This window comes from Ursus maritimus, unplaced genomic scaffold, assembly GCF_017311325.1.
Source record: "Ursus maritimus isolate PB19 unplaced genomic scaffold, ASM1731132v1 scaffold_13, whole genome shotgun sequence".
In the NCBI taxonomy this organism is placed as follows: Eukaryota; Metazoa; Chordata; class Mammalia; order Carnivora; family Ursidae; genus Ursus; species Ursus maritimus.
In genome coordinates, this window is record NW_024423675.1 from 58759578 (window position 1) to 58903756 (window position 144179).

The 144179-nt window shown below is 40.0% G+C and overlaps 1 protein-coding gene across 1 annotated transcript; it reads right to left on the reverse strand.

The window, feature by feature from the left end:
• Positions 1-31518: 31518 nt before the first annotated feature.
• Positions 31519-87781, reverse strand: NOX3 (NADPH oxidase 3). The gene is made up of 13 exons (XM_008688526.1): positions 87737-87781; positions 87010-87105; positions 86793-86903; positions 85714-85798; positions 77374-77519; positions 74663-74844; positions 71311-71440; positions 66314-66406; positions 64280-64533; positions 57823-57982; positions 46026-46172; positions 41828-41952; positions 31519-31645 (listed from the first exon to the last, which is right to left on the reverse strand). The coding sequence occupies exons 1-13, from the start codon at positions 87779-87781 to the stop codon at positions 31519-31521; spliced, it is 1701 nt and encodes a 566-aa protein (XP_008686748.1).
• Positions 87782-144179: the final 56398 nt, after the last annotated feature.

Sequence of the window (144179 nt, forward strand, 5' to 3'; positions counted from 1 at the left end):
GCCACTAAAAAGTGACTTCTGGCAATGAACTCAACAGCAAAAATTTATTCTGACGCATGGGTATGTCATTGCTCAGTTCCTCTTTGTCTTGTACTGCAAAATAAAAAAAAAATGCTTGACCATTTAAATAGAAATTACTGAAAATAGTCACTGATTAGGATGGATTCATATATAACTGGCACTTTCAAGATCCAATTTTTTCATTATTGGTAAAAATTTCAAGTTGACATGTATTAATTAAGTGACTACAGTGATTGCCAAGGTTCCTTCTAATTCCAAGAAAATTCTATTCTCTTCTTGTGTAAACCATTTTAATTTCTGCTTCTGTGACCCTGATTTATATGTGAGTCTGAGTTTAAATTCTGCTCGATTGAAGAGAATAATAACACCCATTTCTAGTAGCACAAGCTAAGAAAATAATGAGTCATCTTACATAAATTAAATAATGGTATTCACTTTAGAAATGGATGTTAACATTTTGATTTTTTAGAGTTGAATGTAGTAATAGCTCTCTGAACACCTAGGTTACTTCAGATCTGAAGAAAGCAGACATGAAAGAAAGTCCAGTTGTTCTCAAATACAGAAGAAACTTGATAATATACATGGCACCCTTCGATAATTCCCTTAATATGCATGACTCTTTTATACACTATTTAAGGGGTACCTGGGTGGCTCAGTCTGCCTTCAGCTTGGGTCATGATCCCAGGGTCCTGGGATCGAGCCACATCCTGTGTCAGGCTCCCTGTGCAGTGGGGAGTTTGCTTGTCCCTCTCCCTTTGCCCCCCGTCCCCACTCGTGCTCTCTGCTTTGCTCTCTCTCTCTCAAATAAATAAAAAAATCTTTAAAAAATACTATTTAAAATAAACTTCCCAGTTAAATATTATATTTTTTAAAAGGACAAATCCATGCTGTTCATCTAATGGGTTTCTTGACAATTTAAAATGAAACATGGCTTACTATGTCATGATTTTAAATACATTTATTTAAGTGTGCCATACTTCATATGCCACTTGAAAATCTCTGGGCTGACATGAACACATATTTGTCTAACTCTGATTTGCTCTTCTGAAGCCTGGCCATACTTCTTAGTCTTGCTTCTCTGGCTCACGGGAAACTGATGGAAAATTCCCCAGGTCTTAGGATCACTTTTTGTAGTATGAACTCCATCCTGAAACTATCCTTTGTAGTTGTATACTTTCAAGCCTGAGACTGACATACATTTAATTATTTTAAATTATTGCCTAGTGTCTCCTTAGCTTTATCACAGTACTTGCCTTAAAAAGGGATGCTCCTTAAAGGAAAAAATGCCTTAAAATTTAGTAATAGGCTTGGAAGGGTAGGAAGGAGATTCTATTATAAAAACAATCAAGGTAACTGAAAAGAGTTTTCAGTCCTTGGTTGGGAGCATTTGAAAAACACTGGAATTCTCAATGTTGATTTTGACCGCTTTAAGTGTAGTGTAATTGTGTGTGTGTGTGTGTGTGTGTGTGTGTGTATCTCTGTGTGTGCGCCTGTGTGTATTCAATTCCCTAGTCTAATACCTTCAAGCCACACTATTTTCCAATTTTAAAACGCAGCTAACATATCACTTTTTAAAGACATTCTGAATGAAGCACTGTAGGCACCATCCAGAGCAGTTACAAAATCTCTCTGAATCAGGTGTCAGGAGCCTTCCTATTTAGCCATTCTTACCTCTATTGTTCTTCTTTCCTGGGGTCATTAAAATGACTACTTGACATCTCAGTGTTGATTTTAACTAATTATAATTATGTTGCCTTGCCCAGCTTGCCAGGGATAAAATGAGGTATTTCATAAATATTTTGAGAAGTTGAAAATTCTCACCATTTCCCTTCTCCCCTGCTTATGGGAAATGGGGCTGGGGTGACCTTGGATCAGAGGGATTTTGTCATTTTTGCTGGCAGAACAAAGGGAAGAAAAGGAATTTCCACATGAGGTGGGAATACGTGTTGGAGAACAGAGAATGTTTCTATGTCATTAGGGGCCACAGGTATACAGAAGGCTCCTGAAGTTCCATATATTTTTTCATATGTTCTTTCATTCATTCGTTCATTCGTTCGTTCATTCATTCATTCATTCATTCATTCCACAGATATTTTTAGAATGCCTTGATTGTGTCAGGTGGCAGGATAAAAGACACCTGTATGCTCTGGAGGTTTTACTTCAGGGTAGCTAGTTTGTTTTCTGATTTGTCCTGGTTCCTCCCTAAAGGGGATCTCTGTTCTTGCTACCTGTGTTTGCCAGGTTCAAAGTGAGTTCAATAAACTCTTTTTATTGATGATGATGTTTACAACAAGGCTTCTAACCTAACTGAGATGCTGATAATTTCTTATATAAGAGTTTTTCCTTTGCCCAAATCATTTGTCACCTTTCTTCCTTGTTCTTTAGGTTCATTTAAGTTCTTAGACGACTGTTTGTCGTTCTTAGCTCCCCTATCCTCTTGAATTCATATTCTTTCTTAGATAACTAAATAAAAATGCTTGGAGAATTTTTTACCCCAATTTTTTTTCATCTCTTTTATCTCTACATGACATTTTTCTTTTTCTGATAGCTCTTTCATTTTAGTGCTTTTTTCTTTTGCCTTTTATTTGGCATTGCTTTTATTCCCGTGCTCAGTGAAGTCAGTGTTTTTACACGTTCTATCATTTCTTTTCAAGTTGGCCTGTATCCGCTCTCAGTTTCTCTCTTTTTTCTTCTTCTCAAGAAATCTTTTTTCCTCTCTGATCTTTTTCTCTCCACTTCTTATTCTCTTCCTTCACATTTCCAATTTCCCGATATACCCTCATTTTTTTTTCTTTTGTGATTTCCTTCTTCCTTTTCCCAGTTCTTTTATTCTTACTCAATACTTTAAAGGAAGAAAGATTTGGAAACTTTTTTTTTAGGCTATTGTCAGGAAAGGGCATACCTTTGGGGCCTGCCTCCTAACACAACACGGGAAGCACTGGGTTTGAGAACCTGCCCTCCCCAGCCTGGTGATCAGAGCCTCAGTGGCTGAAGAGGCAGCCAGGAGCCCACACCTCAGCCTCTACGAGTGCTCTCTCAGCCCAGATGCACAATTTGACAGAAAAACGGATGTGTTTATTGTTTGTAACACCTGACAGATGAATACCCCATATGAAAAGCATTAAGAAAGGGAGTAAACCAATAAGACACTAATGGAAATACACAAAGTAGAAGAGAAGGTGTGCATGTTTTATGCAAAGCAGAAGACTTGTTTTTTCCATGTTGTTCTTACATTTATTTGACCCTTGATTCTTTTTATGGCCCAATAGGAGATGAGGCATGTCCTTTTTCAGTTTGCTTTTTTTTAAATGTAGCATCCTTGTTATTCTTAGGTTTTAGGTTTTGATCTCTTTCTTCTGAGCTTTTATTTTAATTCCAGTTAGCTAACAGACAGGGAGTTATGTTAGTTTCAGGTGTACGATACAGCGCCTCCACAATTTCATACACCCCCCGTTGCTCATCACATCAAGTGTGTTCCTTAATCTCCATCACCTATTTCCCCATCCCCTCCACCCCTTTGGTTATCCTTTTCTTAAAAACACTCAAAAGGACTCTATAGTTTCATAACTTTATCAGCTTGCCAAAGTACCTCAACATGATTTTACCCCCAGCAGGTTGAATGAGGCAAGATGACCTCCATATACCCTGCAGGCACAGGGTAGCTGAGGCAGAGCGAGGATGAGGGTGTCTCCCGAGTCCTGCAGCAGCCACGTGGGGCCTGCCAACGGTATAGACCATGTGCTGGATCAGGCTTCCTGCTCTCGAAGCCAACTGGGCATCTCAGTATTCGCTCTCCTCTGTCTCCCGGCAAGGCAATGTTTCTTGCTCTGCTTCTCTTCCTTCCCGTACATTCCTTGCTCCCCATTCTCTGAGAGCATGGTTAATAAATACCATAGTTCTCCATCTGCACATCATTTGTTTGGGGAGGCGTTGTGCTAGGTCTCACATGCTCTGAAATGGATTCCCGAATCTGGCCGGTGAGAGAGGACCATGGGACTCACCAGCGTTGCGCTAATTCTGTGCGGTGCGAGGAAATGCTGGTTGTGAGGATGTTTTAAATAGCAAATGTATATTCCTCTTGCTTCATTTTAAATCAATAATTCCTTTCATATTTTCTTTTCCTGTTTTCACTTTTCCTGTATTTCGAAATAATTATCCATAATCACATATATTTGGATGTAGACTCTTACCAAGTACCAGCCTTTTCTTCTCTAGGGCATAACCCAGAATTACATGGATTTCAAGATTGTTGGAATGAGAAAGACCCATAGATAGGATCAAGATTTGCTTTCAACTTGGGGGCTGGACTCTGACAGTAGTAATGCCAGGGTAGCAATGATCTATTTTCGGTTTTAAAAGGGGAATATTTAGCAGTGATGAATTGTATAGACTATAAAAATGTGATTTTTCAGCTCTTGGCAATAATCATATCAACTTAGTATACTAACCCTGGTTGTCTCAAGGAAAAAACTAAAAAAAAAAAAAAATCACGTGATAAAGGGGATTTGGCGGTCCAAAATTTTCCCAGCATGATTCCAATGTGGGGGAGAAGTAATAAATGTGATCCTTTGTGTTCAAAAGGTAAGAGACACCTCATCAGAACTTACTCCAGATCCAGATACCGGAAGTGGCCGAGGGAAGGTTAAAACTCGGGAATTTTGACTTTTACCCAAGTGTTTCTCACTGCAAAATAGAACATTGATTTGCTTTTTCATTCAACAAACCATTACTGAGTGCCTATAATGCGTCGGATAGGTAGAAAGGGAAAGACACAGGGACACACACCAGGCAGGAAGACAGCCATGCCACTCAGCAGAGTGACTCCTGGGCGGCAGCACAGTGCTGTGTGCTCTGCTGGAGTCGACACAAGGGCTGGGGAACCCTGTAAACCCCACAATTTCTGCCTTTATTGACTATTTCATGTCTGTTATACTTACAAAAGGTACCTGTTCTATAACTATTTGTCTCTCTTTTTTTGCTTTTAACATAGGGTATTAAATCTTCTATGACGATCAGCTCTTTTTCTACTTTTAAACCTCTTACACCATTGCTGTATTTCCCCTAGGTTGGCGAGTCTTCAGGAAATACTTTCTTGATAGTAATGATAGGCAGCTTATTCCTCTTTCCTCTTAGACGATGACAGTCTCTCATGAACCCCGTTCAATTTCAGTCTCTTACGTCTGTCTCCGTTCTCCAACTTGTGATCCTTATTCATTTCAACGAAGATCTTAAAATTGTGGAGCATCCCCTCCAAATCTAATTAGCATGTTCTCAGTTCATTTAGCTAAGTGATAATAAAAGTGTACAATAGAACTCCTTCGGGGGCTGACCCTTGTTTTCTGTCCCGGTCCCTGCTCACCAGCTGGCTTTGTAAGAAGGCTCAACCCATCCAAAACCTCTCTAGAAAGTTCTCCTAAAACTAAGGATGGCTAATAATGGTATTGTGAACTCAAGTTCGATATTTATTGCAGATAACATATTAATTTTAGGCAAATTCATAACGAGGTAGAGTTGTATTTTTATGCAATCAATATTCTTACTGGTATGTTAAGGCCTTTTCATAATCATTGTGCGTGTTCGATTTTTGCTCATTTTAGAAGACCTGGGGCCTAATTTTACTATTTCAAATGACTATCAAATTTTATAATTGCATCTTTTCCTTTATGACATATTTTTGGTCATATCTGTGATTTCCTGGACTTGAGTCCTTGATCAAGAACCTACCCCCTAATTACAACCTGATTTCTATGGGAAAGTACGATCTGTTTTACGGTGGTATTTTCTGATGAAGGTTTTCAGGAACTCATTGTGGTAACAACTGTGGACTACTCACACTTAACAACTGCTTCAAATTCAAATTCCTATCAAGCTTCCCCCAGAGGGAAAAAAATAAAATTTACTGCCACATTAAATAAACCAAGGAATTTAATTTGTGTTTTGCTATGTTGACAGAGAAAGATTTGTAAATTATTTTAGTTACTATACTTTAAGAGCAGAGAATCTAACAACTTCTTTATCACATAAGGGATATGGACATGTCTTGGCTTTACTACGATGACCATTGAAAGGGGAAGGGACCGGTGAGAGAGGACCAGGATGATATAAAAGGCAAGAGAAGGGCCGAGTCCGTGGAATGAAGTAAACTGACTAAACCTAAGACTCCTTTGGTCACTGTTCCCATTGTTATTGTCCAAAGCCCTTTGACCTAAATAATGATTCCCGAAGAACCGCTGTGCATAGAGCTTCCAAGACTGTGAGTCTGATGCCCTGGGGGTCTGGGGTGGGACAGCTCAGGCAGTCATTCTCGGGGACATAGTTCTACAATGTCATTTCATGGCAGATGCAGCCAGGCTGAGGGTAGGAACTGGCCCGGTGAGATTCTCCCCCTGTGTCTCTGGCAATGAAGCCACCCACAAGGTGCATTTGGAACAGGCACCAAACTTGTAACACTCCACAGCTAGGAAGTAGCGTAGTGACGACATAACGCTCTGGTTCTAATTCTAGCAATTGTCCTATATGCCATCACAACTTTCTGCTAACATTCAAAATAAATATTTGATGAGCTATCAGGGCAGAGATGGTACAATAATTCTTTGCAGTAGGGAATACAGGGATCTCATTCTTTCTAAGGTTAACATCTCCTATTGGAAACCTCTAAAACTTTGTTCTTTTTTTGTCTCAAACACACACACGTTTTCTCTTGTACTCTTATCTCACCAGCAAGGTTCTATACCATTCTCTTCTGCCATTAGACGGATACATCTGATTTTGCAGAGGGAAGACCGTTTCTCTGTGGCTGGTCTGTATTCCAAGCTGTCCCTAGGCACTTCACTTGCTTCAATCTGAGACTGACATTATTTCAGGAACGGCTGAGAGCCGTGGAGGAGAGGGATTGGAAGAATCTTATTCATAGACCGCCAGGGTTATCTGCAGTTTTCCCAGAAAGCCAAAGTCATGGCCAATTTCTACCCTTAGGTGCCTATTTCCTTTGTATTATACACCTCCTTTCTTCCTGCATTTGGCCTTATTATTGTTGTATTTGTGTCATAGATGAATATCATTAGGAACCTTGATTTAACAAATGTTAGCATAAACTACATTGATAATGTCATCTATAACTGTTATTTAAAAATGTTATAGATCTGAGTGACATCAAGTTTTCCAGACACTAAGACATACATATTATAACACATATTATGATGATAAATACTCCACCATAATATATTAATAATATAATGATAACAGTAATTATATATAATATATAGGTTCACATAATTGTAAGTAATATATAATATAATATATAATATGTGTGTGTTGTACTGAAAAGATATCCAATTTTTATTTCATAGAAGCTAATTATTCTAACAGGTCAGATTTCCCTCTATTTCACCAAATACAGTATTTTTAATGATGAAATTAGGAGGGGAAGGACATTTTTTTTAATGATGAGTATTTTGGTAATTTACTACTTCAGTCTGTAATTTATTATGTGGCCAAATATCATACAATGGAAAACTCTGGGACTCTCTGTCTCTGAGGATTCACAAAGTTGAGTATTATTATATAGGAGAAGGAATCATGGCGATTCATGCAGTTGAATATGGGATCTGGGCAATTGCCCTTGGTAAATGGTAGGAAAGAGACATTTTTTTTTTTTGGTAAGATTGTATTTATTTATTTGAGAGAGAACGCGCACGCGGACTCCTCGCTGAGCAGGGAGCCTGATGTGGGGTTTGATCCCGGGACCCTGGGATCATGACCTGACCTGAAGACAGATGCTTAACTGACTGAGCCACCCAGGTGCCCGAGAAAGAGACCTTAAACTCATGACTAACTTGCCCAAGTTTTCTGGAGAAGGTTGACAGTGACTACTGCACAAAAGATGACCCTCAGAAGCACGGAGGCTTGGAATGGACAGGGCAGGTTTGGGGAAATGATAATAAAACACAGTTATGTGACGCACGGAGTTTACCTAAATAGTTCGGGAAATCCCGGGTTGTCTGGAGTCAGTATGCATTCAGAAGAGGACATACAACTAAATGGGTCCGTCCAATAAAAGGAGAATGAATGTTAAAAAGATGCATTGTTGCCACTGTAGACCTGCCAGAAACTCAGCTTCTAGCTCCTTGTCTCTCTGCTCGTCCTCGCCAGCCGGTCTCCTTTTGGGAACTCTTGAATGGGATTAGGCACAACTGAGGAGAGCAAACATTAGCTAATGACAGAGTCAAATGTTTTGTCCTGAGCAACCTGGTCTCAGAGCCTATTTTTGGCTGTCTGGGCCTGGCTAACTCAGCCCTCAGCCCTCCACTCCCCCTCACCCCTCACGCATGTCCTCATCTCCTCCTTCACTGAAATGCTAATGCCTTCAGAGCTTTGATCTCCAGCATAGGTTCAGCTCCTGCCAGACAAGACCACGTGATACTTCACTTGGATGGTTTCCAGTCATTGCAGACTCCATGCTGAGTCTGCCCTCCTCGGTCCTGGCCTCACCCCCTCTTCTAGAAACATTTTTTCCTTTTTCTATTCACAGTGATGTCATGCTTCCAGTGACGAAGACTCAAGGTCATCTTTGTGTCATCTTGCTCATTTTTGTATCTGGTCAACTTCCAAGTTCTGTCAGGTTACCCTTTAAAAAAGCATTTTTTTTTCCCTTCCTTTTCTTTCCATTTCTACTGTTACTCCCTCTGTGCCTGGGTTATACTTCAGCCTCTGAACAGTTCCCTCTACCTCACCCACTCTGTTTGGCCTGACATATGAATGGCACAATACTATTTTTTAAACACTTAAAAAAAAATCAAGTTGAAAAATTTCCGAGACTTTGTTTTGCCAATGGAATAAAGATTGCACAAGACCACACAGTTCAGTAGAGACAGAGTTATGGCTAGAGCCCAGGATTTTTAAACATCGGTTCCAATACTTTTTCTACTTGCGTGTACCTTGTCTTACGAATTCCAGCGTAGGAAGGCATCATCTGTCCTATTTTATCCCTAGATGCTTTAGTTTTTTTCACTTCCTTTTAATCTATAAGCTGCCTCGTTCATTTTGGACGTAGGGGGGATCTTAAAACTTTAAATAAATAGAAACAAATGGTCAAAATAAAGATGTTATATAGATGGACAGGTAAAACTACATCAAACAGGCAGGTGTTTTTTCCCCCCAAAGACAATTGAACAGATGCTAAAAAAAATCTGGCTTATGTGCTATTGGCTACCCAGCCCAGATGATTTCTGAATCAAGATTCTTCCTCCATTGACTCGTGCTTCCAGGGACAGTACCTGTTCTGACTATCCAAGCCAGAAACAGCCCTTGGTACTGAGCTCTGGCCTTGCCATGTTGGGTTTCAAGAATGTCTGGATAGCTCAATATTTCAATATTGTTCAAGAATGAAATACTATCTAACCAGGAAATAGTGACTAAAATCCTCTTCTACTGAAATCTAAATTCAAGTTGGAAGCATCTAACATGGTTATTTATAAAGTCTTCAGTTGGCCCTAAGAGGCCCTAGCAGTGGGGCTACAGAGAGTCACAGGAGTGGCTGACAAAAGCAGAGAACCACAGGGGACTGGACTCCACAGCTGTAACCCCACAGATACTTGGGAAACACGTGTTCTTCAAAGTCCCAGAGAAAGGCTATGCCGGGCTCAGTCTCCCAAAGGCCAAAGACCGACCACAGCCAAACTGGGCAGAATATTTTTCTTAGCTATTAGTGGACTGGTTTCTTATGCCATCCAGTTATAACAGTGAGAAATTGGTTTAATGTGCAAACCCCTTATTTGGCAATTTTCATCTTCAATGCACTTTCCAAATGTTAACTAATTAATCTGCTTGACAGTGTTCCATTTAACAGTTATACATGTTTTATGTTCACAAACTCTTATAAACTTTTATTGCTTTGATATCTCATTTCTCGTTTTTCTTCTGTGTTCTTCCAAGGCCAAATTAGCCTAGTTCTTTGCTGACATGGTGCCATGTTCTCCTCCAGGGGCTCTCACAGCGACAGATCCTTGAGCAAGAAAATGAGATGCGGTTGTGGGAAGAGGAGAAGGAGAGAAGCAGCCTTACCCTGTAAACATCGGAGAGGGCGCTAGGGACAGACCCCGCATTCACGCAGCCACTGCCTTTGATAGCACTGCCAAGATCAGTCTAACTGCTGGGTGAGCAGCAAGTATTATCGAGTGCCAACTATGTGCCAGGCACTGTTCTAAACACCAGGGATAGAACAGTCAAGAAAACAGACCTCAGTCTTTGCTCTCATGGAGCCCCAGTATTAGAGGCTTAGAGACCAACTTCGAACATCTCCCTCAAACATTCTCACAAACTCGGGGTCTTCTTGTTCTACAGCATTTCTCAGGGAAATGAGTTCCACATGTTTGTTTTTCCTGAGGGAAAAGACAACTTAATTTGTTCTCAGCCTTTCTCGTTCAAGCCTCAAGATCCGCTCCCAGGAGTTAGTGACCAAATCTACGTCCTTACTGTCTAGACCATGAGTTCTTGAGATTTTGAATCATAAACCCTGTTAAGAATCTATTGATAGGGACGCCTGGGTGGCGCAGTCGTTAAGCGTCTGCCTTCAGCTCAGGGCATGATCCCAGCGTTCTGGGATCGAGCCCCACATCAGGCTCCTCCACTATGAGCCTGCTTCTTCCTCTCCCACTCCCCCTGCTTGTGTTCCCTCTCTCGCTGGCTGTCTCTCTCTCTCAAATGAATAAATAAAATCTTTAAAAAAAAAAAAGAATCTGTTGATAACTATGTACCCACTCAACAGAAGAAATACCTATATATTTTGATTATATAGATTTTAACTCATATATATTTATGCACAAAGATATGTAAATATATACACACATATATGCGTACATACATGTAGATGCACGTGCTATTATAAGGAATTTATAGACCATCTAAAGTCCATGAACCCCAGGTCAAGGAGGACCATCTAATCTTGAAATATTGCTAATTTATAGATTTTATCTCATTTAGATTTCAGCTATCACAGATTTTGGAGACCTCAGAATGCCAGTTACTAACACTGTTTCTCACAGGTGAGTATCTTCACTTCTCTGACCTCTGATCACTTCTTTGAATTATTCTGCCCCACTTAATGCACAGAACATTCTAACTGTGGATATACAATTATTTTAGAGAGTAGAACACTGGTTTCTGCATCATTTTTAATCCTTTAGTCAGATCAGTACATTGTCTTTAAGGTACTGTGTGTAACGATGGCATGCTCCATGTTCTAGATGGTGACTGAAACTTTGGAATCCATCCTTTTCCATGGTAATTGGCCTTACAGTTTCCTGAATGTATTCTCTTGCACTTGCCTGTAAGGAGTTTCATCTGCCAGTTTTCTGCTCCCATATGCAGTCTGGTGAAATTTTCACAGTTTCCTCTACATAAATGGCATAATATTTCATTATTAAAAAGAACTTAGTGTCATGTGCAAACCTGAGGATTTTATTGTAAACAGTCTCTTGTTGCATCTTAGCATCCATTTGTGAGTTGGAACAATTTTAAAAATATTTATCCTCGCTCTTCTCTCCTCTTTTTGGAGCCAGTATCAGTGCTCTTCGAAGATAAAATAGTTAATTAAATTCCATGTTTGGTCCCAAATAATATATGGCAAAATATTAACAGTGGACATCTCTGGTTAGCTGGATTATAGATGATTTTAATTTTATTCATTTTGGTTCTCTGTATTTTCCACATTTTCTACAAAGAATATATATTGCTTTTGTAATAAGAAATGTTATTAAATATGCATAGTTTTTCATGGAATCTTACCCCAGTCTTACTAAGTATTTGAATAGAGGACATCTATTGTTTTGTCTTTCCCACATACTTCCTGAAAAATATGAAGGGGGTATAATCTCCCTTTCCGAAGCTACCTTGCCTTTCTTACTGTAGATTATCTTACTCTTAAACACACAGGGAATTATATCCTCCGGTCCTTATTCATGAATGCCTGTCACATTAGCACTCTGACAGTGCTCCATTAAATTGATCTGTCTACACAAGTTTCAATGGATCCAAAATTTCACCCTTGAGTTTCTTCTAAGCTCTTGGGTAGAGCCCATTTATTTCCAGTGATTACTCAAGTTTGGGAAAGAAAATTGTGACAAAATGCATTATTGATTCAGCCAAGAACATCTAGTTTATTTATTGCTATTTGATTTTGTATCTGTGACCGATATGCTTCAAAAGTTAATTTAGGAGTGGGAATGTCACTAATGCCTTCCTTTATAAACTGATTCATTCTGTTATCTCCTTTTCAGACCGGCATGGTCTTTTTATATTGTGATCATCAATCAATTGGTCTCATTGATTCTCTTGCTGTCTTTCTGCCTCCCATGTTTCTAACAAAGATTTCAATACTGGGGTTGGTTCCTCAGAAATGTCCCCCCAATTCTCTTTTAGCTTTAACATTTTTTTAATTTGCATCTTTTCTGCGACGTATGACGCTCCTTATATTTTTCTCCTTGGGCAGAGTTATTTTTAAGATGATGTCTTTCAAAATAGTACCTTTTCTTCTTAAACTTCACGTGGCTTGCAGGCTATATAGAAATAGGCTGTGGGCTGGACTTGGCCTGTAGGCTGTACTCTGCCAATCCCTGATCTAGATATTTAAGTACGGCGTTTCTACCCCCAGTGATTCTATTTTATTTCCTTTTCCCATAAAGTTCTACAACTTGCTTTAAGACGTCCTAAAATACAAAGCTACATCCCCTCCTATGTGCCTACACCATATCCTTCCTATACAGAGTTTTTGTTTGGCAGCAAGAGGCTATCTGGTTCCTTCCATGCTAATTATATCATAGTCCTCATTTGTTGCTAAGTACTCCCATCTGGCCATTTGGTCTGGTGAGTCTTTAATGTTTGAAGCAGTTTTGCATACTGGATTGGTCTTTTGCCACTTCTCGCACTCATTAGTTCTTAGTTAGGGCATCCTTATTTTATTCTTTTTATTTTTCTCAGGTATGTTCTCCACTTTCTCCCTGATTGCTTTACTTGAAGCTTGGATAACCCAGATATTACGTATTCATCCCTTTTCCTTCCCATTTCTTAATTTTAAATTTTCTGCAACTTGAAAGACATCCTTAATTATTTTACCTCAGAGAGTTTTTTTCTGCATAGACCCTTCTGATCCAAAAGATATCCTAGGGGCGCCTGGGTGGCACAGCGGTTGAGCGTCTGCCTTCGGCTCAGGGCGTGATCCCGGTGTTATGGGATCGAGCCCCACATCAGGCTCCTCCGCTATGAGCCTGCTTCTTCCTCTCCCACTCCCCCTGCTTGTGTTCTCTCTTTCGCTGGCTGTCTCTATCTCTGTCAAATAAATAAATAAAAATCTTTTAAAAAAAACGAAGAAAACCCAAAAGATATCCTGGCTCTTGGTGAATCTATGTATCTTTCCCTCTACCATTATTTTGTCTACAGTTTCAGATACTGGAAATCTGCTTATCTTCAAATTTCTTCATCGAACTGCCAATGCTTTGGGAGCTTGAACTGAAGCTGCTTGCCTTCTAACTTAAATTTAACCCAGACGTGATTCAAATTCAGTCCCTATGACTGTTAACCATTTATCCTCCCCCCGTTTAGCAGCCTGTTTTACAAAGGTCACTAGAAGTGTTAGGACAGGCTGTTCAGTACGTGGATCATCGGCCAATACCACTTATTTATAAGCCAGTTATCAAATCCGCCATGAACCTAGCCTCTCTCTGTTCAACCATCCCTCATCTTAGAGAAGTTCAGTCAGGCAAGATGACTCTGGAGATCCCCTAAGGGTTGGATTCCAAATAGAGATCAATTTCTTTTCTCACTCTTTAGATATTTTTATTTCGTGTGAGGAAAATAGCATAGAAATAAGTTCAGAAGATTTGAATTTTGCTTCTAGTTATACAAACCTTAATTGAATCAAACCAGTCTGGACCTCAGTTTCCTCAACGGACAAACAAAGAATTTGATATAGTTGACCTCCCAGACTCTATCTTCAGCATTCTGAGGCTCTGTTGTGGATTGCATGCTGGGAACAAAGATAGACCCACGTGATCTGGTAATTGGCACATGGAGACGTGATTTCCAGAACCATGACACTTTCATATGAAGTCTTAAGTCTTCACTGTTCAACCCTTTGATGTAAGTTTTTTTTCAGTGATGATGGAAATGAGTATGTCAGGACCTCAAAGAACTTTGAAAAATACTGGCTTGACTACGTATATGAAGAATCTAAGGCATAGAAAGTCAGACTCTTCCCAAATAGGAAAAAGTGCCAGGTTCCAGAATTAAGTGAAGAGTTTTACATACAGTAGTTTCAGTTTGAGAAATACATTATTGTTCTTGAATACTATTTCTACTGGTGGTTTCATGGTATTCAATGCATGCTGTTTCAGGTTCAAAGTTCCAACTAGTGTTGACTTCTTTTTCCCAAAGTTACTTTTCAAAAGAGTAATGACTATCCAAGGCAAAAGATTTCTCTTTCCTCTGGGTCCTCAGACCAAGGTTTTGCTGTTGTTGGTTTTTTTTTTTTTAATGTTTTTTTATTATATTATGCTAAGTGAAATAAGTCAAGCAGAGAAAGACAATTATATGATTTCTCTCATCTATGGAACATAAGAACTAGGAAGATCGGTAGGGGAAGAAAGGGATAAAGAAAGGGGTAATCAGAAGGGGGAGTGAAGCATGAGAGACTATGGACTCTGAGAAACAAACTGAGGGCTTCAGAGGGGAGGGGGTGGGGGACTGGGATAGACTGGTGATGGGTTTTTAAATAACAGAGTAAGATGCTATGTAGAAGAAATAATATAACACTTAAGCAAGACTCCATTCGGATTTTGGATTTGGTATCTCTGTAGGTAGAGATGAGATGACTGAGGTAGGAAATATGATTTAAATAGTTTATTAATATTAAGTGATAAAAATAGAGAACATGAAGTATTTTCCTAATACGTCTCATACACCGGACACATGTTGCTGGTAGAGGTCAGCAGCTGCCCCTTGTGGCAGGTTGCTGTACTCCAGGGACACTGTTGAAAGTGCACAGTGGAGCTTGCTGTAGTTTTGACTTCTTTGTCTGTGATGACATTTATCTTTTTTTGTTGACCTTGCCTCTATTTTCCTGACAGCTAATTTTGGCTCTGGGTCCGGCTTTGGCCCCTCTTTCTGGCATCTGCTGCCCATGGCCCAGGCTGATACGACATGTGGGAGACTCCCAGAGATTGGTACAGAGGGAACTCTCTGCACCAGGCCAATTTGCAAGTGTTTTGACCTTATGAATCTAACTTTGAACAAAGCCAACAGACTATGGCACAGATGACTTGTGTGACATGGTGACTGCTAGATTCAAAAGTCAAGTGGAACAATATAGTCTTCTGAATGTAAGATAGACCCATGGTAAGGCCCGCATTAAGTGACAGGCAGAGGATATGAAAGAAGCCACTTAAAAATCATTGTCTTTAACCGCAAAAAGACAAAGACTGTACAATTCCACTTGGAGGGGGTACCGAGGATAAATCAAATTCATAAGGAGAGAATGTGATGTGGTGGCTGCCAGGTGCTCGGGGTGAGGAGAAAGGGGGGTTGATTATTCTTTCGTCGGTACTGAGTTTCAGTTTCGCAAGATGAAAGAGTTCTGGAATTGGATGGTGGTGATGGTCACACGATAATGTCACTGTCCTTAATGCCACTGAGCTGTGCCCTTAAAATGAGTTTAAGATGGTAAATGTTATTATTACACACATTTTACTACAATTGAAAATACTAAAAAATACTTGTTTTTATTTGGCTTATGTGCAGATGTTTTGCGCTCTCATCAATATCCACTGTATCAGTTCCTGTGCCTTGTGAATTGAGTGATGTATCCTCCTAGGAAACTCATCTCCTGATGGTTGAAATTATGAGTCAAGGAAGAGGTCAAGATGGTGACTGGGAGGACTTCCAGTATGCCATTGACATTTCAGCTCCAAGATTGACTTTAGCATTTGCCCAAACCACAGAAAAAATTAATTAGTAAAGGACCTGCTAATTTCACACTTGTAACATATGGAGCTTTGTTCTCTTTCTCCTTTTAATTTGAAAAATTAGAATAGCTGGGAGAGCTGGTGGCAATTTCATATTTCACTTAACTTCAGTCAGAATGTTTTCCAACTTAAAAATTTCTTAAATATAAGACTCGAACATTTTGCCAAGTTAAGTTTGATATCTAGTAATATCTAGTCTATTGAGCTTATTGAAATGCATAGAATGGATATCCCCAAACAACTGTGTTATCCTAAATTTAGGAATTTCTGGGCATTTCTCTATGACTCTGGGGCAGGACATGGATCTCGTTATGTGAAAGACCCAGGCAAGAACTTATCTCAATAGAAAAATTAGAGGCTCACATGTTTAGTCCAGGATGTTGGGGTTCAAGGAGGCAGACACATAATATCCTCTTTCTCTTCCATCCAAGTTCGAAACCAAAGGAGATAATGGAACGAAGAGATGAAGGAAAAAAGGCCAGTTTGATTGAGATACTAGAGCACATGGCTTTGGCATGTGGAAAGCATACCAGCTCACATGTCCTGTATAGAAGGGGCTGAGCTGTCCATGCCTAGGGCTTGCTCCCAAATTTGCCCATAAGATAAAGCACTCCTCCCTCAGAGAAGAGTGAGTGAGGAGTAGACCATATCCAAGAGTGTCCTCTCACTGTTGTCCCTTCACGGGGCAGATGAAGCCAGGATCAGGAGCCTTCCCTCCTCCGTCCCTCTCCCCACTACAGTCCTGCTTGCTCATCAATATATCCAGAGCTGTGTTTCTGAGCCACGCACAATGCCTGCTGTGTAGACTCTTCTCTGGTCCAGGTCCGAGGAAAGAGGTTGCATTAAGAGTGACCAAAAACTTAAAAAAAACAAAAACAAAAGCAGAAACAAACCCCTTGGTTATGGAGAGGCCCCAGCTGGGTGTAACAGCTCAGGCAGGGACTGGAGACAGCAACCCACATGGAACCAGTGCTCTGGCTGCTCTTGTGGTAATACCAGCAGGCATCAGTAGCGGCAGTGGTAGCCTGGAAATAATAAAAACAATAATCATGATAAAAGCTAATATTAATAAGCATTTGTTGTGCATGCCAGGAATTTTGTTAAACGAGTCACAGACATTATATCATCATTTAAAATTTTCGGATTATGAAAATGTACATACAGAAAACTGGAGAGTGTGAGTAAGAACTCTCCGTAACCCCATCATCTGCACTGATTAATTATTCATATTTTTCTGCATCTGTGCCTTTTTTTGGGGGGGGGTGTAAGTACTTAAACTAAGTCACAAATATCATGATAATACACTCCTAAATATTTCAATATGCACTTCCAAAAATCAGGACATTTTTTTAAACACATAACCATAACAGCATCCTTGATAAAACTAACAGTAATTTCCCAATATCATCTAGTACTGAGTCTATACTCAAATTTCCCCCAATTCTGCCCCATAAATGTCTTTTATAGCTCATTTCTTTAAACCGAATCAAATCATCACTTTTATTATGTCTCTCAAATATCTTTTGATCTAGAAAAGTCCTCCCTTCCATTTTACAGTCCAGCATTGTCTTGTTTTTCCTTTTTTTCCCTAAACCCTGACATTGGCTTGTTGAAGGGGCCAGGACTGTTGTCCTTTATAATGTCCTTCTTCTGTGTTTATCTAATTGTTTCCTTGTGGTATCATTTAACCTATTCCTCTATCTCTAGTACTTAAAGTCCTGCTTAGATTGAGGTTAAACATTTGTCAAGAATACTTCATAGGCCTTGTTGTGCCTTTTATCCTGCATTGTATGGGGGGGCCACTAATTTCTGGTTGTCTCACTTAATGAGAAGGGGGTGATAGCCTGATCTCCCTCTTGTTGCATCAGATCGTCTAAGCCCCAGGACTGTGATTATTTTGCACATTTTCACTGGCATCTGGCTGCAACAGCTGACCTCAAGATTTTATGTGCTTGAGCTCTCCCTCATCCCGCCTCCTGTTAACAGTACCTTTAACCCATATCAGAGGTGGGGCTGACCTTTTATAAATGATACATATTCCCACAGTGAGCTGGTGTGAGAAGAGCAGAAAATGACAAGAGAACTGTTCTGGGTTTTCCCAGTTCATCTGATAGAAACTTACAAGAGCAGAATCAGATTTTTTTTTTTTTTTTGTAAACTGGTATCATAGATTTAAATTTTTTGTTTGTTTACATTCTAACTCTTAGGTTATTTGGGTGTGGAAAACAATAGTTAGACAAAACCAAGTGTGTTAATAGTGACCTCTCCTCCCCTTGGTGTTGTGGCTGTGGATGGGAACGGGTGAGTGGCTGCTGCCAGACGTAGGGTGCTAGGGCTTGGCATGTGGAGGTGGGCTCAGGAAATTGTATGCACAAGCCCCAACTGTGCCCATTCTCTTTTCTCTTAATCATATTCTACCTTGGGCTGTTTGTTTTTTGTCTTTTCCACTCGGAGTGTTGCCTCCCTCTTTGGTGGTAAGCCCTTTGAAGGCTGGCTTGGGCATTCTGCCTTTTAGAAACAATGTTTATGTGGAAAGAAGCTGATCTCTGGAGTCAGAACTAATTAGTCTTGACTACGGGGTTACAGTATATTTGATGGGGGATCATGTAGAAATGGTTCAATCTCTGAGTCTGAGCCTCCCCATTAGTAAGCCAGGGTAATGATACATTCACAAATTTGCTATATGGGTTCATTCATTCGTTTGTTCGTTCAACAAATATTTACCGGAGCCTGTTCTGTTTGCCAAGCTTAGCCCTAAGTAGGAGGAATACAACGTTGATTACAAGACAAGGTTCTTGCTCTTGTTGAACTTCCACCAATTGGATACATACCAAGTAAAACATTTTGTATCATTCCAGCACAGAGTGGAGCTGGGAGCTCTTTTTTTTTTTAAATTTCCTCTGCACTCTACTAGGTGTCCAGCACACAGCTGCACCCTGTGGTGGGTAGTCAGTTACAACTCCAGAGGGTGAAATGTCTAGGGGATCGTCTACACTGCTATGGGTGTGATACAAAGATAAATACTCCAACTCTCTTTCAGATATGTGGTCCACCTGAGGCTTTGACATGCAGAAAGTCTTAGAAATAAGGAAACTGATGGGGACACCTGGGTGGCTCAGTTGGTTAAGCGTCTTTCTCTTGGTTTCAGCTCAGGAGATGATCTCCGCGTTGGGAGATGGAGCTCTGCGTTCAGCGCTGAGTCTGCTTGTCCCTCTCCCTCTGCTCCACCCCCTGCTCTCTTTCTCTAGAATAAATAAATAAAATCTTAAAAGAAAGAAATAAGGAAACTGAGTCTTCCCAATTAAGTGTGTTAGGAAAAAATGTAAAAATAGACATCATAATCATACATATAAATAAAAATGTATATATATATAAATATAGGTATATAAACATACACACAGCGTGCAGAGAGAGTGGCTAAATTGCTAGGACGCTTTCTTTTGAATTTGGATCATTTTATCAGTTCATTTGAAATCCCGCTGCTTGCATTTCTTACGATCTCTCTGTGTGCATTCGTTTTGCCTGTCCAGTTAGACTGTAAGCTCCTTGCAGACAGCACCACTCTGTGATGCAACATCTCCCCCAGCCCAGTGGCTGTGGGCATAATTTGTGCTCAAGGAGTACTTATATCAGAATCACAATCTGGGCCCCTGCATGAACTGTTCTGAGGATGCCAGGGTCTGGTCAGCACTTCACTCTTTCACGTGGATAGATGACGGCCCCAGAAGCCTGCATAGTTCTTTGACACTCTGGATTTCGGCCACTGTTACGATTCCACACCTTCAAGCATTTTCTGCTAAAGAAGCTGACTGAGCAAACCCGTGAAGATATTTTTCATTTCCTTTGATGGAGCATAATGCTTTCGTATATAAACACAATAACACAGTCATCACATATGCACTTACATTATAGGGGCGGCTGGGTACTCAGCAGCACTCCTGGCCAGGCAAGGAGCCCACAAGTTCTATTTTTCCATTCTGATCTAAATTATGCTCATAATAAAAGAGTTTTCAATCAAGGTAAATACAATTTCATCCCAGCGTAACATCTACATTCCTGTTCTCTTTCCTCTTTTTTTCTTTCTTTCCTTTGATTCTAGGTCACTCACCCTGGCACACGTGCGATTTTTCTCTGGTGGGAATAACAGCCTTGCTCCTCAATGAACCATAACAGCAGCTCTAAATGCATCTCCAGTAACATACCTCTGTGATTTGCGAAAGTGGGAATAAATCAAAGCCGAGAAGAGATGCACCTTAAGCCAGAAGCTAAATGTTACATCATGTAGCGCCAGGCTGGGGAAGGAGAGGGCCTGCTTTTTCCTGGCCGCACGATAGCTTTGTGCCCGTTACCTCCGCCGCAGCCCCATTAAAACAATCATTCTGGATCTGCGGGAAATTGTCACCTCTTTCTTTCCTGCCGCGGCAGCTGGTGTTGGAGGCTGCAGACATTGCTCATTCCCTTCAAGGTTCTTAACACACACGCAAAAAAGAAAATGAAGCTTAATTTGTTAAAACAGAAAAAAAAAAAAGTGTCAGCTTACCCTCAGGCTCAGCGCAGGCACCAGGGAAAAAAGCAAAGATAAATGCCTCTAGGTGAACGGGCGCTGACTAATTCTCCACTCACTCTGCTGCTCCGTTCTATGTATCACATTAATCATGCCGGGTGGGGAGACATTTCAAAACTTAAGCAATTTTCAAACAAAGATGCACCATTTTAAAAACACAATAACATAACTTTATTTTGTGATGCTTTCTTTGTACCAGCAGCGAATCTGGAAAATGTGCTGCAGACGTCAGTACAAATAATTAATTAATGCCTGGGTGGGGGCAGGAGGGAGCAGCAGGAGGAAATAGACGCGCGTAAGCAGAAGACGAGCCACCACTGCCCTCTCCTTTCTCTTTCCACGACCTTCCCCAGATCACAGGAGCGAGTCTTCCCATTCACCACCAGGCTTAGCTCTGCCCTGGTTCCTGGACCGATTCGAACAACAGATGGGCAGTGTTTGAACAGTTCCCTCGCTTCAGCCCACGGAATTTAATATGCCAGCTTCTCAGACCCCAGAGCCCTGTGGTGTCCCTGGGCTCCTGTGTGTTCTGCTTCTCAGAACTGAGCCCCGGTTTGTGTCTTGCTACCCTGCAGGCCCCGAGCAAGTCCACAGATGACTGCCTCTGACACCCAGCCAGGTAGCTAGTAACCTGATTCCTGGGTCTGAAGCTTCCTGATGATGAGACTTGCCATCCTCAATCCGATATGCTGCCCGCCTGGGGTTTTTGCGGGCCTGGTCCACTTCCCTTCACAGGATGCGCCTGTCTCTTCTGGCAAATCTTAATGCCCAATGTTGCCTGACCCACAGCTCTTCTTTGGGCACCATGCACCTGCCTGCGCAGTTGCTTTTGCTCCCAGGCTGGATCTGCCTCCCAGCCCCCAACCTGCTGTAGTTTGGAGTGTTTGTGCCAGATCCCTTCTCGTATTTTCTTTCTATTCTGTGTTTCTACCACACTCTGACCCTCACCCCAGAGTCTAAAGAAAAAAAATGAATAAACGTGGAGCAGAGGTTCCTAGAACTCCAGATAGTGGGTTTGCGGCCGAAGATACTGAGCACTAGAACAGGATATCTTCGTGGACTGGAGTATCGTGGCATAGTCTTAAAACCCAGAATCCCGAATTGATTGAGACAAGTGAATCTGAGTGTTGAGGGATGGCAGTGGTGGAGATCCTGTGGGGATTTTCTTTTTGTTTTTTGTTTTTAAACCACAGACTTCTGGAAAAGTTCTAGACATCTGTCATTGAAAGATAAGCCAGGTTTCCTTGTCACAGATACAATAACGAGCTGAACAAGCTTTCTTCAGTTCCAGGAAACTAGGGGTCCCAAAATCGCACCTGCAATTCAGGAGATACGTACAGAACCCTTGGCAAGGATGAACTTGGGACACTCCACCCAGCGAGGAAAACCCATTTATGCCACAATAATTGGAGTTATCATTCCTTGCCTAGCAGGGCAAAACTCTACCAACAAGGCGTGAACACTATGAAATGGATCAGGTGCGTGCAAAATTACACCTTAAGTAACAAACTAAAAATCCAATTTAGGAGATAAATATTACAGAGACTATTCAAGCCCTGTGCCCGTTTCCGTTCCCGCTTCTCATCAGAAATAGCCATTGTTCAGAAGTTGGGGACTGTCATTTAATTTCTGTGCACTTGTGTTTACTTCCATGTATGTGATGATGTGTGTGTTTGAATGACTAGTATTATTTTGCATTTTTCAATCTTGAGCAGTTCTACACTATGTATATTCTTCTACAACTTTTTTTCTTAATATGATTATGAGGCTTATTCATGCTGTTCTAATTCTGGGATCTGCAAACTATGGCCCATGGGCCAAATCCAGCTGGTGCTCTCTTTTTATATACTCCTTGAGCTAAGAATGGTTTTTGCATTGGTAAAGGATTGAATAATAAACAAAATCAAAGCAGCAGACATGACAGAGGCCATCTGTGGCCAACAAAGCCTACAATTATCTGGCTCTTTACAGAAAAAGTTTGATGATTTTTGTTCTTTAGCATGGTCTGGGTTATTCTTATCCCTATTTTCTTCTAAAATACATTTTAAAAATTAGCCTGCCAAATTTTATGAAAAACCTTTTCAGGAGTCTGAATGAAATTACTTTGAATTTATAGATTGTTTTGAATGGAACTGATGCATTTCTGATATTGTTCCTTTCCATCTGTATTCGTTATCTCTTGCTGCTCTACAGATTATCCCAAAGTCAGCAGCTTGAGATAGCACACATTTATTATTTTCTTCTTTTTTTTAAGGTCCAACTCCAATATGCATCTCACCAGACTAAATTCAAAGTGGTTCAGCGCTGTGTTCTTTCCTGAAGGCTCTAGTGGACACTGTTTTCATGCCTTTCCCAGCTTCTAGAGGCTGCCTGCATTCCTGGGCTTGCAGCCCCTTCCATCTTCAAAATCATCCATGACCTCACTCTAGCCTCTGCTTTGGCCATCACATCTTCTTCTTTGATGTTGACTGGCTCTTCTGCCTCCATCTTCCACTTCTAAAGAGCCTGTGACAACCATTGGGCCCACACAGATTATCTAGGATAATCTTCCCATCTCAGGGGAATCATCTCAAAACAACCATAATTTCATCTGGAGCCTTCATTCCCCTTTGCCGTTAAACTTCTCATATTCACAGGTGCCAGAGATTGGGATGTGGACATCCGTGGGCATTAGTCTACCTACCACAGGCCCATCTAGTGAGTTTTTTCTTTCAGTAATTATGTTTCTGAGTTCTACAACTTGCATTTGGTTCTTTGTATATCCTGTCTTTTGCTGAGACTGTCTCTTTTTCCATTTGTTTCACGAGTGATTGCAGTTGCCCGTTGGAACATTTTTATGAGAGCTGCTTTAAAATTCTTGTTAGATAATTCCAACATTCGTGTCATCTTGGTGTTGGCATCTGTTGATTTTCTTTTCTTATTTGAGTTGAGATTTTCCTAGTTCTTTGTATGACAAAATTTTTGGATTGTATCCTGTACATTTTAAGTATAATGTTATGACACTCTGGGTCTTATTTAGATCTTTAATTTTAGCTGGCAGTTAGCGGGTTTAGGCTTAGAACATACATCCTGGCCCACTTTCTGTGGTTTGTGGTTGCAATATCAATTTAGGTTTTTAAAGCCTTGCGTTGCTACTCTGGGATGCTACACGGGGGTGTAACCCGGAGGCCGATCTGCAACCTGGGTAGTAGTCCTCACCAGAGTTCAAATCTCAAATCATTTGCTGTGTTGACTCGGGTTGGTTTCACACACTGGCCTCTGGAGGATTTGCCCAAGACTTCATATTCAGATTTCTCTTATTTCTGTAATGGCCACCCCCTTTTCATCCCCCAAAGCTCTGCTAGATGTTTGTTGAGTGCAAGGCAGGAATGTTTGGTAGGTTTCCACCCCACAGTCCCAGGGTGGGGGGGGCTGGGGTAGTGAGGGAGTAACCAGTGTTCATGTTAGCTCAGGGTAGATACGGTTGATAGTTTTATAATTTTTTTTTGTGAAGGTTTCATGTATCTTGTTAGAATTATTTATTGGCACCTTATATCGTTTGGTGCTCTTCTTCCACTTCCAAACATTTTTAAAAAGTAAATTTGAATTTTGAGCTAAGTTGGCTGGAAATTTGGAGGGTGTGGCACAAAATTATCATATAAATAAGATAATAGTGATGGTTCTCTCCTTAGGGGATTACTTCTTTGGATCAATAAATTGAGACTGGTCATTATTGAACTGTTGTCTTTCAAGATCAATCAGGAATTTTTATAATAATGTGAAGGCATTTGGAATTGATAAAGAATTCTTAAGGCAGCTTTTCTTTTGTTCAGTCTGAGGGAAAGAACTGGGAGAAAATAATTTTGAAGGCTGCAGAGATTCTTATGAAAATTGAAAGGGAGAACAATTTAAGAATTGAAGAAAGCACAAAAGGAAAAAGAGAACGACGTCCAACATAATAAGGCTGGTCGATGTCTAGGAAGACACTTTCGATTATTTGGTAAGAAGGCAACATATGTAGATAAAAACTAGGATGCCAGCTACCTCTTAGAGAAGGGAAAGACCAGTTAACTGGCTAAGAAGGGCTTTCTTTGTGCTAGTAGCGTGGACCAGTTTTGCCAATGAGTATGGACAGATTGCCTTGTTGGAATATATATATGCAGTGCCATGAATTTGGAATTTCTATCATACGTATTGGAGGCCATAAAAGTGCAAGTAGTACTTTCTTGAAACATTTATAGGAAAAGGTGGAACAAATAAGATGATGAAGTAGTAGTTTGGAATAGGTGTTGGAGGGCGTGCTGAGAGCAAAAGAGAAATTAAAGGTGACTCGGAGGTATTTTGTATTTTTAGCCTAAGCATTTTGGTAGATGATGGTGCCATTAACTGAAACAAGAAAAAATGGAGGAAGAACAGAATTATGAAGAGAAAAATAAAGTGTTTGGTTTTGTATGTGTAAAATTTGAGATGCCTGTTATACATCCAATGGTGGTGTACGTAGTTGGGTTTATCAGACTAGAATTTAGACAAGTCTATGCTGGAGTTTTGACTTTGGGACTCATCGGCAAACAGATGGTGTTTGAAGCCATGGGAATGTGTGATATTACTCAAGGGAAGAAGGTACACAGAAAAAGAAGGACTATGACCAAGTCCTAGGACCCTCCAAAATTTTAAAGTTGGACAGTAGATGCTGGGAAGAAAACAGAGACTGTTATGTCGCCCAGTCAAAAGAAGGGAAGTGTTTCAAGAAGGGAGAAATGGTCAACTGTTTTAGTTGCTGCTAAAAATAAAAAGGAGTTGGATTTCACATCTTGGTGGTTATGTTGGACCTTGAAGATTGTTATAGCTGTGGAGATAACATTCTTATTGGATTGTGTTAAAGAGAGAATGTTGTGGACATTCAACTATGGAGAGTTGATTGATGTAACCAACACACACATTCATGAATAGACCAGGCAAAGGACAAACCTAACTTAATAAATTTTCAAAACTTGTCTGTACAAGAAAAGGAATAGAGGATTCTGGAACAGAATGGAGACCAGCAATATGACTTGGCTTCTATCTCACCTCACTAATTAGGAGTCCCATTCATGAGTCAAAAAATTCCTGAGACGTTTCACTAAATACTCTCAGTTTTGGAAAGGAGTGAAGAGAAAGATTATTCACTTTTTAAAAAAATCTTCTGATGGGAAGTTGTGAATGAATAGGGAAAGGAATCAACAGAGCTGACATTCCTTGTTGGAAGAGAAGGATCCAAGCTTCACACTTAATTGGGGGATAGAGTTCGAAGCCTGGGAGTATCTCCTTATGGAAATGCATTCTATCCTCTTTCCCTTGCCCTCGTTGGCTAGAGTGAATCACGATACAGGACAGTCAGTAAGCTCAGAAGATAAAATGGAGCCCAGAAAATCTGCTTAGTCTGCCCACAACCCAAGCTGAGCTTCCCTCCTGTCTTGCATACGCTCCATGCCAGCTGCTGTTTTCTCAGACCACAGAAAGTGGATAAAACATGAAATACTCAGGCTAAAGCCAAGCTTTAGAAGAGAAAACATGATCCACACAAAAACTTGTACTTAAATGTTCATAGCACCAATATTTAAAATGGCCCCCCAAAGTGGAAAAAACCCAATGTTGTATACAATAGGGTGTTATTGGGCATAAATAAAAGAAATGAAGTACTAATACATGCTACAATGTGGATGAACCTTGAGAACATTATGCTAAGTGAAAGAAGCCAGCCACAAAAGACCACATATTATATGGTCCCATTTATATGAAATGGAATCCATTTTTATGTTCAGAATAGGCAAATTTATAGACACAGAAAGTACATTAATGGTTGCCTAGGGCTGGGAGCAGGTTGAAGGGAAATGGGGGAATGACAGTTGATTGGCATGGGTTCCCTTTTTGTAATGTAAAAATGCCCTAAAATTGATTGTGGTAATGTTGCACAAGTCCAAAAATATACAAAGAACTTTGAATAGTGCACTTTAAATGATTAATTTAATGGTATGTGAATTATATCTCAATAAAGCTTTTATATTTATTTATTTATTTATTTATTTATTTTAAAAGATTGTATTTATTTATCTGAGAGAGAGAGAGCATGCATGAGAGAGAGCATAAGCAGGGGGAGGGGCAGAGAGAGAAGGAGAAGCAGACGCCCTGCTGAGCAATGTGGAGCTCAATCCCAGGACCCTGGGATAGTGACCAGAGCCAAAAGCAGATGCTTAACCAACTGAGCCACCCAGGCACCCCTCAATAAAGCTTTCATAGTAAAAAAAGAGAGAAAGAAAAAGAGAAAGAGAGAGAAAGAACATGGTCTTAGAGAAGGCAGAGAAAAACCCTCCAAACTTATTCACAATATGGAAGAATCATTAAAATGTCTGGGCAGAGTTAGTCAACATGAAAAAGGTAAAAAAAAAAAAAAAAAATATATATATATATATATATATCTATATGTATATATCTATATCTATATCTCCAAAAAAGTATAGCAACTGTGCAAAAGTACTACAGGAAAAAAGGGAAAATAACCAATGTAGCATAAGGAAAAATAAACCCCAATCTAGTAGAAATTATAACTCAGGTAATTCCTCAATATTGCTTCATACAATGCTGACCTGAACAAGAACAGTCAGTTAATAAGACAGAGAAAAAAGACAAAATTATGAAACAACAGAATGAGATCAAAAGGGATATCGTAGATCTAAGGTAACGAGTTGGGGCTACGAGCAACATCCTTATAGAACTAATTAAAACATTGTAAACCTTAGTAAGGAATAAAATAGACATCACTGACAGCTGAATTCCAAGTCCATCATCTCTCCCTAAGCTGAAATTCCAAAATCCAAAAGACTTAGAAAATTTAGAGGCTTTTTGGTAACCAACGTAGTAGCATAAACTGTCCTGAACAGATGTGAGGTTATTTATAATCTTTGCTTATCTCCTTGATTTGAATATGCATATTTATACTTTTCATTGAAAAAATATTAAAAAGGTGATTTATTTATAAAGGGGAAAGAATGAATTTGGCCTCATACATCACCACAGCAATGTCCAATGACAGCAAACATTGGAGTCATTTCTACAAAGTTCTGAGGAGAAGGCAATATGATCCAAGAACACAATATCTAGCCAACTAACAGGTGAAAAAGCAACAGAATGCATTCTCAAATATGAATTAAATCAGGGAATATAACCCTCATGAGTTCTTCTTAAAACATACTGCTTGACAATCCAAAAAATTAGTAGTTTAGGCTCAACAAAACTCAAGAATGAAGAAGTTAGTTCCCAAGGAATGGTGGTGAGCAGGGAATCTGTTCTGAGTTATCCCTTTTAAGTTATTTATAGAACATTACAAAGGCTACATTGAATCAATATTTCTTTTATCCTCCTGACCATATACGGACATTGAAATACCTTGATTCCAATGTCATGCTCCCATCTTCCATACCATTATGGTCTAGTATTTCCATTTTACTTCTAAAAACGTTCCTTCTGAAATCATCATTCATTTTCTTTTATAGTCAATGCTTAGAGATTTTGACAAAATGTCTTTCCGTGTCTTTGCTCATCACTGCTTCTCGTACCCCATTAATTGAATTCCCTCCCTCCTTAAATACCTCTTTCTGTAGTTGTTTCAGTGAGGGAGATATATTTTCAGTTTTCTTTTGTTTGAAAATGATCTGTATTTTGCCTTCAGTTTTGGGTAATAATTTCACTAAGCACAAAATGCTCAGCTCATAGTCATGTTCCTTTAACACTTCGAAGGCATTATTTCGCTATCATCCGGTCTCTACTGATGCTTTTCAGAAAGCAGCTGTGAGATTTATTGTTCATTTATAGGTAATTTAGCGTGTTTCTCTCTGGTTAATTTAAGGTCTTCTCCTTCACGACGATGAACCTGGATGGTGAATTTTCTTTTCCTTTCTCTTCCCTTCCTTTCTCTCTTCTTTCTTTTCTCCCGTCTCTTCTTCCTTTCTTTATCTTTTTCACATGTTTTTTGCTTCTGTCTTTCACATATATTCTTCCAGATGAACTTTAGAATAGCTAGCATTTCAAAAAATTGTAAAGAGAAGTTAACTTTTGATTGGATTTTTTAAAATTAATTTGGAACAAATTAATACCTTGATATTGACATTCCCATTTGGAAACATGCTATTTCTTCCCATTTGAAAGTGTCTCTCTATAAACATTGGGTCATTTATCAAATCATCTTGCATAATTTGTGTTAAATACATTTATAGGCTTGCTACATTTTTGTTTCTATTTTGAATAGATTATTTCCTTTTTAAACAAAATCCACATTTTCTGTTGGTTATCGCTGCATTAAAGAAATCTACCAATTTTTAAAAAAAATTTTTCTATCAAGATACGTCAGATTCCACACAGTATCTAGGGAAGTAGCATAAAGGTCAAAACTAAAAAGGGGATGCAAAGAGCAGACATTTTTTAAAAACTACGGCAGGGGCCACCTGGGTGGCTTGGTCAGTTAAAGGTCCGCCTTCAGATCAGGTCATGATCCTGGAGTGCTGGGATTGAGCCCCACGTAGGGCTTCCCTGCTCAGCAGGGAGTCTGCTTCTGACTCTCTTCCCTGCTCCTGCTCTCTCTCTCTCCCAAGTAAATAGATAAAAACAATTCAGCAAAATCAGTTTTTTAAAAAAACTTTATTTTTTAAAGAACAGTTTTAAGTTTACACAAAATTGAGAGAAATCTAGAAAGATTGAAATCTGTTCTTTTTAAAAAAGAAATCTGTTTTTAAGAACAAGTATCCCTTATTAGACAAAAATCCAATGGCTAAAGAGTGCATTTTATTTTCAAACAGGGAAGGAAAACTAATAATTAAATACATCCAAGAAAAACCTTTTAATACATTTAATTTTCCTGCTAAAGATTAGATATATACATTGCAGAAAGTTCTTACAAAAGCTGAATCAGATTTAAGTGGGGAAATGAATACATAGAAAGACAGCATGTATTAAAATTAGAGTTTGAATGATATCTATCAAATGACACTTAAAGATACTAAGAAATTCCAATTCAGAGGAGAAGAAATAATTTTGGAGACATTAGGGAATATACCCACCTTTTTTCCTGAGTGTATTTTAAAATAGACCCTGGAAATCATAGAATCAAAATCAGTATCTGAGGATAAAGTAAAAGAAATGATCAATTTATAGTTTAGAAATCTCTGAAAGAGCTTAAGTGGCTTCCTGACTTTGTAAAAACAAATCATGTCAGACCAATTTAATCCCTTTTATGGCAGAATGATGGTCTGCAAAGATAAGAAGCATTTGTAAAACATAATGTATTTTAACTTCAAGAGATGTTTTTGTTCTACTGCATATGTCATGTTAATTATAAGCTGAAAGAGTATGATGTTGTGTACAATTCTCAATGGCTACTTATCATTAACTTGTTCCCAACTGGGAACTCATATTAACAGGCAGTTGCAAGAATTCATGGTGGAGTTCTTTGGATTCAATCATTTGGTTGAAAACCTAAACAAAAGATTTGAGATATCACTAATTAATCTGTGGATATTACAAAACTAAATACTAGTATTATTATTTGAGGCTGAACTTCAAAATAATCTTGAAATATTAGAAAGAAAAATTCTAAAAGATTAATCAATACTATAAGAGAAAACTATAAGATGTGGGGAATACCTTAGGAACATTCTGGGGATCAATTAGCTGTTGATTAAAAAAAAAAAAGATGGGCTCAATGGGAGTATGAAATTTAGAAACCATTCCCAGTATATTTGTGGGGCAGAAGTTGAGTAGGGGGTGTGTCAAGATGATCATAGATCAAAATGTGATAGTAGGGCCCACTGGCTGGCTCAGTTGGTACAGCATGTGACTCTCGATCTTAGGGTTGTCAGTTCAAGTCTCACAATGGGCATAGAGCTTACTAAAAAAAAAAAAAAAAGAAAAAAGACAAAGTAAACAAATGTGGTAGTAATAAAAAGTATGCATTAAAAAAGAGTAAGAAAGAAATGTGGAAGGAAGGAAAGAAAGAGAGGCAAATATAGAGTTTAGCTCTATCAAAAAACATGGCACCCAATATCTAAAAAATCACTTTTCTCCCCAATACTAGTCATGCATCTATTAGACCGTTATGTCTCATTTTAGTCCACACATTTTAAAAGGATGTGAAGAAATGGAAATGGATTTGAAGAAGAGCAACAAGAATGATTGAGGAGCTAGAATATACATCCTAGGCTGAAAGGTTAAGAATCTAGTATTGTTTGGACTAGAAAAGAGATAGGTAAGAGATGATTTTATCACTTTTAAGATATAAAGGATTTTTGTGAAAGATAACCACCATTGGTGATTTCTCAGGTCTATAGAGGATGAAAAGAAAACACAAAGGAGCTTAAGTTTAAGCAGAAAAGATCAGGTTTGGATAGAAAGCAGATGTCTCTGCCATGAGGGCGATGAAATTTGAAATGACTTCTAAAGGAGACTCTGAGCCAGGCAGCCATATCAGTCTCCATGTTGAAAGCACTGTTGAGCATGCAAACAGGTTTGAGAAAAATGACATCTCTCAGGAGTCAGCAAACTACCTCCTGCAGGCCAAATCTGGGCCACCATCTGATTTTGGGATAGCCCATGAGCTAAGAATGACTCGTACATTTTTAAATCATTTGAAACAAATCAAAAGAATGTTCCATGACAAAATTACGTGAAGTATGATTTCAATGTCCATAAATAAAGTTTTATTGGCACACAGCCATGCCCATACCTTGATGTATTTACTGTTTGTGGCTACTTTGGTGCATTGAAACGGTAGAGTCGAGTTGTTGTGACTGAGATCCTATGGTCCCTAGAACCTAAAATAATTATTATATGGCCCTTTATAGGAAACATTTCCTGATGGCTGACCTACATGATTGTAGCCACTTACATAACACATGGACTTTTTTCCTCCAAGGTCTAGAAGCTTTCTTTGTTGTAGTAAAAATGGACGCCCTTGGGATCGGCTGAGGAATATAAGCAGCACATCCTTTGAAGCGTCTTTGAGAGAGCTTTGGGTCCACAGAAGAACACGCCAATGCCGCTGCTGCGGTAGGATAAGACAAGGAAAGAACACGTGATGCAGGAGCAAGGCTAGCCAGAAACCAAGACGGAGTTATAAAGTTAGTGAAGCCGTGGGGGTTGTGACTTTATTTATTTTTCTCCACTCACTTCCTTTTTCTTAGGTTCTCTCTCCTACTCTCAGTGCCGTGCTCCCACACCGGTTCCCAGACTCTTGTTAGACCCTGAAACACACGGGCAGGTGGAGCCCTGGAGACTGTGGGTAGCAGGGCCGCGATGACAGGGGAGGGAGTTTCAGTGACAGAGCTGATAGCCTTGGATTTCTGGTCAGGTGACCCTGATTCATGTCCTCGTGGATTGGTGACTAGAATGTGAGTTTCCTGCTCTGCTCTACTCATCACTGTCATCCCAGAGCCCGGAATAGTGCTTGGCACACAGTAAAAAACACACATTTGTTGAACGAATGAATAAATGGTTCCATTGATTACGATCTGCATGATCTTGGGCAAGATCTCAGTCTTGGCATGTGCAAAACAGAGAGACTAATGACTACATTATATGTTTCATTGAGAACAAAATGAGCTCATGCATTCAAAAAGGTTTAAAAAGTGTTAGTTATTATTAATACTTGTTCAGCCCTGCCTTTTTATAGATAATAAAATTTATACTAAAGTGATAGCAGCTTAGTTTATTTTTCCCTGTTGGAATGCCTTTGGTTTTCAAAGAAGGCCAAAAAGAAGAATTGCAAAGGAAAAAGACATTGCTGAAAGTGGAGTCACCCAAAAGCTGTCATCTCTAGTCAGGGCATTTCAGAAAACTGTGTGGAAGAGGTATTGTTGCATATAGTGACGGTCCCCGGGCTGCTCAGATACCTTGGGACCACAGCTGCCAGCTCTGCATATCTATAAAGGACGCACTGGTGCAAGGATTCAGGTTGTCCCTGGAAGTCAGGCACAGCCAGTCTCTACAGGGACTTACGGACGATGCTTCCCTTGTCTTGCACCGTTCTACTCCTTATCGCATTCTTCCAGTCTCTGGCACCAGTTGAATTAGTTAGTCTAGTCTAGAGCACAAGCTCTCCTACTTTGCTGTGCATAAAATCACCTAGGCAGATTGTTAAAACATAGATTCCCAGGCTTGAATCTAAGGAATGCATTTTTAGCAAGGCCCTCAAATCATATGGAAGCACATGGTCCTGTGAGCCACACTTTGAGAAACATTGTCTTGGAGAAATTCCTGGGACTCTAGGACTGGCCCGCCCAGCACCTCTGCTCCTTGATAGCTGGCTGTGGTTGGGAAGGTCCTTTATAGCCTCGTTCTTCTTAGCTTATATGTTAACATGGTTCTCAGCCATGTATCCAGTCCACATTTTAATTATGTGTTCTAGGACCATAATAAGCATGGTAGAAATTGATGGTTCAATTATATTTCAAACTCTAGCTTCAAAGGAACTTATCAAGTGGACTCATTCGTAAATGACAATATGTTTAAAATATATAGGTTCTATTTTTGAAGATATTATTCCCATGGTGAAATTTGAGAAAGTGCCTCTTTAGAAAGTATTTTCCACTGAAAAATAGGATTTTATGACTTAAGGAAACAACTTTAAGATGTTTATGGAAATAGAAGTCACCGATTAAGAATGCTGTTGGTTCTCCCACTTTGCTGTTGAGGGGATGTGGTTTATTATGTCCTCAAAGCCCCTCGTTTCCTTATCTATGAAATGGGGGGCATTATAGGACCTAGCTCCTAGAACCTCTGAGAGGATTCGGCATGACGTTGCAGGTACAGCCTTCCGTCCCATGCTTGGCACATGGCGAGCTCCAGTCACAGCCTACACTCTGACCTCCAGGATGTCGGTCTGCTCCACGGAGCTGAACAGAAGATGTGACAGGGGCTGTTACCCCGACGATGATTACAGTCCTCCTGGATCAGCACTCCTGCACTGGCTTGTTTGAATTCTGGAGTGAAACATTTTGAATGATAGATGGGTCAGGCAAAACCCTTCCCAGCGAAGAGTCACAGCTCGGCTTTGTGTCTGATGCCCAGAGGTATCCCTGCATCCGTGTTCAAAGACGCCGTTATGGGTGGTGGTATTTTTCCATTCGCGCAGGTGTCACCAAAGCGATTGCCCACTGGCCCATTCCCAACAGGCTGGAGTTGCCCTTTCGTTTGCAGTCATCGTGACTGTTTGCAGGTCCTGAGGATACTCTCTGATGTTCTGCCTTTAAGACTCCATTTCAAAGGGTTCTGACTGCTAGCGGCCAGGTGAACCACTGGTGTCCCCAGCCGTTCACAGCAACCCTCCCTCTTTTGAAGTTGTGGCTGTTACACTGCACAACGAAGTACACACTTGCCTGTATTCATGGAACTGTCGTGATTATGCAGTTGCCAAAAGGCCTCACAAAGGCCATTCATCATCTACTTTCACTAGCACTCTGCGCCTTCCCGGCCCCGCACAGGGCCGCCCATCTATCGCTTGCCTCGCTTACCCTCCTCGGTGTTTGAGGATTCAAGTGTGGAGACTTCTCGTCACGAATGCACACTGTGTGACTCACAGAGCTGAGAGTCTGCACAAATGGGGAAGGCACAGATGCGGCTGCATTTTTTTTTTCTTTCTTTTATGAGGCAATGGACAAGTACAACAGAACCCTAATAGGGTTGGTAGAGAAAAGAATTCTCCTATAAAGTTTAATTACCCACGATTGCTTAGAATTAAAAACAAGATTCCCTGTAAGAGAAGTATAAAAGCGCGAGGCATTATTCTTCAGTTTACAGCCTGCAAGCTGCAGAGCTTACACATGAATGAGGACTTGGATCAGGACGACATTAGCGGCATCGATCAGTCTGGGCTGCTGACTTTGACGAGAAAAGGACAAATTTTACACGAGCCGCAGAGATGGTTTTAACATTAGCAGTATTATTTTTAGCTCTGATAAACAATAAAGAGAATCCTCCCATTCCCCCTCTTATTTGCTAAATAACTATTGTGCTCTTTTCTGTGGGGTTTGATGCATTTTTCAAAACAGTTCAGCAATGCCATGCATGAAAGGCATCCAAAATGTCACCCACCAGGAGATTTCCGCTCAGCAGATATATGGGAGAGTGGGTGTGCCCGGGAGTAATCCCACCATCTTGCTGGATTCCCAGGTTCTGCTGCCTTGAGCCCTTCTCTCTTTAAATTGTACGTTTGTTTTTATGTGTTGGCTTTTATGCTTGGTAAGTTATAACCCTGTAGGGGCAGACCCTAAACCCCATTTAAAAAAAAAATCAAATTACTTTATACCCTGAGTGTGTTCTGCAAATAAAATCGTTAAACAGAAGCTTCCCATGGATTTATGAAGGCTTAGAAAGAAGACAAGGAGGGCTACAAACTTGGTATCAGACAATGGACACAACTTCTGGTTAATCTTTCCTAGTGAATGTTTTTCATTAGAAATTCCTCCAAATGATTCATCATATAATTATATTTTGTACAACACCTTCTTTTCACAACCACAGATGATAATTGTGTTGGCCAGCTTTTTTTTTTTTTTTTAAACCCATCTCTCTGTTGATTTGTAGCAGTCTGCTCTGTGACTTTTCTCTGCATCCTAATTACTCAGTGGTTCATTAGGAGCTACAAACGTCCCTAACAGTGCTTGCTCACCACTGAGAATTAACTTGCTATTCCCACCATCTCCATTTTCTTTGGGAAGAATTAGGAATCTGGTCCCAGCTACCACATCCTTCTCACGGTCCCTTCACTTATTGATGGTGGCCACTGTGCTCAGCTCCGTGGAGCACAGACAAAAGTTGCTGCCTTTGAGGATGGTCATGGTCAAATAGAAAATGAAATAAGAGAGAAATAAAAGACTCGTAGCATTGGATGCCAAGGAATGGTAGAGCCATTTTTCTTCCCATCCTCTCTCCGTCCCCTCTCTGATAAAACACAGAAATGTATACACCTTCATACAGAAACATGCTAATATGGTTCCCATATCTAAAGATTTTCTAGGTAAAACCATCAAAGACACTTAGCAGAATAATGACAAATCTACTTGTGCTCACCCAACCTCCCTAATCTTCACTACCACAAATAGAGTAAGGCCAGTAATTTTCACTGAATCTTCACCTGACTCTAACTGGACACTGGATATCCTCTGGTGGAAAGGAACTATTGAAACACAGTAACAATATCCCAGTCATAAGTTAATGGTGGCTTTATTTTTCTCATAAAGCTCTCATATATCATGTGTGGGATTTCCACTTAGATCTATTTCTTTTGGTATTCCGAACATTTTAGTCATATAACAATGTTAAGAATATCCTATTAGATAGAGGGTCCTGTATGCTATCATCAGAATGTGAATTTCTCAAAAATATCATTTAAAAACATTTTGCACATATGCATGTACAAATGAGAACTGGAGAGTGTGCACACAAGCAAATGTGGTTCCAGATGGACACATTTACTCGATTTAGTATAAAGGTATTTTTACATTTCTGAAAACAATGGGTGGTCTAAAATACATTCCTGCAATATGGGTTAGAAGTTCCCAATCATATGGTAAGTCGGCACCTTTCTCCGTCGTTGGGTTGGATTGAATAGTTCTATCAAACGGTAGTACTCTTCTGAAGAGTCTTTATTTGTTCCTTCAAGAAAAGAGAAACACTTCTACTCAAGTTTTGGAGAAATGGCCACATCTTCAAAGTTTTTATGGTCGTTAATTACATGAAGTTTTACACCTACATGGCACGGGAAGTTATTAGCAGATAAGTCAAAAATGGCGAACGAGAAATACTCGGTGAAATGTAAGATCAAAGACTTTCCTATGGAAAATCATTTCTTCAATTAATTAAAAAACAACCGATCCACAGATCCAGACGGTTGAGTATATGCACAATGTGTGTGTATCCAAAAAGTAGCTGGATGTGACAAAGATACATATGTTTTCATTCTGTGTACCTTTTTGGAAATGATTCCTTGATTTTCTGAATATTTTGTGAAAGCTTGGGAACAGGTCGAGACCATTTACAAAAAATGAAATACAGCTTCCATATTTGTGAAACATACACATTTCTATAGATTAGGAAGACGTGACTCTCGATGCCTGTATTAATTAACCTACCGTAATTTAGTCAGGAGAATGGTTTTCATTGTTCTGTGTTTGAACTACATTTCTGGTCTTGTCCAATGCAAGCCATGTACAGTGAATGTCAAATGCTTGCAAGTTTGGGCCAATCAAAGGCTTACGTTCTATATCCACTTACTAGTTGGTGATCTTTTTTTTTTTTTTTTTAAGATTTTATTTATTTGGCAGAGACAGCCAGCGAGAGAGGGAACACAAGCAGGGGGAGTGGGAGAGGAAGAAGCAGGCTCCTAGGAAGGAGCCTGACGTGGGGCTCGATCCCAGAACGCTGGGATCACGCCCTGAGCCGAAGGCAGACGCTTAACGACGGCGCCACCCAGGCGCCCCGGTGATCTTCTTTTAAAACCAGACTTGTGTTTTGTAATACAGCTGATAAAATTACAAAAATTAATTGCAAATAAAAACAATGGAGTACACTTTACCATTTTTCTACTTTCAGTCTTTGATCTCTTTTTAATTTTTTCCTCCCCTTTCCTTATTTTCATTCATTTTGATGCCCATCAATTTGTTTCTCTATTACTATTATTTTTGCAATTTTCTGGTTCCTTTGGAGCTTGCACTATTCTCTTTGATCTGCTTCCCTTCGAGCTTTATTTTTGGTGCTGTTTTTCATGTTCTGTAAAAAAAATATTTTTGCCCCTCTTCCCTTTATTCTTTTGATTTAACTCCTTCTTCTTAGAACAAGAACAAACTCCAGCTTTGAGTGAACAGGTAAATGTTTTTAAAAGAGTAAGCCCTAAGAATCCTGGGCTTCGTGCTGATGAATAGAAATGGTTGAGAGCCTACTTCAAAGGCCCTCAAGAACAAAGAACCTTTTCTGAGGCCACTAACAAATCCACCAATTCTTTCTGACCCATCCTTGCCAAAAGATATGAGCTAATGACAGGAAAGACCTGTCTTGTAAGAGTAGCCAAGTAGGCTTGGGAACAAACATATCCTTGACATAATCAAGGAAAAACATACTGTTTATCTCTTTAATAACCATCTTGAGGAAAATTAATGTTACTTTGTCCTTTGTGCGGAACAATAATTGGATTGTGTGTTTCATTTATATCTGGACAAAGGCCAGGATATTGAAATACTTCTCAAAATTAGATTTTCTTGTTTAAAAATTAGATTTTATTGGCATTCTCTTTCTGAGATTTCTTCATTAAAAGCTTCATTAAACATAAATCTTCTTTTACACAGCAGAAAACAAAATTATTTTAAGGAGGTCATTTTAAAAGTCTTTTGGAAGGGGGGTGCTGAGCTCTCTACTGGTGACTTGTCTTACCGACGCTCTGGCATTCCAGGGAAGAAATGATCATTAATCTTTGCCAACATGTGTCTTACATTAATTACATCGATAGCTGGAGCTGTATAACAAGTTGTGTTCCAGTGTCTGAGGCTGTTTTTAAAATTTGGGGGCTAGGAAGTTTGCGGTAGAGGCTTGATTTGGTGACAGGCTTAGGGGGCCTCTTTTACTCCAGGGGAGATGAAGTTATCCATCAGCTAATGTGCTGAAAAGCTCAATTGGATCTTAAGTACATTTACATACTAAACTTTGATTACAGTTTCTGAAAAGGAATGAACACACTCTTCACAAGGGCAACAAGAAAAGTGACAACTATGTGGTTTTCCTGCCTTCAAACTGTTTCCTATTCCTCAGTCCCGGCATGCTTGGACGACACGCTTCCCAGCCACTACCCGACATAATCGTCCGGGCAGCGTGCGTGCAAACTCTGTTCTGTTCTTGGGTCTCCTGGTGCTGTTTCTGGCTCACACCTTTCTGAGGGAAGGATAACTACATGGTTTGGTTTGAAAGGCCTTCCCCACTGGGCTGCAAACTTCACGTGTAACAGAAATAAACAAATACAACGTGACTCATCAGTAAGGGGCAACCTAACGAAGAGAGGTCCTATCTATAAGAACTCAAAGTAAAGATGTATGTGTCCCTGTCAAAAGCCTACAAGTGGGAACGTTCATCCTATAATTGAAAACTAAGTGTAAAACATTTATCAGATGAGTAGATGCATTTTTCCAAAAGGAGAAAATACCAACAACAAAAAAATCTGGGTCGTGGTTGTAATACATGAGCTTGTAACATTTTGTTAGTGTTCCAGCTACCATCTTTTCAAGGAACTCACAGATAAAATGATCCAGTCTCTGCCCCTGGACAAGTATCTGATGGGTATGAGATGAAGGGTGGTGGCTTCAGGGCTCAGAGGAGGCTAAGGGTCTAGGAGTTAGGATGGGACGTTGAACAGGCAGCACAAGGGACCCAGATTCTGAGGCTCTGGAATCTGGGATGCGTTCAAAACACCACATTTAGAGAGAAGATGGGACACTGGACCTAGATTTTAGGCCAAGTGTCAGCAAGAGTCAAGGCAAGAAACAAAGTAGAGCCACTGGGTTTCAGAAGTGGTGCCTGGAGAGTCCCAAAGCCACTGGCCATGGGCTTGTCCAGCTCTCATAGGTCATCTGAGGATGGAAGCAACTGAGCAGTTGGTCTACTCCCTCCCTCCCTTAACCCTGAAGTTCAAGGTTAAGCTTTTCGTGGCCTCTCGTGTTTGCAATCTTTTATTCTCAGGACAATTCAAGGTCAGGAGAAGGTCCCCACTACTTCTAACGGACTCATTCCTGGGCTGATGCAGGCCTGGTGTGCTCAGGAAGCCAGAGCCGCTGCAGTGAATGCTCTTGGTTTGGGTCTGGCGTTTCTTGGGCAGGATATACAGGGTTGGCTGGGGGTCTTACAGGGCTGGACCTGGATAGGTTATGAACATTGGACCTGGTCACTCTCCCCCCCCTCACCATACCTCCTTCAAACAGCTGCTTCAGGGACCTCTCAAAAATTTAGTGATGATTAATAAAAAAGAAAATGGACTAGTTCTGGCACAAAAAGAATATTAGAAAAATGTAAAAAAGAGCAGCCAAACTGACCAAAAGATGAATAATATTCATCAGAAGAGTATTCCTTAGAGCAGAAAACATCGAGGGGATTATGGGAGGTTTCAGGATGCAATGACCCGGATGAGAGACCACAAAGCAGCAGCGCCAGAACTTCCGGGAGAGATGGAAACAGGGACTTAGTCAGAAAGACCCTAGAAGATTTTAATTTACTCTTAATGGTTCAATACTGATAAGGTGGACAGAAGAAAGGTCAGGGTGGAGAAGATGTAAATGACATGATTAATCTGATATCTACGAGTAATTTATAGTAAACTCTGTGACCTACAAACAGAGAATATGTTGTCCTCTCCTCCGCATATGGTAGTTCTTTGAACTCCTGTGCATTTGAATTTGCTTCTTTGTCTATATCTCATCGTTTCCTGGTTCTAATACGGTTCACATCTAACATCTCCCGCGTGTACGTCTCCAGCCTGAACACCTCTGACTCCTGACTCCGATACCTGCCTGCTTGACATCTCCACTTGGATGTATAACAGGCATCTCAAACCAAACATGTCAAAAAACCGACCTCTTGATATCCTGTGCCTGCAAACCTGCTCCTCTTAGTCATCCCCAAATTAGTAAGTGTAAGTCCATTCTAGCTGGGGTCATGCCAGTCTTCCATCTAATCCATCAACCAGCCATGTCAGTTCTAACTTCACAAAATACCGGCATCCAACGTGCCTCTCAGCATGTGCCCTGCTCCTAATCCGAACCACCACCACTGTTTACCTCCTCCCCGCCTTTCCACTTCTGCTCTAGGACACTTATTTATTCTCTCACAACAGCCAGAGGTGATCTCATTAAACGTAAGACAGATCATGTCACTCTTCTGCTCAAGCCTTTGAGTTTGAGTGGCTTCCTCTCTCAAAATAAAATCCAAAGCCTTATAATGGTCTGTGATAGTCCCCCAGTTACCTCTCTTATATGCCTTCTGCCCCTCTTCCTCTTACCCACTCTGTTCCAATCTCACTGGCCTCCTGGATCATACCAGGAACAGTGTCTGCTGCCTCAGGATCTTGGCACATGCTGTCCTTCTGCTCTTTCCCAGTTATCTATGTGGCATGCTTCCTCACTTCCTTGGCCTTTCTTCAAATATGTAAACTATTATTTAAACAAGGACAATATTAGGACATACTTACTTTCAAGAACAATAGATAATGGGGATTCAAAGCAGAGACTGAGTTAAGGGACACGGAATAACAATGATAAATATTTGCATTAGTGCTTTGCACTTTACCAAGCTATGTATTTTTTGAACTATGAAAACAACACTATGGCCACATGGTGTCATTCATATTTCTACAGTGGGGCCCAAAAGCTCGAACAAGCTACCTTGTCTAAGGTCACATAGCCAGTAACTTCAAGAATTAGAAAGCACAGTCTTCACTCATGTCCTGTGGTCCCAGAGCAAATGCTCTTCCTCCTCTACATTGAGGTTTTATATATAATGATAATAATACAGTAATGTGATGAGATAATCATAATAATGATAGCAGCTAACATTTATTGAATTCAAAGCACTGTTTTAAGCACTTTCTATGTATTCACACAGTTAATCCTCACAGAAGCCTGGGAGGGAGGCACTATTATTAAGTGCAGCTTACAGAGAAGGAGACGAAGACAGTGGCAGAATAATAACCTGTCCAAAGTAAGCTCGTGGTTATGGTGGAGCCAGGATTTACACCCAAGCACTCAGGCTCCAGAACCTGGGTCTTTAACCACCACGTTAAATCTCTGCTTGGTCTTATAATAACTTTTTATCTGCTTTGCTGAACATGCTAGATATAATTCACAGTTGGACATAAGTGAATTCTCCAGTTGGGTAAGTTGAGATCAGCTGTGTTCACTGAACATTTCTTCAAGACCTAGACAGTTTAAGAAATACCATCTTAAAAAAAAAATACCATCTTTGATTGAAGTGTGAATCATTTCAGTGCAACTGCTAATTTTTAGATGTTGAAAGCCAGTCAAGCGGAGGTCTGTGGTTTCTGGAAAACCCCATGACCACCCTTTCTAAGGTCGATATTTTCTCTCTACACAAGGTACCCACTACTACACATTGAGCAGTTCGTGCTCTAGACTTTTCCATCTCCGCGGCAGGCTCCAGGGAGGATCCCACAGGTAGAGGACAGAGAGCGCCTTACCTGGGGTGCGCGTAGGCCATCTGCCGGAACTCATTGCTCCAGTTAGGTCTTCCGTAGAACGTTTTCTGCTTTAACCCCGTGATCACGTCAGTGCTTTCATCCCAATGTAAAGCAATGTGAACGGCCTAAAATAAAAATTGTGGCATCCGGTGACATTTAGAAAAAAAAAATAGAAACCTGCTTCTAAATTAAAGATCAAGTAATTATGTTCATTTGTAGATTGACTACTTCTAAAAATTTCTTTATGTGGCTAGAGATGTTTATCATTAGTATCAGAAATCACTGATTTTGCATTTTGGGATAGACATCCATCTCATTTATCTCTGTGTTCCACCTCGGGCACTAGTGAAACAAAGGGTTTGATGTATCCCTGGGTGAGCTACTGTAACGTGAACCTGGGAGGATTTTTCTTGACTAGGGTGAGAGTAGTACAGTAAATATGGTTAAGGGAAAGCAAGCATTAAGCTACTTCTATTTTCCTGCCAAACTTCTCAGAAATTAATCTCTGCTTCTGTCCCCATTCACTTAATATTAAACCTTAGGGATTTGAGAAGGGCACTGACAGATTAAAATGATAGGAAACGTTCAGGAAGCAGCTGGATCTCACAATCAGATCTGCCCACTGGGTCGGAACAGTTTGAAGTGCACTGTCCAGGTTCTAGTGCTGGGAGGAGGCGGAGTCTGGCAGACAGACTCTCGTGACCAAGCACAGGGAGGGGCAGGGCTGGAGCTCCGTGCCCAGCCATTTGTCTTCAAATTATCTGAAAGCACCCCAGGCTTCAGGTAAGCAGTGGTCGATAAATAAGAGCCTGGGGCATAGCACTGTCTACGGATGGTGTTTTAAGTTGCTGAATCTTGGTAGCTACTTCCTTCTTACCCCCTGGGATTTGTGTCTTCTGTGCTCACCCCTTAGGCACCCATACAGCTCTCGGGTTCATGTGTTTCACACCCTTCGGTGCTCCATTTGTTCATGTCCTCTGACTTAGCCTGCTCCTGACCAGTGTGGCTAACAACCCTGCTGGGGCAACCCTTACCCCAGGTAAGGCCCCCACAGACCAGTCGGTGATGGCAAGAATAGTGGTGGAATCGCAGAAGCCCGGGCTGCAGGAAGTTGCTAGCAGGCAGGTCTGACCCCAGGTGGCAGGGATCCTATGGGAATGGAGTTTGGGAATCGGGGACTCCAGAGAAGGAGCAATGGTGAGAGGACGGCAGGATCCTCTTCTTGGGCAGGTTTATCAAGACGGAGAGGGAAGCATGAAGTAAGACACAAGAGCTCAGGAACAGGAACTGAGGTGGGAGTTGAGGATTGAGCCTTGAAAAGTGGCAGAAGCCCTGTTATCAGAACTGGAAGTCAAGGTCAGCCTCCAGATTAGAACAGCACCATGGCAGCCCCGCAGCCCCCTTGCCTAACAGTAGGATTGACTAGCCATATAGGCAGCTGGTTTCAGCTGCGGGCAAAGAAGGCAGAGGCAGCCAATTTACTTTTGACTAAGTGCCAACTCGAAGGACCAGCTCGGGCCTATTCTCCTTGGCTTCTCTGCCAACCACATGGCTGAACGCTGCTTCTCCTTGATTCTATATGCCTTATAAAATCCTATTTCTTCTACTTCTCTCTGACTCTTCTTTTCATTCAAGGATGAAACGTTAGATTTGTTTTCTTATGATCTTTTCCTATCTCACAACACAGCTGCCTTCCCAGTCTCCAGTCCCGTTTGGACCCCTACTCCCCAAAGAACTTTCATTTTCATGGTCCCAATGAGCGTCGTCTACAAGGATGACTACCAGCTTTCTCCCCCACGCCCTCATCTTCCCGCCAAAGCAGAGTCCTGGGTCGAACTCCCCAAGCATATTTTTATGTAAATTTTTTTCTGTTTCTTCAAATTGATCATCATAGCTCAAAGTGAATCTTCAAATAATGTGCGACTTTGGTTTCTTTGCACGTACAACTGTTGAGCGATTCCTATAGGCAGGCAGAGTACTACGAGCGCAGTACAAAAAGAAAGAGAGAAGGCCGTTGTTTTGTGAGGAACTGGTCATCAAAGGGAGGGGAAGCCCATGTGCACAATGTCGATGACATAAGTCAGACCAGGATCCTTCTTTACTAGAGACAGAAACAAAGCGCTGTTGGAGAACGAGACAAATTACCCTGCTGAAGCCCCAAGTATTTTGGCTAAGAGAACTGGGGATGGCCAGGGCTTCAAAGAACCATTCCATGTCTAGGCAGTGGAGAGGACAGAGGACATTAAGTGGCTGTCAAGGAGAGGGAACAGAGAGGGAAGACATGGAGATATGCCAGGGCATGATGGGAATGCAATAGAATGAGTTGGTTGCCATCAGGTAAGGAAGGGCCCTAAAGTCCTTGTGGAGAAGTCTGGGTGTTATTTAATAGAAAAAAAAAAAAAGCCCTTTTCTACTTGTGTTAGTGGTACTGTCGAGCTACCAATCAGTAATGTTCAACCATTTGGAATTATATTTGTTCCATATTTCTCAGCCCAGTGTTCAATTAATCTCCAAACCCTGTTGATTTGCCCTTCATAATACCTTTTCCATCTGTCCCTTCTGTTCTTGTCATTCTGCCACTTTGAGGTTGTTGAATGCAGTTTCACAATTGGCCATGTCTAAAACAGCCTTTTGATTCCTCACTGACAGAATGCACCAATTATTTTTTCCTGGAATTCGAGCATCTGAAGAGTTTCAACGTGTCACGACAAAAATTTAAGAACACGTCAATTTTAATTTGTATTCAGAAAAACGTATATCTTAAAGCATACTTTGAGAAGGGGCAGAGATAGGATGTATTGTCACCAAATCAAACAGGGCCTCAGTCTCAAAACTCCCAAATGACTGGGAAGTCCAAGATGGACACTCGAAATCCATTCACTTGAGAAACTGAAGACCAAGCAGTCCTCAAAAGCAAAAAAAAAAAAAACCAAAAAACCAAAAAACCAAAAACAAAACAAAGGCTGTATCTGTACTTCATCAAATGGATCATTAGTCAAAAATCCCGTTTGAATAAGGAAAATGTTTGTTTGGAAAACATAATTAACACTATTTAATTCATTAAGATGTCTTAAGCCTCGTTCCCAAGAAACCTGTATTTCAAATTATCCCAAAGGAATGAATATTTAAGGCTGACTGCAAATAAGACCCTAAAAATTCATTTAGCTACTGAATTTCTTACCCAAAGGCATAGAGTCAAATTTCAGCGATGTCCTGTAGGGCGTGTGTGTGTGTGTGTGTGTGTGCACGTGTGTGCGCACGCTTATGAGAGCGAGCGAGCGGGAGAGCGGGAGTACCCACTCTCAGGACCACATTCATTTGTAAATTTAGTGATTAATGCAAATCTTGGCTCAAACATACTTTCCTTAAAGTAAATATCAACAGGAGCAGCTACGGAAGTGCTGATTAGAACATACATTTCATAAACCTAGTGATCACTTTGTTGTTAGCTTCCGTATTTGAGGAGCTAAAAAAGATTTAAAGCTTAGTAGTTATCATTCAATATTATCAACCCTGAAATTCTACCCCAGTGCAATATTTTGATATACATCATTTTTGGTAAACTGAACCTTCATATTTCATTGATACAATATACTGCAGAACATGGGTCACGACAGATCCTCTTGATCTTAGGTGAATGAACATAGGTGCACACAATTTCTAAGAATGTCTTAAGAAAAAGAAATCTCTAGATAAATCATGTATTCATAATGATTATTTTCTATAGATGTTTACATACTTCACAATACAAAATGTTGAATGTAAACACTTGGGCGTTTTTTTTCTTTTAACTTTGAATAACTCAAAGCATGGAATGAGAACCAATCAGGAGCTGAACAAGACAATACAAGCTCATCAGTAATATTCACTTGATGTCACATTTAATGACAACTTTTAATGACATAATTCTTCTCGGATTTCCATGCCTGAGATTGTCTTCCCTCCGTGAACCAACTTCTTGTCCAATTTTCTTTCCTACTCCTCACCAAGTTAGCTGTGTATTTTTTTGTTGCTATGACTTGAATAGCTCTTTCTAACCTGGTTTATTTTATTCTTCTTTCCTTTTTAAGAACATACAAATAATTCTTTCATGCCATCAGATAACTATATAGCTCATTATTGACACTGTTCCTCTGCTCTTTGCTCTATTATTAGATGACTTACATAATACTGATCATTCCAAGAGTTTTATCAATACCTGATTTTCATCCCAGCCAGTAAGAAATATATGATAACTCAGAAAATGAGCTTTCCCTCGCTCACTCATAAGTGTTTCCAGCGAGAGTAAGAGATCAGCAAACCACTCAAAAGCCTTTGGATCCCGGCAAATCCAGTAGAAATACACCTGTCAAGAGAGAAGACAAGAGAACGGATCTGTCCCTCTTCTCATAATGTGCTGATAATCACAGACTACTTTATCTCCATTAAATTATTTGAGCTCAAATGGGCACTTCTGCAAAATGACATGCTTCTCTCTGCCAGGGAACAGTCACACTGTGATTTCTTTTGAAAAATTTCACATTGTGTTTGAAAAAGTCCAGAGCGAATTCAGAGTCAGGAGTCTGTGGGCTGTTGCCAGTTTCACTGGATGAGGATCAATTCACCACATTCCTGGCTGTGCTTCTTTTGAACGAGGTTAATAATCATAACTAGCTGTGCCTTTCACGGCTCCCAAAGGGGGACAAAACCATTAGACCAACCCCCTTCATCTTTACTCATGACCTAAGCTTGGGATTTGAACTCTCTTCTCCAGAGACCCCACAGGCTTGTGCACTAATCCACTTCACCTTCACGACTTCCGACTTCTGGAGGGTGGAGATTATGGCAATTGCAGAATCAAGCCCCACAGGCCAGAAGTTTCCCTCGGCCACACATATCAGTGTCCAAGAAAGCTGGTGGGTGTTGGTTAAGGTTGTGTGTCAACTACTATAATGAAATTATGTCTAGGAACATTTGTTTTTAACTCTCTGTGTTTAGCAAATGGCATGTGACACGAAGTAGTCTGGGTTTGCTGAAATAAAGGCTTAGCTTTTGTGCTTTGGGTTTTAGGTAATTGTATCTAGAAGAATCCACAGGAGAAAGATCTATTAATTCTCCTGATTTTTCTCACACTCCTACTCCTTGCTGCTCACTACTGTTTCCTGCACCCCTTCTCCAAAGAGACTTCTCTATTGCTTAACAAGATCTACCAGGGGGCTGGCCTTGACCTCCACCGGGAAATATCTCCTTCAATAGATGGTGTATACTCCTGCCTCCCCTCTCCACCAGCCAGCCTGCAAGCTCACAATCATGATGAAAATTATACATGAGATTTAATTAACAGATAAGTTCATGAGGAAAAAAAATTCACAGAATGTATTTTAAGGCTAAACATCTTGCCTATTTTCTCCAGGTTTGTGCAGGAGTTTATAATATTAACAGTCAGTAAGGGCAAAAGCTAGTGAGGATAAGACCTTTTCTCTTAACAAAACAGATGGACATAGGGAAAGGGAAAAAAAAAAGAGAGAGAGGGAAGCAAACCATAAGAGACTCTTGATTATAGAGAACAAACTGCGGGTAGCTGGAGGGAAGATGGGTGGGGGATGGGCTAAATGGGTGACGAGGATTAAGGAGGGCGCTTGCTGTGTTGAGCACTGGGTGCTATATGTAAGTGACGAATCACTAAATTCTACTCCTGAAACCAATGTTACACTATACATTAACTAACTAGAATTTAAATGAAAATTTGGAGAAAAAAAAAAAAGAATCAGAGCCCAATATTTGTTGGACAGCTATGGCTCAGAAAGCACTTTCAGTACTATTCCCAGCTCAAATAATAATCTCTAAGTGTGTTAACCCCCAAAAGGAGTGCCTGTCTCTTCGCCGTTGTGAATTTGTGCCAATGGTTCCTTCTGTTGAACGCCCCATGGACCCCCACAAGTATAGCGATTGTTTTCATCCACTCATTTGTTGACTCAACAAATGCATATTCCACGCTTACTCTATGTCAAGACTGTTCTCCTCTCCAGGACTTTAAGAGTAAACAGAAGGGGCAAAAATTTGCCGTTCTCCTAGAGTTTGCATGTAGAAGGAAAAGAAAGATGGTAATAAGTAAAACAGAGTACATGAGAGAGTGATAAATACTGTGGAGAAATGCAAAGCAAGCTGGAAAGGGCTGCAATACTGAGTCAAAAGTTCAAGGGACAGGAACATTTGAGCAAAGATGAAAGGAGGCAGAGGAATCATGGTTGGGGCAGGAGCCCTACAGAAGGAGTGGAAGCTTTGGGGAAGAGCCGGGGGCCTGTGTGGCTGGAACTGTGCAGGAGGCGAGGGCAGTAAGGGATGAGGACTGATGGGAAGGCTGAGAGGTACAGATGCGGGGTTTGGGGCCATCTTGACTTCTGCTCTGAGTGAGGTGGGAAGGCATTGCCTGGCGTTGAGCAGGGGAGCGACAGGGTCTGAGAAAGGATCGGGAGGAAGGATCCCTGGGAGAATGGAGGCCAGGAGGCTGATTTTATATCCTATGTTGATGATGAGTACTGCTATCTTATTGCTTTACACTTTGCATCGTGGCTAATCTATTCTTTGAAAACCTTTTTTTTTTTTTTTAAGATTTTATTTATTTATTTGACAGAGAGAGACAGCCAGTGAGAGAGGGAACACAAGCAGGAGGAGTGGGAGAGGAAGAAGCAGGCTCCCAGCGGAGGAGACTGATGTGGGGCTCGATCCCAGAACGCCGGGATCACGCCCTGAGCCAAAGGCAGACGCTTAACGACTGCGCCACCCAGGCGTCCATATTCTTTGAAAACCTTAGCCCTCCTTTCGACTTGCTTTGCTCCCGGTGGAAACAGAAAATCTGTTGGCTGAATTTAATACCATCCCTGCTGAGGCACCTCCCCTCCTTCCTGCTCTCAGTAGGCTGTTTACCTAGGAACTTGATGGTAGCATTTGGATGAGAACAAACATCATTGATTTATTTTCTTTTATTTCCACTCCTTAAGGGACGGGCTTCAAATACATTCATATAGGAACAATACCCCACTTACTTTTTAGAAAACTTGTCAATTTCAAATCCAGTCTCAATCATCCTTACTTGAAAAATGCCCACATCTTAGCTTCCTGCTCACACTGACCCTTATCCTTTCAAATAGAAATCATGCCTGTCCTTGCTTTCTTGTGGCTTCGCAGCGTGTCAGCCTTCTTAGGGCTTGCCAAGCCTTTTATACTTTTTACTTCCTTGTAATGGCTTTGTGTGTTTTTCCCTCTGTAATTGACTCACAGGTGACACTGGACAGCTTTGGTGTAAGAGGCAATGAAGGAACCCTGAATAGGCTCAGAAGTGCTTCAGGCAGAAAGAGAAGAAAAGAGACTTTGAACAGAGAAAGAGGCTATTTACGTTGACTCTCTTTCATCCTAACGGTGAGGGACACTCACTGTGAAGGGACAGGGCAGTTCCACTTCCGCATTTCGTCCAGTAGGAATGACCTGGTCACCAGTAGAACAAATATCCCAAACAACAGGCTACACCTCTGTGATCTGCCCAACACTCACCCCTCCTCTGTCTCCAAAAATAAAAAAAACCCCGAAATCAGTTCCCTGTCTTTAAAGCTTGGCTTCCAGAATTCTGTAGCTGATATCAGAGGCCCCATATACTTCAGGTTACTTTAAAAAAAGTTTTGTTAAACAGAAAGTCATCCTCAGTCAAGAGATGAAAGTTCTGAACTTTCCTAGCAACGAAGTTATTGCTTTTAATAGGACTCATCCCACACATTTCTGCAGAGCTAATGGAGTCCCAGATGTTTTAGGAGACAACTGCAGGAGTGGACAATGGCTTTCGGGAGTTTCGTGTGCGTGTTGCAGGCCCTCAGGTCACATCCTTCCTGGCATGGACCACCATGCGAAACTCAGCCACCTCCACCTCGGAGGGCCTGGGTGTGTGCAACACGCAGCGCTGTGTTCTCTGCACGTGCCACCTCTTCCCCATGCTCCCTACAGCTCTAGAATTCTGCAGACTTGCACGTGGCCCAGGTCAAGGCGATCAGGGGCCAGAAGGAAATGGACCTGTGCTACTTTTTGAGAAACAATTTCAGAAATGGAATAAGAAAAGCTAGTCATCTATTTTACTAGCAGAGTCCACAGAAGCTCCCTGTCTCATGGCCTGGATAGGCATCCCCAAACACAGGCAGGGGACACATCCTCCAGTACAAGATGTGTTTCTTTAGATCCCAAATCCATTTCCTGAGCCTGGAATGGGGACAAAATTATTTATTTATATGTCTGTTTATTTATGGCCCGGAACCTCTCCAAAGAAGGCGATTGCACACAAGAACACAATTTTATGATGCCGTGTGGCAGAGTGATTAAACATTGTGAGCTCTTGAGCCCTCTAACCTGTCCTAGACTCGCAGCTTCCCCAGCTACAAGCTGGGTAACCGGGGGCAGTTTTTTTAACTTGAACCTAGATCACCACGTATATAAACAAACCAACAAAACAGCCCTCTAGAACCACAACCTGTGAGATTATTGTGAGGATGAGAGGTATGGTTCATGGAAGCATCTAGCACAATGTCTGACACAGGCATTAAGCGCTCAGAGCTGTTCGTTGTGATTGCCGCTCTCTTCGCTGTCCTTTGGAGGAGCTTACAGAATGAATACCATGTGTTTATATTAGAGACAGCAAAGGGAATAATTTGCCTTACTTTGGGGTCTGTGTTCCACTGGGCCCTTGTGAATTATAGAGGTGGTGATCACTGAGAAGAGGTGAAGCCCAACTTTATCTCTAGTACCAGTCTGGGAACCTCGGCATTGATCGTACAGATGCGGTCCTGACCGAGGAACCCCTTCACTAGCAAAGTGCGCTCCACGCTGTGTGTGTGCTAAACCCACAGGAGGCATTTTATGGGGTGCCAAGGTTGACCTTGACCTTGACCCAATGCCTCCACCCAGGAGAAGTCCAGTGGAGTTGCACTGTGACCTTGCCTCCTTCTGGACAGTGCCCTCTGTTCCCCACAGTTATGAACTGAAAGTTTGTGTTGTCTCCAAATTTATATGTTGAAACCCAATATGATGGTATTGGGAGCTGGGGCCTTTGAAAGGTGGTTAGAGTTAGATGAGGTCATGAGAATGGGGCCTCCAGGCTGGGATTAGTGTCCTTCTGAGAAGAGAAAGAGACCAGAGCTCTCTCTATCTCTGTGATGTAAGGACACGGCAGGAAGGTGGCCATCTGCAAGCCAGGAAGAGAGGCCTCATCGAAACCCAACCATGCTGGCTGCCTGATCTCAGACTTCCAGACTCAAGAACTGTGAAAAATAAACATTTGTTGTTTAAGGCACCCAGTCTATTCTATTTCTGTTATAGCAGCCTGAACTATATGCTGTGTGCTAAGATATCCATGCTGTACAAAATAACACAGCACTGACAGAAACTTCGACAAGCAGGGTTATGGAGACTTTCCCCTGAACGAATCATGACCATTTTCCAAAAAAAGAATTTTTCTCTCTAAAAAGATAAAGACTTTGAGTGATTAGAAAACATAAATAAATGTTTATTATCCTCAATAAATGGTAGCTATTTCGTCCTGGTTTTTATTTTGTTGTTGCTGTTGTAAAGGTCTTCCTGGATAAATACAATAGCAAACAAATTTTGAAGCAACTATTCCTTCTTTTTGAGAAACTTCCTAAATGTGGCTTCCATGTCCCATTTTAAGGAAATATAATTATAAAATAATTTTTCTGGTTATCTATTATAAGACTGAGACCAGTCTTTGTCAGTTGTTTTTAGTCTCTAAGACTTTTTCTTTAAAAGACCTTTAAAGTTAATTATTTCATGGCTGTATTACTGCTTTGCCCGATGAGGGAGGACTGACCTTGTTGGTGCCTCAGTTTGTTCTAATTATAGTTAATAAGACTTCTTGGGCAACCAAAATGTTCATTAATAATAAAATCATTACATCAAGTGGGGGGATATCCATACTTCGGAATACTCTGAAGACAGTAGATAAAATGAAGTCAGTAGGTATTGACAGCAAAGGTGCTCTAAGCCATATTATAAAGGGCAATGAAAACAAAACAAAGTGCATCTCTCTCTCTCCCCCTACCCACATCTCTATTTATGTATAAATAAAATAACACCCTGTGTATGCGTATGGGTGCAAATACATGGAGAAGCAACAGAATGAGACATGCTCCGTTGTTTAATGGTGAACCCTTAGAGGGCAAAGTGGTGGCGGTGGTTAGTTTGGGGAGGAAGGCTAATGAAGGGAGACCTTTTGACTTAGTATTTTATTTGAATCTAAGTATTTTATTTGAATCTTTATTTGAATCTAATGACAAGGACATTATAGTTTTCTATGGCTTGTGTGGTTAATAAACCAAAATATTAAAGCTATTAATACTGGTCACCTCCCCACAGGGCAATGGTGAGGCCTGCTGGGGGACTGAGGTCTTTTGAGGCTGTCTAGTGAAAGATGGGGGGCACAGGTATCTCCTAGAGGGGCACTGTGGCCTCGTATGCCCCAGTTCAATTTATTACCACACCATCAGTAGTTAGCAGAGATGGTCAATTCCAGGGGTAGCCAGAGCTCCAGTGTGAGGGAAAGGGAAAGCAAATAATTTCTCAGACTAAACAGATTAAATTAAATGCATTTTTCATTCATTAGAAAAGAGAGCAGACCCTCCTTTGTTTTATTAATATATTTAAGTAGAGTATGGATTTTTGCCTTTCTTGGCCTCTTTGCCTTGTTCCCACTGGCCTGAGCTGTCTTTTTATTTGAATTATCTGTTTATTATATTAGGTTAAGGACCCAAGGCCATCTTGCATGGGACACACTATAAATACCCATTATCATGGTTATGTATTATTGGGGTGATGAAGGAAGACAATTTATGAAGAAATGAGATTATCTCGGTTTTTCTATAATCCATCTTATTATAGTCTGAAGATTACATATGCAGTTAGGAAAAGGAACCAAAGCTTTCAGTTGGCCGTTCTCTCTGCCCTGTCTACATGGCTGTGACATTAGGGGAACTAAAATGTATAAGCCAATATATTTATGCCTGCCATCCCCGCTCCCCATTTGCACACACCTATTTCATTCATCATTTTGACAGCTTGCACAAGCAAACTGTCCTAATTTTTTTCGAGAGCTCTTTTCACAAATTGAGTGTGATGTGGAATTAATCATCCCGTTAGGCAGGCGTTGGAGGACATTCATCGCAATGGGGCATTTGCACCCCCAGTGCTCAGTGCCCTTCGAATTGCATCTCAGAGACCCCTCAACCACTCACACCCCCTTCCCTCATCCTGAAGGAGCGGTGTGTACTCATCTGCCTCCAACTAAGTGAAGTTGGGCTCTTACTCCTGCGTTGAAAATACCCCCTCCACATATTACAGCTTTCCCCCACGTTCCCCCACCCCGCTGCAAGCCATCATTCTACTTATTTTTACTTTGCTTTCTTGGGAAATTTCCCCCTAACCACTTCTCCCCCTCCTCCCCGCCATCTTTAAAAATAAAAGATCGTTAGAAAGAAATTTTAAAACACCAGCTTCAAATAGAAAGTGCTACGCATGATCCCAGAGAAGCAGCAGGCATCCTATTGGCTATTCTCCTGCATTTTACTTAGAAGTGTTCTAGAATAACATGGCAAAGGAGAAGGGCAAAGAGAGAGAGTCTGCCATGGCAGCAACCAAGAAAACTTTGCAGTTTTGTTTTTTTTTAATTGTAGACTGGCAACATCAGGCTTGTACGTAAAAATGTACGACTTTATACCAACCAGTCTTGTATACAGGGAGAAAATCCCACCTAATTGCAGTTAACCCTTTAGGCTTAAGTTTCCAGCTCTGAGCTCCTACGCCGCATTTTCGCCTTTGCTTGTTACAGAAGAGAACGATCTGAAAACTATAGCCCAGATCTATAATTGTGAAGACGTTGTTGGATAAATACATACTGCTGTGCTCTCCTGCACTCTAAAAATTAGACAGATGCCGAGAGTTTCATGGAAAGAGTATTTATATCTCAAACACATGTAGGCGGCCCTGACAAATATTAGTTACATAAGCCTAATGAGAGCTGTAGTCAAACAAACACCCAGTGGCTTTAAAACCAAAAAACTTCTTGGGGCGCCTGGGTGGCGCAGTTGTTAAGCGTCTGCCTTCGGCTCAGGGTGTGATCCCAGTGTTCTGGGATCGAGCCCCGCATCAGGCTCCTCTGCTGGGAGCCTGCCTCTTCCTTTCCCGCTCCCCCTGCTTGTGTTCCCTCTCTTGCTGGCTGTCTCTCTCTCTGTCAAATAAATAAATAAAATCTTAAAAAAATAAAATAAAACCGAAAAACTTCTTAAACGTTTTCTCCCACATGCACACTCTAACCAGGTAGGTCTTAGGTGGAATTCTCAGTGTAAACTGTCAATAGCATGAAATCTCACTTTTTGCATAAAAGAGTCTTGAAGGTGGAAATTAGAAACACATGCTCCCATCCTGACTCAGTAGCTAACCAACTAGATGATTTTGGACAAATTACTTCCCGGTCTGAGTACAGATGCGGATGTTCATGGTCATGTGCAAAGCTGGGAGGTTAAGACCTCTCAAATTATTTTGTGATTCTATGCTTTTAGCTTTCTTTCTCCCATATACCATTATTCTGACCTTTATTTTCAGTGGAATATTGCCCCAGTATTGCCCTCAATTTCTGTAAGTTATAAAAACATTATTTTTTTTTATTTTTAATTCTTTGGTTTCTTTTTTGGGGAGATAGAGATCAGGGTCCCTGTTTTATAGTTTTGTGGTAACTGCTTAATCCTCCCACTGAAATAGATTTGAGAAGCCTCATAAACAGAGCCCAGAAATAACAATAAATTAGTGAGGGAGGAGATGGGATCAGGATTTTGTGGGTGCTTATATGGACTTTTAAGATTTTGTGAGTTCTTACAAGAATTTTTCCTATTTGTAGTAAAATAATTGGAACATATTCTTTGAATTATAAAATTACTGAACAAACAGTCTTTTTAGTTAAATAAAAAAATGAATTAGTCTTAGTAATCTAGAATTTCATAAAAATCGCACAGACTCCATTTGTTCATTCATTTTGGCACGTAGACATTTATTCACTCATTGATTTATTCAAAAATTGTCCTGTGTACGTGCATGCGTGTGTTATCTCATTATAACGATATCCAAAGAAGCCACATGCAAGGAACTCAGAATCCATTAGGGGAAATGAGATCCTTTGTGAACATGACATAAAAGCACACAGATAGCAGATACTGAGAGAAGGGTGAGATGTTGTAAGTCCAGTGTGAGGAGAGTGAGAGGTTTGTCATGTTCGTGTCAAAGGGCCTGGAACATAGTAGGTGCTCAATAGATATTCATTGAGTGAATAAGAGAATGAAAGTGAGACGCGCAGTCTACAATCCATCCGTGTGAAATACAACGTGACCTTTAGTGTTGTGACAACCATGAAGCAAGAAGCTGCCTCTGTGGATGGCTTTTACGGGGTAGACAGCAAAAGGAAAGAAAAAGCTTAGGGGGACTGAGAAATCATCATGAAGCATAACAAAACACTGCTGGGGCGGGGGGGGGTTCTGAATAAATAAAAGAGTAGCTGTTTTGCTTGTTTGGTATCATAGACTGAATGTCTGTGTCCCCCAAAGTTCGTATTTTGAAACCTAAACCTCAATGAGATAATATTCGGAAGTGGGGTAATTGGGAGGTGATTTGTTCATACAAAAGGAACCCTCATGAATGGGATTAGTGCCTTTATTTAAAAAAAACTCTAGACTTCTGTATCTACTTTTTCCTCATTGAGCTGCAAACTGCAAGTCAACAAATTTGGCTCTTGCTAAAAAAAAAATAAAAAATAAAACATAAAAAGACTACCAAGAGCGACCTCGCTCCCTTCTGCTATGGGAAGTTAGAGCTACAAGACTGTCGCCTATCAACCAGGAGGCAGGCTCTCATCAGACTCCAAGTCAGCCAGTCTATTGATCTTGGACTTCCCAGCACTGGAACTGTGAGAAGTCCGTTTCTGCTGTTTATGTGACCCAAGTCTATGGTATGGTGGTATAGTAACCCAAAAGGACGGCGACACTTAGTTGAACTTATTGTGGTCTAGAGGAAAGAAGATGAGTCTGCATTGAAGAGTGGATTCGAGCTCTTCTGCTGCTATTTATTAGCTCTCTGAGTTTTGGGTTCCCCAGTAGTAAACTGAGGACGTTACTTATCCGAAAGAGCAATTATGGCAATTTGATAAGAGGATGCTATTATTCCTATGAGCTTTGTGATCGGCTTCAGTTTTCTCATTTGTAAATGTGAATAAAAATGGTGAGTTCCTTAAAAAGATGATGTGAGATAGTATGTATAAAATGCCTAACTTCCTCCTGCTAGGTAGTCAAGGCTTGATGAATCTAAGCTATTAGTAGCAGTAGTACTAGTAATCTCTCTACATCTTTGGCAGCTATAATGAACTTTTATATCATTTTATACACATTTACATTACATTATGTACACACCACATTATTGATTTGTCTTATTTGGTATTAAAACTCCCTGTTGGATATGGGCTCTTATTTCTCCATTGTGCAGATCGGGAAACCCAGCTCAGAAAGGTGACTGAGTCACTCAAGACGATTCTTCTAGTGAGGGTGGAATCAGGCTGAGGCAGATTCTCCGGCCAGGGATCCCTCAGTCTGTCTACAAAACAATGGTGGCAGTCATATCTACCATATGTTGGTTATGTCATGGAAAGAGCCAGATGGATCTAAGTTTGAATCCTCATTCTGCCTTTTATTACCCATGTATTTTTAGGGAAGTCGCTTTGGTTTCTCTAAGCTTCAGGGTATTTTTTTTTTTTTATGTGAGAAACAGGCTTGCTATTACCTACTGTATAAGGTTGTTGGGAATTATAACAATCAAATGACAAAATGTATGTCAAGCACCTGTCACTTGGAAACTCACGAAATGATAGCTGATTTTTCTCTTATTTCTTAGTTGGAAAAGCCCCAACTTTAGAGATCTTCTGCGGTTGCCCCCGGTGCTTCAAAGAATGCTATTCCGTAATAAATGTTAGGTGGAGAATGTTTCCATGGCTAACTAATCTTAGAAGGATGGGTGAAACAAAAGAGGTTCTTTTCTACAGAACTTAATAGGCTAATAGGTGATGTGAATCTTCTAGAATGGGATTTGTAGTAGCTTAAGTTCTTCTGACTACAGAATTCCCTCTAGTGGACCATAGCACATGAGTGATGTTCATATCTAACTCATGTTAGAGAGACATGCTAATCGAATCAAGCAAATTCCTTTGCTACAGGAGGAAACTGGAGCCAAAGTGTGAAGCAGAGAAGTGGCAGAATCAGGCCCAGAACCAGGCTTGCCTGACATCCCGAGTCCTCCTGAACTGACACCACTCGGTGTTAACATGGCTGCCTTTCTCCTGCTGCTGGAGCTTCTGCCGCTGGTCCTCAGACGGTTAAAGTATGGACCCTCTCTGGGTAGGACAAAAGAAGGAAGGCAACTATGGAGGTGTCTTGTCAGAAAACATTCAAGAAATGACAAAAGAGTTTCGGAGCTTGGCAACACCAAGCAAGTAGGCCAATGGATCCCAACTGTGGCATTTTTGCTTCTCGTCAAGACCCTTGAGGGAGGAAGATGCTGAAAGGCACACTTGCAGCCATAACATCAGGCTAAAGAGCCTAAGGAAAGGGCCGCCTGTTAATATCACTAACAGTAGCCCAGTCACAAAGCCATTTGCAGCCTGTCCATATTTTACTGACATGAGCAATTACATGTCCTGTAATGGCAATGAAGCAATAAAATTTATGTCTTGTCATCTTTAATAAGATTAGACATAACGCTTCTCATAAATGTAATACCGAATGGAGATTTTTAAGAACATAAGTATAGTTAAGGATCCTTGAGTTTATCCCTCATAGTTAATTAAAATCCTCCCCAAGAATTGGCTGATGATAGATAGAAGGATGTTGAACCTTTTAACCCATGTGAGTGTGAACTAATGATTTTTTCCATACCTTGCTCAGCTTCAGCGGGGTTTGTGACTCACATTTGTACCATATAGATTTCAGAAGAGAGGCAAAAGGAGTGACCCCTATTCCCGCAGCAATGCACACGCTCACTGGATAGTGAAATACATCCGTCAGCGCGGTTCCGAACGGCCCGTCCACCGCCAGCCTGCAATCACAAAGTGCAGCCCTGTGACTTCAGCACGCTCTGCTCTGCAAAATAAAGCCGTCCTCAACCGATGGTGTTCACAGGGTGTGTTAGCCTCTGTGCGCAGGGGGCTGGCTCTGTGCTTGGAGAGGCTGGACTTAGCACGAGGAATTGGGTCCATCTCCTGGGGATGGGGGATGCCCAGACCTGCCAGACCAGGTGCGATTCATGGAAGGACTAAGCCTTCTGTGGCTCACGCTCATGCCTCTTCACAGGGCAAACCCTCAAAATTCTTTGAGGCTTGTTTTGGCTCCAGGCATCTTGAAGCCTGATAGAGGAGACTTTTTCTTTTTCCTCTTTTCTATTCTTTTCTTTTTTCTATTCTATTCTTTTCTTTTTTCTCTTTTCTTTTCTCTTCTCTTTTTTCCTCTCCTCTCCTCTCCTCTCTTTTCTTTTTACTTTTCTTTTCTCTTTTCTGCAGCTGCCATCAGAGGAATAAAGCAGAAGGTGGTTCAGAAGGCTTATCCGTCCTATTGCTAACGTGCTTCTCCTGTTTTTACTTATTCACTCCCACATCTTAGGATAGTCATATAATTTTAGTCTAGAAGCCATTTGTTTGAAATAAATATGATTTTGAGATAGTTTCTCAGTTATATGGAATTTCCAAAACTCGTTATTTTGGATGATGACGCAAACTCAAAATCTGGGTTTTTGCCTGGAATGGCACCAGTGTTTTGTCTTTGCTTAGCAAATTTTTCTTTGTAAAGATGAAGCATATTTGTTGAATAAATACGATTGTCTTTCACATGGTCCGGAATAGACCAGCCCCCGGATTCTACTCCCTTTCTCAACACCAGTTCTCCATACTGGCTTTTCTTTCATTTCCTAAAATACACAGAACCCCCTCCCCCACCCTTCTGCCCCGGGGCCTTTGCATATGAAAATCCAAGTAACCGGAAAATACTCTGTCCTAATTCCTTCCTGCTCTCCTGACTTGGTTAATAGTTATCCTTTCATTGGGTCTTATCGGAATCATCATTTCCCTGGGGAGGCTTCACAGACCCCTTAGACTAGGCTAACTACCCTCTTATATAATTTATAGCCCCATGTGCTGGTTCTCTGGAGTCCTCAACACATTCGTAATTTTACAGTTTTTTGGGGCGTGTACATGATTTGATTTGCATCTGTCTTGATCACTGGACCACAAGTTCTCTGGAGGGAGGAGCCAGGTCTGTCTTTGCTCCCCTCAGCATCCCAGGGCCATGCATGCTCTCTGGCATGGAGCTGTTCAATAACAATTTGTTGAATAAATTGTAAAGGGAATGTTTAAAATATTTCAGTCAGCAGAATGTATTAAATAACCTCAACTATTCCAAAAGCATACATTTACATATGAACAAAGATATGCTAATTAAAAGGCTTCTAAGTTATTCATAACCATTCCCTAAGGGGTGTCTGTTGAAGGCACCTGAGGTTGGCCCATTTGGGCTTACTATGTGTTCATGAAAGTTCAATTGGGTTTTATTTTTAAATATTCCATATGCCAGACCTCCTAATAATTCAAATTAACTCTCCTCAAGTTAATCTTAATTAATAAGGCTTTATTACATATTGATATATGGAAATGGAAGAATAAAAATAAAAGGTCATTAACCAGAAAGGGTTAGTATCTCAGCCCACTGTAGATTAGTTTATAAATAATTAGATAAGGGGAATCGAGAGAGGAAAAAATGAAACTGCCCAAGGATTAAAATGTCTTACTGTTAATTGTTTTTATAATTAGTTGTATTTGGGATTTATTTGACACTGATTTGAAAAGATAACAATGAAACCGAAAGAAGAATTGTGTTGTATAATCCACAGAAATATGTAATAAACACATTTCCACATAATTAGAACTGAGAATCTAAGCTGGAAATGGCAGGAGAAAATATTTAGTCTAGCTTCCCTGCTATATTCCTATATAGTAGTCCTTCCTTCCACAACCCCGAGAGCTGATCCCATTGTGATGTTAAATTGCAGGGCACCTTGTCCCAGGTAGGGGCAGTTCAAAGTAGGAGATCGTTTTTCTCATGTCTCACTGAAATCTGTCTTCTGAGGACTCATGCTGCTCGCCTTCCTGAGAAACACAAACCAGGTCTCTTCCCTTTCTTGTCTCAGGCCTTTAAATGGTTGATCGTGGCTATCGTGACACCCTGATTGTTCTTTTTTGGACAAAAATGTCTCCATTTCTCAAGACCTCTCGCAATCCTGAACTGGCTTCCTTTGCACAAATTGTTTATCTAGTTCACTCAGCTACCTCCTCTTTGATTTGAACACAGAGTTTAATGATGCAGCTTAGAAAACGAGTAGCTTTTCCAGCATCCCCATAGTGTGGTTCCCTGTTGCTTCCAGTCGGGCGCACACGCACCCACCTCATCGAACTCCACCCTCGACTTTCTGAACCCACCGTCTTTGCGCATCTGCACATTCTCCCCGTCGATCTTCACTTTCACTGACATCTGTGCAGCAGGTGACCTTTCTTAGTTTGCTCATAATAATAATTAACCTTTTTTACTATGCAATATGTGGAGGGCTTTATAAGAACCGTCATGTTTAATCCTAAACAAAGTCTTAGATACTATTATCATCTTTATTTTACATAAAGGCACATAGTTACATACATTCCCTAAGATCACACCCAAAACCGGGGCTTTGAACCCACGCTGTTGGACGTTGGCGTCCTTGGCTCTGGGCAGCAGGTTAAATCACTGAAAACTCTAGCCTCGACTCTGAGAAATTCCTCCATTTTACCTCAGAAGGCAAAATCTTTTGTTTTTTTATTTAAAACAAATTTTTAGATATATTTATTTATTTGAGAGGGGGAGGGGCAGAGGGAAATGGAGAGAGAGAATCCTCAAGCAGACTCTCTGCGGAGTGCGGAACCCCACACAGGGCTCGATCCCATGAACCTGAGATCATGATCTGAGCAGAAATCAAGAGTCGGCACTTCACTGACTGAGCCACCCAGGTGCCCCTTTTTCCTGGGGCTGTATTAAATCCTTTCTGGATTCGAGATAGTGAAAAATTATAGTGTCCTCTCCCATGTGTTTGATTCAATTCAAAATCAAAACAACACTAAGAGATAAAATCATCCTGGGCACCTGGGTGACTCAGTCGGTTAAGCGTCTGCCTTCGGCTCAGGTCATGATCCCAGAGTCCTGGAATCAAGTCCTACTTCAGGCTCCCTGCTCAGTGGGGAGCCTGCTTCTCCCCAGCCCCTGCTCATGCTCTTTCTCTCTCTCTCTTGCTATCTCTCTCTCTCAAATAAATGAATAAAATCTCAGAAAAAAAAGAGATAAAATCATCCAAGGAAGTCTGATAAAATTCTGAGTCTTCATATATTGAAGAGTTGAATAAATTGTAGGTTTTTTCTTATTGTTGTTGTTCTGCTAATACATATGCCTCCACATGTATAGAGGCAGAGGTCAAATGAATTTAACAAATGAAGGGAAACTGCATTGTTTCCAACAACTCATTTTTATTCATTCGACAAATATTTATTGAGTACCAACTAAGAGTTAAGGCCTATTCTAGGCACTAAAGACAAGACAACAAAGTGAACCACATGGATAATGTCCCTTTTCTTATAGAACTTCCATTCTAGTGTGGGAAGGTATATAGTAGACAGATAAACGAGCAGATATTTAGTAAGTCAGGGGAGGATAAGTACTATGAGGAAGAATAAAGTAGGGCTGAGGACAAAGCGATTACTGAGAGTCAGCTGGGGTCATTGTTTCCAATGAGGAAGGAAGGAAAGACCTCGTTAGGAGACATTTGAGCAAATACCTGGGGGAGGTGAGGGAGCAGCTTAGCAGAAATCTAGGGAAGAATGTTCCAGGTAGAAGGAACAGCAGTGGTAAAGCTGCTTAGGAGAGTGTGCTCGGTGTAGGAGAAAGACAAGAAGGCTGGAAGGGTGGCTGAGTTCAAGGAGGGGGGAAGGAGGTGGGGCAGGGGAGCCCAGGGAGGACTGGGGGTGGGAGAGAGGGCATATTGTGTCAGGCCGTGAGCTGACAAGGCACCCCACAGATAGAAAGCATATTTAGTTCTGAGAAACAGGTTCCAAGTTCTCATTGGGGTATTGGCTGAAATGCCAACTGGTTTGTGAAAGGCAAGGTTGGTTGATAGACCGGATAACTGTATACACTAAGAGTAGAGACCAGGCTAGCAACAGGATGAAAGTATTGATCTTGGCAATGCCAAAAGGAGGGCAGGTACGTGTGTGTGTGTGTGTGTGTGTGTGTGTGTGTGTGTGTGTCTAGTTTTATTCCTGATTTTGAGCATTTGCGCTGCATTCTGAATCTTAGAATTCTGTTATATTACTTCCTTTCCATGATTAAAAAGAGAGGACTGCTCTTAAATGGAGGAGCAGTCAGGTGTTGTCATCTGACTTTGGGCTCTGGTCTGACCAGGTGATGCTTGCACTTGGTTTGTTATCATACCACTCTTTAGTTCCAATGTTTGAAATGAGGGTATGTGACTCTTCCTAGCCACTGAACACAAGCAAGCCCAGAGCTACACAGTCACAGTTCAGTGTCCTATGGGAGGGAGGAAAGAGGGACAATAAGCTGAGAAGATTCTGTGCCTTTCATTTATTCTAGTGCCTAGTTTGCCACCTGTAAATATTTGTTAAAATAAATGAGCTAAAGCGTCCATACTGGGTCCAGGCATTCATTAATTCCTTCCTTAAATATTTACTCTGTATGCAATACATGTCTGACACTGCTCCAGGCACTGGACATAGATGGCAGGACAGGCAATGCCCTGCCCCCAGGAAGTTCCATCCAGGCGTGTCCTGACAGTGTTCACCACCTAATTTCTTACGGCCGTGGCCACTGCTTGGTAGTTCCCGACACCCTCCAAGGATGGCAGGAGAAGGAATCTCTTGATGCTTCTTTTGAAATGTCAAATTCTTTCAAAATGTTTTTCTCAATGCTTTTTGTGTGTGTCCGTTTTCCTGGAGCCTTAACCATGGGTGTGGCCTGCTTCTTGGGTCATCCTGCTGGAAGAGTGAGAATCAACTTTAAGCCATTGTTTGCTAAAGGGAGCCAAGGAGGGGTCATTGATACTGGGACCTGGGCTTGTCTGAATAGGATGTTGTCTTTGAATTGTGTCCCCCCAGTTGGTAAGTTGAAATCCTAACCCCGGTACCTTAGAATGTGACCTTCTTTGGAAATAGGGTGGTCGCGGGTGTAATGAATCGAGTTAAGATGCAGTCATACAGGAGGTGGGCCGGCCCTTAATCCAATATGACTCAGATTTGTAAGAAGAGGCCGGAGAGACACAGACATGAGAGGGGAGAATAGCATGGGATGACAAAGAGAGAGACTGCACTGCTGCAGGTGCAAGCCAAGGAATGCCTCGGATTGCTGGTAAGCCCTGGAGCGGAGGAGGAGGCAGGGCAAGTCTCCCCTAAAGGTTTCAGATGACGCACAGCCCTGCTGTCCTTTCGATTCAGCCCCGGACTCTCCGGAACTGGGAGAGAACACATTTCTGTTGTTGCCGGCCACCCAGTTTGTGTTCCTTTGTTACCACAACCCTAGGAAACGAATACAGATGTCATCTGTGCTTTTCCACCCTTCCCAGACAGACCCTCTGCACATCGACCTTGCAGCAAAGTTAAGACCCCGCGTGCAGGTTGATGTTGATTGCATTGGGCCCCTTGAAGTTCTAGAGAACGGAGGCGGCGTTTTGCCATCTCTGTAATTCTGGCGCCTAGCGGGGGTTACGGATACTTGTTGATACACACACGCAGCACTGACCGATTGAATGGCACTACCTTCTCCACCGTCAGATCATTTTATCACTCTATGAGCTTCAATCTGCAATTGCTTAGCTCTTTTTCCAGTGGATGGGGCCTGCCAGCCTCACTCTGACTGTAAAGCATCCCCCTTCGGAAGACCAAAATAACAAACATAAAGACTTCAGACTGTAACAGCAAAAAGTTCCCAGAACTGTCTTACGCATGGCGGGCTGCGCGTAATTAGCCAAGTGTGGTTTGGAGCTGAGAAAGCACAGTGCTCCTTCTTCCTGGATCACTGCCTGCCTTTGTGGAACATTTGGGTTTTTTTTTTTTTTTTTTTTTTTTAAAGAAATGTACTTGCTTCTACTGGAAATCCACTAAATTATACTCTTTATATAGGTCCTTAAATTCAAAGAAATGGATTAAAACTTGCCATCTAGAATAAAGATATGGCTGGATTTGGGAAGCCTGTTGATGCATGAAAATGCCTTGTTATACTATTCTAACTTATATATAAAAAAGAAACGGGGTCCAACCTTGGCAGGCTCCAGAGCTCCTTCGGGGCTTGTCCCTCTGCCCCAAAGGCTTTACATAAAGCTTCTGTCCAGTCTCCTGCTACCCGGATGTGGACACTGAAGAAGTCCTCCTGAGGGGCGGAGGTGAGGGTGAAGGGGTGCCATTCCAGCCAGGATATGGAGGGGCACTGGATCAGGATGTATTGCCCCGGCGCCATTTTGAAGTCACGCTTTCTCATGTGAAGTTCCAGAACTCCAGACGGGTGGCTCACCACCTGAATCAGAGCAGAGAGTCTCAGGTTAAGGGAGAAGATGATGGCTTTGGCTCCACCAGCGGTTTTTAAATTCTAGAATCAGCTTTTCTGAGGTTTCATTTACATATGCCATTTGCGGTTAGCTTCCAAGGATCTTTGCCATCCCTTTTTATATGTGGCCTGGCAACTCCAGCAAGCACGAAGCTTATCCCCTTCAGAGTGCCATCCGGAATTTGGGTAGCTGCACCCAGGAGCCATGTGGTATCTGGCGTGTGACTTTATGTCTCGAATGGCCAAGCTCTCGCTAACACAGTTAACCAGGATCAAGAGAATAGGAGCTGGCGTATCAGACATTGCACTTAATGACGCTTAGAGTTATTAAAATACTCACCGAACTGTCTCCATGGTCTTAAAATGAGGACCCTCTTTGTTACCGTTTTCAACGATCTGCAGCTTTTCTCAATCTCTGGTTGATTAGCCCTGTTATTTTTTCATTCTAAGTGGAAAACAATCTTTAAATTCCCTGTGAAATGTTTCGTTTTGTTTGGTTTTTAGTCAGGGCTCCTCCACTGCCCCGCTCAGGCCCTGAGTGAGGTGTGCGGAAGTAACAGGTGAAGACTCTCATCGCTTTTTTAAGAGCCTTGCCACGTGCCGCTTATCAGAAGGAAAGAACTAATTTCCTTTCTTCGATTTCCATCTTGTTTCCTGAAAAAAAAAACCTCTCTAGGCTCCCGTGTCGGTGGAAGGGAGCAAAAGCAAATGTCTAGATCCTGTGACAGTATTTTTCCATTCGGAAGAGAATCTCACAGCATTTTAATCATCAGTTCTGTTTCCCCTCTCCCTACTGATATTTGTTCTGATTCTGCTGTTAAATTGTCTCCCTAGTAACGGCTCTAGTGGATTTCCAGAAGTTTTACTGTCTGGCTTTTGACGTAGCCTGATATCCTTTGGTGCTTAACTTAAAAGCAGCAACAGCGAAACAGCTTAAAACAGAAATATGAAGCAATTTCTATGCATCTGCTTTCACGAAGACCGTTAAGGAGAGAGAGGATTCTGTTAATATTGTATTAGCAATATAAGTTGGGTTAGCAGAGCATTTCTTCTTGGACATTGAAAAAACCCGGGGCAGGGTCTTTGGTACTTTTCAGTCTCTTAGACATATTTTCCTGGTCAAGCTACTCACATCTTCCTCCAGCATGCCGTAAATTTGGAGACCTGTGAGGAGGGGTACAAGTTTGGAAAACACTCCCTGGGGCCCTCACTTACTAGGTGGGGCTCTGCGTGGTCCCTCCTCTCTCATTCTCCCTCTTGCTCTGAACCTGAGGGGGACCATTCCCTGTCCTCTGCTCAGTAGCTTTGACTGGAGCGTGTGCCCTTGGAAACGTAAGTCTATTATTTGTGTGTTTGCAAAATCACCATCTTTATGTGTTGAAGGAAGTGATTATATTAGAAGTTACCATAACCAACGTAAAGCTGGACTCAGTCCCCTGCCCATCCTACCCAACCAACGCCCCCGCCCCCCCTCGATGAAAAACCAAAATAAAGAGCAAAACAGATGATTCCTGGGCTGCACTGTAACATGTATCAGAATTCTGTGTACTGGTTTGGAGCCCCGATCCCTGTCTTCAGTAAAATTAGTCATGCTAAAAGATGTGCGGGATACAAGCAATTATTAGAACAGAAGATGGGCCTCTAAATTACAGACAGTTCTGCAATAAAAATGGCAAATTAAAAACTTGGGCTAATAAAAAATTTTCGTCTACACTCAGGCTTTTATTCAGACATAAAGCTACATGCATACCTTGGTAATGACAACTTCTTGTTGAAACCGCCAGAACCTAATTATTCTTTCACACGCATATAAGACCACAGGGCCTAAAACCCATTTCCAAGCCTGTAGAGAGCAGCAGAGAGAGAGAGAAAAAAAAGGAAATGAAAATAGAATCCAAGTATTTTCAGTTTGAACCAAATCAATACATAACATGATGGGATTCAGACATTTTCCTTTAACTTTGGGCCAGTTATCAACAATAAAGATATCTCCTTGTATTAAATACTATAACATTCAATTATTCCTTGAAGTCTACAAGCTTATTTAAGAGATTAAACTCTTCTGTATTGGTTTTTATGCTTACTTGATCAATGATGCCTTTATGTAATTAGAAATAATTGAATTTGCAAAGAAATAGGAAAGCAGATTGATGTTTACATTACATATGATAGGGTCATAAATGCTCCCAACTCAGCCAAAGTCAAAGGCTTACAGAGCTACATTCCTGAGCCAAAATAGGACGTGGAAAATTGAATAATAACATTGTGAACAGTAATTTTTTTGGTCAACGATGCGTCACAACTTCGGGGTCTGCCCAAAGAAGTGCGTGCACACACACACACACACACACACACACACACACAGACACACTCACCCAATGTTATCAGGAATAAGACGTAAAGCAGGTGTCTCAGAACTTTAAACATAGGTTTACATTATAGGAACAAAATCCTCCACAGTCTTCTGGGCAATTGTGACAATGAACACTTCAGTCTTCATAAACCCCTTCCTGTGTTAACCTTGTATGAGAACAATCTGTATTACCGATGATCAGTTTGCCAGCAAGCTAGTCTTGTTACCAGTGGTTGTGTACAAACGTAAGGTGTCCTCTTACCCTGGATGGGAAGGACTGGGAACGTAAAATGTTTGAAGACTTATACTAGGTCTGATACCAAACAACCCTATGAGGCATATGGTATTCTCTTCGTTTTACAGAACAGGAAACTGAGGCTCAGCAAGATGGAACACATTGTCTGGGACACAAAGGTAACTAGGGGCACCAGAAAAACATGACTGCAGAGGCGTCTGACTGACTGGCCCATGCATTTACCACGTAATCGTGCTTCTTTCTGTCCTGTGCTGACATTGCTACTGACCCTTGTTTTATGAAACATTAGAGACCCAGTCATTCATTGAATTTTAGGATGTTTAGGGTTCTTTGAAATCTCATCTAATTCTTTATTTAAAAAAGAAAAAACCTGACTTTGCGGGAACAGGTCGAGTGGTGTAGGGAGACAGAACTCGATCCCGGGGAGCCAGGACTGGAACTCAAGCCTTTCATAATTTCCCTATATTCTCTGCTTAGGATTCTAAATGCACCTCGACCTTCCAGGAGCAGGAAAGATGTCTCATCCTTTTGAACTCATGTGCACTAAACCCTTTCTGGCTGACTCACCATCTTTGTTGCTTGTTACTCTTACCCATTGTCCTGTTTGGTCTGGTCTGTTGATGGGTCACAAGCTCTTCAGTGTTACTTTTGCTTCTGTTATCTTTCTTGTGTATTTCTCTTTTGTTTACTGCCGGGTCTGTGTGCATGGCACTTCTGCTCACCTACATCGACCCTCCTCGCTTTTTCCCTGGGAGCCTCTTTTCGCCTGATAAAGGCTCGATTTATGCAGGCAACACAAAGCAATTTGACCCACGTATTCTTTTCTGCCTCAGTGGGGTTCAGCAACGTGTTCAGAATGGCAGAGAGAACAAAGCCTTTTGTCCACCTATGCTGTGGGGGAGGCGGTATGGTGAGCAGAGGAAGGGAGAAGATAGGAAGGGGTAGACATGAAGGATGGGGTTGGACCAAGGGAATGAATCCTTTGGTCTCTTATGCTTGAATGAACCACAAAGTGTTTTGAGAATTGGTTTGGATATTCACAGAAAGGACAGAAAGAATGCAATTCTTTCTATGTGAGCTTAGATAGAGATTTGCGAGAACACTCATATAGTCTCTATGTACTTTTACAAATAATCTTCCACGCCCATTTTAGAGAGTTTTAGGCATCACACCCTTCATTTTGGTGGTGTCGAATCAGTCACGGTCTCTGATTCTCCCCCACTGATGAAATGGAATGGATATTTTTCCTTGTACAGTTAGTCGGGAAGGAGAATGTAAGCTATGAATCCTCGGCTGTATCTCTACTCTAGTATAGAAATTGCTCCAGGAGGAGAAAGCCCAGTTTGGGCATACTGTGATACTCCCGGAGCCCCTGGAAGTTAGGGAGTGAGGGACAAGAGTGGCCAGAGGTAAATATTAGGTTCTCGTGTGGCAAAGGCTGGGATAGACAAGTGTGAGTAAAGACAGAAGGAGGCCAGGCCCCAGAGCAGGAAGGGCACGTGTGATGTGATACCAGAACACCTGTAAACCAGAAGACCTGGTTTGTGGTCTCAGGGTTACCATCCGTCCACCTATGCCTTGCAGCAAATCTTGGGCCTTTTATGTTCAAATCTGTTTTGTAAAATGCGAGAGTTGGGAGAAAATTATTGGTTGACTTTCCTCCAGGCTCTTAAATGTTTTAGCTTTATTCACAGAGATAAATACAGTGTCAAGGGTATGTTTTCAGGGAGAGCAGCAGAGAGCTGACAAAGTGAGGAATCGGAGAAGGCTGGAGTTTCAGAGTGAATGTTGAAGAGAGTAGAGATGAAAGTTCTTGGCCGCAGAGTTGAAACGCTGGCTGCTTGGTGTGGCTTTCCTGGGAATGCCCTGTGTGACCACAGGGAAGAGACTAAAACTTGGGCCCTAAGTTCTCCATCTACTACGTAAAGGGGCAAGGCTATTTAGTATCTAAATTTCTTTAATGCTAAAATATGCTATGGCTTCTTTGCTTTATTTTTTCTTCTCCAAAAATACTCAAAAAGTCATGGTACAGTGAATATTTTATGATGGAAATAAAGCTACATTGATTTAAAAGCTGCAATAATGAAACTTGTTTCTTCCACTTTCACTCCTGGTTTTTCATTCCTACCGGAAAATAAGAACATGCTGGCTCTGGTTTTATTTTACATGTGTGTTTATAAATGGCCCCTTTTTCTAGACAATAAGGTTTCCAGGGGAAGGAACCATGTCTCTGCATACCGCGTCTAGTGCAACTCCAAGCCCACAACAGCTGTTTAGAAAAAGTTTGCTGTGCTGACTTGACCTCAGTTAAAGCTTCCTCCTCTACTGTTGACATCATACTCTAATAATTTAAAAAGCATTAGCCTTATTATTATTATTGTCACATGTTGATGCTGTAGTTAAGTAAATTAAGGTGCTTCTTTGGCTAAGAAAGACCAGGTTTCTTTTGAGAACAGGTTCCATGAGCAGCTCTAGACCCTGGAGCCTTGTATGTGTCTGTGAGTCAGAGACCGAAGGGGACTGATAGTATAATTGGTTCCCTCGATCAGTGCGGTGTCTCCGTGGTGATGTTCAAAAAAGCACTCTCCCTCCTAACATGGGTGGCAGTGCACCACTGAAGGTGAACTGATGAATGTTCTACCGATGAAAGTACTGTGAAAAGGCAGTTAGGAGAGGCCAAGAGGAAGAGACGGGTAGATGTGGTGCTGTGAAGCGCAGGAGCCCTTCCTTGTCCTTGGGATGCCTTCTGGATTCAGTGTCTATAAGACATCAGAGAGAATATTGTACCTTCAGCCAAGCAGTAATTGCACAGCCCACACATGCTTTGAATCAAGATCCATTAAAAATAATGAGAAGAGTGACAACATGAGTTTGGGTGTGCAAGGAGGTGTAGCAGGGGAGGGTTAACAGAGAGATGGGTAAGTTTCCCCCTTTTAATAATAATTAATGTCAGCATCCGCTGCCGAGCGGGCTCTGGTCTGTATTCATGAGGTGTGGGAGAGTATTGATTTTTTTTATTTTTTTATTTTTATGGAGGCGCTGTAGCTGAAGATTTTAGAGAGGCATTCGTGTTTCTCATTAATATGCAGGCTGGGTTGTGGCTACCGATAGTTGAGTTTAAGACAGAGACAATCTATACTGACCATTAAAAGAACCACAGTCTAATGGGCACATCTATTACAGTTCTCTCAGTTTTAAACATTCCTGCTAGCAGTTTTCACTTTTAAAATCCAGTGCTTACTTTAATATATTCGAGGATTTTAGAAAAAGTCCATCCTTAGAGTCTTCATAAGTTTGATGACTTCATTTCCCGAATCCCCCACTATTTACACACTATTCTCCCATTTTTAATGACACATATTTTGGGGCACTGTTTCCTTCTAGTTTTAATCTGCTGGCTTCATTGATTGGCTTTTATGTAACACCCAGCTGCCCCACGGTTTGCATTGCTCGAAGAAACCCGAGGAGACCAAATAGGGTCATTATTTCTATTTACCTATGCCACAACCTGTAATGATGACAGCGTGCCCAGGAAATCTTACTTTTGAGATCTTGTGGACCTTATCATCGACTCTAATGAATGAGGTCCCCTTTTGTCTACCATCATTATTTCAGTCATGGGAGCTTAATTAGAACAGGAAGGAAATGCATTTAATACCGCCATTTTTTGGATCCCCAAAGTTGCAGAAAGCAAGAAGGCAAGCTTAATAAAGAGGGCATAGTGTTCTCCTTTGGTTGTTGCTTAACGTTCGTTGGAGAAGTGGTGCTATTAATTCCCAGAATGGAGAAGGCAGTTCTGCGGGGAGACGGCGAGCTGAGCCTGCTGAGCCGAGGTGGCAAGCCAGAGACATGGCTTGCGGGGCTGGGCCTTCCGCTTGCGGGGCTGGGCCTTCCGCCATGACAGACATCCACGTTTAAACGTGAGTGCAAGAGCACTTTTCAAAATGGATAGAATACTTTTGGCAGTAAACCTCTTTTAAAATGATCCATAACTAGATTTCTCCATTCGCACACTTAATAAAGAGTTGGCTTTGTCTAGTGGTGATATGGGCTGTTCTTTTTCTCAAGCATATGAAGCTCTAGCTCTTTGAACTACAGAGACAGCTATCTTTATAACAGCTCTTGGGTTCACTCTTACCGAAGGCTCCTTGCCAGAAAATTGAGGCCTGGGGCACTGGGCCACCTGCTGCCATTGAGCATAGTGTTCTCTACAGAAGGTGACGTTGTGCAGCCGTTGACTCTCGGGAGTTTGGCCTCGAACAATCCGACTTGCCATTAAAACAAGACAAAACAAAACAAAACCTAAACATTTAAAATTGATTTTGTGCAGTCTGGTAATACCACAGATATACATTCCACAGTGGGCTCTGGAATAACACTTCAACTGTCTTGAAACTCGGGCTGTCATTCATTTCTCTCAGCACCTTTAAAAATAGGAATTTAAGAAGCTTCAAGTAACTTTGAAGATCCCAGAAAAGAAGGGCCCCTCTGCGGTATCCTGTGTGAAATTGAAAGTGTGTCTATTAGAGAATTCATAATGAAGGGAAATTGTTTGAACACATCCTTTTGTAGACTGTTGAATTTAATTAGGTTACATCTCGTCCTGATTGCTGATTCGGGCTAATTGGCTAACTTTGTACTATTTGGGTCTTTCACAGATTTATTTAACTTCTACCCTTTTTGGTTTGTTTCTGAGCACCTAGAAGTTTTCAAATGAAGGAGTCAGAAGAAGTGCCCTGAATAATGATATTTTTTTCCCAGCGACCACTAGCAGGCCTAGTGTTTGACAGGGTCAAAATAGGTCATGGGAAGCATGTCTTGAGGACTACCTGATGAATTTGAGGGAGAAAAGGAAGCCTGCCTTCGTGAATGGAGCACTGGATCAAGAGTCCTGTAATCCTGCTAGGTTATATTTGCCACAAAAACAGTGCTGACTGACTTTGACAAGTAGCTCCAGTATAAGTTCCTCGGTTTACCCACTGGTGCACCGGGCTGCGAAGCCTAAGAATTGAGGTCATGTAATCCGGGAGTTGCTCAGTTCCTAGGTGTTTGTGAATAAAATATATTGGCTTATTTTTGAGAAACGTGGCACTCGCAGACTGAGAAACCTGAGCGTCACATGGGCTCACGTCCTGGGTAGCCTGTGGAATAACATGTCCCCCTTTGCCTCGTTGGGCACCGGACAGGGGAGCGGCAGTGCCCCTGGGGACCTCGGACCTCGGCTTGGAGAACGGACATTTTGGCCCCTGTTCCGGTCTGTGTTGTGGAAGGCATCCAACCCCCCCCCCCTTGAGTTGGGTGAGCACAACTATCTGTGAATCTCCATGAGCAACTGATGCCTAGACATGGGGAGGGTGAGGACCAGAGAGGAACCAGAGGAAGAGATTCTGCAGATTTTAACACCATCATTCTCAAGCTCTAGGGAACATTCTCTATATTATCTAAACCTCAGAACATTTCGCAAAGGCAGTATCTTTTTAAAAATTAAAAAAATGTTATGTCTTCATCTACGCTATCCCATAATAGAAAGATTAGTGGGCTTTAACACATTCCAATAATCCTCCTTTCCTTGGCATTTTGTATAGAATTTGCAAATTACTTTTTGCTGTAAACAGTAGCTGTGGAATACTTCAAGCTGAGAAGATTAAATGAAGCCCTTATCCCAAAATAAGCCTTTCAACTAAGTTAAAATGACTAAAATATTTCATCTTATGAAATGTTATTTGGATATTAAAAAATATCTCCAACGCAACACTGGCCCATTGAAATCCTCTCGAGTGAATGCAGGGAGGCAGGATCCGGGGGGACGCGTGCACGATTTTTGTGATGAGGAGTTCTAGACCCATGTGGATTAGGAAGAGCCTCTCAAAAATGCCACAGGGGTTAATGCCCCAGCATCAGGAGAAGAATAAACAGAGAAAGGGAGGACTGGCAGTCTTTGGGGTGGAGCACTTTGGGACTATCTGTCCTGTTCCCCGAAATACAGAGTCAGCGTGAGGGATGAAGCATCAGAAGAGTCAGCTGCCCATTTTAAAGACTAGAAAGCCGTTAGCCAGGCAGCAGCATAAATAGGAACATTGATTGACTAGGATTCTAAGGATAGGGGACTGGCAGTTTTTTCGGGTAAAATATGCCCTGGGTGGAGGGCAATGCTTCCTTCTACGATGTCTGCAGGTCAAATGAGTTGGTGGATGGTGGGGAGCTCTCGGGCCTGGGCCGTGGCAGCAGCAGAAATGACCTCCTTCAGGAAGCGGAGGGCTGAGCTGGAGGGAGCCGTTAGTGTGGGGAGGAAGGGCGCAGGAGGGCAAGTCACGCAGAGCTGCCCTACGGCCCGGCGTGAGCCGTACCCTGTCCTGTGTACCTGGCCAGGCCCCGCAGTCTCTGTGGCCTGTGGCCGGACTCTTCTGAGTCAGGGCGGAAGCAGAGCCCCCTCCAGGCTCAGCAGCTGCCATGGTGGGAGAAAAAGCTGCAAGAGAGGGGATGTGCTGGTGCTCGTTCCTGCAGGTGTGGAGGCATGGTTCTTGGGAGCCAGTAAGGAGCTGTTCTGCAGGCCTTGTTACCAGAAAAGCCTGGCTTGTCTGAAGATGGGCGCCCTACATCTGACTCCGGCATTTATTTGTCCTGGGACCTGGAATGAATCACTTAACCCCCTGGACCTGTTTCCTCCTTACGAAATAGGGATAACATCACCCTTTTTATTGGACAGCACTGTTGTTGAGTCATGCACACGAATGTGCTCTAAAAATCGTGAGATGGAGAAAAAGGCATCAGTTTATGAAATAATTAATGTGGGACAAACTAGTGACTAGACATCAACTGGTTAGTTGGTCCAGAGTCATTTGAGACAATTTAAAGATCTGAAGACATTGTATCTGAGCCGCCACTCTAGGTTCCTAATGCAGAGATTAATAGTGTCGGGCAGGTGTTGAATGCCAGAATGGCGTTGTACGGGATGTTTGGGCAAGAAGGAATCCTAGAAGTCAGATGGGGAAACTGAGCTCCAGAGAATTTAAAGGACTTGCTCATGGCCACCCTGATGACTCATGGCAGAGTCTAGGTCTGACTGCCATCTGGCACACTGTTCCCTCCCCCACACCGGGTTTCCCAGTGGGTGGTTTGGGTTAAGCACAAATGACATCTGGGTGTCCAAAGTATATATCCTGACTAATCCCACATAATTTGGATTGCAGAAATATGTTCTGAACGAAAGACAGCTCTATTGTTTTCCAGCATTCTTTAAAATTTCTGCATCTTATAAACATGTCAAGACTCCCCTACAGAGTTAGCAAGAAAAAGACATTACTTCACCATCTATGTTGCTTATTTTCAGTTACTAAAAAAAGGCGTTTGCCCCAGTGAATGTTCTTTTCCATACATTCTATGTGTCCTTTTGTGTTGCCCATCATGTTCCTCCATCCGAAGGGCTTTCTAAGATGATTTCGGGGTTCACACACATAAATTCCTACACTCCGAACACACTATGGACTTACCCGGCCCCATGGATAGCCAGACTGATAAAGAAGATGACGAACACATGGTGGGTGTACCAGAACAGCTCATAGGAGACCTGTCTGATGAACTCGGTGGAAGAGGTCATGATCAAGATCAAAGCCAGAGCGATGATCAAGCCGGTAACACCTGCGATTGTCTTTAGCAATTCGGTGACGGTGTTCTAAACAAAGCAAGCACCATGACATTGATACCTTAGTTCTACTTTTCCATTTTAGGGTCAATACTTGAGAGTCCAAGCAGGGGGTAATTCAGAATGTTCTCATCAGGAGCATATTAACCTCAAAAGGGGGTCCCCATATGACTCAAGAAGGGACCTTCCTTGTCCATCCTTTGCCCCATTTGATGGCAGATGTTTGCTTTGCTCCAATTTCATCAAACGCCATTGAATCATTGACATGTTTTCCATCAGTATAAAGCAACCTTCCTGTCAAAGTTATTACGTTGAATTGAAATGAAGACAATATATGAAAATGCATTTTAAGATAAAACATTGCAAAATAAATCCAAGTCTCAAGTTTGGATTTAAATAAAATAAAATAACAATGAAATAAAAATGTGGATTGCCATGCTTAATTGCATGTTAACATTAATAAACACTTTTTTTGGAGAGATCCCCCAGGGACATTTCTAATAAAGCAGCTGCACATTCTGTTCTCCTGGTAGTTATTCCTTGCTCTTGCTTTTTAATTGGAAGGACCATGACTTGCATTTCTTTCATGCCACCTCAGGAGGCTTGGAATAAGGCTTTGTAAATCCTAGGTGATCAATAAAGATACAGCTATTCTTATCTGGTAGACACTGCCAAAAGACCTGTGCATTCCGACCTGTGAGTGCAAGGGATGGTTAAAGAGCCTTTTAGAATATGAATCGCAAGGCACTTTGTATTTACTGTGAGTTTTCTATACTCTTGCCAAGTCATTAGTATTCATACGTTGTGTTACTATCATTGAGGCGACCGTGAGCTCAATAAACTCACACTGTATCTTTTGTCAGGAAAATCTCATGAATTTGGGGTGCTTTGAGATCTCAAGGTAATTTGGACAGGGACTTCTTGTTTATTTTTTTTCTTCATAGAGCAAATAGTTGAAATAAAATTGAAAGGGGTATGTCTAAAACATTTAAAATATATTTTTTTGCAAGTGTACTCAGGCATTTTAGAAATCCATTCGTATCACAGGATGTGCTAATTTCAAACCATCCTTCTCTGCTTATTAAAGCAAATCCCCACTTCCCTTTTCTTGCAACATATTTTTATAGACTGGTTTGAGCAGCCATGTATCCTCTAAAATAACCCCACTGCATCTTTTTAAAAATACTCTATAATGTACGCTTCATGTTATGGATACTTTCTCCAAATGTACCAATTTGTATTATCGATCTTTCTCCAAATGCCCTAAAGTAGAGGGTTTCTTGAACTTAATCAGCACTTACATAGTGTATTGCTTCTAAAATTTTGAGAAAACTATGTTGGGAGTAACTTAATTATCTTGTTAAATTGCTTTCAAAGTACTTACAATAAATACTATTCACTGTATGGTCTTTTCAAAATATTGAGCCTTATTCTTGGTTGTCTGTAACAACGAGTTTTCCAGAACCTTAGTGGGGAAAAGAGTTAAGCCCAGTAGGTGCCAGGATAAATACTGTGGCTCAAACGAGCGACCCCGAAGGCCTTCCCACAGGCTTATGGCATCTGTGGTCTTGACTTTTGAAGCTTGTGCTTCTGATTGTTGTCTGCTGAGAAAATGTAGCTCTACTTCATTCATGGCCTGATACTGGCCTAATTATCATCCTAGGATAATTAGGGACATGCCATGGAAGAATTTCCCCAAGAGACTCTGAATTTTGCTTCTTCAAATAAGGCTGCATAGGCAAGAGTCACGGAAGAGGTGGCTCACAGCGTGGCCGAGACATTTCCGTGGCTTGGATTCCTCTTGAGCAATACCATTTTTTTTAGCCTGGTCAATATACTGGATGCCTATTCCAGTGGAGTAGTACATGAGCCAGTATTTTGATCAACCAGGACAAAAGGGGTGGGAGGTGGACGATGAGAGAGGAATGTCTTAATCTCTGCAGGTGGATTTCTGGAGCTACATGGTTGGTTTTCTTTTTGTTTCCCGCATGTGCTGCCGCTCGGTGCACACAGGTAATTAGCATTAATGATGTCACTAGCCATGCAGGTCTGATTATGAAATTAGCTACTCTGCCCAGTATCTGATTTGGCAAATCAGTCAGGCACATGTGTGCCAAAATATGACACGGGAGAAGAGATCCAAAAACAATTTGCAAGTTGAAAATGAAGACATCCAATTTATAATCTCTGGATGTAGATGGCACTTCACATTCTTTATGATTCCAGCATCAACAACAACAAAAAATCTAATCATAAGCTGCTTTAAAATTTAAAATATCAGGGTTTTAACGGGTTACTGCATTTCTTGTTTAGGTATATTTATTATGTTTTGCTATAAACTAATTAAGTGGCATCAGTTTTTCTTCTTGCTCATAACCTCTTAGCAAGATTTATGAAAAATAGCTTTTTTTAAAAAAGGGTGAAATTGATGTTAACATTTGGCAGAAACGTCTCTCCAGCTCGTTTATTAATAGCTTTTGAAACACAGCGCTCCTGATAAAGCAATGGGAAAGGGAAGGACTTCTCAGATGAGAAACCAGGTAGCATGCAAGGACTCACTGTGTGGAAGGTCCGGATGGGGTTGAGGTAGCTCTCATTTGGGGCGTTGCCAAGTTTGGAAAGCGCAGCCGGAAGTCCCTCTGCGTGGGCTGACTGGCTCCAGTGGTAGCGCTGTAGGTTCCAGAAATGGGCGACGACGTGGATGGCTACGGCGGAGGAGGTGACATCAGACATGCGCCATGTGGATTCCTTCCTTTGTGCTACTCAGAAACACAATGCCTCTATGGTCAAGTTTCTCTGTTCTGGTTTTTGTGCTCTCCAAACAGCGATTTCCTTGTGCATCTTTCATAGTGTCTTGAATGGAGTGGATTGAATAGTTCTAAAGGTACGCTGTGATTCACCCCATCCATTTTAATTATATGAAGAAATAAAGGAAATCTCAATTTTTCCGTAGTTTAATTATAAACATATGCTCATTCTGCAAGTGGAATAGGTATTAGGCTATCACAACATATATATATACATACACACACACACACACACACACACACACACACACACATATATATAGAGAATACATAGAACACATTCTGTTTTATATATATGTATATAGATTCCCAATTTTATATCTTATGTAATATGCTTTCCAAGTAGTCACAGGGCATTATTCTAGAGTACTGTGTATCATATACATGGACATCTGTGCATAGGACACTTATGATAGATGCCAGGGAAGAGTTTTTGTTTTCTTTCAGACATTATATTTTCTATTCTTCCTTTATATATTTCAGTGTATATGTATAGTCACTCCTACACATACACACATACACAATATCTTTGCATGTGTTATTCCTAGAGGATCGAAATAAGTTAGTATTTATAGACCTAATCCTCTCCGTATATTCTTAAGACGAAAACTCAGCTTTCTAATTCTGAGAGTTGGTATTGTCTAATTTCTAAATGAAGAGACAAGCTCAGGAACACAGCATAATTTAGCCCGAGGAGCCTGTGCCCAATGCCACTCTTTCCTGTCTCGTTAAATCTGTGGGGAAACCAGCAGTCACAACATCCAGACAAGCACCGCCTCCTGATGCTTTTCCTGCAAATGAAAGCCCTATCGGGTGACCCGTTGATACCAGCCACTGGGATCAGATTCAAGTGTGAAATGAGAATTCATTACCCAGGGTGTAAATAACTTCGCAGTTGATACCTCCCCCCGACCCCCACCATGAAAAGCAGCAGTGGCTACTACTATTATACAGTCTCTACACGTTGTAGGCAAGTTCTGGAATTCTCCATGGCTGCACATTGTGGGTTGAGGTGTGGGGAGTGAAGGAAAAAGGAACAGCAGCAACTTCTGAGACTATTGGTGGCATTTTGGTCCCTGTGGTCCTGACGGCAGATTTATTTAGAAATACCATTATTTAGCTTTACTCTCTGTCCCCTGAGTTTCTGATCAGAGCCATTCCCTTTTCCGCCCTGCAAAGTTGTTCTCATGCTTTAAGACCCAACTCAAAAGTTGTTTTCTATCAAGTGTCCTTCAATTCCACAGGCACCAGTGATGCCAATGATAGAGCAATGATTTAATTAAAACATTTCCCAGACGTTATTGTTATGAGCATTTATTTACATCTATGCTGCCCGATGGACTCTCATGCCTCAAGACTTATTCATCTTGTAACCTCAACACTTGGCACATTGCTTACTACCAGTAGGTATTTAATAAGAATTTGCTGAGTGACAGTGAGCTTACAGAAAGAGAGAAAGGGTCAGGAGGTTATCTGTAGATGCAACCTTGTTGGAGTAGTGTTTTCCCTGCTGATACATTTTTTTTTTTTTTTTGCACATTTCATGCAGACTTCAAGTTAGAAATCAATTCGAATATGCTTTTGGTTGAAGTTCACCTGAGAAGGCAAAGCACGATGATATTTCTGAGTCCATGGTGTTGACCGTCTCCTTATGGGTATGGTGCGAGGAGCACCAAAAAGTCATTGTATTTCTTCCTTACGTTCTATTTGTCAGTAAATGTGGCCATGTCTAGGAAGGGGCTGTCTTGTTTAGTCTCAGCATCTACAAAGCTAGAAAAGTTTGTCTAGTAGCTATCTCTTCCAATATGCTATATATAAAATGGAAACTATTTGCTAAATTGAACACAGACATTTTCAGCAGTATTCCTAATTGCTGTTTTCTGATAACTATCTTAAAGTTTTTTAAAAAAAAAATCAGGTCATATTTCTCATAGGTAACAGATATTGAATACTTACTATACTCCAAACACCATTATAAATGCTTTGGGCATATTATCTCACTTAATCCTCAGTATTAGTCTTATTGCCATTTGACAGACGAGTATTCAAAAAGTTCTAGTGCTTGTAGTCCATTAATGGCAAAGGTGGGATAAACTCTGTTTGCCTGAATCCAGAGCCCCATTTTTGACCTTTAAGTTATATTGCTTCTTTTCACTGATTGATAATTGTTATACTTTACTGAAAACCAATTTTTTCCTGTGGCTTTAGAATGGCTCACTTGATAAATAGCTCCTAAGACCAATTGCAACCTTTGGGGTCCTCGTTGCAGGACTCTCCTTTTACTCTCTGCCCTTTACCCTTGCCCCTCTGCCTCTGGCTCTCCTCAGTTCTCCTCCATGGACTAAAGCACACCAGACAGAGCAGAGTTATTCCCATTTTACAGAAGTAGATACTGAACTTCAAGCCAAATTAAGCGACAACATTTCCAATTCCATAATCCACCTGTGACAGCCAGAAAGGAAGTACAGGATAGATTCCCTGTCTTTTATATTCTGCATTCCATAGCATTCTCCTCCTGTGTAAGGAGTTGTTGATCACAATCTATTTTCTATTAGATTGATTTCCACATGAGAATTTGACACTGTTAAGCTAGATTTAAGTACATTTATTGAATGAGCAAAGATATTGAACTATTTATTTATTCTTATTGCCAGGTCTCCCATAATAGAGCTGAAGAAACTAATGAAGTAGTGTAAGAAAACCCAAGATGCTTTTTACGAGGTGGCTCCTGTGGGAATATGTTGAAAACTACTCTTTCCAGCTTTCTTTTTTTTTCCCCCATGTACTTTAAAATTCATGTCTGAAATGCTCCTTTGCTCAAAAGGCCTCCATTTTGTTTTCTTTTTTTATAGGTAGAAGATAACAAGTAGCATATCTTATTTATCTCAGGAATTCTCAGAAGGAAAACTACTTGTGCCATTTGGTTTGTCTAAATGTTTCATTGCCTCTGAGGTCTGACTCTAATTTCATTGTGATCTTGGCTTTGAACTAAAGGTATCCCACCCACCAACTCCACGGCTGCTGGGACTTGATCGATTCCCAGGGAGATACTGATTTTGCTGTTTTTCAGACATTATGTGTTCTGTTCTTCCATTTACACACTTCAGTTATTTTTTTATTATTTTTAAAGATTTATTTATTTAGTTGATAGATAGAGAGAGAGAGAAGCAGATGGAGAGAGAATCTCAAGCTGACTCCCTGCTGAGCAGAGAGCCAGACATGGGGCTCGATCTCATGACCCATGAGAGCATGAGCTGAGCCAAAACCAAGAGTCAGAAGCTCAACCGACGGAGCCAGCCAGGCGCCCCGCTTCAGTTATTTGGCTATGAATAGCCATGCTATCTATGTTGACAGTGCCACTTTCTTCAAGTATGTGATCAAACAGTGATATGGTTTGACTTTCTTCTCTCTTACTCATCAGAGTCCTATCATGCTACTAGAGCTGTTATTAGAATGTAGCCAGAAGGACACTGAGAAGGATATCTCTCAGTTACTTCATTCCTTTCAGCCCACTTTCTTATCTGTAAAATGGGTGGGCTGAATGAAACTAGGTGATATCTTGGCCCCCCTCCAGCTGTCTGGCTCCTGCATCTCTGTCGAAGTTAACTGGGGACATTTATCATCCAAAGGGATCTGTAGTCCAATGGGAAGGTGATGCAAACACGGAACGCATGTTTCAATGTTGTCAAAAGCAACACTGGCTTAAACGGGCTTTTTGAGTTTTGTGGCAAATCCCACGCCATCAGTTACGCAGGTGCGTTCTTCCCGACGCCCCTGAGGACTTTCTGCCCAGCCCACGGAAGAGCCCGAGATACACATTTCCAGAATCTACCCAAACACCAGGCTAAAAGTTGCTATAACTGGGTCTTTCCACAATCCTATTTTCTCACCAAAGTACTTTTGCAGTTAAAAGAGAGCAGCAGTCTTGGACAAACCACAATGCACATTTAATTGGTGTGTGAACTTCTGAGTTCAAATAAGGAGCTTTTATTGAAGAGTGAACAAAAAAATCATAAAGGCTACAATTAGAGCCAGTTGTCCTGAGAAAGTTTCTTTTCCTTCTTTCTTTCCTTCTTTTTATTTTTCGGGAGATCAAAGGAAGCGTAATTGAGGGAGAATCTTGGAAGGGCGGTCAGTTCTTGCTATCTTTCTGCCTGCCTGTCAGTGATAACAGTCATTTTGGAGTTAGTCACCTCCTAATTAAGCAGCCTTCAGAAATAAGGACCCAGGGACAAATCCTGGCTGTGTATCTACAGCCAAAGGCTGGCCCCCAAACTTTTAAGTTTGCGGTCTGATTTCTGCAGAAATGCACGTTGACTACGGCACCCTGTGCACGCCACTCATTTGTAAATCACATTCAATTTTGCTGGACTGGACAGGCGAGACAGCCTCCTTAATCCTAACTGGATTAGTAGGAATTCTTTAGGGATCTGGTCCTGAAGAACTTGGGCCTCTGGGGCTGTTCTCTTCCTTGGGGTCTCCAAGTCTTTCTATTCCGTACCCTTCTTCTGAGCTCGTTCCTGTCAACCTCTTTTGTTTATTGAGGTTTGTAAACTAATCTGAGCAGCGCATCAGGAGCTGGGCATGGGTTATTGTTACACCCCTGGAGCCGAGCAGATGTAAGCTGCCTGGGTCCCTATTCACGGCCCCCTTTGAAGGAAGCTCCGGCTCACGGTACTACTATTCAGTTGGAGGGTCTTTAAGGTCCACTGTGGACCACAGAGTCCAGAAAGATCCACATTCATAAGAACGAAGGGGCTGTGAAACAGGGATTTTTATACCACGGGGGTTATAGGTCCCTGAAAATGATTTATGAGTGGTTGAAGAATGCTCCAGCAGCTCTTATCATAGGCAGGCAAGCGGGAAGGCAGGAAGCCAGAAGAAGAGTTCCTGTCACTGCGTTTTCGGTGATGCCCTTGATTATAGATACCATTGTTTGTCTCGCCCCTCCTCCCCAGCCTACTTCCACCAGGCTCTAATTACATCCTTTAATGATTTGACCAATTAAAGCCTGCAGTTCAACTTACAGAGGAACAGATGAGAAATTAGGGGCTGGCACGCAAACTTCGATGTGGATGCCCTTCTCCCAAGGTTCCACACCTCTATTAAGCCAGTCGGCTATTTGAAAAGCAGCATAATGGGCGATGCTAATAAAATAAGCACGGAGACATTTTCAGCGGCTCCCAAGAGAATACACCAGAAGGACAAAATGTGAAAAGCAAAGAGATATCTATGAAACCAGGGCTTAGCATTTTTTTCTTCTAAAAGCGCAGTTGCCAGCCGCATTTCTTAGTTAGTGTGAAATGTAATAATTGCTATGTCAGGGTTTGGGAGAAGCGGAGAGCTCTCTCCCCACCCTCCTGCCTCTGCCGGGAATGGAAACAGCCGGTGCTGCTGGTTGCCATGGTGGTGGGGGACGAGGGCTTTGCTTTCAGAAGCAGTCTGACCCTGTGAGGGGGAGCCCAGGGATGTTGGGGAGCCCTGTAGAGCAGTGAGGGTTCAGCTGAAGAGGCCCCCCGAGGGGATATTTGATTCTCTACAGGGATTTGTGAGGGAAGGAGGGAGAAAGAGCATCCTGCTTCCTCTTGTTACAACAATGTGAATTTATCTTGGACGACCAGCATCATTTTGAATCTCTTCCCTGCCCACACCCTTTGTTTCCTAACCACCCCCCCCACCCGCCTCCGCCAGCTGCTGCTGGCGTCTCTGAACAACTCCTGCACCATCTTGTACCTTTCCACAAATTCCCCCAATCCCTTTTGCCAGGGGGCTGACTTCCTGCTCATCCTCAGGTTTGACCAAATTTGTTGAGCACCTGTTACGTGCCGGGGCCGGGAAAGCCAAGCCAGGTAAGGCACATCTCAGCCCCTGAAGTGATCGGAGTCCGGAGAAATTTTGCTCTGCAGTAGGAGGTGTGACTGAGGCCGAGGCCGCTAGGCTGACAGCCCAGACCTGGGGGGTCAGGGGGAGGCAGGCCAGGCAAGGACTCATGGATATGGCAATGTCTTATCCACTGAGGAAGGAGAGGAAGAGCATTTAACCCAAAGGGGATAACAGGAGCAAAGACACAGACTACTCAGGGACTCAGTGGCTGGGCATTGCCAGGGGAAGGAGAAAGGGGGTACGGAGAGAAATAAGAGCGGAGGAGGGGGCAGCGTTCACTGAACAGAGACCACCAGCCATGCTAAACTTAGAGGTGATTCTCTTAGCAATAGTGGCAAGTGGATGACCTTGTAGTCTGTGGTTTCCAAGAGACATCCTGACAACTAGTCTGCACACCTAGAGATGGGTAGATTGTATTCTTGTTCTTTTAATTCCATAGGGGAAAAGGCGTAAAAAAAAAAAAAAAAAACCACTTATCTGACATCACAGTACCAATCAGAAGCAGGGGAATAAAATAATTTGGTCTCCTGGTTCTAGTCAACTGCTGTCATTCTGAAAACAGTACTGCCTACACTACTTTCAGGATATAGCGTCTCTTAGGGTATCTCGCACATAGGGGACACTCAATACAAGTCACTGATGCATTTCTCCTATTGATATATGATTACACAGAAAGAAATACACATACCCAAAGGTTTAAGGACAAAATTATTGCATAACATGTTTTCCTTTATTTTTTTTTTGCTTCCTTTTCTGATGTGTTTTGATGCTGTGTGTTTTTTGGTTCCTTCTCTCTTTCTCTTAGAGTATAGTTCTGCCTTAAACCTATTGCATAGTGATAATATCCTCCCTGCCATGTTACCGTATTTTATCTGTTCTTTAAATGCAGGAATTAAAGACTCTTAAGATTTTAAAGGAAACCTAGAGAATCCTTGAATTCCTTCTCTGAAGAGCCTTCCAAGGAGCAGTCTGGACTCCACTCTGACACCACCTACCACCAGGAACCCTGTATTCTCAGGGATCCTCCTTCCAATTTTAGATAATTTTGAAGTTCTGGAAGACTTCCATATCTGAGCTGAAATCTGCTTCCCTAAGTCTTCATTCCTTCATGCGTTCAACTCATACATCAAAGGTTTTTGGCACCTCTGTGGACTCAGCCCTAAGTTGGCCTTGGACATAAAGATGCATTAGCTTGTTCTTTGCCCTTCATCCCTTGGCTGGTTTTCTCTACGATATGATGTCTTTTTACCCTTATTTCTTAACAAACTACGAAGACCTTTTGCAAACATTTCCTGGGTTGGTTTAATCTGGCAATGAGGACAATCAATGGGGAAATCTCCCCACGTCTCCCTGCACACCCGAAGTTGTGTTAATTGGCACTTGGGCACTGTCTGTCATGTCTCGTTGCTTAATTAAATCCACATTTGTTTTGAGTGTTCTTTTTACTCTGCTGTTTTTTTATGCATGAGAGGATAAAAACAAATGAGGAAAACATTTTATAGTTAAATTAGTTTGAGGGAAACAGTCCTGAACCATAACTCTTTATTGTGCAGATAGCCTTTCATTTCCGTGTATTTGTTGTCCAACAAAACAACAAACGGGGTGGTTATTGCTCAGCTTCTTTCCTTCCTCATCAGTTTAACCTTGGCCATGGATGCTAATTTTTATTATATTCTCTTGAATTCTCTTGTCTTCTTATTCAAGAAATAACAATAATACTTTATATGCTCTAAAGCTTCATATCTTTTCAAGGTCCTTTTATATCCACTAGCTCAACACGATTCAGACACCTGTTCACCTGATCTTCCTTTTCTTTTTTCTTTTACTGCCTATGCTACCATTTTCCTATGACTGTGAATGAGATTTTGAGTATAGGTCAGTTTTATTTCCAATGTGAATTATATCGAATAGCACAGTATTCATTTTGCAAGTAGATATTTATAGTTGTCTTCTCAACAAGCTTAATTATTCACAAATGACAATGGAGCTTCATACACTTTTCCCTGACAAACTGGAGGCTTGGTAGGGAAGACTGCATGAGTCTAACTTAGAAATTTAAAAATCCATTTACATAAGGTTTATGCGGTCAAATGGAGACAAAGATTTACTTAAGGGTGAGCCTTTGGCAGAAGGGGAACTAAAACAGAACTATCAAGTTAAACATTAGGTTTTGTAAAATTGCACTGGGTGATGAATAAGAAGCACTTACTTGCGTTAACAGCTATCCCATAGGCGACCAGTTTGTGGAATTTGAGATTTTTGTCTAATTGCCTTCTCCACGGTCCTCTGCAGCACTGGAGTAACAGAAAATAAAAGTCTTGTTTGGGGAAAAATCACAGCGATGACCGCATCCCGAGAGCTGAGAGAGCAGGACTCAGGCTCTGCCTCTATCTAGAGTCCTGAAGGTGGAGCGATGGGGCACAGATATTAGTGGCCATTAATTAGTCCAAGAGGCAAAACCAAATGGTGATTACTGGCTTTGCTGAAATTTCAACTCAATAAAAGTGAATGAGGTAGTATAGTTCCCTGACTATAAATCCAAATTCTAGAATAAACCTGCTAATATCCATGCCTCAACTGGTTTAGGAAATGAAGATGGAAACGGTCATTCTCATGGATATGCTTTAAGTAGTCCCTAAAATATTCCTTATAACACAAAAAAGGCACTGTATTCATCTACATCTAAACAATCATAAAATTATGATGATTGTATAATAAATTATTTCATCTAGTTAGGGTTATTGACGTTCTCATTATTCTGTACAGCAGGAAACACAGTACCCAACACAGTGAAGTCAATATAATTCGGAAATGTCCCGTTCTGTCTGGTAGGGGTTAAAGTCTACATACTGAAATCTGTGCGCCGTGATTGTGCATTCCTGGGCTGAGAGCTCGGAAAGATGTGTCCTTAGTGGCATTTCGCTCAACTGGTTATTTGTCTCCTTCCAATTAGAAATGGTAACAGTTCAAACTGTTATAATACTTCCATCTTTGCGAGTCAGGTCAATTTTATCAGCCATGTTTTTCCGACAGAGCAAACGCATCCGGGAAAGGCTGAGCAATGACTCCAATGTCATGCAGGGAGAGAGCAGCAAGGGCAAAAGTCACACCAGATGTACTGATTTCTGACTTTTAGTTGTAGCCACTGTGTTCTCTCTTACAAAGAAGCAAACTTCAATTCAGACAGGATTATTAGGAATTTCACAGTAAAGTACATCTTTGTCTTCCATGGCACTTATATTAGGACATTATAACAACTGGAATTATTTCAAATATTATAGTACTTACGGTACTTGTCCCTCTCACGAATGAAATAAGGTTTCGACTGATTGGTAACAGAATTAGCATGCAGTTAAAATTCAGGCACACTGCAGACGCTCGCGCCCAAGCCAGCGTTGACTGTCCATATATAAAGACACGGGAGAGAGATGCCGTGAGAGTGAGGAAGCTGGGGAAAATAGAATGTTTTCCGAAATGATAATGTGTAATCACCAACTCTACTTACACCCAGAATAACTCGCGTGTAAAGGAAAGACTCTTCCTCTTCATACCAACAGAATGTGTCGATAAACAGATATAAATTCACTCCCAGCCATGAGAGCTAGTGTTGAATGAAAAGAGACCAATCAATACTATCTTCAATCTTTTCTTCTGTTCAAAATCACTTGGGGTTCTTCTTTTAAAGTGAAATGAAGAGCTTCTCAATATTAATCAGACTTACTCTATACTTATTTCTGATAGATTAGTTTTTAACAGTGATTACAATGTTAATAAATCGTTAACTTTATAAAAAAGATTTTAAACACATATAGGTATACTTTAAGGAATTTAATGAAAAGTACAAAACCTTCCTAATCAACATCGCTCTAGTGTTTTAAATCAATGATGGCAAAAGGAGGAAATCTTTAAAAACAACTCAGAAAGTACTCTAGAAAATTTCCAATTTCATAGTCTAATTCAAAGACTCCATTTGATTTAGAGAAACATTCATACATTATGCAAAAACAAACTACTTGACTTTAAAAATAATTAAAAATGAACTCAATCGAAAAACAACTTTACATGATTCTGTAAGGGTAAATTAAATATACCTACTGAATGTTTTCTAACAAGTTTTAGTCTTTTACCAAAGTAATACTTCAAGCTATTTAGCATTCCTATACAAATTATCTTAAAAATCAAAGACTGTTTAATATATATATTTAAACTTGAATAACAAAAATGATACTTACTACTAATATGATGGAGAGACTCTCATTCAAAATCCAGCACCCCATTGTGACAGCTTTGCTCTTTTGCTGTCAGCAAATGATTTCTTTCATTCACCTGAGCCCGGATGCTGTATCCTTAGTAAGGGCTTCCCTGCTAAATTATTTTGTCTTTTTGTCTTAGGAAGCACCTACTGGGAGCAGCTCTCGAGGAATTTCTAATTAAGGACTTCTTGCCAAAGGCACGTCAGCGGGCTGACATGCCTCATGACCTGGGTGAATACAAGGCAAGTCTCTGTCTAATGATTCTCTTCTTCAAAGATTTCATAAGAAAAGAAAGCTCGTTTTATTAAATTATCCTCATGTACTTTATACCCCATTCATTTTCTACATGATTGCAGTCAAGATGATAATAAGTCTTTATGTAAATTTGAGAAATAACCTCATTGCCGAAACTTGGATACAGCAAAACACTTCACTTGAACTTTTTCTACTTTATTTTCCCTGCTTCTTTACTTCCTCCCCCCCTTTAAAAAAAATTCCTTTATAGAAGATATAGAATGGTGGTAAATAAACATGAATTAAACAGTTTTTCAGAGGATGGTAAAGAAAAAAGAAAAAGATATTTGAGTATGAGTCTAAAGTATGAAGTAGACGATATTTGTGGGATTGATGGAATAAATGCTGTTTTCCCTCCTAATTCCACTTGGTGCACCCATGACATAGATGAGAATATCCTTTTATATTTAGTGATTCCATGGGGGTGTGCACGAGCCTGGCCATTCTATGGTATTGTGTTCCGTATGATAAGTATGACTACTTTGGTAGACAAAGTTGTTCTAAGGAAGCAATTTTCTGGTTAGTCCTGGCCCAAGTATTTCATTTAAAAGTTTCAGGCAATTAAGATGAAAATAGGAGGATATTTGAATCATTGAAACAATTGCCTAAGGTTCTGTGTCTTTATGCGGTGAATCCGTTTAGTTGTCTTGCAAGAATTTGAAAAATTTTAAAACCTGGTAGGAACATTAATTTGGTATTAATTGACCTAAACAATAATACTAATGATAATAATAATAATGATAGTAATAGTCCTAAATTTTAAATAAATAAATAATTCAGGCACTAGGTTAAGAACTTTTTGAGTATTGTCCAGTTATATGTATATATATATGTATATATATATATACATATATATATATATATATACACACACACACACACAACACACACACACACATTAACTCTATAGGGTGGGTATTAAAAGCTCCATTGCACAAATGTGAAGTAACTTGTGGTAGGAGCGGTTGGGACTCTCTGAATTGAGCATTTTTATTGTTAACCACTACCTTACACTGTGCTTCTTTATTAAATACTAATATATGGATTTTCACATCAAACATACTTAAGTACAGATATTAATCTCATTCCTATAAATTGGACACATCTAAGCTATAGGAATTCCTTTAACTTATTAATTATAAATAAATAAGTCATGATATGTGATTAAGTATGTTGTCTATTTCAACATAATGATAATGAATTATAGAAAAATGAAAGTGGCCCATATGATCCAGTAATTCTACTGCTGCATATTTACCCAAAGAAAATAAGAACACTGATTTGAAAGGATATATGCACCCCTATGTATACAACATTATTTACAATAAGCAAGATATAGAAGCAATGTAAGTGTCTGTCTATGGAAGAACGGATAAAGAAGATGTGGTATGCACCCCCCAACACTCATACTCACACATAATGGAATAATAGTCTGTCATAAAAAAGAATGAGATCTTGCCATTTGTGACAAATGGATGGACTTAGAGAGTATCATGCTAAGTGAAATAAGCCAAAGAAAGACAAATACCATATAATTTCCTGTATATGTAGAATCTAAAAAACAAAGCAAACAAACAGAAACAGACTCATAAATACACAGAACAAGCAGATGGTTGTGGGGTGGGTGCATGGGTGGATAGGGGATGGATGAAATAGATCAAGGAGATTAGGAGATACAAACTTCTGGTTATAGAATAAAGAAATCATGGGGATGAAAAGTAAGGCATAGGGAATATAGTCAATAATATTGTAGTAACTTTGTATGGTGACAGATGGTAACTACACTCACCATAGTGAGCTCTGGATAATGTACGCAATTGTCCAATCACTAAGTGGTTGGATGTAATGTAACATTGAATGTACAATGTCTGTACATGTAATGAATACAATGAATGTAACATTGTCTGCCAACCGTCCTTCAGTGATAAAGATTTTAAAAATTAATGCATAGGTTATCTTATTGTATGAACCATGTTATTTATTTTCTCTGTAGAAAGATGCCTTTGGAATCTTGGGGTCTTCTGATACAGGGGAGAGCTTGCCCTTCTCAGACTGGCTAATTCCTAGTGACGGTGAACCACCCATCCAGAGCCCATGCCTCTCAGCTACCTCCTTTACCAAACTCCCTCTCACATACCAACCCGATACTGTCTCTGCCCTAAGTCACCCCAGGACCAGGGACTGGACAACTAGGGACTACCCCTCCAGTTCAGAGCCTACTGAAATTCTTCAAACTCTCCAACCCCAAGCTTGTTCGGCTTGCTCACCTTGCATTGCCCATGTCTTCCCCCCAAAACCCTGTTGCTCTTTTCCTCCTGAAAGACGCTCCTGTTTCCCCACACGGCCCTGCGTGGTGTGACGCGCCCCCTCCTCTTGGGAACTGGAAGTAATAAACTCTCCTTTCAAAGCAGATGTCTGCATATCTGCCAGCTCACCATACTTGATTGAAACAAATCCCAGGTACTTTTAAAACACCTGTATTTCTAAGCATCTTGACCTTTGGAGCCGCAGATTAAGCGTTTTGATGGATGGGTGCGTTTTCTACGCGTCATCCGGCTTTGACTGTGTTACCTCTTTTGAGTCTGTCTCTCCATGTGTTTGCCGGGGCTGATTATAGCATCTACCTCATAGAGCCAACCTTGTTGCTTCTTCACCTCCAGTTCCCCTAACCCACACTCATAAACACACTCACACGCTCACACTTACGGGAGATGATGCCTGTCTGTTAGAAGTCTTAGATTTACTGGTAAAAATCTAGCACACTTGCTTCTCTTTGGAAAAAGACATCATTCTTGAAGAATTCTTCCCTCTAGAAATACATAAAAGTACAGGTATTTTGGCAGCATTAACCTGAGGTTAGAGTGCACTTAGTGAAATATTTTCAGTAGTCTGTTTAATAGTGAGCAATATAAAGATGTAAAGTCTTCATGTTCATTTCTTTAAGCCATTAATCTTCCATGATGAAATGATTTGTTATTTCTGAAGTGTTTAGGATTTACATATCTTAGAGGCCTTATTCAGTTGGGTTATAAAAATTAATTCAGAGAGAATACATCTAGAATTTTATACTATCTTGTCTATTTTAGATTCAGTAAGTGTGAGGAAGGCTGGAACTTTCCAGCCTTCTGTACTCTTCACACAGCGTTACAAATGAGATGCGTGTATTGCTGAATAATAATGTGTAGTCACATTTTTTTGTTAATTACTTAGAATGTTGCTAGTGCCACCGTAAAAATAAAATGTAAAGGTTTAGGTTTAAAAACACATCTTTCCATGCTCCATTCTTATTTGTAAAATGCCATGTGTTTTATTCCTCATTTGAATATGTAAAGACACGTTGTGTTAAAGTGTAGCTATTATTCGTTTAGAGCACACAAAAATGGTTCTCGGGTGTATTATAAGAATATAACTCATGACTTTACTTCAGCGTTTTTCTTCAGACATTTTATTTTTGTACAACTTGCAATGATACTTAGTTTACTCATATAAAAAATATGTGAACTTCAAATTATATTCAAATTCATTCAGAGCTCAACACTTTTGTGCAAATGATGTACATATCTTTTCATCTCAACTTTTCTATTTCCACATTTAAGAATAATCTGATGATACCACTGGTTGGTTTACAATATTGGAATCAGATTTCATAAGACTCAAGGTATCTTATACCACACTTCTAAGTCCAATTCCATTCAGCCTCTGGGCTCCTTCCCGCAAGCTCTCAGTTTGGATAAATAAGTTGTTGTGGTTGCTCTCATTATTTTAAATGTACCTGGGGAAAGTTTGGGGATGCCGATCCTGCCCCAAAGGTCTGCTCAGTTTTTACTTCAACGAAGGAATCTGTGCAAATTACAACATAAGTCAGGACTATCTGAATCACTTCCCCAGAATCAGGGCCAAGTATTAATAGGGTTGCATATAAAGAGAGAGGAAATTATACAAAACCTACTAGAATGATGTAAGTGCTCAGAATTAGTTTCACCTAGTTGTTTTCATTGTTAATAAGTAGTGCCCATTTCATTTCTCAGAATTTTCTCAGCATAAACAAAGTGAAGCTTGCATTGTTCATTTCCAAGGCAGATCGAGATCTAGTCTTTCTAATTAAATGAGTGCACTCACTGGTTCTTCCAGCTCACCACAAAAGATGATGTGGGTTTTTTCCATTGTAAAGATCACCAATAACCAACTATTTTTAATGGAAAAAGTAGGAGGGGACCAGAACAAATATGTTTACAAAGGCAGGTTAATTGGGGGCGCCTGGGTGGCACAGCGGTTAAGCGTCTGCCTTCAGCTCAGGGCGTGATCCCGGCGTTATGGGATCGAGCCCCACATCGGGCTCCTCTGCTATGAGCCTGCTTCTTCCTCTCCCACTCCCCCTGCTTGTGTTCCCTCTCTCGCTGGCTGTCTCTATCTCTGTCGAATAAATAAATAAAATCTTTAAAAAAACAAAAAACAAACAAACAAACAAAAAAACAAAGGCAGGTTAAATTGTTTCTGTGTTTGAACACAAACTCTACATTGCCCACACTACGTTCCAGGACTGGATTTGCTCTATTATATTTTTAGTCCTTCTTAGTTTCTTAGTTAAACAGTTGACCCAACAGAAAACCACTTTGATCCTCCAGGGCAAGCCTGATCATCTAGTAGCTTCTGCCGCTACATACTAAAATCTAAGCTCCCTGTACATATAGCAGAGCACTTACAGTATAAAAACGGCATTGCCAAATTTTCCTCTTCTAAGTGCTAAACGTGTTTTTGCCTTTTCCTCCAAGCAAGGTCAACATGTAAATATGAAAGTGAAAAAGATGAACAAAATAAAGAATAAAATACAAACACCTATCATCTCAAATCCTTACATAGTTGTTTTGAGGAGCATTTGTTGTGATAATTATGTAATTATATGAGACAAACTCCATGTGAGATAAATTCCATTTTTTAAAGGAAAAGCAGAATCAAAGAAAAATGAAGTTCATACATTAAAATATATCCTATTTTAAAATAAATTTTAATTAAGAGTGTCACCAATACCCTACCTTTTTCTGCGGTAAGTATATCATGTTTTTATTTCAGGAAACACCAGGGCTCTTTTAACACCATTTTAAAATGCCTTATATCGCAAATTTAGTTAACCTTACCAGTTCGGGCTTTCTCTCCCCCCGCCCCGATGGCATAATTCTCTCATTTACACAACTTTTATAATTTCAAATGGATAGTTACTGAGGCCACTGCACATATCACACGATGCTGGACACAATGGGCAGAAGAGGTCTGGACTCCACTGCCTCCGCTGTAGTGGGGAGGCTGCAGGTGCACTAGGACATCTGAAGAACCATTGAAGGTGAGTGCATCCTGGGGTGGGAGAGACTGTACCCCTGGGGACCACCGCAACACAAAGAGATCTGGGTGAGGATTTATCCTAGAGAGAATGCTTTCTAGAGGTGGATCAAGGTCAAAAGTATACCGTGTGAAGAAGAGAAGGAAGAAAGTAAGTTAAGTTTCTGTGTCTCCCAAAAGGTCAGTTTAATAGCTCCCCAAGCCTCAAACAGCAAACAAAAAATTACTCCTGCCCCCAGTGGTCACTTCTGGTCTGGTCTGCTAAGCCCAGAGGGTTTCCCATGCTTTGGTTCCCATTCTCTTCCCTTCATCTTCCTCACTGCTCACATATCTTTATGACACATTTCTTCTTTGTATTTATCAAGTCACTTGAAACCCCTCACAAAGCCATTTGGAGAGCTCCTTCTCACAGGACACGGATGCTGTTTGGATTGTGGTTCAAAAGAGAGCAGAGAGAATGACTCATTTCTTACCCCAAACTAAGTGGCACAGTTCAAAGTCTCCTATTTTGCCAGTTTAAACTTTTTGTTTTAGGAATCTGATGAAAACCAGAATTCTCATGCTTTTTACACATTTTATATTGTGTCCAGCATACTCTGAAACTTAGCAGGTGTTAAATAAACACAGAATCACATTCATTTCTCTATTCCCTAACCCGGAAGAGAATTCCGTACACAACCCTCTATGGTCGCAGTCAGGGTTTTTCCTTCAAGTCGAAAAGAAAGAAGGAAGTTTTCCGGTCTCGACAGTGAATCATTTAACGTCGGAGTTCACGAAAATTTAAAGTTTAAGAAGGCTAGTCTAGAAATCCGTTCTTTGCATATTCAAGCTGTTCATCTCTCAAAAGTCAAAGTGGATGCCAGAATTCCATAGATTTCATTTTTCAAGATGAACATTCATATTTGAACATATTTCAAGGCAGATGGTTTACAGTTCATGTATTTGTTGCCGTTTTTCTGCCACAACAACTAAATATTGAAGCCACGTATTTGTGATGAGGAGAGCACTTCCAAACCGTCTCCCTGCTGCTCTCCCGCGCCGCGTGCGCGCCGATCCCCCGTGTGCGGCAGGGCAGGCTCTGGGGAGTCGCACGATGAATTACATGCATTTGATTTAATAGACAGGGGAGGGGGGGAGGCACATAAAACAAGCTTCCTATAAATAAATATTTCTTGTAACAGCCATGAATTTTCTGGAAGCAAGTAAGAAAGCAAATGAACATCTATTGAAATATTCTGTTTCCATGATCCATGTAGACAAGCCGGAAAGTTTACTTTTAAGCCTTCTAGGACCTGAGAAGGCAGTTTGCCAAACTGTGGGAATGTTTGATCTGAGTTCAGAAAAGAATGGCAAGATCAAATAAACGTTTGGCATTTTCAAAAACTAAAACCAGCAGATGTGAAAATGAAGCTGGAGAAAGCCTTGCACGTTTGCGCGGAAGGACGCCGACGGATTCCCCAGGTTCCCGGCATCTCTGCGCTGGGACAAGTGGTTTGCTCTTCATTGTCATCTCAGGCTCCATTTGTTATCGTTCTGCTCGACTGTCAATTGTCGCATTATTACAACTTTGAAGACTCTTTTTGTTAATAAAGGAGCATTAGGAAGCTAAGCTACAAATAACATTTAAAAAAAAGGAAAATAAAAGAAAGGAGGTATGTTTGCTTGGTACCATGACAAGATTTCTCTGAGTGTTCAACAAGCACTGAACAAGAAATTGACAAAATGGGACGACCCTGTCCACCATCATTATCGTCACCATCATCCAACACACTGGACATGCCCACACCAAAAGACTGAGTGATGTATTTTTTAAAAAAGATTTATTTTTTTATGGGGGCAGGGAGGGGCAGAGGGAGAGAATCTTCAAACAGACTCCCTTCTAAGTGGGGAGCCCAAGGCGGGGGGCTTGATCTCATGGCCATGACATCACCACCTGAGCCAAAACCAAGAGTCAGACACTCGACCGACAACCACCCAGCTGCCCCTACTGAGTGATATTTTTTAGACATGGTTTGCAGAGCCTCATATTTTGAATCAAAATGCCTAGAATCATAATACTTAATCTTAGGATTAATTTAGAGCAATATTCTCATTTTACAAAGGATAAAACAGAGACAGGGAGGTTAGGGACTACTCTAATGCATATTGCTGGTTAATGGAGAAATAGGTCTAGAGCCCAGGATGTTCCAGATCACTGGCGATTTTGTCATCTCTACTACATCTCTGTGTTCATATCTTTGTAGTTTATGGGAGAGAGATACAAGAATTAGCAAAAAAAAAAAATCTCCTAAAAGCTCACTTCAGGGGGCTCAATCCTAGAGGATGGGGCCTGGAAGTGCTAACAGGGAGGGTTTACTCACTGTCCAGAAGCCTAGGCAATGGATATTTCTGGAAGGCCTCCCAGGTGCCAGGCATTTCATACATTGTGATACACAATCCCCACAGACCTCTGCGGAAGTTATGATAAGATGCGTTTTATAGATGAGGAGGCTGTGGAGAGGGGGAGACTCAGCCTTTAATACTAAGGTCTTCTAGTCAGCACATGTCGTGGCTGAGCTGCAGGCCCGTTGTTCCTGCCCCTCAGTCCCATGGTGTGTCTGACCATGTTGCTTTTAAGACAGAGGCATAGAGTCGTTTCCCAAACCAACGATGACAACTTCCCCTACGTGCCTGAATGCTTCTGCTTTGATTGGCGTCCAGAGCTAGAAGGCATTTTATGACGGCCTGGCTGATTAGCTTGAACCAATAAAGAAAAAAATGTTATTCAGGACAACTGGAGCCATTAAGCTGTTTCTGTCACACGTGAAGAGAAGATCGGTCATGTAGTGCTTCTTCTGCCCTACCCCCCCGAGAGCGCAACTTCTGGGACAGTGTAAATTTTAGGTCAAATTTTAAAAATTTGATACTTAAAATGTAGATTTCCCAATGGGAGAATACAATTTAATAGGACAACTGTCCTGAAGAAATGCCTTGTAGATAATTTAAAACTAAAATGTATTTTTCTAAGGGCAATATTTTACCAATTTTTTTGTCCATGAAGAGAAAACAAAATCATTGCCCAGAATCCACTTTAGAGTGCTTTCGGGGAGATGGCTCTTCAAGAACAGTGACCTCCTGTAAGTTGAACAAGTCTGTCTGTTTCCTGTTGCTTTTGATGCTGGTTCGACTCCCTCTCTATCCACCCTCCCAGCCAATGGAGGTATTAGTTGAAGTTGTGGGTGCTAGCTATAACTCTTCTATGTTTCAGTTCAAAGTCCGTCCCAGGAGATGGGCCAATGGATCCGAAATCACAGCTGCACATGATTTGACCGATCGATACCAGTTGTGAACAACCCCATCTGTCCTTTGCGTTTTATTCCTTTTTCACGTAACTTCATCCCCCCCACCTCATTCTGTGTTAGTGGTACAAACTTCTTGCAGATACCCCACCACATATTTCCCTAGACAGAGCCAGCTTAGCCATATCCTACTCCACTTATAATTAATATTTCCCTCATTTGCAAAGGCTTTTCTGGGTGCGATATTATTATCATAAGAAAAAGGATGTGTTGTCAAGGTGATGACGGTGGTACAATGTACAATTTGGCTTTTCTCAAAACTGCTTGGTCAAACTCCCAATTTAATTCACATGATTTTGTCAGAGGACTGCAAAATACCCCCCTGTATTCTTGGCCCCTTCTCAATTTTCCGTCTCTCCCCCTTGTGTAGGTAGGTCTTGCCTACTTATACGTTTCCCCCCTAAGTTTAGTAACAATACTTTTCAAACCAACCTTGATTTTCCTTCCACTGCGCTGAATCTCCTCACTGATCACCATGCCTTGACGCTCAACCATCACGTCTCATGCGTTCATGGCTCAACACGACACAAAGGAAAACTGGAGGATGGAAAAGGGAAGAGACTGGATGCCCCGTGAAATTTGAGGAAAAGCTCGAGGGAGAATGAGTCTGTGGGAAGCTAAACCCACGCTGTTCCTGATTATTTTTAGACCACACAGGGTTTGAAGATGGGCAAAAGAAGTAGAGCTTTAAAAGGTTGCAGAAAGGAAAAACACAGCCATTCAGAAAGCAGCATTAGACTGTCTTTCATCCTTTGTCAACTCTCCTCTGTATACATTTCCATTTGTTACTCACTTAACAAACGTTATTGAGTGCTGTGTCTCAGGTGTGCTGGACCCTGGGGTGCCCCAATGAATAGACCTAGGCTGATTTCCAGATGCTACCATGCAGCAAGCCAGCCATCAGCTGGTGTCCCTTGGCTCTGACTCTGTATCTCAACCTGTCCCCTCCCGTGTATTCCAAGTGCCTCCCTGTATGCTTTTTTACATTTCAGTTGGATTTTTGCAACAGTCCACTGGCTGAAATGTTTGTCTAGAGTTGTTTTGCTTTCATCCCATCTCTGCAACCATAGCGGTTACCTTTTTAAAGCCCAGATGAATCATATTCTAACTCTGTGTCTATGTTTGCAATGACTCCAGTGAAAGCCTGGCCCCAAGCCCCAGCTCCAGCTTTGCCTCTTTCCATTATTCAGTACATGAGCCAGCCGCATGCGGAATCATGAGTATGCCTGTATTTTGCTCCTGCTTTCTGGAATGTTCTTCCTTCTCTTTTCTGCCTTGAATGAGTCAGGGTTCTCCAGAGAGACAGACCAAGTAGGACACACATGTTTTTATTTTAAGGAACTGTCTCACATGATCATGACCATGGGGGCTAGCAAGTTTGAAATTTGTTGAGTAAGTTGGCAAATCAGGCAAGAGTTGATGTCACAGTCTTGAGTCCAAGTTACAGAGGGCAGCAGCCTAGAAACTCTGGTAGGGTTTCTTTTCTTTTCTTTTCTTTTCTTTCTTTTCTTTTCTTTTCTTTTCTTTTCTTTTCTTTTCTTTTCTTTTCTTTTTTCTTTTCTCTTCTCTTCTCTTCTTTTCCTTTCTTTTCTTTTTCCTTTTTTAAAGATTTTATTTATTTATTTGAGAGGGAGAGAGAGAGCACAAGCCTGAGGAGAGGGGCAGAGGGAGAGAAAGAGGCATACTCCCTGCTGAGCAGGGAGCCTGGTGTTGGCCTTGATCCCAGGACCCTGGGATCATGACCTGAGTTGAAGGCAGCTGCTTAACTACCACCCAGGTGCCCCTGTAGTAGGGTTTCTACTACTAGAAACATTGCAGTTTGGAGGACAATTCCTTCTACTGTAAGGGTCCTCAGTCTTTGCTCTTAGTGCCTTGAACGGGTTGAATGAGGCCTGACCACATGATGGAGAATAATCTATTTTACTCCAGGTTTACTGGTTTAAATATTAAATACATTTAAAAAAGTACCTTCACAGCAACATCTAGACTGGTGTTTGACCAAACAACTGGGCACCATAGCTTAGCCAAGTTAGCACATGAAATCAACCATCACATGCCTTGTAACCTTAACCCCCTTCAATGGTTAGTTCCAATTCGACCTCCTCTGGCAGGTTTCTTTTGTTGGAATGATTTTCAGCCAGCCGTGGTGAGTACTGAAAGGAGGAGTTGTAGTTCAAGGTACAGTACTGCCAGTCAGTGGCAGCAATCTGTTCAGTTTGGGGGATGAGGAAGAGGAGGTCCTTAAGGAGTTGGTCTTGTATCATGAGCCTTAAACAAAAAATTGGAATTCATCCAGGCAGAAAGAGAGGCAAGAGTTTTCCAAGGGGGCGTAGGAAGGGCAGCAGGCGTAAAGCAGGGTCACAAAACCAGGTGGATGTAGGGAACTGCATGTACACAGGTAAGGACAGGTGACAGGTAAATGTGAGGACAGAGGTAAAGATGAGGACAGGACGGGCCAGAGAAGAGACTGGGGATGTAGGCCAGGACCAGATCATTGAGGGCCCTTATTAGTTTCCTAGGCCCTTATTAGCTTCCTCTGGAAGCTCTGAGGGGGAGTCCGTTCTGTGCCTTCCTCGTGGCTTCTGGTGGTTATGGGCACCCGTGGCCTTCCTCGACTTGGGGTTGCATAATCCCAACCTCTGTCTCCGTCTTCATGAGGGCTTCTTCGCCTTGTGAGTCTCTGTGTCTTCTCCTTTTCTGTCTCTTATAAAAACACTGGTCATCGTATTTAAGGCCTGTCCTAATCCAGGATGATCTCATCCTGAGATCATTTATCTTTATTATATTACTTACCGTATTATACCTGCGAAGACATTTATTCCAAATAAAGTCTCATTCTGACATGTCAGGTGGGCACATCTTTTGGGGGCCACAATTCAACCCACTACAGCCTTGTAGGAAAAATAATAGACTTGGATCTGAATTTCCATTCAGGGATCACAGACTTGGATTCCGGGTAGCTACTGTCAGTGAGGCCAGGGCCCGAGGTCCCTGCTACACCTCACCTCATCTGAAAGGGATAGCTCTGCTTAGCTCCAGAAGCAATGTGGGCCGACATTATCCTATCCTTTAATTTTTGGAGAAAAGTGAGATTTCTAGAATGATATATGAAATCTCCTTACTCTAACATTTGGAAACAAGTTTAAATTAAACAAAAAACAGGACTTTCATCGCAGTATGAGTGCAAGAAACACATCCATTGGCTGGAAGTGACTCATAGACTGTTAGTCTAGAACTGCCACCGTAGGGAATGATGAGCCATGCCAAAGCATGAAATGTAGGGGGACAGGTCCCAGATTGCTGTATCTGAAGATGACCCTGGCTTCCGGTGGAGGATGGACTAGAGGGGGTGAGCCTGGAAACCGGAAAACAAAGTAGGAGACATTGCGATAGCTCAGGAGAATGTGCTTGAAAGTTAAACCATGGAGGGAAACACTTACCACATGGCCAAGCCCTGTATGAACACTCACTGAAGGAATACAGGAATTAATGGCATTTATAAATTCTAGAACATACGAAATAATAAAACCAAAGGAGGCAGAAGTGTTCTCCTATGGACTTAAAATATCAAAGAATTCTTTTCTGTCTCTTTTAGAAACTAGATCTATCAACTAACATTCTGCTTTCATTTTCAAGTGAAAGATATAACGGTATACACAACTAATTAAATTAATATAGCTTATTATGACAAAAATAATTTCTTTTAACTTTGTGGACAGCACCGCATTTTAGATTAAGCTGCTAATACTCATAACCATATGATTTCAAAATCAGCCAAGCTTGAAAAATTATTGTCTCCGACATTCCCCATGATCAAAGCAACCCCAATTATAATATTATATTAACCAAGCTAAAAAGTAGTATTACAGTTTCTAACCTTTCTGAACTGTAATTAGCCAACTAACTATGTATCCAAATTTATTTGATATATTTGCGTAGTTAATTAATTATGATTTATTTAAAAGCATTCCATTTGTAAAACTTTGCTCTCCTTAGCCCACAAATCAAATTGCCCAGGGATAAATTTAATTTTTAAATATCTTTTTAAAATCGTGTGAAGATATGTTTAAGACACAGCAGAAAAGTGCTGGAATGTAAGACTTTTTCTCCCTTAAAAAATAAAAGTTTTAAGAAGAGATGGGGGCTAAGTTTGAGGAACCCGATAACGAAAATGGAAATGATGCATTTGAGGAACCGTGACGTCTGCTTCAGAACAACAGTTGACTAAATAATGAACTGGAAAAGATGGTGCCCCTTAAAAAATCACTTCATGCACACCCAGAGAAAAAGCTTTCAAACTTGCAGGACCTATTAGACTTTCTCCAGTGCATTCGCAATTCTGCTTAAGTCAGGGGATCTAGAATGCAGCAGAGCATCCCATCGAGCACCTGAGTGCTTCAGTATCATGCTCAAGGGCCAAATCTTACAGGACGTAGATTAAGGCTTGACAACCTTTTGAAATAAATACCAGAAGTTACACTGGATGCACATCTGCATGAACTCAAGGGTCCAGGTAAAAAATTCAGTCAATTATTCAGATGTCTACAAATATCAAAACACCTGGATGAAGATCGCTTCCAGTCTCACCTGGATTTTATAGACCGTGTGAATCTATCTGTACAAGTTTAACATGTGAGACTTCTGGTCAAGGCTGTGACCTTAATAAATCCAGGGGAATCTGTCATTTCTTAAAATGCATGTACATGCTGGCTAAACTATTTTTATTCTATGTGCTGCTGAAGTGAGCACTAGGCTAAGCTATTTTTAAATATTAAGGAATAGACAGCTACATTTTTGACAAAAACCGAAAACTCCAGGTAAGCAAATAAAGCGATAGCGGTGAGAGGAGATTTCCAGGATGGAAACTCACCTTCGCACCTACAGGTTAAAGTAGACGCCCCAGGCATATCTGAGAGAGGATACGAGCATTCCTGTGATTGGAAGTAGCTGTGAAATCACTCCCTAATCCATCAATAGGAATTGAAAAATCTTGGCTTGTAAGCCAGAAAGACAAGCATTCATACTCTACTGTGGGAGGAAACACCTTGAGTGTGGGAACCTTAAATTTCTATTGAAAGATGATGAAACTTGGAGCCACAAATCAACGTAAAAATAGTTCATAGCCAGTGAAACTTTTAGGGTCTTGGCAGAAGCACTGGAAAATGTCCTATGGAAGGTTGGACTCAGCTACTGGGTTTCTCTTAAGACCTATAGAAACTTTAATACGTACAAGGTTAGTTTCAATGCAAGACAGTCCATAGCCAATAAACTGAATAATTACCACCTAAATTATTACGGATGAAGGAACAATAACTACTCAAAGAGGAAGTATTCCAAGTTATTTTTAAAAGGTAATTGGACTGCATTTTGAGGTGTATACCGTAAGGACTAAAAGAACTAAAATGTGCACTTAACTAATATTATTCTGAGACTATTGTGTGTATTGAACGGTAAAGAAAATGAAGGTTTATATTGACACCATTGAAAACCAAGGCTTTCCATGTTAGGGAAAAAATGACACAAACGTGAGACCAATGAGCCTAAAAAGAAACTCTATAATTATAGATTTGAACTAGAGGTATTAGTATCAAGTCATGATATATATTTATCTAAAAGATTATCTTCTAATTTGTTAATTAAAAAGGCCTAGGGGGAGAAAAAACAACAATGGAATGGCAAGGGACAATGAAGATCTCCTGGCTCAGGGTGTGGTTTCCAGATACCATTTACCAATGAGAAACCACAAATCCACAGACAAGTGTAGAGTCCAGGTGTTGAACAGGAAATTTAAGAGAGCCTGGAACATCTTGCCATGCCAGAAAGCAAGCAAGCTATCTATCAGATTCCCAGTAACATGTTGGGAAGATCTAAGGGCCGAACTGAAAAAGTTCCCACTGGCCAGAGATGAGGCAATTTGAGGACCAATAAAAATAACAACGTATCAATTATGTTTAAATGCATGACTTCATAAGGATTCTGAAAAAAGAAGCACCTTTCTGTCACCTTTGGAAGCTATTAGAACACCAGTTCATTTATTAGAAAACTGATAAACAGAGGAAAAAAATCCAACAAGCTTACATTTTAATCCCATGTTTCTGTTTGAACGGTGCCTAGGGTAACCAAACAGTTGATGAAGAATTTCTATTTTTTTAGAGTACTGACAGCTTGTGATTCCAATGGGACTAATACAATTTTAAAATTATCATTTTGCACCCTGACGCTAACTCTAATACTAATTCCAGCTGGAGTGAATTTAGGCAATTTTTACCACTGACTGGTAACATAAAAAGAACAAAGAAAAAAGAAAAAAGAAATTCAACCAGATATTATGAATCCCTTTATGGTACATAACATTATGAAGTATTTACCAAATAAAATATTAAACTTTTATTTGATCAGGTTTCTATATATAACTACCAATTTTCAGGAACTATGGGATATAAAGGGAGGACTATTTAAAATAATACCTGGATGTATTTAGCAAATTCCAGATTAAGAGACGCTCTACAGGACCACTGACTTGGTTTCTTCAAACAGCAGTGCAAGTAGGAGGAAATCTGTACATCAAGAGAGACTTAAGACCCATTAAACAGTGGCAATGTATGGACCTTAATATTTATCTGACTGGAAAATAAAAGTATAAAAAATTACAAGACAGTAAGGAAAATTGAACACTGAGTGGACTTGGTGGTATCAAATATATTTTAATCTTCAGGTATGGCAGTGTTCCTATGGTTATATTTTTGAAAGAGTCCTTATCTTTAGAGATATCTGAGATTTGTTTTAAAATAATTGAGAGGTTGGGGTAGCAAATGAATAAAGATTGGCCAAGAGTTTATTATTATTAAAAAATATTTTATTTATTTATTTATTTAAGAGAGAGAGAGAGTACAAGTAGGGGGAATGGCAGGCAGAGGGAGAGGGAGAAGCAGTCTCCCCCCTGATCAGGAAGCCCGACACAGGGGCTGGATCCCAGGATCCGGGGATTATGACCTGAGCCGAAGGCAGATGCTTAACAGATTGAGCCTCCCAGGCAGCCCGCGTTTGTTGCTTTTGAGTCTGAGACAGGGACACATGGGGGGTTCATAATATTTTCCTCTCTGATATGTAACACAACAAGGAGTTCTAGAAAAAGAAATAATAAAGGGATGATGATCATTAATTGATGAAATGATCAAAGGCAAGTACAACAAAATAACAGAGATAAAACCAAAGCAACTAATCCAACAAAATAGAGATTTTTAAAAAAACATCCGAGTTACTATGAACAACTGTAAAATTAAAAAAAAAAAAATAGATAAAAATGAATGAGTATAATGTACTCCAGGAAAAAGAAAAGATCTGAGTAGAACAGTAATGATTAAAGAAATGAATAGACAAAATCCTCTCTTGTCCTTTCCCAAGGCAGTGATAAGACAATAGGTCCAAGAAGTTTTAGAAGAAAGTTTTATGGAAACTTTAAGAGAGATCTCTACCTTATAGAAAGAGTTCCATGCTAGTATAATCTTGATAATCAAACTAGAAGAGGAAAGTGTAAGAAAATTCTAGACAAGTTTTGTTTTGAACATGATGTAAAATCATAAGTAAAATATTAGCAAATTGAATATAAGAGTATACAGAAAATTTTGTTAGGACCAAATAGTGTTTTATTTGAGAAATTCAAGTATTTTTTTAAAGATTTGGAAATCTCTAAATATTATTCACTATATTAACAAATTCAGATCAAATTCATATAATCATCTCAATGGTTGAGAAAAATCATTTTATGAAAGTCAATATTCCTTTATGATAAAATCTCTTATTCTAGAGATGGAAGGACTTTTTAAGCTAAAGAAAGGCATCTAACAAAAAATTATGTAAACCTCATACTTAAAGATAAAATTTAAAAGCATTTCCATTAATACACTTTATAAGACAAAGATATTCATTATAATCACGCACCCTTGTTCTGAGGAACCTAACAAGGTTAAGACAAGAAATAGAACTTCAATTTACAGAACTGTAAAGAAGAAGCAGACTGCAAATGATCATCTATAGATATAATCTGAGAGAATCAACTGACAAAATATTATAGTTACTAAGAGATTATAGGAAAATTAATATATACAAGATTAACAAACACAAATTAATAGATTTCCTTTTTCTAAAATATAATCAATTAGAAAATCTTATTCACATTGGGAATACCATTTCTAAGGTAGCCAGGAGCAAATTTAACAGAAGATATGTTAGATTCTTATGGGGAAAATTACAAAACTTAGTTGAAGAACATTGAAGGAGTCTCGAAGTAATAAAAATACATACCATTTTCATGAATGTGAAAGGGAAGACTCACAATGATGAAGATGTCATTTTCCTTCCAGATCGGTTTTTAAGTTCAATGCAATTGCAATTAAAATCCCATCACTAAGTTTTTGGAATTTGGGAGACGGATTCAAAAATTAAAATGAAAATAGGTCCCCCAAATATCTAAGACAATTGTAAAAACAAAATAAACAGAAGAAATAGGCAAAAACAAAGATAAGACAATTCTTGTATCAGGTAACAAGAGCAATATAAAATGATGAGGTTCTGGAATAAGGACACTTGAGAACTAACTGCTGGGTGGTACAAAATATAATGTCTAGAAGCAGATTCGTCTTATGTGAGAACTTATTTGAGGGGGCCTTCTGCAACTGGGTCGGAGATGGACTGTTTAATACGTAAGATGATAAAATGACTTTCAATGCAGGAAAAACATAATCCGGTCCCTCATCTTACATCATACACAAATCACTTCTGTGTGGATTAGAAAAAAATACAGGAGATAAATTTATCATCTGGGAACAGAAAAAGACATCTTAAACAAGGTACAAAAACCACAACTCTAAAGAAGATTTATAAATTTGACTACGTCAAAATAAAAGTTCTAATTGATATAACGGATGAAATATGTACTTAAAAATGTAAAAACTAGGGGCGCCTGGGTGGCACAGCGGTTGAGCATCTGCCTTCGGCTCAGGGCGTGATCCCAGCGTTATGGGATCGAGCCCCACATCAGGCTCCTCTGCTATGAGCCTGCTTCTTCCTCTCCCACTCCCCCTGCTTGTGTTCCCTCTCTCACTGGCTGTCTCTATCTCTGTCCAATAAATAAATAAAAAATCTTTTAAAAAAATGTAAAAACTAAGAAAAAAATTTTAACATATATAACTGATATAGAATTAGTATTCTTAATATAAGGAAGATGTAAGAAAATTCTAGAAACCCATAAAAAAGAGAACTCACCAGAAAACTAGGCAAATGAAACTGGACAATGAGTTTCAGTGAGAAGGAGAAGTGGAAATCAAATTGGTAAATATACACGTAAAGGGAAATATAACTTTATTAATCAGCAGAGATAGACAAATTGAAGAAATAAAGTATCCTTTTTAACTTACTTGATTGGCAAAAATTAAAATGTCAGACTCTATTGAGTTGGCAAGCATAAGGAAAATGGAACTCTTCCAAACTGTGGATGGGTGTGTTAACTGTTGCAACCACTTTGGAAAGCCGTTTTGTAATAGGTAGATGTCTTGAACATTTGTACTCCTTGCCACCTCGCAACTCCTCTAGGTACCTGCCTCAAAGAAACTTTCACACATGTATCCAAGGAGATATGTATAAAAAGTTTGTTGCAGCTTTCCAAAAAAAAAAAAAATAATAATAATAATAATAAATTTTAAACCACCTGGTGCCCACGAACAGGGGGGTGTATGAAAGCACTTGATTCTGGGCTATGTCTGCTGTTATAATTGTATTACCCTTATAACTCTTTTTTTTTTAATTTTTTTTTAAAGATTTTATTTATTTATTCATTCGACAGAGATAGAGACAGCCAGAGAGAGAGGGAACACAAGTAGGGGGAGTGCGAGAGGAAGAAGCAGGCTCATAGTGGAGGAGCCTGATGTGGGGCTCGATCCCAGAACGCCGGGATCACGCCCTGAGCCGAAGGCAGACGCTTAACCGCCGTGCCACCCAGGTGCCCCTACCCTTATAACTCTTAATCAAACTCATCTCTTGACCTGCATTTTGCCATTGATTTGGTGTACAAAATTATGTAGCCTCCCCCTTCCTCAGTGATTTTCTGTGATTGCATTTCTGTATGTTATTATGGATCCTGAAATAGGAAAAAAAAATTGACCAGAAATTAAAAATAACAAAGAAAGCCTTGGTTTTGGAGGATAGCCCTAAGTAGTAACCCAAGACTCAAGAGAAAGGAGACATTTTTGGGGTGGATGGAGGAGGGTGGGACCAGAGGTGCATTTGCAATGGAGAGCGATCAGGAGCTCTGTGGCTGCTGGGGACTATGAAAGGTGTGCGAACGGATTTGAGAACCAGAGGCAGTATCCTTTGAGTACGGTCCTAGGTCAAGTGCTTTATTTTCTGCTTAAAATAAAAGAATTATTGAGCAAATATTTTATTAAAAAACTATGCTGTCTCCATTAAAATATTTTTAAAAGCATATATAACCTTTTAAATACAGTCCCGTTGTTGACTTTGGGGCACAAATGCTATGAGATTATTTTCTTCTTTTATGATTACATGTTAATTAAATATTCTGATTACATTACATAGTGATTACATATTCCCTTGCTTCAGTCTTTCCAAAGGCAGGCATTTTAGACGATCTTGAAGTAGTCTTTCATAAATTATCACTTAATAAAAGAAAAGAAGCGTAGCCAATTATAATTAAGTGTTCAAGAGCTAACAGGTTTTTTTTTCTTTTCAAAAATAAGTTCTGGGAAATTTGTGCAGCCTTGTATTCTGAGAGGCTAAAAAACCCTATAGCAACTGAAAAACGACATTGTTAAATAAATGAGGTGCAAAATTTGATTTACCTTAATATTGTTACAGTCTGGTGGGGAAACGCCACAATATTCTTCATTCTGTCACTTACAAATTAAACAAGTATCCATTGTTTATTTAGATCCTGTAATGCCTGGCTGTCAGGGCAACTGCAGATGTTGTGATTGATCTAAGCTCTTCCATGTTAGGGAACATGTGAATATCGCACCCACACACACACGTGAACATATTTATGTCTACTCCTTGAGGACAGGCATGATTTATTTGTGTGTGCACTGAAATGAATTTTAGTTACAATGAGTTACAATTTAGGGCAGCTGGTGATACTCTTCTGCTCACCTGTCTTGAGTAATTTACAAACTTTCACTCATGTGCAAATTTAGTACTCTTCATCATGCAGATAATTTAGGAAAAAAATTTTAAACATTTGGTAATTGCTCTACTAAATCATTATTTAGGTTTATGTCATTGTATGCATTCAGTTTTGGGTCACTTAGGAAGGTCGAATAGAAACGCCATTCAGGTTCAGTGTTAGGTTTAAGCAAAATTAATTATCTGTCTAGTGGTTTATCTGGATTGTGCTGGCTCTGCTAATTAAATGTGCGCAGTATATAGTTAGTAAATGATGTAAGGATAACTTTGGAAATCGACAGCATGATGTTCCTGAATATTCCATCAGAACCTATAATATAGTTCATTTTGTGTTAGTCTTGAATTTTCACTTCTGCCTTTTTCCTTTGGTCCGTGTACCTGTGGGAATCAATGATTGGGTTATTCTGTGGTGCCAGCAATGGCACTTCTGTGGTGGGACTGGTGACTTAAACATGGCAGGCAGCAGATTAAGGCACAACATCTCGGGTTCCTGTGACTCCTCCCGCTGCTCTTAGCAGCTAGCTGACTTTTGCTAACGTACTAACCTTCCTGACTCTCAGTTTCCATAGCCATACAAGGCAGATGATTATAATACTTACTTATCAGGTGATTGCAAAGATACATTGGGATGGAATACAACAATTTCTGGGCATAGTGCAGCATAAATGCATAAAACATGTCAGTTATTATTACAGATAGTCCCTCTCATGCAGCAGGTGTTTTCTGTGAGATAGCCAGGAGGCTTGTACTTGGTTTCTTCCCTATGTCACGCTCCTCAAACCTGGCTGCAAATTCAAATCACTTTTGAAACTTGAAAACAATATGGATATGAGATCTATTTCCAAATCAGTTGGATAAGAATACTTGCATTTGGCCTGGGCATCATTACTTCTTAAAATTTCTTGAAGTGGTTCTAATAAGCAGCCAGGGTGGAAAACTACTGGCCAGCAAAATTTTCCCTTTAAAGAAAATTCAGCCCTCAGCCATGTGGGGACGCAGGGGTGGGAGTGGAGTGATCTATCTCTTTCACTTCACCAAACGGCACCTTAAATTATAGCCTATAATCCTGCTTTCCTTTTCTTACCTGCCCTTCTCTTTTCAGACTGTTGTGGTTAGGTTTCCACCCTTGTCATGGTACATCCACATTATGGGTGGCTTTCTAAGTGCAGGATCAATTTACCTCTATGGTTGACCACTCCCTCCTTCGCTTCCTCCTCCCTTGACTTTAATGGTAGCCTCATCTGGTTCCCATTCTATTTCTCCCAATGGCTCCTTCTCAGTCTCTTTCATAGACTCTTCTTCCTTTGTCCCTTAACTGCTGGTAGTTTCAAAGGTTTTATTCTTGACCCTTTTTTTTTTCTTCTCATACTTTATATTCTCCACCAACTAACTCAGCCATGCCCACGGTTTCACTGTAATGATGATGAGCCCAAATCTCGATTTCTAGACCAGAACATCATCATGAATTCTAGACTTGGAATTACCAAGTGTGTTTTTCTTGTTGTTGTTGTATATCTAGAATAGTTCCTGGCACATAGAAGGGGCTTCCTTATTTTTAAAATTAAATTAATCTACCAATAAATAAATGGCTTATAAGGCCAATACCAGAGTAAGCAGTTTGGATTTCATCCTTGACACAATAAGAAATTACTGGAAAATTTTAAAGCAGGAGACTGAAATGATCTGATGTGCATTTTCGGAAAGATTAATTCTAGCCATAGTTTAGAAGCTAGAAAATAGGGGAGACAATATAACAAGATGAAATAAAAATATAGAAAAGCTAATATTTATTGAGTTCTTACTATTTGCCAGGCAAATAGTACAGAGCTATGCACTTTTCTTGTAGTATCTTATTTAATGTGTGCACTAGCCTGAGAGACAGGTTTTATCATCCTGTCCACTTCTCTGATAGGAAAACCGAGGATCTGAGAGGGATTTAGTAACTTGCATGGGGACGCAAAGCAAGTTAGTGTTGGAGCACTAATCCCAGGAAGGAAATGCAAGATTTGGTGGTAGAGAGGGAAAGGAGAAAACTGATTCAAAAGGGAACAGAATTTGGTATCCATAAGTAAGCAGTGATGGGGAAGAGGAGGATGGTGGTTCATGGGCTCTAGGTTATCATCCTGGTCATGCCTATTGATACAGTTATGGGCTAAAACTTCCATCCCATTAAATTATCTGTTTCTTGACAGATCTTATCATTTGCATAAATTTGCATTCCTATGTTTGAACTTACTACCTCTGCTTTCACCTTGATATTATCAATTTTTTCTTTTATTTATTCAAATAATATAAATTATGTCAACACTTCAAGACTTGTATCTCAAGTTTTATCTCTTCCATGAAACTTTTTTTTCGGGAGAGCACGTGAGTGCACGAGCAGGTGGAGGGGTAGAGGGAGAGAAAGAGAGAGAGAGCCTCAAGCAGGCTCTACACTCAGCCAGAGACCCCTGTGGGGCTAGATCTCAGGACATTTTGATCATGACTTGAGCTGAAATCGAGTCTGCCACTTAACCACTGAGCTTCCCAGGCACCCCCATGAAATTTTTAAGAAAAATAATTTTAGGGGCACGTGGGTGGCTCAGTCAGTTAAGCGTCTGCCTTTGGCTCAGGTCATGACCTGAGGGGTCCTGCGATGGAGCCCCGAGTTGGGGTCCCTGCTCAACGGGGAGCCTGCTTCTCCCTCTCCCCATGACTCGTGCTGTCTCTATCTCTGTCTCTCTCTCTCAAATAACTAGATAAAATCTTAACAAAAGAATTTTAGCCAAAACAGAATTTCTATTCCCTAGAATATTTTACCTACATCCCAAACTTTAGGCAGGTGATCAGTGATTGTAGAGTATGAAGTTTAAATACATGAACTGTGGAGCCAAAAAGACAATCGAGTAGCAGATGACTTTGGCGAATTATTTAACTCCTTGAGCTGAGCTTTTTCAGCTGAAAATGTGGATTTCAATGACAATGAGTATATAGCACAGTGAGCAATAAATAAAATAACGCATGTGCAATGTTTAGCACCTTGACTGACATATAGCAAGTACTTACTAAATGTTGGCTGAAACTACCTTTGTTATCAAATGCTTATATTTATCTCAGCGTTCTCATCGTGTTCTGTTTTACACTTGCATGCTTTGGCTTCCCAGGAACAATGTAATTATCTCAAGGGCAGAGAAAGTGTTCAGCACATCTGGCGAATTACTAAATCCTCAATAAATGTTGAATGAATGGATGATTGCACAACTTCTTTTGCTTGTCTTTCAGTGGCTAACATAATATCGGACCCTTACCAGACACTTAATAAACACTACTTGAGTGTTTTTAAATTATTATTAAAAAACAATGATCAGTATGATCTCATGCTTGATTAACCTAATTGAATGGAACTCCAAGTACATTGTAACCAGAGGAATTTTCTCTAAATTACAAGTAGCAGAACATTGTGTTGATGCCTTTTCTTGGTATCATTAGTATCTGCATGAATATCTTCATCTGGAAATTCCTATTTCCTTCACATATACGCCGTTGCTAGGATTACAAGGGTGGAGTCTCTTAGTTTATGAGGAGGATGGAACAAATTTTTTTCCCCTTTCTTCCCTTCCTTCCTCCTTTCTTTCATTTATTTACCCTTCCCATTCCTTTTCATCCTCCCTTCTTTCCCTCCCCCCTCCTTTCCTTCCCTTACTCCGTCCCTTCTCTTCCCTTCCTTTTCCTACTCTTCCCTTCCTTCCCTTCCATTCCATCCTTTTTTTCCCCCTTCCTCTTCTCCTTTCCCTCCTTTCTCAATTCAACAACTGGATATCACATGCCTACTGTGCCGGCATTGAGGATCCAAAGAGGAACATGAAGATTCCGTGAGGAAGAAGTCACAATCATCCATCTCAAGGAGCTTATCATTTAGGGTAGGGGATAGATCAGTAAACAGACAATTACAGAGCAAGAAGATAGACCAAAACACATGGTGAAAACATGTGTTTATGGGGAAAACATGAGATCGCTAGCTTAAGATTCATTACATCATTTTCTGTTGTCCTGGAGTTATCCAAGATGTATTTCTTTTAGCAGACTAAGTTAATGTGAAAACGCATCATTGTGACCTTCAATCTAGAAAATGTGGGGTAAAATTAGACTGGAGCATCTTTTTTCTTTTCCGACATTACACATCTGATTTCACTGATATATAGTACACAATTACTTGAAACAAGTGCTTATAAAAGTCCATAAAACCATGTGACCTTTCAAGATATAACAAAGGTAAAAGGTTACTGTCATCACTCTCTATGAATCATCTCATTATCAATATTTTAGACTTTGAAGTAAAATAATGGAAACTTTCCTCAAAGCAGTGACATTGGATAATTAAGTCATTCTTTGGTATTTAACAGCAGTAGTTCAGAAATAGAACTCCAAAGAATTTCTGCATATGCTTATGCGTGCTGATTGATTTTGGGTTCATCATGTTGTAACTACATTGATACAATTGCTTCTCTTCACATGGGATGTGATGGCGGTGACATCTGTCACTCTGAGATTAACTAAGAGCATGGCACAAATGGATAAATATAGAGGTAACAAGGCAAATATAAAATACATAGAACATTTTGTTTATTTGTATGCAGTAGTTCAATTGTCTATCATGTTTACTTCTTATTTAATGTTTTAATTTGTTCCATTAAGTAAATGTTCCTGCACATTCATAAATACATTTCATAATGTTATTGCTAGAGAACACCCATCAATGTATCTGACTTATTAAAACAAACAGCTCTATATGTACTTGTGCTATCACCCATGTGACAAGCTACAAACTTGGTATCACTACAGTAGCTATTTACAGGAAATAGAATAATTATGCCGCTGCTGTAAATTACAAGATTTCTCATTGGAACCATAGACTGTTAATAAGGGTTGCATTCATTACAGATTTATCAGGTTTGTGTTTCTGCTGTGAGTTGACATTTACATATCTGTAAATTAATTTGCATAAGGAATTGAAAGCAATTGATTGAGGCTATCGGAAAAAGAGCTTTCAAATCTTGTGACATTGTTATCCGCATAGTTAAAGATGGAAAGGTCCTAAATTTGCTCCAAGTGAAGCTCTTAATGAGTTGTCTGTGGACCCCTTCAGTGAAACCATGTTGTTGTTGTTTTTGTTTTCTGATTATGCTGTTTTTGGAGTCAGGTTTGCTAAGGCCACTATTTTGATCAAGTTTGAGTTGCCAATTAAGCAGTAGAATCCAAGACAGGAAGCATGCCATAGCAGTTAGATAGCAGTGGTCAATAAGAAAAGGCTCTGGAATCAGATTGCAAAGATTAGAATCTCATTCTATCCTTGTCTAGCAATGTGATCTTGACCAACTTTTCTCTGAACTTCTCTTTCTTCAATGGAACACAGGAATATTCACCTTATTCACCTTATTATAATTTTATTCTAAAAATCAAATGGAAACAAATATATAAGACACCTGGCTAGGGGTTGGCTCACAAAAAGTGCTCAATACATTTTAGCTATTGCAATACATGTACATTTCAATGTTTGAAACTTGAGGTAATTGACATATAACATTGTATTAACTTTAAGTGTACAACCTAATGGTTTGCTATATGTACATATTGTGAAATGATCACTGTAGTAAGTCTAATATCTATGATGTCACAGTTATATACTTTTTTCTTTGTTAAGAACTTTCAGCATCTACTCTCTTAGCAACTTACAAATATACAAGATAGTATTTTTAACTATAGTGGTCATGCTGTACATTACATTCCCAGGATGTATTTATCTTACAACTGGTACAACTTTGTACCTTTTGACCACCTTCACTTATTCTGCCCACCCTCAACCCTTGCCTCTGGCAACCACCAATCTGTTCTCTGTATCATTGAATTCAGGTTTTTTAAGATTTCATGTATAAGTGAGATCATACAGTGATCTGTCTTTCTCAGTCTGACTTACTTCCCTTAGCATAATGCCCTCAAAGTCCAGCCATGTTGCCACAAATGGCAGGATTTTCTTTTTCTTATAGCTGAATAATATTTCACTTATATACTTATATATATTTCATTATAAATTACATTTATAATATATAATTACATATATAACATATGTTTTATTTGTTCCATGAACCATCAATAAACATGAAAGACCAAATACAGAAAAAAAGTGGTTAGTATTGTACATGACAGAAAAAACGATCTGTTTATTACCTAGTTTCATTTTTACAAAATATTAACGTCAGATTCCCTGGTAGTGATCGTGGGGTCCTTCAAATTGTCATTGAAGGATTGCAAATAATTTCATGCACACACTCCTGCTTTGGTTTTCTACGGTCATATAGACCTGATATGATCTGGGGGAAAGAACTTTGTAGAAGGCAGAACCCTGCGTTCTTACCTAATCTCTTCCTCTAAACAGCTGTGTCACAATCCAGTTACCCACTCACATTTGTTTGCTATAAAATCACTTTTAAGGGTCTAGATCATTTTTAAGGGTCCCTTCTACCGCCGATGTTCTGTAAGCTGGGAAATTTGTTAGCTTGTCAGTGTAGATTTGCAGTTGCAAAAACTGCCGTGTCTGCCTAAGCTTTCTTGTCTACGGTGGAATGGTGTGTTTACCCTGACTGGTGCTTGTTCTCACATTTGCAGCATTGCTTGTTTCGGAGGGGTTGGGAAAATCTGTCATACTTGAAATATTCAAAATTACAATCTATTTAAAACAATTAAATAACAGTTCCATGTTTTGCCATTGTGTTTGCATTTAGAATAAAATAGCTATTTAATCTGTATAACAATTTGAAACTAATGATGGTTAAATCACCTAATACTCCTTGATATCAATGCAAATTAATCTGAAATTTAACTCCATTTGTTGGAACCTTGCAATCTCGAGGCACTTGCATTAGATCTCCTCTAGGAAATGATTTAAAAACATTCTGACATCAAATCCTTCTTGACTTTGGGGACTGCATTTCAAAGTACAAGAGTTTTTCATATTGGATCGTAAATCTGCTGCAGAGGAATTCGTCCCCTTAGATGCCGGCTTTTGGTTTATGCTTCCAAAAACAATTATACTAATAAAAATGTCTAAGCAGGGGATAAACAGAAGTAGCAAGTATGTTAGAAGCCAAAACAAGATTTTTTTTTTTTAACAGAGGGGGAGAGACACCTCTTTGGCATTCACCATTATAAAACACAAGATTAATGCAGTTCTCAATAAGAAGGCTAAGTGCATAAAAGAACATAGCCATTATCCATCTCAATGGCTATGCCTCCAACTCACCAATCCCAACAATACATAAAAAATACATGATGTTATTAGGTGGTGGAAGCTGGCAATATATTGTCCATAACTTATTTATATAAGGCTGTCCTGAGAAGCAGTGTTTAACTCTGCTGGCTAGGCAGATAGGAATCGGGACCTGAGTCTTTGTTTACTGAGAGTCAGATGGTAACTGCCAAACACTTCTTGAAAACAGAGGAAACGTGGGACATCTTCATACCTCTGTCATTATCTTCTAGACAAGTTCTCAGTTTGCCTCCGAGGTGCTGCTGATCTCCCAGAAAAAGAGTCATCTCACTGTTCTGTCTATACTTTGTACTCACTTGTTTATGTTATTGGTAAATATGTTAAACGTGGTTGCAGTCAAGCATAGGGATATCTGAAAGGACTGCTGCTGTCTCTTGCTAAAACACAGGAGCCTGGTTTGGGCTTCCATGGGTCTTGGGCTGCTTGGAATGTGTCTCTAGAGATGCGAATTCTCAGCAATAGGTTCTATATCCTTTAGGGAGGTCCATTGCTATCCATGAGAAATATAATGGAAATAAGGTTCAACTACATGAAAGCAACTCTTGGATCTAGATTTTCTTTCTTTCTTTCTTTCTTTCTTTCTTTCTTTTTTTTTTTTAAAGATCTATTTATTTATTTTAGGGAGAGAGCGAGCAAGAGAGGGAGCACAGGTACGTAGGGGCAGAGGGAGAGAGAGAATCCCGAAGCAGACTCCCCGCTGAGTGCAGAGCCCAAGGCGGGGCTCCACTAGGGTTGGAGCCCAGGACCCCGAGATCACAACCAGATCCTAAACCAAGTCAGCTGCTTAATCAACTGAGCCACCCAGGCTCCCCTGAATCTGGATTTTCAGGGCTCCTGGGCTCCTGACAAAGAGAGCACAGGGTCAGGCTAGGGCCACCCAAGGGAGGTGTATTCACTGGATAGTTATGACAATTCATGGTGATAGCTACTATGTTTTGTATCTACATTCTGAATATTTCATTTCCATGACTACCTCTAAAAGTTTGTCTATATACAAACTTTCATTTTTTTTAGAAAAGAGAATGTATTGCTTTTAAAATAAAGATTTTAATCAAAGAGTGACTTCATAGGGAAGGAACTGGTAGTTACCAGAGGGGAAGTGGGTGGGGGGGATGGGTGAAATAGGTGATGGGGGTTAGGGAGTGCACTTGTAATGAGCACAGGGTGATGCATGGAAGTGTTGAATCACTACATTGTACACCTGAAATCAATATTACACTGTATGTTAACTAACTGAAATTAAAATAAAATCATAAAAAAGTGGCTTTAATTTGTACTCAAGTAGTCAAAACAATGAGTGGGTAAGGCCAAAATAAGTGCTTATAAAAATTGCTACATATTTCTCCCAATGATCAAATTCAGAAGTGTCCATCCCTTCACCCTCTTTTTTTGTGGAGACTCAAAGTTTCCCATTAGGACATAACAGGCTGCATTGAACTTGAACTCTGAAAAGTGCTCTCCCATATTTGGTAGGGATAGCACATGTCTTTTAAGGTCATCAATTTATAGGGAAGTTAAATCATCTATTTTCTTGGGATACTATCCAATTGATTTCTCAAAGGTCACCAATGAACTCCTTCAAGTGAATTCAATTTAAAATTTGGTTTAGCCTTAAAGGGCATTGCAGTTCAATGATCTAAATCAGGGATTAACAATTAAAATTCTGAACCCTGTTTTTCTGGCATATTGGTGATGGGAGAGATTTCATGGATGCTTAATGTTAGCAAAGGCTGCAAGCTCTTGCTCCTGCTCATGTGTATTTTACTAGCTCAGGATGTGGGATATATTTGTCTCTTTATAAAAATATAAATATCTTGAGAATGTAAGGTTTTTGGATTTCCCCACTTCATATAACTCATTCTAATCAGTTAATTAGAACTTTGCTTCCCTGCTGAGTTCAGTTGCAGTAGGCAGTCAGTCTTCAGCAAGAGCGCTCGGATAAGTCATCTATTTGTAATCCATGGTATAGACCCTCTCTAGAGATACTCTGATTTGGTTGTTTAGGGTTAGGACCATGGAAAGTATATTTAGACAAAGTTCCCTGGTGATTAAAACAAAGCAAACAATAGCAATGCACATATATATGTACACAGGTATATATATATATATATATTTCTTTTTATATATATTTATACACATATAAAATGAATATTTTTCACTTCAGAGGTTATGTATACTCTGGAAACTTTATAGCATCAATACACATGGGAAGCTCATTCTTTTTTTTTTTTTTTTTTGTTAAGATTTTATTTATTTGACAGAGATAGAGACAGCCAGCGAGAGAGGGAACACAGGGGGAGTGGGAGAGGAAGAAGCAGGCTCACAGTGGAGGAGCCTGATGTGGGGCTCGATCCCATAACGCTGGGATCACGCCCTGAGCCGAAGGCAGACGCTTAACCACTGTGCCACCCAGGCGCCCCTGGGAAGCTCATTCTTTTTAATGGCTGCAATGACTCATTAACTTGATGGCCATTTTATTTACAAGCAAGTTTCTTTGCTTCTCTGTGCCTCCATTTTTTTCATTTGTAAAGTGAGGATGATAAGAGTACCTGCCTAATCATGTTGTCTTGAGGGTCAAAGGTGTTAATATACATAAAGAGCTTAGAACTATGGAAGCTAATAGGCATTATAAAAAAGTTTGATATTATTATCATCATCATTATTTTTAACCACTGTCTGACTGTAGTCTTAAGACTGTAGTCTCAGAGTTTTTTGTGTTTTCATGTAGTGGCAATTCCATGAGAACTGGATGATTTTTTTCAAGCTTTAGTATGAGATGACATTGGTAATTTGATTTTAAATGAACTGGAGAATGAGTTAAGTGGGGTGAGGGAGGATCACAGACCCCTAGGAGGCAGAACGAGGGTCTTATTTCACTCTGTCACTGAATAGTACAGCTTTGGACAAGTCATGGAGAAATCTTGGGACTTTAGTTCTCTATGCATAGAATGAGGGTGTTGGAAGAAATGGTCTCTAAGTTTCCAACAGCTTTGACTGTGACTTGGTACTGTGGAAAAAAAGAGAAGGTATATATAGTATAAACTTTCCCCAGCATATAGGCTTTATGAGGGAAGGCATCTCAATGTCTTATTCAGAGCTAAAACCACAATATTTAGAGTGTGCCTTTTTGCTCAGAGTAGGCACTAAAAACTGTTAAAAAATGTTTACTGAAGGACTCCTGGGTGGCTCAGTCAGTTAAGTGGCTGCCTTTGGCTCAGGTCATGATCTCAGGGTCCTGGGATCGAGCCCTGCTCAATCAGCAGTGAGTGTGCTTCGTCCTCCCTCTGTGATCTCTCTCACTTTATCTCTCTCTCAAATAAATAAATAAAATAAAAAAAATGTTTAATGAGAATGTTCAAAATGCAATGTGAAAACTAGGCACACAGTGGGTCTTCACACTTATTTTTTTTTCTTTAACTGATTACCTGAGTTCCTGTGTAGGAACCTCTCTAGAAATCTGTCCCAAATGCCCATTTAATCTTTCAACATCCAAAAAAATGTGAATAGATTTAATTTTATTCTTAGCATATCTATTTCTATTGCCGTGTTAAGATACTTTAATGGAACTCCTTCAACTGTTGCAAAATACTCTGTCTAGAGCACTTTGTGAAAGTAAAGGAATGGAAGAAGATGACAAACTTCCATCTGCCCTTGGTATGTGCAGAGTGAACATCACTGGAAATGTCTACCTCCTTTTGGGGAAACCATCAAAATGCAGTAGTGCAGTTGGAAGGACCTTTGTTCTATTACTTACAGTGATCCTTTTTTTTTTTTTTTTTTTAAGATTTATGTATTTTAGAGAGAGAGAATGAGCAAGGGTGGGGCAGAGGGAGAGGAAGAGAGAGTCTTAAGCAGACTCCCTGCTCAGTGTGGAGCCCAACGCAGGGCTCCATCTCACCACCCTGTGATCAAGACCTGAGCTGAAACCAAGAGTTGAAGGCGCAACGTACTACACCACCCAGGCGTTCCTAGAATGATCCTTTCCATGGTGATGAATGAGGATGGATTTTTATAGAATGGCACGAGTAGATACAGTTACATTATGCTTTGAGATGTTAGCATCTGCTATGTGATTGGAGAAGAGCCCAGAGGTGTTGGGAGGTGAAAGGATGGGCCCCTTGAATTCTTCAGTCTCACTTCCTACCGGACGATACGAAGTTGCTTCTTCCAGGGATTCTGAGGCATATATGTATCTTTGTGCTTAGAGGCCTCTGAACAGAATTAATTTTTTCATGCCGGAGTATGGATTTTTAAAATGCCAAGTTTCATTTAATTAAACAATGAAACCAAACCACACTTCTTCTTAATCAGAAATATTGTGGGGAGAAAGTTTGGAAAGCCAATGAATTATAATAAATAATAGTGAGTTTTAATATAAAACTCACTGAAAGATGCAACAGGTCAGCCAATCAATGAACCTCTGGAGGGTAACAAGACAGTAAACTTGACATTGCACAGTATTTGACATACTGTGGTATTGGACATACAGTGAATCATTATTTACATTTTATCCAAAAACATTTACCTGAGAAAAGGTCATGACGTTAAATTTGGAGACATTTACAGCAATTGCCAAATGTTTACTATCTACATGAAAGTCATGCTTCTCAGTCAAAAGCAGGCTGATGTGCTAAATGTCAATTATTTCAACTTGTTTGATGGTAGCACAGATTGCCAAGCAACATAAAAGGAGGTTTAATAAATATTATATACACTGCTAACCATTAATCTTGCCCAGCGGAGGCTTGAGTTTTTACATATAGAGAATTTATGACAAGCAACAGCTCAGGACATTAAAACTCGATTATTGCAGTCCTGGATGACGGCACTATCATTAGCTTCTGGAAGCTGCACCTTGTTTCTTCTGCTTCTGCTGTCGCTTTTGAGAAGGCATCGGGGAGAAGAAAATTATTTCAGGAAATCACACTTTGATGTTTTCTTTGTGTTTTTCGGTCCTTTTCAGAATTAGCAGCAAAGGAGGATTACCCAGTTATGTTGGTAGGAAATTGAATTGTTTCATTTTTCTCAATGATTGCAAGACATAATGATATTCTGCAGCAACTCCAAAGACTTTAGGGGAACCACACAGAAATGTTAAGAGGAATGCAAGAGCGCCAGTGGAATAAAACCTGTGAGGTTGCCAGCAGTGAGTGAAATGCAAAATAGCCTCCAGGACAGCTCGGCAGTACCAAAACTCGATGAGAGCAAGTTATGAGCTTTTTTTCATTTTCTTCTAATAGTAAAAGATGCAAATCACAAAAGCCTCAGTGGTATAACCACAGATATGCCTTGGATCAAGTACCCAAGCTCAGTATTCTAAAAAGTTGGCCTTGGGCCTAAAATGAGCATGTAAATATGCCATTTATAAAATTTTTTTTTCTTTCTTGATTTCCTTTTCAGCAGAATTTGAGTTGATGAATAAACTCAAGTGACTGGCCTAAGGTTGATGCCATCTGATAAGCACCTGTTGTGCGCTACTGGAGTCAAACACAGTACTAGGCTCTGGTGTAGGCAATTATCAGAGTCAGGAAGGAAGATGATTACCTAGTGCATGGTAGACCGTGTAAATATCACAAGAAAGAGATCAAACCAATTCCCAGAGAGCTCAGAAGGGGGCATTATGAGCAGTTTCAAAGAACTCTTCATGGAAGCGTCAATGTTAGACTCTGAAGGCAGGTAGAACGTATTCCTTTGGAAACAAGTAGCAAAGGGCATTCCAGGCTGGAAGGACACCAAGAGCTGGTGTGAAAACGTTTGCGTATGTTTGTGAAGGTGAGTACAATGATTAGCTTTGCCTAACTCAGAGGGTTTATGAAAGCAATGTGGAGGTCAGCCCAGAAAGGTAGGAGTCAGATGACTCATGAAGAATCTGGATTTCCGGTTTCATCTTGGTTTTCATTCAAACGTGACCACTGGAGTCCTTTCAGCAGGTCACTGCTGGCTTGGCAGGTCCAGGAGAGTGAAAACACCATTATTGGGAGAACAAAAGAAGGCGGGGAGTCTCGGAGGATTTAGAGTCAGGGTGAGAAGGGCAGGGGAACAGACAGTCTTATTTAAAGGCCACATTGGCCAAAGTAACCACAGGACGCAGTGGCATTTCCTTCCTGGGAGACCTTTAACTTCTCATCAGTCGGGAAAGGTTTAGGAGTTCTGCCTTGACAGACAGCTGAGCTAATGGGCCTCTCCATCCATAGAATGAAGGGATTTCTAGAAATGAGGGTAAAGAATTTGCTTCCCTTGAATATATGAGTGATCACAGGAGAACGCTGATGGTAAGCTGCTTACTTCCCAGATGCAAATGCAGTTCAGCTGAGCTGATTTGTAGCTTGCGCCAGAAGTGTTGAGTCATCTCTCAAAACAAATTACATAAGCAATTCTTTCAACACTGAAATGTAGGTTTATTCTAGAATCCGAGACATATTACTCTTATTCTCCAGCACTGGGCCCCAGGCTAGACAAAGAAAGTTGACTTTTAAAAGGGTCAAAAGCAATTTCCAGATCTTACTCCTTTCAAACTGCTGGGTCATCTGATGTTTGCAACATCGTGTACTTATTCATGTTAAATGCTGGCGGCCTCTGGAAACTATAATGATGTTACCAGACAAGGTTAAGTCTTTCTGTTAGATTCACTTGGGTCTAAATTCACATGTTAGATTTCTCACCAGTCACCTAGTAGGGACTTACAGGATACCATACAAGATGGGGGAAATATGTAAAGTAAAGGCTCTTCTGGAGAAACAAGCAGGGCAGGGACCGAAAGAAAGCATGGGAAGAATGGAAATTGGGGAAATAGCACTCCGATGCTATTCTTTGTATTTTCCAGTCAAGCTGATGAGTACATAGGTAAACAACTTGCTTAATTCACAGCTCAACCTAATGGATACCTTGCTACCTGACTGTAGCTGGAGTCTTGGAGATTTCAATGGGCTTGGAAGTTATTTTCAGCATTTGATTGGCTTCAGGTGTGAAAAGTAGATTTCTGCTTTCCTCTGAGAGCACGAAACAATAGTTGGAAGCCACAGAGTTTTTGCCACTCGAACAAAAGTAACAACAACAGAAAAAAACAAGAAAATAGGTTTCTACCATCCAAATAAAGAAAGGCTTGGCTCGCAAGACTTCGAGTTACCTGCAGGCTGAATAGCCATTTGGGGCTCATTTTATCAGTCACCTGGAATGGGATTCAGATATTAATTGTGTGGCTGGACTAAGGTGATCTTTAAAATTCCTCCCAGTTTTTGAGATCTTTTGCCAGAAGAGTGCTGGGGACGATGAAGAGATCATATTAAGTACTTAAGCCTGAAGAAGGTGGCTAAAATAACTCAATATGCTTTATATGTCTTAGCTAAGTGATGAATTGGAGAGACCCAATAACTCTTGACTGCCATCCGAAGGGTAAAAGGAAGGGTAGAATTATATATAGCGCCAAGAGGAAGTATAACGAGAAATAATACCACAAAATTTACTAAAGGAAACTGTAGGATCTGAATTAGAAACATTTTTTCAAATTACAGCCTCACAATGTAATGTGTTTTGTCACCATCTCCCAAGGGCAGCCAGAGAAGCCCCTTTGAACAGCTCTGCAGTCTTGGTTGGAACGATTTAAGCATCATGCCCTTTAGAAAATAATAAAAAAAAAAAAAACCTTTTCTGGAAGACAGGGAGGGAAGGATTGTACAATTTCTTTTCAACATAACTTAGTTGGATGTGAGGATTTCTCCTTAGATTTTGTCCCCAACAGACCATGTCTTCTGTAAACAGACTGCAGGCAGACGCAGGCCTACTTGTGCCTATGAAGGCTGCGTATTAAAAAACATCAGCTGGGAATGTCTGAAATGGCGCTCCGAGCTTGCTTTCCTGTAGGTAGGGGGGCAGCTACCTCTTGGGATAGTCGTCTGCCATCTTTCCTCTCAGGGAATGGTTTTAGGGAAGCCCAGGCAGCTCTGCAAATTTTCTCCCCCACTTTTTCTCTAAGCTAGGACTTCAGACTTTTGTCTGATGACCGACTGTCAGCCTAGCAGATGTGGAAGGAGGGGAGGTACACTTTTCCTTCTCATGGTTGGGTTTTGGTGCTTTCTGAACATGGTGGCCTGCTTACCTTACTTTCTCCCCCTTCTCCTAGGACTGCATCTGCTCCTCCCTCCTCAGGCAAGTCCACACTCCACCCTCGCTTTCTTTACTGCAATTAGAAATGCCACCCCTTCACTTTCATTTAAAATAAGGAGATGGTAGCTTACAATATAAAGCAACAGCAGGAGCCAATAACTGCAAATCTGAGTCAGAGCCCTCAATCTCTCCGGTTGTCTAACCTAGTTGTGTATCCTCAGGCAAATCACTGAAGTTCTCTAAAGCTCAGATTTTTCATTTGTAAATTGAGGAGGTCCTCCTTTCCTCCTGGCTGCCGTGGGAATTGAGAAAAACGGGCCTGCAGAGAGATACTGAACAGTAGAGTCCGAGAGGCCACGGCAGAAAACCTGCCCCACTTTTGTTTGAACTGGGACAAAATCTTTGGACTGGGCCAAGGGGCAACTGTTTGAAGCAATTGCTTGAGGGGTCAGCAGGAGAATGGACATTCTCATCACAGGACTGGTAGTTGGGGACTTTCTGAAGATAAAATCAGTAGTCAATCAATGTATAACTGAGTAGCTTAACTTGTTAACACCCACAGAAAATTTTTTTCCTTTCCTTTCTTCAGCTTATGTGATTGCCTCCTCATTTTTCGTCGTAAAACTCCCTGTTTTCACCTACAAGTGAGACACTATTTGGGTTTTGACCTGAATCTGTATTCTCTGAATTGTAATTCTTTAATCCCAAATACATGCTTATTTGTCTCTCACTATGGCTTTTAATTGTCAGGTTGACAGGATCAAAAGTGATCACACACACACACACACACACACACACACACACACACACTGTTTGGTGGTGAAGTTCTATGTTAATGTGAATTAGTGTTATTAAGAGTAAAATAGGCAAATCTTTCTTTGGTCTATTGTATATACAATGACCTCTCTGGTATGATTATGTCTCTCATAAGAAGATTTAAGTTCTGAGAGAGGGAAAGGATGTTTATTACCTGCTCCTTTAAGCCTATATACATCTTTAGATGGCTTCAAGCGTGCTTTATGGGCTAGAGAAATCAGGGAGAAACTATAGGGCGTGTCTGTTCTTTGATAGAGCAGAGCAGGAAGAAATCTAGATCCTACACGGCTGGTGGTGGCCATGGAAAGGGAAGTGGGCAGCATAGGTCCAGGGACAGGTGAAACAAAAGGAAAAGGGGAACTTAGGGGCTGGCTTCAGACTTAAGCATTGCTAGGTTTCCTCTAAAAGAAGATTGTTATAGGCTGAACTGTATCTGCTTCAGAATTCATATACTGAAGTCCTAACATCTAGTATCCCTGAATGTGACTGTATTTGGAGACAGGGTCTTTAAAACGTGATGAAGTCAAAATGAAGTCCTTAGCGTTAGCCCTAACCTCTTATGACTAGTGTTCTTATAAGAAGAGAAAATTTGGTTACAGACATGCACAGAGGGAAAGCCCTGTGAAGTCCCAGGGAGAAGATGGTCCTCTACAAGCCAAAGAAAGAGGCCCCAGAAGAAACCAACACTGCTGACACCTTGATCTCGAACTTCCAAAATTGTGAGAAAACAAATTTCTGTTAAATCCCTTAATCTGTGGCACTTTGTTATGACAGCCCTAACCGACTAATCTAGAAGGCTTGGGCAGTCATAGCTCCTCATTCTCTGGTTGCATGAACCCTGCTCCCCTCTTAGGAGTTGGTCGTCACCAAAGGTATAGAGTTGGCAGAGTCTCTCTTCTTGATCACCTGAATGCCTGGTAGACGTGTTCTTCTTATACTCTATGTTGTAAGAATGAAACCTTTTTTTCCCCCCTGAAACTCCACCCTCTGCACATGGTGTTTAGTTCTCCAGGTTTGTAAGGACAGTATTGTGTTATAGGTACATCATGAGAGACCAGGGGTTGACTACTTACAGCTTGCTGCCCAACTCTGCTCTGTTGCCTGTTTTTATAAGCAAAGTTTGATTGGAGCACAGCCACACTCATCTGCTTATCTATTGTCTATGGCTAGGTCTGTGCTAGAATGGCAGAGCTGAGTCGTTGTCACAGAGAACAGATAGCCACAATGTCCAAGTATTTGTTATCTGATCCTTTATAGAAAAAAAATGCTGACCACTGTTGTTGACTGAAGGGCCTTCCTTGTGCCTAAGGCCCTGACTATCATGGATGTGAGTGTTTCTGGAGGAGAGAAAGAGATTTATAAACTAAAGAATTTGCTATACAGCCAAAGGTCATTTGTAAGTCAAGGACTGCATATTTGAAATCTTCAGCTACCACTTGTGGGGTGACTTTCCCCAAAATGTCTTGGCATATTATCTGAATTTCCATGTTGTTAGTCATTGAGTTCCCACAATTCATAATAAATTAACCTTTAGTAAAAATTATTCATTCAGCACTTACAAATTAGCTTCCTGTAGAGTACTTTTTACTCGGGGTACTGTGGGAGAGAGATTCAAAATCAACAGAAAAGAGAATTAATGGCTTTAAAGAGCTTTTATATATGCTTTTATATGTAACAATTCAAATGGCCTGGTTAGTCAGCATAGTGGCAATTAACTCATGGGACTGATCATTTAAAAGGTTATTACATGAAATAATAAATAACTTTAAAATGATTAGGGAAATCAAAGTAAGACAAATTAACAATAGAAATGCAAAATTGTGCACTGAAGACCACAAAACATTGTTCAAAGAAATGAAAGATCTAAATGAATGAAAAAGATATCCCATATTCATGGATCAGAAGACTTAATATTGTTAAAATGATGAAACTCTCCAAATTGATCTACTGATTCAACATAATCTTTATCAAAATCTTTTTATTTTCTAGAAGTTGACAAGGTGATCCTAAAACCCGTAGGGAATCTCAAGGGATTCAGAACAGCAGAAACTATCTTGAAAAGAAAAAATGAAAGGATTCACACTTCTTAATTTTGAAACTTACTACAAAGGTACAGTGATCAAGACAAAGCGGTACCGGCAAAAAGATAAACATGGATCAATGAAATAGAATTAAGACTCCAGAAATAAGCCCATATATTTGTAGTGAATTGATTTTTGTCAAGGATGTCAAGACAACTTAACAGAGAACTACTACTGTTTTTGATAAACAATACCATCAAGAAAGTGAAAAGACAATTCAAAGAATGGGAGAAAATACTTGGTAAATCATGTATCTGTTAAGATATTTGTATCCAGAATATATAAAAAACGATTACAACTCAATAATGGAAAAGACAAATAAGCCAATTAATAAATGGGTGAAGTATTTGAATAGACAGTTCTCCAAAGAAGATATATGAAGGGCTAATTAGCCCATGAAGAGATGATCAACATAATTATTAACTGCAAAAATGCAAATTCAAACCATGATGAGATACCATTTCATATTGACTAGCATGGCTATAATAGAAAAGATACTAGCAGGTCTGATAAAGATGTATAGGACATTGCTGGTGGGAATGTGACATCATGCAGCCCCTTTAGAAAACAGTGTGATGGTCCTCACCATGGTAACCATACCATATAATCTATTATTCCACTCCTAGTATATATACTGAAGAGCGATGAAAACATATAGCTACACAAAAACTTGTACATGAATGATTACAAGATGCATTATTCATAATGACCAAGAAAGGAAATTAATCCAACATCCATCCATTGATAAATGAGTTAATAAAATGTATATATTCATACAACAGAATGTTATTCAGGTATAAAAATGAGTGTGGTACTGATACATACCACAACACAGATGAACCTTGAAACATAGGGCTAAGTGAAAAAGAACAGTTTTGTGTGCTTTCATATGTCTATCAAATATCCAAATTAAGCAAATCTAGAGATACAGAAAGCAGATTAATTGTTGCCAGGGGCTGGAGGGAGGGAAGGATGATGGAGTGACTATTAATGTATTTCTTTTTGGAGTGATGAAATGTTCTAAACAGACTGTGGGTGATGGGTGTACAACACTGAATATACTGAAACCACTTTAAAAACACTTCAAATGGGTGAATTTTTGGTATATGAACTATAGTTCAGTAAAGTTATTAAAATAAAAGAAAGAATGAGACCATGGTGGGTACTTAATATATATTTATTTCATGACTTTTCAAAAAGAAGCAGTCTTCAACAGATGAGTTATATAGGAAAATAAATGTTCTGAAAATGCTATTTTGACAGGAGTTGTCTTAGAACATTGTGAAATGCCTCTTTCTGGAGGACTTTTTTCAAATAGGAAAAGTTTTTATCTGCCTGTGGTGGTTTTGGTGTCATCTTTTTGAGAAGAGGAAGAAGGATTATTACATGGCTTCAGTCCTTAAGCTCCACTTTGAGTTTGCTCTTTACCAATGTCCACGTGCAATTTTATAAATAAATGTTGATTCCATAGGAAAATTTCCCCCTAAATTTTCTGATATTCCTTCACTGGATTTCATTGCTGGGATGTGATACTCTCCAGTGAGTTCTGCCATGCCAGGATGCTCTCTAGGGAAGCACCAGCACTTTCTCTATTCTAGGTTGGTAGGTTGGTATCAAAGACTGAAAATGGGCTGAATCTCTCCTGCTTCTGAAATATTTACATGTGGAAGGAAGGAACTGGTAATTTCTTATTATTAGCCACTCTACCTCAATAAGGAATCAAAGTCTGGGGAGAAGCCATGTGAAGAGCTAAGACCTTGTTAATGATCTTGCAATGCATTCTTTCCTCTGGAGTGTTGACTCAGTTACCAAATAAACAAATGTGATCTTTCCAAATCACTCACTGCACCCCAGAGACACCCCTCCTCTCTTTGCAGATCTTTAGTACTATTCTTCAAGTTTGTTAATAAAGATAATCTTGCTGTGAGTTAACTAATGACCAGTTATATTATCATCTCCCCATAGCGCAGATTGCAATACTCTGATCCTGCTGTTATTTAGATATTCAAAGAATTTCATTCTCAAGGAAAAGTTAACTTCCTTAGCTCAAAGTAACAAGATCCTTTTAGAAAGATGAGGTCATTTGCTGGGCAAGATGCAAATACTAACCTATGTACTTCACTAACCTACAATGACCTCATGTTCAATCCCTAAAAGAGTAATTCAAAGGAAGTCTCCAATCTTCACTACCAGTGTAGAAGCCTTGACATTGTGGTCACAGTGTAAGAGCTAAATAAATTCAGGAGAGAAATATTTATTTAAACTCTCTGGCAATGATACTCTTATTCTCTTTTGTTATTGAATAATTGAAAAGGTATCAAATAGCAAAGTTTCAATTATTCATCAAGTTATTTCATTTACTATACAAATGTCTGTAGGCAAATAAATGACAGTGGAATTAAAAACTGGCAACATCTCCATGGGTTTGCTTATCGGGTCATCACTGCTTGAATCCTCAAATATGAAAGCTTTGTGCAAATTGTCCATCAACGGTTGTAGAGGGAGCTTGGTATTTGTATTAGTTTCTACTTCTCCTGTGACAAATTACCACAGATTCAGCACTTAAAACAACACCCATTTATTATCTCACAGTTCTTTAGGTCAGACGTCCCAGTACAGCTTAATTTAGCTGGGTCCTCTGCTTAGAATACTGTAAAGCAGAAATCAACATGGAGGCAGGGTTGTACTCTTTTCTGGAGGCTCTGGAGATGAATCCACATCTCAGTTCGTTTCACTAATGGCTGAATTCAGTTCCATGTGGTGTGGAACTGAGGTCTCTATTTTCTTGCTGACTGTCAGCAGGGTCTTTGCTGCTAGAGGCTGCCCACATTGCTTCTTGTGTGTTCCAGGTGGTACCCTTCCAGCAACAATGGAGGAGTCCCTTTGATGCTTCAAATCTCTTTGACTTCCCCTCTGCTGCATTTTTCCTGCCTCTAACTAAAAATAGGTCTCCGCTTTTAGGGGCTGGGGCAATTAGCTAGGTCCACCCAAACAATCCTCCCTGTTTAAAAGTTTGAAACCTTGATTATATCTGCAAGGTCTCTTTTGCCATGAGCTAAAGCTTATTTACAGGTTCTGGGGATTGAGGCTTGGATAGTTCATGGGGCTTTTATTCTGCCTATCATAGTATTGAATACAAGACAGAGAGTCTCATAATCCAAAATATTGGTAATTTTTTTGTCCTAAAAGAATAAAATGAACAAAGTGATACAGGAATACCCTTTTAGGTGCCAATCATGAATGTAGACAGTGCAACTTATGTTTCTAATTCCAGAGCATTTGTTTTTCTGAAAGACTGTACTTTGCAGTTTGTCTCTTCCTAATCCTTTCTTCCATTCTAGAATTGTAAGCACAGATATATATTGTGATCATGCCAGGACAGCCAAAATAAAGCTGCACTATAGTTTACATATAGAGCTATTTTAGCTATATATATATATCTATATATATCTATCTATCTATATATATATATCTATATATCTATATCCTTTTTTCCTTTTTTTTTTTTTTTAATACTTGTCCTGACTCTCCCAGATTCTGGCTCCCTGCTATGAATTTGGTCCCTTCAAAAAGGCTAAGCCTCCACATTCCTTCTCCATTTGTGTCATTCAATCCTCCACTGACATCTTCAAACCTTTCCTGCTATTACATGGGAAGATATTTATCCGAAGATGTCACCTCAATGCAAATGTTACAGTTGCCAAGAACTCTGAAAAGTCTGAGATCTTATCCTATTTGCAAGCTAATAAGTTAGCCTGTTACAGCTTTATGGATGCTTGGAGAAGATATGAGACTCCTGGGTCAGAGATAAAGGATGTTATTACTCATGGCACAGCAGGAAGCATGAACTTCATGGTTACAATATTTCCTTTGCACCCTGAGAGCCATGGGTATGAGGTGGAGGAGTGGTTTTGTCTCATGGCTGAGCAGCCCTAAACTTTTAAAGGTAGCTTAGGAACTCGTCTTTTAAGGGGGCTTTAAGGGGGCTGCCAGCAAACCTGCCCAACCTTTGTCTGGAGCTCTGTGCTCCAGAGGGAGACTGTGTCTTCCAAGGCTGTTTACAAGTGTCATTCCAAAGACAGTGCTGGAAAAAAGGCTGCCAGTGCATCTGGTCATAAGGCATGCAGAAATGTGAGAGACCCATGGAAAATGGTTTTCTAACAACTGCTTCTTGTTTAAAAGGGGTCACTTTGCAGATAAATGTTCCTATCTGATATAAACCAGACTAGCTTTGCCTAGGTTTAGAAAATAAGTTAGAGCTATTTATAATGATCTAAATTGTATACATAGACTTTAAAATTATTTACTTATTGAAAATAAATTGTAGAAATATACACATCTATACAAATAAATACTTTCCAAGAGATTACTTAAAAACAAGCAACAAACTAATTATTTCTGACATTTACTAAGCAGAACGAATGGAACAACATACCTATTAAAAGATTAAGTGAGATATGGGTTAGAGAACTGTGCTCACATTTTTAAGAAAGGGTTTCTCTGGGAAAAATAAATACCACTTTAAGACAGCTTTCCAAACTTTGTTTTTCAAACACAGATTCCAGTAACTCATCCTTAATAAAAATAACTCATGGCCAAATAATCTGGGGGCATGAACCTTTCTCCAATGAGAATCCCAATGCAGGTTAGTATATTAAAGGTACTGAGAAGTCCTGATATGAGGAAACTGGTTTTATTTTGTTTAATTCGGTATTATTCTAATTAATTTGATAATGAACTCATGGTGTGTATGAGTGTGTGTGTGCTCAATACTTATACCTTCAGTACAACACACTCAAGATGTTACCAGTTTAAGGTGATGAAGATTTACCAGGATGCTCTTTTCTCATTCACACAGGCTATTTAAAGTCTTAGAATGTACCTTTGTATTTGATTTATTCTGCACATTGCACATTTAAACACAACATTTTTATTGGGCTTGATTATCTGGAAATGTTGTTAGCTTATTCTCAATGTCCTTCTGCTTTCTCTGATCTATTTATAAGGTCAGTCCCTGACGTTTAATTTTCATATTGATGAGGAAATGTGCTTAATGTTACAGGACTGATTACAATGAATTTGAAAGCCAAGTAGGGAAAATCTATTCCCATCAATGAATTTGTTTTTCAAATTTTGACAAAATAGTCTAGAAGTGAAACTGCAAAAGGGTAAACACGATATTATCCCAATGCTCTTTTATTATAATTGTATGTAGGAAGCAACGTAAACTTATTGTTGTAAAAATTAGAATGCTGTAAATGGAACTATCATTCAAATGAAGTACTGAAAGTAGCGAATATTGACTTTTGTGTGGCTATATCAAACTACTTAATACTTTACAACGAAGATAAGGATCCATGTATTCCCTCTGCGCTCTAAAATATATCTTAAAAACCTACCAGTTACTATAAATGCCTCTAATTTTAATATAAATTTCTTTATATTATTTGATGATATTTCCACGTAGTTAACTTCAGTTTTAAATAGCTTGATTTTGGGGTGCTGGGTGGCTCAGTTGGTTAAGCATCTGCCCTACGATCTACCTCAATAATATTAAATCTTTCAATCCACTAACTTGAGGTACATCTTCCTTAACCTAAGTTTTCTTTAATTTCTCAGCAATGTTTTGTAGTTTTCAGTGTATAGGTCTCACATAAATTATGTTAAATTTGCCCTCAAATATTTCAATCTAAATGGTAGTACAGTGATGTTATTTTTTTTCTTTTGAAAAATCACTTTCCAATTGTCTGTTGTTCATACATAGACACACAACTGATGTTTTCATCCTAACCTTTTCTCTTGTAACCTTGCTAAAACCATTGCTTAGCTTTCTTAGATTTTAGAATTTTCTACATTGATGATCGTGTTGTCAGAAAATAAAAACAGTTTTATTTTTTCCTTTCCTATCTGTATGTATTTTATTTTCTTTTTCTTGCCTTATTGAACCAACTAGGAATCCAGTACAATGTTGAGAATAAAACAAAGACATTTTTGTTTTACTCTCAATCTTAGGAGGAAATCATTCCATTTTTCACCATTAATTATGATAGTAGTTGTAGGTTTGGGTTTTTTTTTTTTTTTTTTTTTTTTTTTTTTTTTTTTTTTTTTTTTTGTATATGTCCTTTATCAAGTTGAGGAAGTTTCTTTCTTTTGGTAGATCACAGAGAGTTTTTATTATGAGTAGTTGCTGAAGTTTTTCAAATACCTTTTCTACATCTATTGCAATAATCATGCAGCTTTTCCTTTTTTTTTTTTTTTTTTTTTTTGGCCTCTTAATATGGTGAATTACACTGATTTTTAATGTTGCTTTCCTGAGATAAATCCCACTTGGTCATGATGCATTGTATTTTTAAATATGGCTGGATTAGATTTGCTAGTATTTTGTTAAGACTTTTTGCCTCTATGTTTATAAAAGATCTTCAGCTGTAGTTTTCTTATAATATTTTTTGACTTAGGATCAGAATAATTCTGGTTTTTCTCTTCTATTTTCTGGATGCATTGGTGTTATCTTTCCTTACATGTTTGGTTGAATCTACCAACAGGACCACTGAAGCCACTGAAGACTGGGATTTTCTTGTGGGATGGTTTTCAGCCATGAATTCAGTTTCTTCAGTAAATATAGGTTTTTAAGGTTATTTCTTCTTGAGTGAACTTTTCATTTTGTTTGTGTTTTGTTTTTGTCTTTCATGGAATTTTCCCATTTTATCTAAGCTGTCAAATTAAGTGGTATAAATATATTTATAATATTTTCTTACTATTCTTTTAATGTGCATTGACTCAGTAGTGATGTCACTTTTTTTATTCCTGATATTGGTAATTTATATCCTCTTTTTTTTTTCAGATAGCTTTCCGTTATACTGATCTTTCTCTATTGTTTTCCAATTTCTATTTTGTAGTCTCCTTTCTTGTTATTTCCTTCCTTCTATTAGCTTTGGGTTTATTTCTTAGAAAATTATTTTTAGACTGTTTTTCTTTCTTAATATGAGTATTCAAAGCTATAAATTTCCCTCTAAGCACTATTTTTGCTGCATCCCACAAATATTGATATGTTACATTTGCATTATCATTTAGTTTAAAATATTTTCTCATTTCCTTTGTAATTTTTTTGGACCTATGGCTTATTTAGAAGTGTTATTAAATTTTCAAAAAGTTAGGGATTTTCTGGATGTCTTTTTTTTTTATTTAAGATTTTTAGTTTAATGCTGTTGTGGTCAGAGAACATTGTATGATTTCAGTCTATTTAAATTTATTGAGACGTGACATATGGTCTGTCTTGGTGAATGTCCCATATAGAGTTGAAAAGAATATGTGTTCGTCTGTTTTGGGGTGGAGTGCTCTATAAATGTCAATTTGGTCAAGTTGATTGATAGTGTTGTTCCTCAGGTCTTCAATATTTTAACGATTTTTCTCTCTACTTATTTTTTCAATTACTGAAAAAATATTATTGACATATCTAACAATAATTTTGGATTTATCTGTGTCTCCTTTCAGTTCCACCAATATTTGCTTCATATATTTTGAAAGTCTGTTATCAAGTACATACACCTTTAGGATTGTGATGGATTGACTTTTTTATCATGATGAAATGTCCCTCTTAATCCCTTGTAATATTCCTTGTTCTGACATCTAGTCTTTCTGGTGTTAATATAGCCACTCTGGCTTTCTTCTGATTATTTTTCATGATATATCTTTTCTCATTCTTTTACCTTTAATTTAGCTGAGACTTTATATTTAAAATTGCTTTTCTGGAGACAGCATATGGCTGGGTTTTGCATTTTTGTTAAATCTGACAATTTGTTTCTTAATTAGTCTTTAGACCATTTATATGAAATGTAATTATTAATATGTTTAGGGTTAAATCCACCATCTTGCTAATTATTATCTATTTGTCTCATCTTTTTTTTTTTTCTGCCTCTCAGACTAATTTTTCATCCTACTGCTTTCTGGTTCTTTCCCAGGCATTCTGGAGTTTAACCTTATGCATGTACACATCAGCATTCAGGCAACAGTTTAAGTGAATACATCTGAGATCTCTGAGCTGTTTCTGTGTATCTGCCTCTTGTCTACTATCCCGCCTTGCAAATTTTAGACACTTTGACTTCTCCCAACTACAAACCCTGTTTTTCAACTCAGGGAGACCTTCTGGTTTTTTTCCTGCCTTACTGCTTTTGGTCCTAGAAACTGCCCCCAGGTGGTAAACTAGGGTAATTGCAGGATTTACCTCAATTTCCCCCTTCTTTCAAGAACTCCTGATATTCTGTCCCCTGTGTTTCACTGTCCAGAAACATTGTTTTCTATATTTTGTCTGGTTTTCCAGTTGTGCATAGCAAGTGGCAATTCCCATAGCAGTTAATCCTTCATGAATGGAAGATTTGCTGATGCTTTCTTTATTCTGTAGGTATAGAAGTCGTCCATAGACGTTTTTAGTACTGTTTTGTGTATAAGTGAATGACGTCCACCTTGGAAATTAGTCCTCACAGTGGAAGAATACCTTTCTCTTCCCTTCCCGAACTTCACTCTCCAAACCTTAGTTATTTCTCATGAAAGAAATTTCAGACTATAAAGTTGAATCTATATTTTTCTTAGCTGGAACTGTTTAAGGAACTACAAAAAAGTTTTCTGAACTCATTAATTTTTTCTTCGTTTCAGTATCTTAAAGGGATTTTAATTCTATGTTCCCGCCAACTTTAGAGAAGATTTTAAAACCATTTTTTTTCCATTTACAAAATGTAGTTAAAAAATCCAAAAGTGCTCACTTGGTCCTTTACTGGGATTGGAAAACTCTTAAAATAGAGTGGAGTGAGTATAAGATGGGGAAAATTGTTGAATCATCAAAATCATCATTTTATATGAACAGCTTACTCTTTTCCTTGGCCTTGAAAATGTTGAACCTGTGACATGCTTTGTGAAGAAAGAGAAGGGGCACTCCAAATAGGATAAGGACAGGAAAATTACTGTTAGAGAAATCTAGAACAGATAAGATGGTTTTCTCTCATCTGCAGTACAGGACAGAAACCATGGGTGAAACAGCAGGCCATGGGACACCTTGTGTCTCTGGAGTCAATAACCAACAAGCGAAGAGAGGAGAGGTTGCCAGTCTTCTCACATTGTTGCAACTCAACCCTCTGCAGTCCAGCTTTGTGCAGCCTTCTAGGATCCTCTCCTCTGAGGTCAGAAGAAGGAAGTTACAAGAGAATTGAATTCTCTTTCCTTTTCACTTAGTGGGGAGAGGCTCACCAATGGGAAAAAAGTAGTGTCCTACAGGGCAGTACAAGTGCAACAGGTCGGAGAGAGCATTTTCTCTGGAAAAATAACCAACTGGTATAATCGAATTCCTTCCTTGAAGAGTGTAAGTAGCTTTTTCAAAGTTGCTTTCACAATGACTTGCACTTTATAAATCAAAATTTGTAGTTTTGCTTGAGGAAATACGCTGCTTAAGCAGGCCCATTTTAGAAAGCCTTTTCTGAGACTCTCTCTTTTCACTCAATCATTTCAAGTATGAAACCTAGTGATTTGGGCATCAAGGGTATTTATTCAATTTCTTTTCATACTGTACTGTAAGAAATGAGAGTAATTGTGTTCATTTTTCTGTTTATATGAGGTGATAAACTATTCTCATTTCAACATCTCACAGAGACGCACTTAGATTGCCCTTCGGCGTTGTGGTGTAGAACAATGCTAGCTTCCCTGCTAAAACCTTCCATTTAGGCTTTCTCTTCCGTCACTGGAGAACCAAAGAATCTTCTGAGCTACTAACAAGGAGTTAGTTACTTCTAACCAAATGAGAAAAAATGAGAAAAAAAACGTGGGAGACTGTCACTGGAAATAGAAAGTGAACATAGTCTAATGCCTTGTCACTATTCAGTTCAACTAGTTAAACACATGTTGTGTGAACTTCTGTGTGACATTCACTATCGCTTGAGGTCGGGGACACGAAGATGAATAGTAGAAAACTCCTACTCTTGTGGAGCTTAGTCTCCATTCACATGGTACTCCGAGAATATCAGTGCAGTGGGTTATGTGCCCGGGTAGAGATCACGGGAACGGCAAGAGCATGGAGGAGAGGCATACTGTCACAGAGCAAGGAGATGCCCCGACAGCCACACAGTACCATAAAAAGAATTCTCGTATCCTTTGATATCACCGCCACCAAGTGAAAGCTGTAAAATTCAGAAGTAGACTGTATCACTTATTTCTGCAAGCCTCCCGTGTAAGAACTGTGGTGTTTGAAGAAGGCGGGCAATGATGGATTTGCAGTAGCCCCGTTACTGCAGAGTAGAAGGGAGACAAATACCAGTTCCAGGAGAGAGTCTCTGAAGGATACTGGACTGGATATTTATAAACCAAGACTTTATATTTTTGTTTCTATTCAATCCATCTACACTCTTTTTACCTATATCCCCCTCCCACTGGCTACCTCTGGCAACTGCCAGTCTGTTCTCCGTATCTATGAGCTTGGTTTTTCTTGCATTCCACAGATAAGAGAGATTGTATGGTATTTGTATTTCTCTGACTGACTTATTTCACTTAGCATCATACCCTTGAGGTCTATCAATGTTGTGGCAAATAGCAAAATTCCATTCTTTTTATTGCTGAATAATCGTCTATTGCGTATATACACACCACAACTTCTTTATCCATTCATTCATCAATGGGCACTTAGGTTGTTTCCACTTGTTGGCTTCTGTAAATAATGCTGCAACAAACATGGAGGTGAATGTATCTTTTCAGGTGAGTGTTTTTGTTTTTTCCAGATAAATGCCCAAAAGTGGAATTGCTGGATCATATCGTAGTTATATGTTTCATTTTTTGAGGAACCTCCATAGTGTCTGCACCAATTTACATTCCCACCAACAGCGCACAAGGGCTCCCTTTGGTCCACATCCTTACCAACACTTGTTACTTCTTCTTTTTTTTTTTTTAATCATAACCATTCTAACAGGTGTAAGGTGATATCCCATTGTGGTTTTGATTTGCATTTCTCTGATGATTAATGATGAGCATTTTTCCATGTACCTGCTGGCCACCTGAATGTCTTCTTTGGAAAAATGTCTATTCAGATCTTCTGTCCTTTTTTTAAAATTGGATTTTTTTTATGGTATTACGTTTTTTGAGTTCTTTATGTATTTTGGACATTGGCCCCTTATCAGATACCTGACTTGCAAAAATTTTCTTCCATTCAAAAGGTTACTTTTTCATTTTGTTGATGGTTTCCTTTGCTGTGCAGAAGCTTTTTAGTTTGATGTGGTCCCACGTGTTGATTTTGCTTTTGTTGTTTTGCTTTTGGTGTCAGATTTAAAAACATCATTGTGAGGACTGACATCGATGAAATTACTGCCTGTGCTTTCTTCTTGTTTTATGGCTTCAGGTACATCTAAGTCTTTAATACAGTTGGGTTAATTAGTGTGTGTGGTATAAGATGGTGATGCCTCCAGGTTTATTCCTCTTTCTGGAGATTGCTTTGGCTAGTCAAGGCTCTTTTTTGTGGTTCCATACAAATTTTAGAATTATTTGCTCTTTGAAAAATGTTTTTGCAATTTTGATAAGGATTGCATTGAATCTGCAGATTGCTTTGGGTAGTATGAACATTTTAACAACACTGATTCTTCCAAACCATGAGCCTTTAAAAAGAATTATAATCACATTCTTCTTTTAAAGTTATAAAACTACTACTACCTATTTGATTGTAATACAAACATACTTGCACACCTTCCCTTGATTTTTATATCAAATGTAATGAATGATTCTACTTCTGAATCACATTACGATTGATTTTATCAAGTTATTTGTGACAATGGAGAACTTTCTTCTGATAAAAACACCTAAAGGATTTTACACAGTAGTAAAATAAGTTTGAGCAGTTACATTTACAAGTGACTCTCCTCAAGGCCTGGGATCCATAGCAATTTTTGTCATTTTTCTAAACAAAGGCAGCTGAATCCCATGTATTCTTACTTCTGCAGGGCAGGTGGGCTAGCAAGGGAGGGACTCTAACTGACCACTCCGAATTGAAATACAGTTTTGCTCTTCTCTGCTGGTTTTCATATTCAAATTAACTCTCTTTGGAGGGATTGAGGACACCATTTGAGTTAATTTTTTTTCAGGTATGACGTGCTTCCTTACATAGAAGAATTTACAAGCCTTGGAGCTGCACGTTAATTTGTAGATAGACCTTGGGGTTTAGCTCTCCCTGAATGTCACTCTATTACTTAGGACAATTTGGTTTTTCAGCATCAAGTCACCAGTCGTTTGAATTTTAGACGGTCTCCTCTTCGAGTTTGTCTCCTCACATTTGAGGTTCCCTGAGGAGTGAGCGTCCGCATCATTCTGTGCATGTGAGAAACAGTGCTTGGAACATGAGGGGTACACTGAAATCACAGGCGTGGGCAGCATTTCAAACGCCCGTGAGTGGAGCGCTGGCTGGAAGCTGGTCAAGCGAGCCTTCAAAACATATATCAGTAAGTCCCAGAGAAACGTCGAGTGAAAACATGGGTGATCTGGATAATCTTGCAGATTAGTCTAGAAATTCATGCGGTCGGTCAATATTTTCCCCAGTGTTTTCAGGCCTGGTGCTGTTATTGAAATGCTGCTGATCATGCAACAAACGTAAGCACAGTTTTCCACCAGGACAGGTGTAGTGCTGACGCAGGGATTCACTATGCTTTAAATCTTGTGTTTTCTTTTAGTCTCGGTAGGACATCTGTTAGGTCTCAGACCGTGGGCCAGGGCTTATCTGTATTATTCCTATTTGTGGAATAATAATTATAAAAACAGTAAGAGTTGCTGGTCGAGAAAGAGAGGTTTTTCCAGAGGGTGCTTTCCGCATACATAACAATGCCCCAACCTCCAAAATGGAGCATGAGTTTGGACTTTAGTTCCTTAATGTAGGGTGTTCTTCCTCTTTAAACCGTCGACAAGGTTGACTGGCAACAACTCGCTCCGACACGTGAATTTTGACATTCCCACAGTTGCTCAGCTACCCTGTAGTGTAGCATTATGGAAATCGAATGTGTCAGCCAGCAGGCACTTGCATCTTCCAAAAGTTAATGCCTTTAGTAGGAGCTGTTTTGCTATTAGAGATGGCTTTAAGTTATGGGACCAGACTCTACACACCAGTGTCTAATCTATCTTGCAGTTAGGTTTATAGCAACAAGATGGTACTGCCTAGCTATAGATGCTAACTTCCTTGCATACGTGGTGTTACAGTTCTACTCTAAATAAAGCAATCAATCAATATTTCTTCTCTGCTTACACTCCAATCTTCAGAACTGCTTGTTACGCTAGCTAGATGGATTTACTTAGAGCAGTGAAAGACATTCAGCAAGTCCATCCAATTTCTTGATTTATTTGCTATTGATGCATAAAATAAGCTTGTCTGTGAAATAGCCAGGTTGAAATTGCTGTTCTCATGCATTTTCATTGTTATTATTTGGCTAGATTGACTCTTGAGGGTCAAATTAAAACTCATGCATCCAGAGCTACATGAGTGACAATAGGTAGCTTCTTCAGTTAAAATCAGTACTAGTCCTGTATTTGAATAAAACTGTTGGGGAATCATAAATAGGATCTGGGTTTACCAAATATTCTAAAAGCTAGAGAGAAAGAACTTTCACATGAATTGCTCGTCTTAGAAACTTGCTTACAATTTAGCATCTAGATTTTATTATCACTAAAAATGAAAAGGAATAAGCCATCAACCTAAGAACTCAATGGTGGCCTGTGTAGAATTTTCTAGCACTAACAATAATAACAATAGTGAGACTTACATCTTGTATTGCCTTACAGTTGAAGAAAGGTCTTCATGGGTATTATGTCTTCAGAGATCACATCTCAAGATACTTTTATTTATTTCATTTTATTTTAATTTTTTATTATGTTATGTTAGTCACCGTACAGTGTATCATTAGTTTCAAGATAATTTTTTTAAAAGATTTTATTTATCTATTTGACAGAGATAGAGACAGCCAGCGAGAGAGGGAACACAAGCAGGGGGAGTGGGAGAGGAAGAAGCAGGTTCCTAGCGGAGGAGCCTGATGTGGGCTCGATCCCATAACGCCATGATCCCTGAGCCGAAGGCAGACGCTTAACCGCTGTGCCACCCAGGCGCCCCATCAAGATACTTTTAAAATAAACTACTATCCGCCTGTTTGAAGACTGGATAATTAAAAAAAAAAAATCCTCAGAAATAGTCATTATGCAGAAAAGTCCTGCCTGCCTTTCCAACTTAACTTATGCAAAAATATCTTTTCAAAAGAGAAATCATAGATGTCTTGTTTTTCAAGACATTTTCAAAGAAAACAATATTTACTTCTTCCAAAATGTATGCTTAAAATCTTTTGACTTTTAATACTTAAAAGATATATTTCTTATTGTGTAGAACTTAGAAATTTTCCGGTCCAAGGCCTTCATTGTGGAGATGAGGAAATTAAAACATCCAAAATCAAGTGACTTGCCCAAAGTCACACATTCAGTGTCAGCTGACATTAGAAAATTTGTCTTATTACTCTTACTCCACTCTTTGTTTTCATAAGACTGGATCTCCACAATATAGGCCATAGTTTCTAAAAGGATTTTCTAGTGCTTGGCCAGTCTTATAAGGTAAAATATTCCTATGCCAAAGATTCCTTGTAAGTCATTGCCATTTCTCTCCAGTGGTAATTATTGTTACTTACTTTTCTTTTCTTCTTTTCTTCTCTTTGTAATCTTTTGCATCACTGAACAATTTGTTACACTATTCAGTTACAAATTCTTTGAAGATAGGGACAATGTTTTGGGGAGTTGGCTGAAATAGGTTTTGGATGTATAGAAATTTCTGGAATAGATCTTTAGAATTTCCTAATACCTGTTGAATTGAAGGTGATCTTATTATGTGCTGCTTTTCTGAAATCTTTTATTTAGACTGGGATACCCCAGTTTCCCTAGTACTACAGTAAAAGGAAAAAAAAAAAAAAAAGGAAATAATGCATTGACTTAAAAAAAAGAAATTTGGATTTTCAAATACTTACATGTATTTTTGCATGCATTAGTTTAAGGCATTTTGTTTTTTAGGTTTAAATAAAATGATCCACGAGAGTACAAATATTCCAACTGCCTCCTGTATCTACTTTGGTATAGGAATTTAACGATGGGAAAAGAAGAGGGCTGTCACTTAAAATAAATTGCAGCATTAGGCAATGAGTTTGGGCTTTTCTGGTTGGAAGCCAAATGGAAGATAGTATTCTTGGCTTCAAGAAAACTGAGTCAATCCTAAGAAGTTTAAGGCTTCTGGTGAATGATAGTACAAAGTTTGGTCTGCTTTTTCTTGTTAGACATATATAAGGCTAAAAGTACTTTGTCCAGGGTAAAATAATGATTTAGTAATAAATAGGTCATTTGATTGTGTAGAAAACCCGTCTCCATCTCTGACCAACGCACCTTACTTATCCAGAGAGATCATATGAGCTTCACTTAATAGTGATACAGGTAGAATTCTAACATGGCGGCCATTACGGTTTTTCTTCACTATTGTGCCACTTCTACGGTCACACTAGACAGAAAGAGCCCAGGTGACAAAGATAGCCAACAGGGTCCATAAGCCTTTTCTTTTGGAGTTTTTCTTGTCATTCCTTCCATTTAATGTAAATATTCTTCCTCTATCTCCAAATACCACTCTTTTGCAAGGTCTGAATCACCCTTATGCATGTATTTTCTTGTACTGTTTAACGATTTCCAGGGGGGAAAAAATTCCTGTCTTTTTATTTAAGGATTTTGGACACGACTATATTTTATCTAGAATCTTTTTTTTTTTTTTTTTTAGAGTTTTGATCAGGAACTTGAAACATTCTACATTTTCTGTTTCTTTTGGCAATAAAATTAGTCTGGAGTGGAAGAACCGAGTAACCTACAGCGTATCCATTCGTCAATGTAACGTCCTGAGCAGTACACTTTAAACTTTTAAGCATATACATTTTTAAAAGATTTCCCTATAAATAGCTAATGGGGAAAATGTTAATGTATGAAAGCTCTGAGTCATCTGTCTCACCCACTGCTACTGTCATGAGAAAAGGAACAGAATTTGTCATCAGGGGTTCATGTCATGGGGCATTCCCTTTCTGAATTTGAAAATGTCTGTAGATGTGCTTCAAACACGTATATAGAGTACCTAAAGTATAGGTACTTTAAGCAATTTGCATCTGAGAAACATGATTCTTCTATTACAATTTAGAAATAATTAGGATAATAACTTGTCAATAGGCATTATCATTAAAAATTTTGTGAACTCTGGATATGTAATTTTTGGTCAAACCATTTAACCTTGTCACACAAGTGGCATGGGCCAAGATATAGGACATGCTGCTGTCACCCAGTGGGCAGTTAAGGAACTCTGTTCTTTGAGATGCACGTGAAATGAGCTTGAACAACCACACAAGGCTGTGTAGAATTCCAATGACTTCATCAAGATGTCTGTGACTCTGTTGGGTGGGGGCAGGAGGGTGAGAGGGACATCTTTTTTGGCCAACTTTGGCTCTATTTTTGCCTCTGCTGAACTACTGTTCTTCATTCTTTACCTTATGGCTATTCCCACATCTCAGTCCTGGTGTTGACACAAAGAGAGAACACGAATCCTTTTCCTTGGTCTTCCTTCTGCTGGAGAGCAACGTTAATGTAGATTGATCACAAACAGTAGGACTTTTACTAATGGTTTGTGGTTTGCCTCGGTGAGAGGGCTCGTCCTCATACTATTACAGTAAATAACATAAAATTGCATTTTAGGTAGTCCTGACCTTTTATAACCAAAGTTGTTTTCCTCATTTTATTTTTATATAAACTTAAAAAACTAATAAGTGCATGTGCTAAATTTTTTAAATAGCATGGAAGGGCATACAATGAAAAATATTCTCATACTAGATCCCCAATTGCCCTCTCCAGAAGTAATTACTGTTAACATTCTTTTGGTAATCTTCTAGAACATTTTAATACATACGTAAGATTGAGTATATATGTGAATCCTTTTTTGTAAACAAAATTACGTATCTGTTTTTCCCTTACTCTTTCAACCTCCCTATGCCATTCAATTTGAAATTTCTTGTAAGCAGTATGTAGTTGCCTCACTTTGTGTTTTTTAAACTCAGTCTGCCAATTTCTGCCTTCCCGTTGGCACATTTAAACTCTACCCTTAAAGTAATTACTGATATGTTGGCGCTTAAATCTAACATTGGATTATTTTTTTTTCTGTTTATTTCTTCTGTTCCTTGTTCTTTTTTTCTTTCCTTGCTTTTCTGTGGGTTGCTTGAACATTTTTTTAAGGATTCTACCTTGATATTTTTATAGTATATTTATGTATCACAGTGTATTTTTCCTAGTGGTTGCTCTGGGTATTACAATATACATACATGCTTTATCACAGACTACTGGTATCAACATTTTACCACTTGAGGTTAAACCTCACTTCCACTCCCCTTCACCTCCCCAACTTTTAAATATCATTGTCTTAAGTATGAAATGATATAATTTTTATGTCTACCATAGCTTGTATTTTCAAAAACTCATGAGGAGAAGGATAGTCTATTGTATTGCTTTATTATTTTTCTCTTCCTTCTTCATGGCATGGATACATTTTTTTTCACTTCATTTCTGTTTGAAGTGAAACAGAAGCTTCCTTTAACCATTGTTTTTAAGGTAGATCACTGGGCTCCAACAGTTCCTTGCTGGTGCTGGGTTGGGAGGAATGTCCCCAGGCTGTCGCTTCATGTAATCCTCTGGGTGAGGGACTGAAGGAGTCTCTGGCTGTGGGGCAGAGAACCCTTGCTGTGCAGGTGCTTGTTGTGGTAAAATCCTCTTTGTAGGTGCCCAATGCCCTCACCAAGTCATGTCTCTGTGTGGAAGAGGAGAGTCCGGGAACCCACAAAAAAGGAGTTTCAGTCCTGGGACTCACAAAGAAGGAGAGTTTCCCCTTATGGCCTATTCTCACCTGGACT

What these genes read in the sequence shown, in the direction of transcription:
- NOX3 (XM_008688526.1), bottom strand. Translation starts at nt 87,781, where the DNA reads ATGGGGTGCTGGATTTTGAATGAGAGTCTCTCCATCATATTAGTA. An exon ending in GAGCTCTGGAGCCTGCCAAG is followed by an intron (nt 57,983 to 64,279) that starts GTTGGACCCCGT and finishes TTGTGATTGCAG; the next exon opens with GCTGGCGGTGGACGGGCCGT. An exon ending in CTGGCTGGGATGAAAATCAG is followed by an intron (nt 41,953 to 46,025) that starts GTATTGATAAAA and finishes TTTTTATTTTAG; the next exon opens with GCCGTTCACATTGCTTTACA.